This window comes from Syngnathus leptorhynchus, chromosome 10 (genome assembly GCF_054491065.1).
Source record: "Syngnathus leptorhynchus isolate UIUO chromosome 10, UIUO_Slep, whole genome shotgun sequence".
Classification (NCBI taxonomy): Eukaryota; Metazoa; Chordata; class Actinopteri; order Syngnathiformes; family Syngnathidae; genus Syngnathus; species Syngnathus leptorhynchus.
In genome coordinates this window covers 1,752,798-1,864,898 of record NC_141204.1, presented here as the reverse complement: position 1 = coordinate 1,864,898, position 112,101 = coordinate 1,752,798, and the positions used below count along the sequence as shown (strand labels likewise).

Here is a 112,101-nt window from a genome sequence, read left to right as displayed (position 1 = left end):
GTAAAATCTAATATTTTCATAAAGCCGTTTTTCCGGGCGGGAGAAAAACTGCTGTTGTGTGCAAATTTGAACGGTGGCACAATTAATTTTCAATTCATGAGGCTGCTGACATATTTATTGTGCCTGAGCGCGATCTTGTGGCTTGAAGGGATTTAGTTTGCTTCATCTGAAATAAGCAATGCACATTCATTAATGCTAAGATATAATGGCATGGACAGAAGATGCAACAATTCTGCATTATCTTTGATGGACAGCAAAATCTAATATGCAAAACAAAATCTCCCTACAATCAATCATTTGTACGCTTCACTGACTCGTACTAATAGGAACACTGTAACATAATATTGATGGGTCAGCAAAGAATTCCATGTTGTGCTAGTACTAGGTGCTTGTATAAAAAAACTGTAAATCATCCATTGATGATTTGCCCATTGTTATTATTGGATAACCCAATTTTAAATCCTACTGAAGTATTAAATGGCATTGAATTGTGCAGACTTGCATAAAATCTCTCGCTCTTGTCTATAGCTTTCTGCTAACTTCTAAAATATCCTATCATATGAGTATAATGACAATAGCGGTCCATTGGCCTTCTGTTAATGTGAGACCTCACCACAGCATGGTATAATCCTTCTCCAATGTCTCCTTTGCAAAAGATGATCTCATTTGCTCCTGATTTACAACTGCTTGTGTATCTGCTGCAGTCAACATATTCATCATGGCGGGTGACATTGCATTATGCTGAATCTCTCTCGTGCAGCATCATGCCAGCCCGGAGGCTGCTGGGCTTTGAAGCGCGTGTGGGAAAACTTCGGTATTAAAAGCATTATAAGGAGCACATTTTTCACGAGAGGGGTGGGAGTGACAGCGGCATACTCATTACTTTGTTGCGCTAAGTGAGGATGACAAGCGGAGAGCGGCGGCATGGAGAGGGCAGGGGAGTCGCACTACAATAAAGCACGGGGGCCTTCTCCGAGGGCACGCTTGCCCACATTGCTCACGGGAGCTCCATCTCTGCACTCCACTCGAGATCTTTACAAGTGGTCCAGGACAACGCCTCGTAAAATGGAGCTGGCTAATATTCCGCCGTGCTCGCTGGGTGCTATCCGGTCACTGCCTTTACAGTCTAATGAATATGAGCTAGGAGCACATTCATCAGTTTCATCTTCTTACCGTAGATAAAGTCACAGACAAGGAAGATCAAATTTGATGTATTGCTTGCATATTGAAGTGAATGATTAAAAAAAACCTGGTCTAGAAATCCCACCTGAGAAGAAACAACTGGCATCAAAACTTTCAAAGTAGCATGCAGTCATAATGAATGAATTATTTATCTGCGACCTGTCATTCCTGGATACACAAATAGATGGGAACATAAAGGATGTTTAAAGCCCATCTGTCCTGGTAGCTGATATTGTCTCCTGCATACATAATTATTTGATTCATACATTTGATTAAGGGGAGAAAGTAATGACTATAGATAAACATGTCTCATAATATTTTGGGGAAATACTATTTTCCTTAAGTCCTGGACACGTTTGGGTGCCTCAACCATTTTAAGATGTTTCAACATCATTGGTTAAAAATGGTACATACTGGTACATATCCCCTTTGTACCAACCAGGCTGTAAATAGAGCGCTGGATTTTAGTGACAGCAGTTGACAAGACCGGTTACATAAGAACATTTCTCATGAGCGATCCCACACATGACTAAGGAGACATCAGTGTGTGTGTGTCATGTTGTACTCAAGATGACCAGCACATCCTATAGGTCACACATCTCCTCTGTTAACCAAGATGCCGGGGGTCCGGGTCCTATCTGTGCATTGTTTAAAAAAAATAAAATAAAATTTAAATTCTTTCCAGATCCCCGAAATTCTTCGAAAAACGCTGGTGGGTGATTCACTTATTTCATACCAGAAAAAAAACAACAACAATATCAGAGCAGCTGTAAAAGAAGAAATAATAGAAGAAGCTAGGCAAAGTATTAGCTTCTCTGGGGACTGCCTTGTTGCAAACTCTTCTTTTTTTTTAATTATGACTTGACACATTTGCTAACCGCTGATTTTGTGACCGGACAAATACTGCTGGGTGGTCAAGCTGCTACCTGTCCAAATTCACTTCACTTTGATCATTCATGTCACACCATCTGAGTTATTATGGGATTTATTCCGAGCTCGGGCAACCTTGCGCATATCTTGCTTTAATCGTTCTGTTCCCTTTGAAATGACGACCTTGGAAAAAGCATTTTTTTTTGCACGCTTTCAAATCAATACAGTATGTGAACAGCTGGAGCTTTTTCAAGCCAAACAAATTCCTTTCAACTAATTCATTGAACAATCTCTTCATGAATTCTGCATCTCAACAAATGGGCGGGAGTGAGAAAACTCATCTGACAACATCTCTGATTCTTCTAAGCAAATGTTGGATACCCAAAGTAGCAGCTGTCTATATTGTCTCGAAATCAGCGCACTCCGATTGTTATTTTGCTTTAACAAGCCTCTGCAGCGGCGAAAACACCGATCATCAATCCAGAGTATCTGATCCTCTCAGACACAACTAGCCTTGTGCAAATTAACACCGCACTGCAGTATCGGGTCCACTGAGCTGGCCAGTAAATATTTTCACAGATCGAGGATGCTTTCAAAAGGGCTTACAAGCCAACCGATAACTCACAATTCAGAAACTGAGACCGCTCTGATGAGAACGACGACTCCCTCTAGAAATAACAAAGCATTCGACGATGCCAGGCGGGGTTTGCTATTTAAATCTGAGCAGAAAAGCAAATTAATTGGGAAACAAAGATTTAGAGGGGGGGATGGTGACTGGAGATGCGATAAATCATGTGGCTATAGCTGGACGTAACCACATTCATTCCAGATGCATGAATATACAATCGGCGGATGCAACAAATGGAATATTTTTGTCAACACAAGCCATCACATCTCACTAGTGTCACGTCTGCCCTCCTTTTATCAAGGGAGCATTGTATGGGGCGACACATTGGCCACTCTTGCACTAACTCATAATTAGGCTATTTTTAACACATCCCTTTCAACAGCTCGTGGGTGTTTACATTTGCAAACGACAGCCCGAGTAGAACTCATCCATCAGTAGGCATCAGCGTCATCACTGACACATTAACATGAAAACATTTGCAGTCAGACAGTGAAGATGCGAGCCGTGTGTTTACATTTACCATATGTGCATTTGCACATCACAATTTGGGCAACCCTTGCAAAGTAATTAATAAGCACTCAAGCACATACTGTGAAATATTTGAATTTTTTTGTTTTTCTTTTTTGCTCCAGTGAATAGAAGACAGCTCTTTCAAGTCAGGACATTTACTCGATTATGCCCTCTGTAAAAACGTTTTTTTTTTTTACATGCATGTAATTTACATATTTTACTTTAAGAAATCAAAACAACAATTGAGATTCCTTTTTTTTTCCTGTCAACTGACCTGCAAGCAAATAGTAAGACGTTTCCTTCCAATTAAAGATCAAAATAATAAATTAAACACAAAAGAACACTTTTATGAAAGTAGAAGGAATTTTTATACGTGCATTGAGTTTTATTTAAATTATTATTGTTATTGTTGTATTAATGAGAAGGGTGATATTGGTGTATTATGTCAGATTTTTTGATCCAAATGAAATAATTCTCTCACTGTGAGTGGACTTGTAGAGTTAGTAATAAGTAGACAGAGCGCTCACCAGTTCTCCGTGGATTGCAGCGTCGCCATAGCATAGCATTTGAATGAGGAAGTATCTGCCTCACGTTATCTTGCAAACAGACACCTGTGCGCGCGTGAACTGCAACGGAACAGGTAGAACGCGCTCGCACCCAATCATGAGCGCACGCTCATATGCGCGTTCCCGTTCGTGCGCGTCTCATTTCTGTGGCGCGCTTCCAACGCGCGCATATGATCGATTAATTGCACGATGCTTCGGGTCGGTCTAAATTTAGACACGGGCCGGATTTGGCCCGCAAGCCGGATTATGGTTGACCGTGACCTTGTTAAAGGATCGTGGTATTTTAAACTCCTAATAGATCATCGTAATAACCCAAGAGGGAATTCTATTTTGTTATATACTGTCTATTGATTTATTATGGGAAATAATAAATGATATTTCTCTACTGCCTGCAAGTGCAAGCACTCTATCTAGTGGTCATTTGTGTGGATGGCAATTGTCCTATATTTAGTGTTAGAGAGAGAAAAAAAAAAGGATGGATCAATTAGTTACGTGCCGGTGGAATTGTTTCGAAAATTAGGTGCCACTCTACTACGCAACTGCAAAATAAAATCACAATAATGAACAGTTTTTGCTTGACAGTGTCATTGAAAATATCATCAAAGACAGCTGGGATATCTTAAAACAGATTTTTTTTTAGTCAGTCTGCAGGGTTGAATTGATTATTGAAGGTTGACAAATTAATAGCAACTCAAATGAGAACTTCCTGAGGAGTTCTGAGGCCAAATCACAAGTGTGGTGAAATCAATAGAATTTTGTGCTCTCAATTAGAATAAATCATGAACGTTATGTGACCTCCGTGCACATCGGCAATTTGATCCAAGCTGCCACCAAAGTCAGTTTCCCAGCAACCAAATGCCCACTACATAACTTTGCCAGAAAAAAAAATCTATGAACTACGCTGGCACACTCGGCCTTGGATTTGAATGGCTCCGAGCTAGTCCCTGCAGGTTTGCGTGTCATCAGACGGCCGACCTTTCCTTTGGGTCGACCTGCCGGAGGACACACACCTCAGCCAGGAAACGTTAACTCGAATTTTGGATCTTATCCCCCAGCTCAGCGTGCCCCTCTGGCTCCCCAGCGAGATGACGTCCCCCTTTTGGATCCATGCAACTGGCGGCTGAGTGCCGGAGCAGAAGATGGTTACAACTTTCGCCATGTGGCCTCTAGCCCCACATGACACGGAAAGGTTGAAAACAGCCTCAAGGCTGTCTGGTATGAACGTAAGAGAGGGTAGAAACTTGGAACTCTAGGAGAGTCCCTCAGGAGTAAAACTCAGCGCTTAAACAAAAACATCCTATTTACTCAAATTGCAGAATTGATTTGGGGATTATCTTAATGAGCACTACTGTAAAATCTCAATTCAATAGCTGCAGTGCGACACAAACAGTTTCTTCACAAGCAGTGTTTTGCTGCCCTCTTTGGTTGAATTTGTAAGTGTTAAAACACTTAAAACCAAATGTCAATACTGTTAGGTTAGGCTAAAATGAATAACGTCATTTTTTGGACATTGTTACATTGCTTCTTTTCAAGCATCTTATTCTCCACTTTGTTTGTCAACAAATCAATTAAAATTCACATCCAGCCAGATACAGACATAGTTCTTGTAAGTATCAACGCAATCAATATTGATGCAGGAAAAAAAACCTTCTAAGAGTACCGAATTTTTCAATGATTTTGTCTTCATTGTTACAAATCCCAAATTCAGAGTTGATTACAATGCTATGATCTTTTCAAATGGTGCAAAATATTGCCCCCCTCCCCCAAAGAAATCATTTTCATCATGTTAAAAAAAGTATGTCATGCCACACTGAGAAGTTAGTACCCAAAGGATTCCGCTAGGGGGCAATCTAATTCACACAATTCAATACAGCACAACCATTTACGCCCCTGGTAAGAGTTAAAACATGATGTTATGTCAACATTATGACTCATGTCAATGATGCCAACATATCAGCAACAATTTCAAATATTTCATTCCAAGCTGCAACTGTTTGATGCTCTTTTGTAGGAAAACCCTTACAATAATATAGTGGACTAAAACCTGTGGAAAAGTATTTAAGTGCTGCTCTTGACACCGCTTCATGTGTCACAAATGAAAGAGACCAAAGGAATAAACATGCTCACAGACATTTGAACAGTACGCTGCATCGGTCTATATTCTGGAATGAAGCAGTGAGGTCAAGTTCATGCAGGAAATAAAAAAGAATCATTGTGCATGTATGTAAAGATTCTCTGCGTAAGAAAAATGCAAGGTCAAAAAAAAAAAAGATTGATTGTTGTTGTGGAGATGTACTCAGCGTAAACCTGTTTCCTACAGGGGCCCCAGCAGAGCGAACTTTACCGGCTTTTGGAGCAGGCTGCTCCAGATGGCTGAATCCAGAGCAGCTCGTGGTAATGGTGGTTTTTGCAACCCAGATCCATTTTCCTGGTGCCCGAAAGCCCCCGAGATCTGTTTCCTTTGCTGATTACGCTGGCCTCGCCCAGAGTTTTCCCCCCCAAACAAGACAACTGTTTGGAATGATTAACGGTCGTCCTCAACGGTTAGTCGACTTCCACATCTTATTTTGCCAGAGCTCACACATAACAAGTGCTCATGTGATGATTATGCTTAGCAGTTGTTGGTTTTTGTTTTTGTTTGGAATCATCCCATTGGCTTTAGTTTCACAAAAGAAAGTTTCTTCAAAAAAAGCCAATAATGATGTCACTTAATGATTCCGACCGAGCTGCAGAATAATGAGCTGACACATTGATTTATCGGAATGTTTTTCTGCAAGCGTGTGTGTGTGCAATAATAATGAATTTGTGAACTGCACGATTTGCAGGTATGTGTAGAGATTTTTTTTTATTTTATTTTAATCATAAAGTGTTTTTGCAAGCCAGCCATCAGTAAGTTGACACAGTTAAAGTCATCAGTAAATGTAGCCGTGATTGATTTTATTATAGGTACCAAACTTTGAATATTTTTTATGGAACCCATGCCCAATCAAACAGCATAAACATTTTGATCATAATGAGAACTCTATTTGCTGAAAAAAAAAAAAAAAAAAGAAACCACCCACCCCCTTCCCCCCGCCCGCCCGCCCGCCCACCCACCACTACGTTGTTCCACCCCGTGGTCTCCATCTCATCACTGGTTTCTTTTCAAAACAGCCTCACAAACATCATGATTGATTCAGCTACTATCCTGCAGGATCTCTCAATGCCTGCCTGGGCTGGAGATTAATTTCATTTCCTCATCTTAATTTTTACTCATCGCCTCTCCATAAAAAGGCTAAATGTCAAGCATGCCTGAGTCCTTCTAGTGACACGTCTATTCCAGCAGATAATTACCATAAGGAAATTGATGCTTTAGTGTGCAGGGGGGGAAATTTAATTTAGCCCGACAACCTCACAGCATAATGCTTTCCTAAAGAAAGAGAATTTTTCACTTTGCAGTTGACTTTTTAGAGACTATTTAATGTGATTATCAGCCTTGAACATATTTGACTTATTAAGGTGCTCTATGCAATTAAGTGCTACACGCTGCTCGTGCTTCCACATGTGAAACCTTGAATACTGCTTAAGGATCCATGAAATAGGAAGCCGGAGCGTATTGTTTGGTAGTCGGCCAGCTACATCAGCCCCCAGAAAGCCCCCCCCCCCATACTCGCCCAGTGATATTAATTACAGCAACACGACTTTCTTCAGGTTGTTGATCAAGCTGGAGGTTTGTGTTTACGATAAGACTCGATGATTGCCTGCTCAAACGGGAAGATTAATGTTAAATTCAATAATTTCATCATTAACAGTGGGCGAGAGGGCCACAACTCACAGCACTGTTGTTATTTAGTTGGGAAATAAAAACATTAAGATGTCAAAATGCTATCGTTGGTCTTGTCCAGTCATTTGTTCCTTCAAATGAAAGTTTGGGGCACCATTTGAACAAATCATGCTGAGTCATATTTAAGTCCAAACATTCATCAGGGACCGCTTATTTTGTTTTTTCATAGCAAACACGGTGAAAAATGAAGAAAAAGGAAAAAGCTTCTGACCCAACACAAAGCATTGAGGAAGTCAGTGAGTGTTGCTGCAATCCACATTTAAGGCCAAAGACAGCGTAGGCCACATCACTCCTGCTTAAAGTTCCTCCTTTTGCAAGTAACTGCCCTGAATGTTGTGCTTCTCAGGAGATAAGAGCAGCCTCCCACCAAAGGTGACTCAGCAATCCAGTACACGACCGCTCCTGAGATAAGACTCGCTCGCTGGCTGGGGCCTGAAGGTAGTGGAATACTGGGAAAAAAAAAAAACACGCACATGAATTCATATCAGTCAAATTCAAGTGTTTATTAAACCCCAAAAATACAATTATTCAAGTGCCAATGTGAGAAAATATGGAGAACTGCGAATAAGGGCTGATTCAATTTGGCCAAGGCAGAAGTCATTATTTATTAAAAGATGTATCAATATTCATCTTCAAATCATATACATTTAAATCATTTCCGACACAATGTTAACACTCTTTACTTTGCTACTAAATTACATATGGCTGCAGTGTAAATGAGAGCTCGATTAAAAAAAAAAAAATAGACTACCTTTGTCTTACATATTTCTTTCTTTATTTTTAAATTCATTTATTTATGATTGTTTTCATGGCAATTCAAAACAGTCCGCATGTGTCTCTCTAAAATGCCTGTTCCAGTCACAAAATAACCCAAGGGTCAAGTTACACCTGCTTTTTGTCCCTTTTGGAAATTTGTCAAAGTCAATGCAGCTCTACTTCCTCCATTTTGGATATTGCTTCAAATGGAAATTAGACTGTCACTTTACAAATGGACAAAATTCAGCTGGCCTCAATCAAAAATGTAGTATCGATTTCATTTCCATGGTTGTTTAATTTCACACTCGATGGCTGTGCAGACACTCCGATGACCCAACAATTGGTAGACAAGCTAATAAGAAATCCATTTCCATAATATATCTCATCATATGATATCGCTTGTCTCATCATGTTGTGATGTGTCCGAATGTGGCTCGTGAATATTCATTCAACTCATAATTAGCCATTTTTAATGAGAACATGTGGCATGTTATGTTTTGTTGACATTGTACATTTTCATCAAGCGCCGGGAGCCGACTGCTTACGCGACAGATTTGGCAGAATTCAACATAATCACGCATCTAATTGCAGATGTAAAACTTTATTCAGTCATACTTGAACATTCCACGTACGGAACTTTGCCACTAAGGCGACCATCGCTACATCAGAGAAAAGAAGAGCAGTGTTCATTTTAGGGGATGCCGGTATAGGTGACAGAAGGGGTGATGTGACCCCCGAAGCGCCCCTCCCTCCTCCATCAGCATCCTCAGTGAGAATGAAATAAATAAACAATGAACGGTCCACTCTTCTTTGCGCGCGCTCGCGCCTCATCCCATCTCATGCATGGCTGCCAGTAATGGTCTACTGGGTGTCAGCTTTTATTGGCACGGCACAAAGCAAGTGCCAAGACGCCCCACCACATAGCGGGCCTGTGGATAAAAGCAAGCAAAATGCCTCAGTCGAGGACACTCTAGTCATGTTGGGCTGGAACGAGGAAGTGCAGTGGAGAGGGGAGGGACTCAGGGCGCAGTTCCATGGGGCCGCGGCGCTGCGACCTTCTGCACATGGAGCCGGGGACAGTTGGAAGAACTTCATACTGCAAACTCAAGGAATAGCAGGTAAAGTCACTTCCACTAACTTTCAGCTCAGGGAGAATTTTGGGGCAGGATGGGGATAGAGTCCCACACACAGTCGCTGTGAGAGGCTCTTTTTAGGGGGCATGCACCTGCTGGAAAAGACTCCTGGAGAGTTTGGCGGCTGCAGGTGCATCATCTCATCCCGTTTGACACGCGCGCTTTTCTCTGCCGCTACATCGCACTAACACGCTACGCTTGACTAACACTGGAAATGAGAGACTTTTTATCTTCATGGTATTTCTTCCATAAGATTCGCAGAAATTAGAGGAAGCGTTTTGCCAGTTCCCATTTTCCTTTTTTTTTTTTTTTTTTAGGAGAAATTTCAATCCATATTTTCAGAAATTCTAATTAAAAAAGATGATTTTATTTTTTAGCTTTCATAATTTGAATTGCTTATCCTGACATGTTTATTCTTTTTCTATTTCTGTTGGAACACCTGTTGCAGGGGATGTTCCGCACCACTGCATTGAAAGCATTGAATTGAACGCTTTAAGAATGCAATCATTGTAGCTTTTTTTTTTTTTCTTTAACACAATTAATGTGTTAATGTGAAAATATATCAGTATGGCTTAAACAGGAACCTTACCCTGACACGAAAAGATCATCCGTAGATCAATATATGAACATTTCCTGCACGTCTAACCTTCTTTTACATTATCATCAAATTGTTCCAACGGAAAAAAACTTGAATAAAATTGTACCTTTTGTAGGACTGATTAAAATATTTACAGAAAAGTAAAAGCTTTTAAATTGATTAAAAAACACACTGAAATTTGGTGCTTTTGAACTTTATGTCAAAAAATATGTGACATTGGCATTTTACAAATACGTATCGACATTATGAATGTACTTGACAAACTAGAACAGAATTTCTTTCATTTTAATACATATTTAAAAAAAATCTTTAGGTAATATTAAAGTAAGGAGCATCAGAAAAATGTATCATCTTGCAAGTTAAAATGAATACCAGAATATCAATATAAGCGACACTTCCCAAAAAATAATTTCAGTTTTCCGTCTATTTAAAACTTGGAAACACACCTGCCCAAATGACTTTTTTTTTCTCGATAGAAAGAAGCAGAAGTGCTGCAAATGTGTGCTGTCAGAAGAAAGAGAAGTAGGAGGCACTGCAAGACAGCCACTTATTAAAATGATTGTATTGTCTGAATAGCAGACTAGTGAAGTGTGTCACATGCAAATGAAAGAAACTTCTCTTGAGTCCCCCGTCGCCCCCTCACTTGGCCCCCTCAAGAACACATCTGCTAACTCCGCTGATATCATCCATACATTTCACAAATTACTCATGCGAAGCTCCTTACGAACCAACACGTGTGTGCGGGAGGTGAAAGCTGAAAACTTGCTTCCCTAATTATTTATAGAACCCATCGTGTCATGACTTATTTGAAATCACATTTTCAAAGTCACATTAAAATACCGTGTTTGTCAAATGTCACTGAACAACCGACGGTGAATATAAGAACAAAAATGAATCGTCCAATGTTCTAAACTTTCATTTATTTGATAAATATTATGATTGATTGCATCCAAAATGATTGGTTGGTCATTATTTTTGCTTCCCAAATATTCAAATTTAGTTTCATTGAATCTACTATGCTGACAGCAATTGTATTTTTGAGAGCGTGCGTGTGTGGGTTTGTATGTGTGCGGCTTTATATCCACCATTTCATAAATTGAATAAAATTCAGACTTTTGAAATTAATTTTGAATAGCAGAAAGGTGTTTATGTATTTGTGTTAGTTTAGAGGAGCAAAGAGATGTTTCAAATAAATGTTACCTAATTCACTACAGACCAATTCAACAAAACTGTTTTTTTTTTTTTTTTAAAGCAAAAGTTAGACTTGAATATCTCTTAAAATGACTGTATACACATCTTGTATTGAATTTGAATCATTTTGTGCCTTGCCATTCCAATGCTTACAATTCATTTGCTATCATAGAAACACATACGCACATAGACACGCTCCGTTTGGGGTATCCAGAATACACTGGTGTGGTCCTCAGTATCTGTTAACGGTTTCGCTCTTTCTCATCTCCACCCTTCTTGTTGGCGTAGCTACTTTGCACCTCTCTGTGAGAACATGCCCCCACCCCCCCCCACACCCTTTCCACCAGCACATCAACACTAATGTATAGACACATGCAAGCCTCATGTCAACCCACAAGCCTCTTCCTGTCTCTCCTCAATGACACTCAGATCAAAACTTTTCCAGTGCTTCTATACGCACGCACCCACTACAAACTTCCTGACCATACTTAAGTGTGCACCATAGTTTCCAGACGTCTTTGCAAGTAGGTTTTGGCTGAAAGTGTCAACGTGCCCCCACCGACACATGAGTGATTCCCCTCGCACCATCTGCCCAGAAAAAGGGCACGAGAGAATACGTACCCCCCCCTTTTTACCCCGACCGACCTCCAAACTCCAGATGCAGAAGGTCGGTGGAGCACGCGACACCCTGCGTGATCTTTGCAGTAAATCATCTGCACCGGCGACCTTTGCCCCCCTTCCTTTCTTAACAGTCGGGTGTCTGCGCAAGCTCCTGACTCGAGTCCGCAAAAACGCTGTGGCGTTGCGACACGAGCCCGGTCGCTTCCCACTATTTGTTCCAAATGTGTGGAGCCATCTGTTAGTGAAACAGGAAGGCCTAGGTTCCCCTTCTCCCTTGGGCTCGTTTCGCTATTTTCAGGAGCTTCACTTCTCCCTGTGTGGCTGCTTGGACTGGGCAGCGGCTCCACCGGGGGCTTCTTGAAGCGGCGGAGCCCGTGCCGAGGCTGTCGGGGCCCATCTGCTTCGGGCTGGAGGGCCATCCATTATTCATGGGGCCACCAGCGCCGGTGACTCCTCAGATATTAAGCCCCGGCCGAAGGAGCGGCGTCTCTGGGCTGACTCGGCTGCCTTTTCGAAAGAACCGATAAAGACAACTTCTCCGTCCGCCGTCCTGTCGGTCTATTATCTCTCCACCGTTCCAGTTGCATTTGCTCTCTTGACTTCTGAGTTCTTCCCCTCGATTGCAATCTATTCCAACGGCGAGATGTCAATCTCGCCGTCGCCCCGGCCCGGTCTTATTGCTCCTCTTTGGGGTTCCGAACGCGAGCGCGTCTGCGGCGAGGCTGCGGACTCAGCCATGCGTGCCGGGTAAATTAGAGAGAACATGAGCGTTGATCAGCTGAGCACGGCAAGCACCCACATCCTCAGTGACCTGAGGCCAGTTAATTTTCTGCTTAATTTTGCCGCGGTCACTTTGCATTTTTGAGATGATTACGTGGCAGGAAATTAACAATAAATAACAAATGTGGTCTGAAAGGCTATTCCCGGCAAGTCCGCCACCCGAGATGGCCGGGCCGCTCTCGGATTTCAGACTGACTCTGTCTGACTTGTAATGAAATTGTCTGCAATTCTTTGCAAACTAACGCCGGCGACGAGAGTGATCTCACCGAGGTGACATAGCGAGAGTGCCCCCTTTAACCCCCGCTCCAGCTTTGTGTCATGTTTCCTCTGCCAACTCTTGATTAAATGTACATACTTTGAACATCTCAATGTGTTCCTCCATTAGAGTACTTGCACCGCATGGAGACAGAGGAGGCCCAGGAAATGGCCCCAATGCCAGGTAAGAGACTGCCGCACCATTTTGAAAGCACCTCCAGGTAATTGCGGTCCTCTGAGAGAGGCGCTCGCTCGAGGTCCTCGTGTGACGGGAGCTTTTTCCGATGTGTGTCACGCCAGGCCGAGACAGCTCCCCTGCCAACCGAGCTATCGAGGAGGCAGAGGAGCCCATGGCCGTTCCAGAAGACCTGTCAGCAGGCGCCGCCCACCAGCAACATAACAGAGGGGACAAAGGTATCCTCAAGCCATAAGATACTCCATTAAAGTTAACTGGGTAGCGTGGTGCTCAAATGGTTAGAATGCTTTGAATGGTCTCCATTTCTCCAAGTGCTTCCTCCCGCATCCCTAAAATTGAAGCGTGAAAGGTTGCTAGTCCATATGTGCCCTGTGATTGGCTGGCGATGAAGAAAATGATCTTATCATGTACAAATGTTGTCCTGTTTATCATATGAATCTATAATCCATTTAAACATCTTAATTAGAAATTTCCGGATAATTCAATGAGTGCCAAATGAGCAATTTAGTCAAACACGTCAGTGTTACATCTTTTTTTCTTTTTTTTTCACATTAAATGAGCAATCTTTGCAGCTTCTAATCCCCTGGATCAATTAGAGTATCTAAAAATTGTGGAATGGATGCATTTAGGTCATTGGCAAAAAAAAAAAAATCCTTCTGATCCATGGCATGTAATTAATAAGCCAAATCTTAAGGAATAACTAATGTGACCTTGATTTGAATCTGTCAACATCAAGCCAGGGAATATCACGGAGAGTCTAAGGATGCTGGGGAGTCCTCATTAACTTCAAGTCCCCCAAGATGGATAATAATATAAAGAATTACTGGGGGATTTTAACCAGACAAAATATTGACTTCATTGATCACATAGAAAACGCACCAGACTATAAAGTTTAATTTCCATATGTAAAAAAATATGCACAAATTATACAATATTATAAAAATCACAAAAATCACCAATTGTAAAAAAATCACCCCAAAATCCGTGGATAAGCCGCATTGGACTATAAGTACAGGGTACAAAAATTGCATTCGATTTATAGTCATCAAGATGAAAAAAAAGAGCAAATTTCTATCCCATCTGTGTCTTTCCAGTCATCCAGATAACGGCAAAGATTAACAGCACGCAATAAGAAATGAAAGGCGAGAGGAAACTGAAATAGGATGTGTAAGAGTTTCCTCAGAAACTAGTTGCCGTCAGGCAGTTTCAACACTTTTGGGAGATAAAGACTTCAGGAGCGGGGCCAAAAAGCTTCATTGCACACCTGCACACACACACACACACACACACACACACACACACACACACACACACACACACACACACACACACACACACACACACACACACACACACACACACACACACACACACACACACACACACATGCAAACTTTACAGCACAACCTATCTAGAGTGCTCGAGCAAAATAACTGCAATGAATTTCAACGTGATGTAGTTGAATCCCTCTTACTTCCCTAAAGTATAAACTGCTGTAAGTTTGTGTGTCTATAACGTTTGGCAGAAAACACAAGAGGAGGAAGTGTTATTTTCTCCGACATCTTTGTGTCAATGCCGCACAGGCAAACGTATTTGTTGTCGTGCAGGTTTCAATGCATCAACTTCATTATTGTTAAATGTAATTTGAATTTATGACCCAAAAAAAAAAAAAAAACTTTGTGGGATTGGCTTTTTAATTTGTGTACAATTATGGTTGCAGCTGCACCGCAACACACTGAAAAGAGGTTCATTTAGCCGAAGTGGAAGGATAATAAACATTTCATGTTTTGGAGCTCATGTGAGACACATTTTGAAGTTTGCTGTTTGTGTTGGTTCCACAAGCTTGCACAGACGTTTTCAGGCAGCCTTGTAACAGGAACCCCCGGCAGGCTCAGTGCGTGTTTCCACACAGCAGTCGAGAGCATTTGCTATCTAACTTCCCATATCTGCTATCTATCGACACCAAAATGTGCCAATTACTTCTGCCACAGGACTTGCTTCTCCTTTGTTTGCAAGTCAAGGATAACATTTATCCACATCCAGCCCATATCAGTTTATTGCTGCGTGGTTTATTTGTTGACCAGGGGGTTGTGACACCGGCTTCCCAAAAAAAAAAAAAAAAATCAGGATTTAGTATGTGACTGAGGCAAAGATGATATAAAGTCAAAAGGCTTCTTCCTATTCCCGGTTCATTTGTAACTTCCCCATGTTGACGGTTCCTTTCTGTTTGCTCACACGAGAGGCTTGCGGTACAAACAGGAGAATTGTTAGAAGAAGGATTTTTAATAGTCATGTCGATGACCAACAAAAAAGAAAAAGGATTAGTGTTGTTAATGGCGGGGGTTTTTTTTTTTTTTTTGGTTCACTTTTATGAGACAGCAAAAATATTACAAGTCATTTCAGGCTATTTGACGAAATGTAATGGCCACAGGTCAAATTGTGAAAACCTTCCCTTGCCCTTAACTGCAACAAACTTATATTTCTTTTCATTTGTGATGCCATCCCTTTTGCTTGACATGACTTTTTTGTCAAAGACCAAATTCCACCAAAATTCAAAGGAGAGCAACTAGCGTGTTCTCCGAGTGGGTCAAGCCAAGTGGATTGTGAAAAAAAAAAAAAAAAAAAAAAGAAAAGTCAACCTGTTTCAGTTATAAGTTGTTTTACAATTCCTTTCCCATGCTTCCCTTTCTGTCACTTCTCCATAATTCTTGGTATTTCAGTTAGACAGGCCCTCTTTCTAAAGCTTCCCCTTTTCCATGGATTCCAAAATGTTTCACGATTTCCACCTCTTCCTCTTTGGTTGTCAAAGAGGCGCAGGGCTTGAAGCGTGGCCAAATCAGGCTGCGAACATGACACGCAAACCGCAGCGTGATCAGTCGGAACAATGTCCTTTGATGGGAAAAGAAGGAGAAGGTGGCCACTTCTCTTTTCTGGCAAAACAACAAGTCAAATAAAAGGAATGGCTCTGGAACTATGTCATCATGATTTGTAGATTGTGAGCCATGGAAAGGAAGATGAAAATCGAGAAGAGGTTGCGTGTGTGTGTGTTTATCATTTGCTGTCGCCGCTTTAGTCCTTAGGTTGACGCTACTTCCTGTGTCTCTGTTTCCTGTTTATCTCGCTGTCATTTGTTTCACCAAAGCATGATGGTGTGCGATGATCTCATTGCTGACTTTCTCAAATGCACGGCATGCGCTATCTTTTCCATCTGCTCTGCTGCTGCAGTACAGAACCATCCTATTGAATGTTCAATTGCCCAAAGTCAGGCAAACGTACACGTGTGTGTAATATTTAAAGACTTTTTCACTGGGCAATTGCAAAATTCTTCCAACTTCTGTCATGAAGACATTTCTTACGGTGTCATTTCTTATTCCAAACAAAATATACCATATGTTACATTTGCATTGACAATTTATATCATATAAATAAGAAAAGAAATATAAAATGTTTTTTTTTTATATAAATACATGATATAATATAAGATTAAAAGCAAATTATGAATTAAAAAAAATCATTCACGTCTAATAATCAACAATCTAGCACGTCTGGGTTTTTCGGTGCCTCGCTCAATTGTTGCCATAGTTGTGATTTCCAACTGGTGTGTTGACAGGGAAGATGAGCGTGTGTTTGTGTACAACTTGAATCAATATATTTAGATCATTGCTGGCTTTCAAAATGTCTGCTCATAATGACAACAGACATACTTATTACCAAATATCCTCATGCGGCCTTTGATTAGGATCTGAGAATGGCAGAGAAAAATGGAATAGGCTCCTCAACTCCAGTCCTGACAGTTCTGTCTATAGACACTGATTTGGAACTCTGACCTTAGAAACTGATGAATGTTCACAGACAAGGTAAAGATGACTGGACGGTGTGGCTTTAGCTTTTCAAATGTAACAAATTGATCGGAGTCAATCGACTGCCCATCTTGTCCTTCTACACAACATCATGACCGAATCTTGCTCTTCTTCTAAACCGTGGCCCTTCCCCTCCCCCTGCCCTCTTTTCCAGCCTGTAACATTAAAGTTGAGGCTCGCAGTGATGAGGAGAATGGGCTGTCCTGTGACATGAATGGCACGGAGGAGGAGGAGGAGGAGGAGGAGTGCGCGGAAGACTTGCGCGTGATCCATGCCTCTGGGGCCAAGGTGAACGGCTCACAGCCGAGTCCCGAGGCCAAGGTCTTCTCCTCGGCCGGCGGCATCCGGCTGTCCAACGGGAAGCTCAAGTGCGATATCTGTGGGATAATTTGTATTGGCCCCAATGTGTTGATGGTGCACAAGCGAAGCCACACTGGTAAGCCACCTGCAATACATCATGCCCTCCATTATGCACCCATGTTCAATGTTACTATGAGAGGATGGATGGATGGATGGATGGATGGATGGATGGATGGATGGATGGATGGATGGATGGATGGATGGATGGATGGATGGATGGATGGATGAAGGGCAGCCAAGCGACTCAAAATGGATGTGGTCTTAATTTTCTGGCACCAAGGTCAGGCTGGAACTTGCAATGATGGGAAGTCCTTGTAGTTTGGCTGTGCGCATGCAGATCGGTCCTATCGTGTATAAAATAATCATTAGTGTGAAAAATAAAAAAGAACTGAGAAACATCACAACAAACTTTAGTCACATTATTGGGCAATCAAGCAGCAAAAATTAACGAAAATAAAAATGGAGAAAAGTCTCCCTCCGCAACAATTAAATGGGATGGCTGTGCAGTGGCAAATATATCTAGCTATTAAAAGTTTTTCAAAAATTCTGAAATGATATTCTATCATAATGAACCCGAACCAGTGGTGGGGAACATTTTTGAAAAAGGCACTTAACTGTCGTGATGTAGAAACTAATGACACTCAAAATGGAATAAAGGAACAGGAGACTCATGTAAATGAAAGTACAATAAAGAATACAATTGTGCCTCCTATTTGAATAGAAAATATTCGGCGGTTGAGTCTTTGCTCCTGAAATGCATTTTTAATGAATTTCCCCTTTTCTATATTTTTGCTGCTTCAATGGTGACTCTTATTTTATGAGGTGGAGGCTTTGAAAAAAAAAAAGAAAAGGTTCTCACAGAATGCCACAACACTCGAGAAGGCTGGATATTGGTTGATTCCAGGAGCGCTGATCAGGAAGACTGGCTCTCAACACAAAGTGTTTCCTTCACTTTATTCAAATGAGGCTGAATTTGCATTGTGATGTGCTGCTCTTAGTTTAGAGACCAAGAGGAGGAAAAAATGAGATTTTCAGATCAAATTGACCCAGGCAATGGTGCATTACGGAACTGCCAGGCTGAGTCTGAGAGGCTCTTGTTCGATCACAGCACCGGGAGTTGATGGGGCAGGGCGGGGGGGGGAGCATGGAGAGATGGAGCGTCACCCTGGAACACACACACATTATCTCACTTGTTCTCTTTCCTCGGATGCTTGTAACACAGTGACCCCCGTATTCCCGCTCCTGCAGCATACTCCATCAGGCTCTTAGTAAAAGTAAAAATAAACAAATTTAAAAAAAAGACGTGAATATTTTGATGCTTGTTGTTTCAGCAGCAACTTGATCCTCTACTTTTTTTTTTCTCTCTCTGTCTCTCAGGAGAACGTCCCTTCCAGTGCAGCCAGTGCGGTGCTTCCTTCACCCAGAAGGGCAACCTGCTGCGTCACATCAAGCTCCACTCTGGAGAGAAACCCTTCAAGTGTCACCTTTGCAGCTACGCCTGTCGCAGGAGGGACGCCCTCACCGGACACCTACGCACGCACTCCGGTACTTTCCAAATACTCATTTATATGCAATTGTTGTTTTGACATAAGTACTCTCGCTTATTTTCATGAAATGCTTGGAAAGTACTGCACTTGTTCTTTTTTTGGTTGATGCCTAATATAAAAGTCATTTAGAAAATGACATGTTTAGATGTGTGACCAAAGATACAATCGAGTAAAATAAGAATCAAAACATATTTTAATCAAACTACACAGATCATTATTTAAGACGTCTTTTGGACTACCACTCTATAATTACTACTACTTTTGAATTAGAAACATTGGTTTGTTTTTATTGCTGTGATGACTGATTGATGTCTTGATTTCAGTTGGAAAACCCCACAAGTGTGCTTACTGCGGTCGCAGTTACAAGCAACGCAGCTCTTTGGAGGAGCACAAGGAGCGATGCCATAATTACCTCCAGTGCATGGGGCTGCAGAATAGCATCTATACAGGTCGCTGTCTCAACTTTGAATTCTCATTCACATATTTGACTTACACCACAATAGAAAAGCACATTTGATGGTCCTTGAACTCTGCATCTATCCACACGTCAAAGACGATGAGCTAAAACTTTGACCTCTATAGATGACCTCATTAAAATAGTGCTCTAGTCAGCAGAAAAAGTCAACAATAAAAGCAGCCTTCCTACACAAGTACATACAATGACTTTTGGACCAGCTATTTTGACTCTAAAACTTCCTTCTCTGTCTTGCTTTCCAGTAGTAAAGGAAGAAAGCAGCCAGAATGAACAGAGGGAAGACTTAAGCCAGACGGGATCTGACAGGGCCTTGGTGCTAGACAGGCTAGCTAATAATGTAGCTAAGCGTAAGAGCACTATGCCACAGAAGTTTGTGGGTAAGGGCCGAAATCTGTTTCCTTTTGTCATTTTCAGTAGATAGGTCTGCAAATTGCATGTGGAATATGTAAGTTGGAGTTTGAGAAAAAGAAAACACTGCTAGGGAGCTCAACTACTAATGCTTGCTGTAAATGGTAGAATGTCACCATAAGTCACTTCAGATTGATTTTACTGACCGCTGACTTGAACAGACTTTTTGATCAGACTGAGTCTCATCACAATGAGAACTAGGCCTCTCACGTTTTGAAGGTGTGTTCATTTCAGCACTGTTTGCTTTTAGCTCATAAGTTCCAAATATGATGGCACAGGATGTAGGTCAACTCTTTTTTTTTCACCCGTGACAACAAATACGTACGTGTGTGTGTTTCCTCAGGTGAAAAGCGCCTCTCAGATCTTTCCTACGACGGAGCTCCGGGCGAGCTGATTCAGCCCCACGTCATCGACCAGGCCATCAACAGCGCCATCAGCTACCTGGGGGCAGAATCTCTCCGGCCCCTGGTCCAGCCCTCGCCGGCCTCGTCCTCCGACGTGGCCATGGGCTCCATCTACCCGCTGCACAAGGCGGCAGCGGAGGCCCAATCGGGACCGGGCCACAGCCTGTCGGCCAAGGACAGCGCGGCCGAGAATCTGCTCTTGCTCTCCAAGTCCAAATCCGCCTCCAGCGAGAAGGATGGATCTCCGAGTCACAGCGGCCAAGACTCCACCGACACGGAGAGCAATAGCGGGGATCGAGCGGGCGGGGCGGCCCCCGGCCTCATCTACCTGACCAATCACATCACCTCGGGCGGGCGGAACGGCACGCTGCCCCACGTGAAGGAGGAGCAGCAGCGACAGTACGAGGCCATCCGCGCTAACATGGAGATGGCGTCAGAGGGCTTTAAGGTGATGACGGCAGACGGCGACCAGGTGAGGGCGTACAGGTGTGAACATTGTCGCGTCCTCTTCCTGGACCTGGTCATGTACACCATCCATATGGGTTGCCACGGCTTCAGAGAGCCCTTTGAATGCAATCTCTGTGGTCATCGCAGTCAAGATCGTTACGAGTTCTCTTCGCACATAGCGCGCGGGGAGCATCGCTACTGATGCGCGCATCCGGTCAAAGCAATGCCTAGATACACAGTTGACGTGTGAAAGTGTGATTTTTATACAGTGTGCATGTTTGTTCAATAAAAAAGCCATCCAAATCTCATTTCATCAATTTGTGTATAAAAAAAAATAAGCAACTTAATGGTGTTCAGTAAAGAAAAGATGGCAAAATATTGGGCCGGAACAGCATCACATCTTACATGATGTACAGTAAATGTTCCTTTGTTATATTGTGTGTATGTATGGATTTTTTTTCCCCCCCCTGATAGCAAGCAGCAACTTTATTTTCTAGTGTTTGATTAAAAAAAAAAAAAAAAAAAAAGATCTGTGGTGTGCTAACTGATGGCGACGAAAAAAAGAAAAAATCCATCAAAAATGTCGATGTAGATATAAGTCAACTCCTCAAGTTCATTTTCCAACTATGTACAACACAGATATTATTTATACTACATTTACTTGCCATTTTTGTTTTGGTATTTATTACAGTAATTGGTGTTTGTCAATAGAATAGTTGCCACACCTCCTGTTCAACTGTATTCAATGTGTTTATAGTGAAAACATGACCGACCGCTGCTCAACGGCAAAGATGCTATACTGGAGATTTGGTTCATTTCTGTCCATTTACAATTGTTTTCCTCGCCAGATAAAAGCCTTTGGAGGCTTTTTTTATGCTCACAAAATATCAATAAAGGATATTTTAGATAAGCCATAATCATGTCAGATTTGTTTGTTCCTTTCATGAGATGAATTCCATTGAAATTTGAGGAAGTCAAAACTTGTACAATAAAATGAATACGTACTAAATGAGAGCATATTGTCTGTAATCATCTCAAATTCAGCTCGTTCCAGAGCGTCACAGAAGCGGGAAGCAGCTGTGGCCGACATGGCCGCTCCAAACAGGGGAGGGAAGGACATTTGCATGAGAGCTCCCTTCATTTTGAAAATATCAATAAGTTTGGAGCAGAATCATTTGGCAATGGTGGCAAGTGTACTAATGTGCTGCCTTACATGAAGTCAAAAATAGACAGGTATTTTGGAAAAAGTTACAATAATACAGATACAATACATGTAGTGAAGTAATAAATTAAGCTTTACAGTCAGTAGTAAACAAAAACAATTCTGGTCAATTTTGATGTTGCCAAAATCTTTTTTTTTTGTACTTACAAATGCTTCCTAGTGTATTTCTATTTGAATTACACTGTGTGACTTTTACTTCCTACGGTGTGAACGTGCTTCTGCTGGCGGCATTGTGTCCCATTAATGCGATGTGACAGGAAGGCGGCATTAAATGTTGACTTTGCAAATTTGTTCACCTTGCTTCTTCAGATGTGCCTCTGACAGGGGGACACGTGTACACAAGTAGACTGGTCTCGAAAAAGAAAAAAAAAAAAGCAATTGGATTCAGGTTATACTGTCTTTGTTGTACAAGTACTAAACAAAATAGAATAAGAGAGAGAAATCCAGTCTTAAGGTTTGGGGAGGGAAATCCAAATGAGTTCCAAATATTTTGTGTTGAACCTTAAAAGGGACCAAAAATGAAATATAAAATATTGAAAAAATAAAATATATATCAAATAAAATATACATATAGTTTCATTACTGTGTCTTTATTCTAAATATGAATCACTTCAAATAAAAATTTAAATCCTAGAATTTCTGTGGTTAACATATTCAAATGAACAAAAGGGATTTGTTGAAAAACTTAAGCCATTAATTCAAAATATGCAAAAACAAGCTCAGATACTACTGGCCACAGTAGAAATGAAGAAAACAAGCTAACACCATATGTCACCGTTACTCAGTGGATCCCAGGCAGCACCAAAGAAATTCTGTGCATCTGTCCCAGTCCAGCTGTGAGGAGTCCCCCGTGGTGCCGGCCAACCGGGAGGCAGGGGGTGTTGACCACCGTCGCACGCTGGCCAAAGCAACAAAGTTGAAATACAGTGGCCAGCCAGCCGCGCGAGTCTTAAATATTCATGAGGGACGTGACAAAAAGATGAAAAATAAATGAAGGTCTTTTCTTCATGGCCTTCCAGATTTGCAAAGATCATTTCATTAAAATTACATGATCATTTCATTTCATGTGTGCACTCTATAAGACCGGGCTCTTGGCTCATAACACTTGATCAGATTGACTTTCTTAAGACTGCTGGCCAGGAAGGTGGGAGGAATCGTGTGAATCACTCACACTGAAGATTGTGGAACCGAGCGGGATGTTTGCACCGAGCCGTCGGCCGGCCTGTGCTGCTGTCATTATCGATGACAGGAAGAGAGGAGGAACGCAAGAGGACACTTTTTTAGGATGGCCAGTTTCTTACTCAACTTCCGTGGACATGATTAACACATCCATCTTCTGGAGGCAAAGACTTATGACACAATACACTCGCTCACAATATCTTTATAATAATATATTTTTACATTGGAACATTTGTGACGATAGCCACTTAAGTAGTTCAGAAAAAAAAATGGCTTCGTAACCAGGGAAGGAATATTTGTCCAACTGTCCGATGAAGTGAAACAAAACCCAAGCCGCTTGTAAGCTTTAATGAAAGGTGTATTTGATTTTGATTTGAGCAAAGGCCATCATCGACCACTTCCAAATGTCTTATTCCACTCCTCATACAGCTCCAGGTCCTTGGATGAGACGCTGGGTCGCACGGTCTTCAGAGCGTCTTGGAAGTCGCCGTAGAGGATCGGCCGTACCTGATCGGCCGTGATGGTGGCGATGTCGTCCAGCCGGATGCTGCGAATGGGTCCCAAGGCCGCCTCTCGGCACAGTTGCGTCATGTCTGCCCCGGAGAAGCCGTCCGTGTTGGCTACGATGCCTTCCAGCTCTTCCGCTATCAGCTGGTTCTTCTCTCGAGACATGAGGTTGGTGACTATCTGCTGCCGGGCGGGGCCCTCGGGGAGGGGGATGTACAACCTCTTGGCCAGGCGACGACGGGCGGCCTCGTCTATTTCCTGAGGTCGGTTGGTGGCCCCCACCACCAGGATGCGGTCTTCCGCTGCCGTGGTAGCCCCATCCAGCTGAACCAGAAACTCCGTCTTGATTCTGCGTGACGAATCGTGCTCGCCGTCAGTGCGTTGGGACAACAGCGAGTCGATTTCATCGATGAAAATCACAGCGGGCTGGTGACAGCGGGCGATGGCGAACAAGGCCCGCACCATTTTTTCACCCTCCCCCACCCATTTGGACGTGAGCGATGACGCGCTGATGCTGAAGAACGTCGCTCCTGACTGGCAGGCGATGCATTTGCCTATCAACGTCTTCCCGGTCCCCGGGGGTCCAAACAGGAGTATTCCCTTAGGTGGACCCCGAAGGCCTGTAAAGATGTCAGGTCTCAACATTGGCCAAACGACAATCTCCTTGATGGTGGTCTTAGCAAACTCCAGGCCTGCTATGTCCTCCCACACCACAGGGGGGCCGTGGTCCATGATCTCACTCATGATCAATTCCACTATTTTGGGCTCAAAGTTTTTCAGTCGTTCATCCAGAATCTGAGGTTGCTGATTGGAGTCGGGTCTTGACGCTCCCTCCTCTTCGCCCTGCCGCGGCATAGGAGACACAAATTTCGAAAAAGCCCCTCGAGGCCTGTTGGCTCCCAGGGATTTTTTCACAGGTGCTACAGCGGCAGAAGTTGCTCCTCTTTGGGGCTGATTGGAATGTTTCTTGTGTTGCTCCACAATGAGCTGCTCACGGGCCGATTTGAAGTTACACGGAGGTCTTAAGTCAGCCCCTGCTTGTGTCCCCCTGCCTTCACTTGCGTCGGGGTTGTAAAAAGTCTTCCGTTTGGATGGATTGGAGGTAGAAAATAAACCGGATTGATAGTTGCTCTGAGGGGGACCTGACGAAGGATGACTAAACACCGGCTGGACTCTCGTGTTTGAACTGGAAGATGAGTAGATATTATCCAACGTTCCCTCAGACGTTTGAGGTCTATCCGCAGAAACAGCGGCTGTGTTATCAACCTCTACTTTGGCTCGTGGTGGCCAATTAGTTCTGAAGGCCGTGCCTTCTGACTTGCCAGCAGCGGTGGAAGCAGACAAGGAGCTGCTGATGCTGCTGCTGCTCTCTGCTCCAACAGATATGCTAACATCTGCTGGTGCCACTAGGGAGTCTTCTCCCCCTGCCCTCGCTCGAATCATATTCTGCACGCAGGGCAAGTCGAGCACACGTTCCACGGCGAGGGACGATTCCCATTTGTCGCTGTGGTTCTTCTGATTACGGGCCAGATGAAGCGCGCTCTCTGCATAGTTGTTAAGCCCCGCGCGAGGGTCATCCGAGTCCAGGACTGCAGCATAGCGCTCCGAGTAGGTCCTGAGCAGGTTGCCCGTGGCGGCCTCTGAGAGGTGGGAACTTGCCCATGCATACTGAATGGCGAGGATGTGGGCCCGGTAGGCATCGGCCGTCTGTTCAGGTGTACCATTGCCAGATGAAATGTCAAAGGACCTCCTCTGCCATTCGTCCAGGTGTGCGTCACTCATGCCTGGGCTGTTCCAGCCTGGTGAAGAAGATGAGGCAAAAGTCATGAAAAATGCAAAACCTGTGCAACAAACACGGTTGCATGTAACCTGCAGCTTTATGATACTGCAAACATAACGCAACCCAATTCATTTCATTTCTTTTCAATTATATATCAACGACATACGTCAATATGGCACGTGCAATTTGTCTTAACTTAAAAGGCATGCAACGCAAAGCCAGCAATCTCGCTTACTATTGACGGTATGCTCTCACGACTTTGTTACGAAAGATCTTTCTCAAACAAGCTAGTATTTGGTACGAAACGTACAGTTTGAAACGTACGTTTGCAAAACTATTTGTTCCCGCCACCATTCGCTTCCTGTACCGCCCAACTTCCGGTCGTGTTGAATATTTTTGTTTTTTATCCCCAGAACCAAACCGACAGTAAACGCTAAACAACACAATTTAATGGGAAAATTATGTTGAAAAAAAATCGAAGATGAGGAAAGTAGGTACTCGCCCCACAAAACACACACTTCTAATATAACGTCGAAACTTTCAGCATCACCTCGAGGAAGCACAAATCACCCAGCCGACTAATTTACTCACAATCAATACATCATTTTGTGCACTTACCAAAGCACGCCAAATGTCAAACTTGTTTTGAAGTTACAATCACCGTTGGCATCTGTTTCCGGAAATCTGTAGTGCCATCTTGTGTTGGAAAGAGGATAAAGCAGTTTTAAATGTTCTTGACCCCCTTTCCCGTTGCATTCTGGGAATTAAAGTGTATCGGACGTCAAACATCCGCTTTTAAACTAACCAACGAAGAATATTCTTTTGAAAATACGTCATGCATGTATAGAAATGTTTCATACATCACTTTTATGATATTTATAAGAGTCCTAACAAAGGTTTACTTGCATTTAAGGATTTTAAATGCAAGTACACAAACTACACTAACCATAACCTCGGGAGCTTTAGTCCATCGCGAGGAGACATCTTCAGAATAAGAACGCATGTCGTTGTTGAGTCAATAAACACTCCTTTTGATAGCCTGTACAGAAATAGCCATTTAGTCGGCTTTTATAGTTTCTAATGATTTATTCAGGATTGCATCATTTTGAAAATGAAGTCGGACAATTTAGCAGCAGACCATTGAGTCCAAAACCGGATGCTGACAGGCCCATAGTCTTTGGAACTGCTGTCTACTCCCAGCGGACCCATGTTACTGGACACTTCTGGGGCGATGCCTATTGAGTAAAAAAACGTTGTTGTTGTTTTTTTGCATATAACTATTTGTTGTAATGTAGTGGCGACATGTCTGCATTTGGCAGTGATCCTCTGATTCTGTTGTGAAGTGAACGTCTGGACTGGATATGACTGACTCATCATCACCATGGCCCGATCAGAGGAGATAACGCTTGACCCTCTTGCCCACCAGACAAGTAATTCTCTAGCAAGAAAAGTTCTTTAGGTTTAATTTTCCTATTTGCATCCATCGTGGGGACATGGCCTCGCAGATGTACACTTTTGTTACCCGGGACGACAACAGCACCGTTTATGCAGAAGTTTCCAAAATCCTCCTTTCTACTGGCCAGTGGAGGAGATTGAAAAGAGACAATCCCAGATTTAATTTGATGCTCGGTGAACGGAACAGACTACCGTATGGCCGTCTAGGTAATGTATGTTGTTTTTTTTTGTTGCTGAAAACGGAATCTGCATGTTGTTGTCCACCCAGCCACCCACGAGACAGCTGCAGTGACTGCTGCAGGGCTGCCTGCGTCATGTGGAGGGAGGATCAGTGCTTCCACCCGTGCACCTCAGTTATTGTGCAATTTGATTGACATTCCACCCTTTTTACTGGGACTTTCCCATAGGTCACGAACCAGGACTGGTGCAACTGGTCAATTACTACAGAGGGGCAGACAAGCTTTGCAGGAAGGCGTCTTTAGTCAAGTATGTCGCCTCTAGATTTTTATTTGCCTCGTTGAATTTACCATTGCGTTTTTGTTCCGCTCATGAATTATTCAAAGGATTTACATGAGCTAATTGTCAATTATCTTTGGAATCATCAGGCTAATAAAGACCAGCCCAGAGCTTTCCGATTCGCCCAACTGGTTCCCGGAATCCTACATCATTTATCCCACCAACCTCAACACTCCTGTGGCTCCTGCTACAAATGGCCTCAGCCATCTGAAGAGCAATCCTAAAACGGACGAGCGAGAAGTTTTCTTGGCTTCCTATCATTCCAAAAAAGAAAGTGGAGAAGGGACAGTGTGGATCGCCAAGTCATCTGCTGGAGCTAAAGGTCGAATATACACCATGCATTTGTCTGATACAATTTTATCAATACTCTATAAACCTTTGGTAAAAAAAAAGTGTTTTCCTGCCAGCACGAATCCGCCAAAATAATCTTAATATTAAACTAACTTGCACCTCCTCAGCTATATTTGACTTCTAACTAGCTTAAGTCCTTCCAGGCCGTTCAGAAGAACTTTTTTTCTTCCAACAGGTGCCGGTATTCTGATTTCGCACGATGCTAACCAACTACTGGACTACATTGACAATCAAGGACAGGTTCATGTTATTCAGAAATACCTGGAGAAACCTTTACTTCTGCAGCCAGGGCATCGGAAATTTGACATCAGGCAAGTTTGTTCGTGAAACTCGCAAAGTCTTTGCGACTCCGCACTCATCATTTCTGATCTGCTTTTACCAGGAGCTGGGTCCTCGTGGACCAGCATTACAACATCTATTTGTATCGAGAGGGCGTGCTGCGGACTTCCTCGGAGCCGTACAACAGCTCGGACCTCCAGGACATGACCAGCCACCTGACTAACCACTGCATCCAGGAGGAGTACTCCCAGAACTACGGGCGCTACGAGGAAGGGAACGAGATGTTCTTTGACGAGTTTCGTCTCTACCTGCTCAACACTCATAATGTCACCCTGGAGTCCACCATATTACCTCAGATTAAACAAATCATCAAGTAGGTCTTAGTGTTTTGCTTTCATGGTTTTGGATCACACACTCGCATAACCCGTGTCGTGTAACCATCGATCATTTAAACACACATGGGGTGGAAAATGCCGGAGGCTGAAATCATTCATTTTGTGTTCGGGCAGCGGGCTTGTCAATTTGGAAAGAGGCTGGTCCATTTTTAAAATCCTGTATATATTGCTCAATCAGTGAAATAATGATCATAATCATGAAGGTTTTTTTTCCAGGAGCTGTCTGTCATGCATCGAACCGGCGATTAGCACCAAGCATCTCTCCTACCAGAGCTTCCAGCTGTTTGGATTTGACTTCATGGTGGACGTGAACTTCAAAGTGTGGCTCATCGAGATCAACGGAGCGCCAGCTTGTGCACAGTCAGTATTAAAAAAGGGAAAAAATGCATTTTCACAAAGCGTCATGAGCTTCACTCCATTGGACATGCTTTTTTACATGAGTCATATCATTCCAAAGTTCTCTTCAGTTTACTGACACTCGCTATGTGGCTCCTCTAGGAAGCTGTACCCAGAACTGTGTCAAGGGATAGTGGACGTGGCCATTTCCAGCGTCTTCACCCTGAACAATAGCGGCGACACCGCATCGTCTTCGCCATATTCTTCCTCTCCATCCACCCTGTTCTCCACCAACGTTTGCTCCTCCCCCAAACTGAGAGGACCGCTTCACGTCGGCCCTTTTACCCGACTTTAAGCACAAGGCCAATATTGCCACTACTGGGGGGAACATGAATTGTATTCTGAGCATTTATCGTACCTCCTCTTTTCCGCATGCGTGTATTTGATCTGCAGATGGTGTACTGTATTTGTTTTCTCTTTGGAACAAAACAAAAAACTTTCCCTGAGTGTACATTAGGGACCGTATTTCATCCTTTCCTCCCCTGATAGATAGTTGGGGGGGTTTTTGAGAAAGTGTAGATGCTCAAGACGAAACTTGTGCCTTACATTTCCAGCCATGCATCTGCTAACGTATCAAGCCACTTCCTTTTTTTCTGGAACCGCGTGAGGAGATTCACGTTACTGAGGAAGACGCCCATCAAGGTTATTACAACTCGTAGATCCCCTTCTCACACGAGCTCCAATCAAATTCAACAGTTACTTCTCTCACTAATTATTCGTTTTAAAAAAATAACATTTAGTTGCTACGTCACTTTGCTGATTTCCTATTTCTAATCTATTTTAAGATCTCATGTTCATGTCTGCTATTTTTTTGAGTTATTGTTTCTTAGGTCAACAATGTATTTAAGTCATAGAGTCTTTTTGTTTATTGTGAGGAATAGAGATTGCTATTTGGGCCCCATCATCCAGAATGTCTGGATCCTACTGAGTTATTCATGATGTTGCAGATTTGTTCATCAATGACAAGATGCAATGAATCCATTCTTGTATTATTGTAGTCGTCGAAAAGCTCTACTATGACAGGCTAAGCACAGAGAGGCTTTTAATTGTGTTTTTGGTAATTCATTGGAAACTAATATGATAGTTGATTTTTTTTTTGGTTTTGTTTAGGAAAAACATTTTTTTTTTTTTTGCATTAGGCAAAACGTGCCTTAGTCATCAAAACCTTAAATTTGTGTTGTTTTTGAAATTGTGCATCCAACCCGTTGAACTGTTGTGACAAGTTTTGGATTTCTTCATCCCAACCAAAGATGACATGATGCTGTATATTAAATCGATTGTCCAGTCTTGTGCTGTAAATTGAATGAACCAATGGACTCATCTGAAATTGACTGTCATAGGTGTGGTGTTGTTTTTCAAATGTTGCATGGTAGTATGTCAAACTGTGTTGCAAGAATAAATATATGACCCGCGCATATGCCTCTGTCATTTTCACAACTAAAAGATGCGGGACATTAAATCATATAAAAAGCACCAGCAACAGGCCTTGTTGGTTGTTGATGCAAAAAAACTGCATACAAATTTGAACAGCTCATTTAGAACCAGTAGATGGCGCAATATTTCCCTTTGGTGACGTCACATGAATTGACGCCAAAACCACTACTCGAGCTCTCGTCTCTCGCCGGGTGTGGTGGCGCACGCCTGTAATCCAAGTTACCGGGTGGCTGAGGCTGGAGGATCGATTGAGTTCAGGGGTTCTGAGCTGCAGCGGGCTATGTCGAGCGGGTGTCCGCGCTAAGTTCGGTATCGATATGGTGATCCGGGGGGAGCCCGGGACCACCAGGTCGCCTAAAGAGGGGTGCACCGGCCCAGGTCGGAAACGGAGCAGGTCAAATCCCCCGTATCGCCCAGTAGCGGGATCGCGCCTGTGAATAGACCCTGCAGTGCAGCCTGAGCAATACGGCGAGACACAGTCTTTTATAAGTCATCCCTGTAAATAACAACTCATATTCAATTTATAGCATTGCACAAACTTCCAAATGCTCAAGTTTTTTCCTTACAAGGCATAGTTGACGTTTATAAAACCCACAAGGGAAGTTACGGTGCAGTTGGTAGGCTATAAAAACTGAATCGCTCCTTTAGAACCACTAGATGGCGCAATATTTCCCTTTGGTGACGTCACATGAATTGACGCCAAAACCTTTACTCGAGCTGTCTTTTCTCGCCGGGTGTGGTGGCGCACGCCTGTAATCCCAGTTACCGGGGAGGCTGAGGCTGGAGGATCGATTGAGTTCAGGGGTTCTGAGCTGCAGCGGGCTATGTCGAGCGGGTGTCCGCGCTAAGTTCGGTATCGATATGGTGATCCGGGGGGAGCCCGGGATCACCAGGTCGCCTAAGGAGGGGTGCACCGGCCCAGGTCGGAAACGGAGCAGGTCAAATCCCCCGTATCGCCCAGTAGCGGGTTCGCGCCTGTGAATAGTTCCTGCAGAGCAGCCTGAGCAATACAGCGAGACACAGTCTTTTTTTTCTATCTTATTTCTCTTCACTAAAACGACACACAAGAATGCACGTGATATATTTACATCAATAAAGCTTTTTGCGTTCCATTTCTTTGTTCACAAATGTCTGTTTTTGTATGTCTTACACTGCCTCCTACTGGAAAACAAACGCAACTACACAGAATAAGACTAGACAAATGAATACAAATTCAAATCAATGCATGAGTGCTTTTATAATGTGTGGTGAAAATAGTTTGTATCCTTTTTAGCAATTAGAAAAAAAGTTCAAAATGAGCCATTCTGTTCCAATCTATTCCCTGCGGCGTTTAGAATGCACGTGACCAATGACCGCTGACTTCTGGCACGGTATACAGTACCGTCTTCCCCCAGAAGGAGGCAGTGTTGGGCAAACAAACTTGAGCATATGAAAGTTTGTGCAAAAGACTGTCTCGCTGTATTGCTCAGGCATACAAATCATCTAAAGTCTTTATAGCATAAGGTGACTGAAAATAGAAAAAAATAATCCTTTTATTTTGACGGGTTTCTCTTCTCATTAAGGTGCTGGAAGCTTTTGATTGAGGAAAACTAAGAACAAACAAGCAAAAGCAACTAAAAATGTTGGCAGTGGGAATTTCTTCAGCGGGGGAAATGATGAAACACATGATTAAAATCGACCTGTCCACATTTACTTTCTAAATAGTATTCCACAACCACTGCACACAAAAACTGGAATATTACTAGCGTTGTGCTTCTCTTGTACTGGCTCAAGTACATCCTGATCAATTTGTCCATCAGTCTCTATTGACTCCAAAATATCCTGCTCAATGAGTCCATCATCTGCTGAGTCACTACTCCTCCATTGTCTCATAGGTGCTACTCTATCAGAGGAGCACGTTGAGTGCAAAATGAGGTTGTAGGAAGGCTTGTCCTCGTCCTCGCTGTCTGAGATGAGCTCTTCTTCGAATCCTTCGATCGGGCAAACCAGCATCTGATCAAAAGCGTTGTCCACACTGAAAGCAAGCAATCATTCAGAAATGCAGCTTTGCCTTTTTCTTCAAATGTTTCTTTTGAGTATTTTTCCCCTCAATGGACTTACTAGGAGCTTGTGTGACTCTCATGAACCAGATGAGCCATGGAGACATAGCGATGCTTGAGAGCCTCCGCCGGAGCGATTCTTCTCTCAGCTTGAATGCTTAGAAGACTTTTTAGAAAGCTAACAAATTCATTTTGATCTTCAAATTCGCTGAACACCTCTTTTGCATCCTCTCGGCTCTGCTGAGTGTCAAAGAAAGATGGCCGATCCAGTTATGGACTACAGTATGAAGAGCTCTTTTCTAAAACGAGAGCAACTGATTGATCAAAATGGACCTTGCCATGTCATTGGGGAATGAGTTTTTTATTTTTTTTTAAATCTCTTTTAGAACATGTTCACACTGAGGAAACAAGTTATTTTAAAATGAGTATTTGTAAAACACGCAAGTCCATTTTCTTATCATGAACAAATTCTTTATCGACACGAGTTTGGAGCATTTTGGAAAAGAGTTCTTTGCATTGGAACAAGTCATGTATTTTTACCCCCCCAAAAATGGAGCACTTACAGTTTTAATTGCATCCAGAGATTTTAATCGTATCTTCCATGTTTTTGTCACTTCTCCGTTCGAAAGCTTATATTCATCTGGAGTCTTGAGGAGAAAAAAAAAAAAAAAATCAAACAGAAATTCTAAATTCAAGAACAGTTCTGCATTATTACCTTTAGCTTCCACTGTTCAAAGTTCAAGTGGGTAAAATACTTTTGACTGTATTTGCCTGCTAGGAGGAGCGAGTCAGGTGGCTGCCCTCGTATTTGCACGATGGTTTTCATCTTGGGAGAGAGCAATAACATGATGGATGTCACTGTCTTATCTCCTAACTTTACCTTCCCTTTTATTTACCATCTGGTACTCGCAATTTGTTGCAAAAAGGTGCTGGCCTATGTGCAAAAAAGTCAGAGCGCAACCAAGGCCCCACATGTCCACTTGCTCAGAGAATGGGAGGCCAAGAGTAACCTCGGGTGCTCTGTTTGTAAAAAGAGCAGAAACAAAAGTACTTTTTTCACATCATCTTTGACAAATGGGGAAAAAAATATATCCAGTAGGATAATCTAAGATTTCAAAGTTAAAAACTGGGCTGTTTTTTTTTTTTCTATTATTGCTATGATGGCTTTTTAAAATATTGTAGATAAAAAAAAAAAAAAAATTCAACCTTGACCTTTGAGGTTTCATTGTAAGAAAGTGCAAGAAGAATGAACCCTACCGGTACCCCATAGGCTGTATGGTCATTCCAAGGGTGACTGCAGAGGTCTGGATGGAGCAGCCAAAATCGATTAACTTAACCCTGAATGGCTCACATGAATGATTCACCAGCATGATGTTGTCAGGCTTCAAGTCAGCGTGAATGATTTGGATACCTTTCAGAGCCTCGAAGGCCGTAAGCAACTGCATGATAATAAGAAGGAAAGTAAACTCACATGCAATCTTTGGACCCTTATTAAAAAAAGAAAGACTTTACCTGATGCGCGATGGGCCGTATCTCACTGACAGACAAGGGCTTCTTTCGTTTCTTGACAACAAAATCGAAAAGGCTCATGTCGAGCATTTCAAAAGCCAAACATGTATAGCCTTCATGCTCAAAGTTTTCAATAAACTTCACAATACTCTTTTTGACCGGGTCCAAAACACTCACTATCTCAAGCATTTTGATCTACGGAGAAAACCACACAAATGAGTGACAGACACGGGAGCTCTTCATTAGGTAATAGATGTTTTTTTTATATATACCTCCATTTTGGAGATCACATTTGATTTGGTTTTAAGGACTTTGAGGGCGACGGTCTGTGACGTGTCTAAGTTTACACACTGGGCAACTTTACCAAAGCTTCCTTCACCGATTACGTCTTTAAGCAGGTAAGTACTTGTTTTACTACTTAGGATGTTCGATTGGAGCTTTTCAAATGGTTCCGTTTTTTTCTTCTGATCTGCAAATGACAATAAATGTATCAATTAGAGTCATTCATGACTGACACCCGATGCTGAATCACCTACCGCTGGTTTCACTTGAGTGTTGAATCTTTGAGTTTACGCCCATTGCCATTTTTTTTATTACATTAAAAAAAATAAAAATAAAAACAAAATTGCACACTCCCTTGCGTCTCTCAACACCATAACCACTCTATGATGTCAGGCCATGTGACTGTGGATGTGACGTCATAATCCATGATGACGCTTACAAGTGAAATGTGCGTGTTGTCATTGAAAAAAAAAAAAATCTAGGAAGTTCCGAGAATTCTAGGAAAATCTAGGAAGTCCCTATCCACTCCCAACTGCAAATGCATTTAGAATACATTGATGACATTTTTAGCACTTGATAAAGATTTCAATTCAGAAGACCCTCAGCTGTTGCCTCTAATTTAGTTGCACCAAAATGTCTTCCAGGTCCAATACAGTGGAAAGTGTATAGTCAGGTGTGACTGAACCAACAGGTACAGCATCACCTGTACTGTTAACCCAAAGTGTGGCCCGTACTTGTGCATTGAACCCTCCCTGGATGTCAGTGTCCAGTGAGTCTCCAACCATGATACAGTCCTGGGCTTCCACCTGCAGCAGGTCAAAACACAGTCGAAAGATGGAAGGCTGAGGTTTCTGCTCAGCATAATCTCCCCCGACCACAATCTTATCGAAAAAACCTTCGCAAGCCGCCGCCTTCACTTTTTCCTTTTGTGTTTGAGAATTGCCGTTGGTCAGGAGAAGCAGCTTGTATTTTCTCCTAAGTCGTTTCAGAAGATCGGAGATCTCAGGGGACAGACCAATCAGCTCCAGTCGACTAGTTTTCCATAAGTAGTAGCACTGAGCTGCCAGGGAAGGTGTTGAACTCTCCACACTTTCCTTAATGCTGTCTTCCCAGTGACCCACCCGAACTTCATCTATAGATCTGCCAGCTGAAGGGTCAAACTTTTCATGGAGAAGTTTCTGCTTGAACTTGTCACAAATCTGGGTGGTGACATCATCATCAAGTTCTAGTGAGGTCTTCAAAAGTTCATAGGTCTATAAAAAACAAGAGTATTTCGATTACAACATGCAAGTCAACTCTAAAAATCTGCAGAAATTAAGAATTTTGGGGAAACAATTTTGACAGTAGTTGCATTTAATCAAGCATTGGCAATTAATCAAGAATATACTTATACCACCTTTTGCATCGCAAATTGATTTGCGCGATTAGTTTCGATAAGCGTGTTGTCCAAGTCAAACAATATAGCTTTGATAGAGAAACCGTCCATTGCTGACACTTCGACAACACGGAAGGAAGCAAGCCTGAATGGGTTGCGCAAGTCTACAAACGCTACGCATACTGGGAATTGGAGTTTTGACGGAAATAAAGCGCACTTGCAATTTACATCCACTGGAGGGCGCTAATAAACCAAAATGGCTATTATTCATCATTCAATCGCACTATCCTTTTTTAAATCAATTATTGCAACACGTATTGGTTTGATAGTGTCAACACAATCACAGTTTAAGTCTTAATCTACAGGATGTTTCCAATTTTTACATTTCCTGAATAGTAGATTCATACTTTTATTATTATTAGAATTATTGATGGAATGATTTGGGTAAAAAAGTTGAACAAAACAGAACATTTAATGATTTTGATTTTTCAAAGTAGACAACTTTTGCTCAGATAACAGCACACACAACAGCTCGAGTAAAATCATGAAAGTCTGAAGTCTGGAAATAATGTTAGCAAACATGACTTTTTTTTTTTTTATCATACATCTGGTCTGTTATTCTGTGACACAGGCGTGCAAAATCAAAACATAGTTCAGTGGTTACGCAAGCGAGTCATTCTCACCTCTGGCAACTCGCCAAGGGTTCACACGGAACGTCGTGCAGGCCTTTTTGTCTCCCAAACCCAATCAGAACAGGCAACAAGCTCTTCTCACATTACCTGAGATCGTCCGTCCGTCCGTCCGTCGCTCAGGTGGTTGCGTGAGTGCTTCGAAAAATGCCACAGATCAGATACAAGCCAAGAAATAGCGAGAGAGGCCTCATTTGCTACTGTCTATCGACGCCTGGCTTTTGCACGCTAGGTGAGTTTGGCTCTAGTTAAGGAGCTGGCGTGCAACAACTCAAAATTCTTCAAAAGGATGTGAAACATTATAAGCGCACAAAGAGAGCTGGAATTCCAAAACGTTGTATGGATTCAAATTTCTTGAAATGACCTCACAGCACCTGTCATGAGCTCTCCATGGTTGGTTATCACAGGCACATCTCTTGTCTGTGGTTTCTATAAATAGCTTTCAAAGATAAACTCCATCTGGAATGGAAAGAAAAGTCAGCCCATGCCTCTTACGGGGTCTTATGCACGTACACACATTGGAGATCATATCAAGGACGGGAATGTATGAACTCAATAGAAAATGTTGATTTACCTCACGACATGGTAACGGGGAGAATGGAAACCTGCATGCACCAAACTGAAAAAAAAAAAAAAACATGATCTATGGTGCCTCTTTAGTTTGGTAACAAAACACTTTCTATCCAAAGATATGCTTATCTAAGATTTGTCTATGTTGCATGGCATGAAATGACACAATTTGGTGTTGGACCTGAACAATAATAGTTTTTGAAGTTCTTTTAAAATGCTCAGAATTTTGGAATGTCAAAATATTTAAAAGCAAAAAATGTTCATTGGCCTCATTCAGATTTAAAAGTAGCTGATTCATTCATATGCAATTTCGCAACTCCTTTACCTTAAAACTACAATGGATGAAAAAAAAGTCAGAAACATTTCCTGGAAGACTTTTTTGTCATAGGTGGAATATGAATAATAATGTGGCCTTTCTTTTGTTCTATTTTAGGTTTGTGAGGTAAGTGTTACAAAGACTTCCGTGTGGAAACTCTTGATATGTTTGCGTTTGACGCTTGATAGCGTGATTTGAAAATTGAGACGATCCCGTCATCATGTTTGTGGATTGCTCAATTGCTCAGCGCTTTGTAGTTGTGTTCGTCCAGAGATTTAGCTTCTGTCAAAGGACTTATTGATTCTAAATCTTCTGAGATTTGCAACTTTCAAATATTTGAAAAGTCATTTTAAGGCTCATCTCCAATCATGCATGTTTTGCATGTTTGATTTTACTTGTCAGGGTTAGACCCAAGGTTGAGGAAACAAAGAGTCCATCATTTATTTTTTTTATTTTTTTTTTCTCCGAGCTGTGTGATTGGCTCAGGGGATGCGATGCAGCGACGCTGGCAGCGGAAAGAACAGATGGCCTTTAGCTGTTAGGCTGACAGTTGCAGGTGCTGACGCTTCCCACCAAGTGCTTTCTTTTTTCCTTCGTCAAGGAGGGGTGATGATGACATGACATGCTCAATGTCAGTTGCTAAACTTTGGAAAAGGCATCCAGAGTCTGGACTTGACACACAGAAGACATGACGCCATATGGATGTTATGTATTGCTTCACCATGAGATCAGCCACCACGCAGCTTCAGTCATCATTTCACAATTCACCCCGAAGGAGACATTTTACATATTCATGATTTTTCAAAGTGTGTCGTGTGTAAACCGTGCCCGAAACTATAATTGCATTCCTGGAATAAAGATATTGAGTAAATTCTTTGGAACACAGATGATTGCTGTGTTTTATAAGCCTAATCTGGATTGGCTTTCTCAAGACAAGTATCATTTTACGAGCCTTTGTAGAAAGTCTGCAAGATGAGGTTAAATCACCGGCAATCTCTGCATTTGTTTCCAAATGATTATGATTTCAAAATTAAAATCGGGTTGCTTGGACCTCCAAATCAAAAAAAAAAATCCCAAATCTTCTTAATGCATTTGACAGTTGAACTGAAATGGTGCAAATGTGTGTTTTTTTTTAATTGAAAACACCAACATTTTTTTCCGTTTTTCATATCATTTCCACAACTTTAATCAATGGCATGAGAACATGATATGCATTGCTCAAAGTTACAACTCATTATTTGTTTCACACTGGAAATCCACACATAAATCTTGACATCAACTCAAGCTCAACAGTTACGTGACGCAACAGTCTCTTAATAGTCACCTCGAAGAGATCATTTATGGATATCACGCTACGTCTGCATACGCTCCCTTCTCACGGAAGAGGGAGGGAGGTGATCTTTCGTGAGAAGACACATGCAACATAGTTATGTGGCACACAGCGGCTGCATGCAACCATTGTGATGTAACAATGGCTCTCCGACAACTCATCTTACCTCCGAACAATCGTTTGCGCCAGCGATTGCAGAAGAACTCGTGTTTTTCGTGCACAATCTATAAAAGCATTTAGAAAACCGGTTTTTCCTAATTGCCCCCAAAAAAGCTGCTCGCATGCAAAGACTAGAAATGAAAAGGCATTGCGTGCATCTGCTACTACCACCTCGTCAGTCCAGTTTGGCCTCTTTTAGCGCAATCCATTACCTGCTCGAGAGGAATGTAAACTACAAAGAATGGAGATCACGTACAAAAGACAGTCTAGCGTGCTGGGAAGAACACAGGCATTTTTATGAATGGAAACGCTTCGTAAATCCTCGTCAAAGAAAAGGCATTGAGCAAATATATAAACATAGCAAAGAGCTGAGACGTTTTCTAGGTAGACACAAAAAAGTGGAACTATCTCCAATTTGTTTCTTTTCAAGCACCACCATGTTTTTTTGGTGCATGGACTATATTATCCCATCAAACATCTCAAACAGGCTCTCATTGTCAGAAGTTTGGGGTCATGCTGTCAATCCTGGGACAAGCAAGGGACACTAGGATGTCATTAGAATTCAGTCTGGGTTATTAGAGCATGTCTGCCTTTGTGCCTTCAAGCGCACAGGCACTGGCCAAGAATGGGAAGCTTCATACATTTCATCTCAATTGGACATGTCAGCACTTAAACATTCTGATCATAAATGGCCGTATGATGTTGATATTCTTTGAAAACAAAATATTGATGCTTCTTTTTGTAATATGGTGCAATTTGTGTTTGGAATGCTTGCTCCTTTTTCCCATCGATTGTCCAATTGTGCAAAGCCCCCATCCCTACCTCCACGTTGAAGAGCACTGACATTCACCCAATGTTATGGCAACAGGATCAGACGATCTCTCCGGCGGCTCATTAGCGGCCTCCAACTCCCGAGCTCACACCTGCAAGAGCAAGATGTCACAGTCCCGAACGGCATGAGGGGCTTCAGAGCTGACCCCAACGCCTCATTTGTTAGACAATACATTTCAACGTTCAAATATTTACAACTTCCACTCAATGAGATGGCAACATTTTACTGCAGCACGAGTTACGAGATGCTGCATTTTTTTTTCTTTTTTTTCATGAACTAACTTTGCATGAAAACTGCACCTTGGCCTTGAAGGTTTGGTTGCAGACAGGTTTCTTCTCCAATGTTTATACATGGACATACAATAAGTTGACATGCAATAACAAAAAGGAGAAATCCTACAATAATACATCATGCACTTGAAAATGAAACAAATGCAAGAAGCTCAAACATGAGAAGATGTAGTGAAATGTTTACCCCACCTGCGGCCGCGATGATGTCACGCTTGACTTCTGAATTGCAGAAATTTGAAGATGAATTCAGTCCAAAAAATCCAGCCATTCTTTTCCTTCAAAGTATAAAGACATGGAGAGAGCAAATATTAGCACAATCTGCCTTCAATTCCTTCTGCAGCAGCCAAATCCAAATCAGATCATCCCACTGTTGTGGCTGAGCATTTTATACACCCTTTGTTTTCACATGACTGGCAAAATAAGTCACACTTCAGAGGATAAACACTGCATTTGTTTGGGTTTCTCCAGCCATGAAACTTGAATACACAAGAGTGTTCACAAATGAATTGAACTTTTATTCTGAAGTCGAGTTTTTTGTTTCATGTTTGCCGTTTCCTTGAGATGTCCCATTGTAAATAACGATGGGCTCATGTGAAGCCCGCTACGTCGTAAAAAAAAAAAAAAGCACTAAGAAGCCTTTTCAATTCAAAGACTTAAGGTAGTTTATTGGAGAAAGAAAAGATAAACCATTAGGCTTTGGAGATGTTTTGTGTAATCCCGATAAAATAGCCTCCCTTGATGTATGAACTCATTTGTTCCATCTTGACTTTGTTTCTTGAACGAGAAAGCTTGGACGAGAAACTGCGTTTTCCAGGCTTGACTGTCTGTCATCGTTCCCATGGACTAAAAGTCCCACAGACAATGCGCGGGAGGGGCGACAGTCTCCTTTCCAATGTTCTCTCACCTCTGACCTCTCCCAAAGGGAAGGACGCAAACACTACCGAGAAGATCGTTACTGAGCTTGTGAGACTTTTAATGACGGGTCCCGTTTGGGTTAGAATAACAACACGCTCGTCAGATTGGACCTCAGCTGCTGTGTATCTCCAACCATGTATTCTATTGGAATTGGAATTTTATTGTATTGTATGGTATTGTAGTGTAAAACTATAAGGTGTTGGAAAAAAAGGTCATCCCTCTTGATGAAAGAATCAAAATGTATTCCACAGTCAGCAATGACATCACACGCTAGTTATTCCCCTTCAATTAGGCTGATAAAAACAATGATGGATGACAACGCTTGCTTGGCTGATGGCGGCAAAGAAGATGCAAATTGTGAGCAAATCCTTTTTAGCTGGCATGGATTTGAAATGCGCAGTCATGCGGTTAGACTCGTATTAAGCCCCCCATTCTTTGCAAAGAAGTAGCAAGAGTTCAACTGGATTGAAAAGGTTTTCCTCCAGTAAAACAAAACAAAAAAAGGCTGGCCTGCACTTCCATTTGCAATTCAAGGGGGAAAATGCCCTTTCAGTGTGACAACGGAGGGGAGATGCCTTCACGGGCTGCTGGTTACGCTTTGGCAAGGGCCTCAGTCGCACTTGGCCCAGACAAAAACCAAAGGAGAAAAAAAAGAAGAGCTACCTCATTGAATGCTTCGTTGAGCTGCAAGGTCATCGGGATTCTCATTAGCACCCATCTGCACAACTCGGAGAGCCAGTCGTTTATTTTCTGTAAAGAATAAAATAAGAGAGTGGAGGTCGCCGGAAAGCTTGCTACCCCGTATAGCAGTTTGCTTGTTGGAGAAAGTTTATTCATCTCTTCAAGCAAGTCATGAACAAAATGGCATTGCACACAAAAATAGTACAAAAATGCTTTTTTTAAATATTCTGTATAGGAATATTAAAGTTACAGGATAGGAAAATAGTATAGTCCATTTTCAAAAAGTGGATTGGGAAATAAATGCATACAATATAGCTTGAATTAGGCATGATGAGTGAGGAAGTGGAGATGGATTCATAATGCAGTCATTGGAAAAAAAAATGATCAAAAGCTATGATGTTGGTGGGAGAAAAAGCTACTTTGAGAAATAGGAATATTGATTAAATCAAGTAAATAAAAAAGGGAATCATATCAAAATAATCAAATATTGATAACCTTAAAAATGACAGGTATTCATCATTTTTTTTACTTCTTGCAGTTTCATTTAATTGTCCAAAACGTATTCATTGGTCTTTTTTTTCCCAGCGCAAACATTTATTTATCTCTAACCTTAACATAAGCCTTAGGAGTAATTTTATCCTTTCAAAAAAATATTATTGCATCAGTCTAATGGTAGGTGAGTAAAAATCACAAAGAATGGATCTTTTTTTATCTTTGTCATCCAATCTCATTTGAAAAGTTTTACATATTTTGAACTGGAGTTCCATTTGTCTAAAGTAGAGCTTTGTCATAATAAGCTGTCCCCAGAGGCGTACCATATTTGGTGAACATGTCAGTGTTGACACACGGATGGATGATGAAGCACATGTGCGTGCGTGACTACTTTACATGTTTTCCAAATCCTTCCGATACGAGGCCCCTGCCCTGTTGTTCCCCGCCCGTTCTCAGCATTGATGTGGATGGAGTGTGAGATAAGCTGAATAACTGCTCTGAGCTCACGTGTAGACTTCCACTTCAGACCTAAATCAAAAGTCATGGATGCCTTTCTATACTAAAACTCACTTTCTGCAGCTCCTCTGTGCGGGGGAAAAAAAAAATTCATTGGTGCAGGTGCAAATCATCACATGCACACACCTTCCTTCCTGCCAACTCCCTCCTCCCTGACCTCCATTCTCACTCACACGCGATGAGCAATTGAACTGTCAGTCACGTAGCAAAAGACTCAGCTTATTAGCATTGAGCAGCTTTCTTTGGTGGCTAACGGCGGCCGGCTACTGTCTGAGCAATTCCGCCGTGTGGATTAAGCAAATGTTCCAGCATCCAAACACTAAGAAATGGGAGCTTTAAGAGATCAAGGAGGCTTACGCGCTCGCTTGAAACATTTTACAATGCGCACCGTTTAAATGAAGCTTTATGAAAGTTGCAAAATTGGACTTGAATCAGGGCATGTAGGATTGATGAGCCAGACAAAAGCCACAGGAAGCAGGTGAAACTGACAGTGTAAACAGAGACTACTAACTCAACAGAACGTTACCAACTGGGTGAAACTTTTTTTTCAAAGCTGTGGTCAAAGTTGCTGTCACGTAAAGAATAGGCGGGGTTTATCTTCATGTGTGTGCGTGTGAAGTTCTGGTTTTGATATGAGCTTGTCTCGACTTGAAAAGCCTGAAGAGTTCCTAGAAGATGTGTATTTGAGTTATCTTCATTCATTTTTTTTTAACTTGATTTCATGCTTTAACAATGAATGATTAACGCAGACTCAAAAATGAATGGTGGCATCTCCCAGGTTATTCCCAATTTGGTTTTCTGACAACAACTAAGGTTAGAAGAGGTGTCAAGTTAAATCCTGTTTCCTTCTGATTTAGAAGAACCCAAAGAAATGAGAATAGGCACGATTAGTTTTACAAACAAATGTTTGAAAGAAAAAGGTGAGGGTAATGTTGTGTGGCTTAGTTTATGAACATGACAAAGGAGGCTGGCTTGCTTCACACCACACACTGGTTTGTCTCCACCCTCCATATTTTCAAGTACAAATGCACCACCGCATTTGCATCTCAACTTGTTCGACATCAAGGGAAGAAATCTGGACCTTTGGTAAGTTTACTTTGCTTTTACCTTCAACTTTTTACGGTCTTACTTTTGGACATCATTTTGGACATTTTCGGCATATCGAAGATCGTTTGTTTTAATCTTGATACCTTGGGAAAATCACTATTATTAGTCGTTGTATTTTTTTTATCTATATCTTAGTCAATAATGATAATAATAATAATAATGTTAATAATAATGATAATCATAGTTTGTAGGGGTGGATTACAGTTAGCTGATCTGAATTTTGTGTTTTCTCTGAGGTTTCCCCGAGAGGGCCATTATAACTGTGAATAAATAAATACATTTATTTATAAATAAATAAATAAATAAATAAATAAATAAATAAATACATTTATAAATAAATTTATAAATAAATAAATACATTTATTTATTTTTAAATAAATAAATACATGTATGATCGGTGCTCATCTTCTCATCATCATTGATATGATCAAACGATTGGATCATTTTCAACGCCGAAGCCAGTTCCTAATTGTTTGATGGGCTATATTTCTATTCACTGAAGACAAGTAATTGTACATAGATGTGAAAGCGAGAGCGTATGTCATCCAATACGTTTCCCCTGCTGTAGCTGGCTACCTTCCCAAAGCCATCGAGGCCATGGCTGCTGAATCAATCATGGGGTTCATGCAAGCCGCTGTCCGTGGTGCTGAAGCGGCTCCCCAAATCCCACCATAGGCCAACAATTCACGGAAAGACAAATTGTGCATCTGCAAACACGTTACAAAGCTGGGAAACAGAAAGGACTGAGAGCAGCATGACCACAGGGCCCTCGTCGTCTATTGTTAATTAGCTCGGAATGCTTTCCAACGTGGGGTCCGCCTCCTCCTTGTGGTTGGATTGGAAAGCACATCCAAAATTCCCTTCAATTGGGCCTCATCATCCCAATCAGAGAGTTGATTCAATATTTCAGCAGAAAGATGACATATGCCAACATAAAACTCAAATAAAAGCATATGATTTTGTTGGTACCTCTCTGACTTGAGTCACATATGATCCAATATATATTTTATTGTAAAGCCAGTTGATTGAATTGAGCTCTTCGATATAATAAATATCATCATCAACAACAAGAAGAATTGAAATGACATTTTGCGTTTCATTGTGGTGGGACATGCCAGTTACCTGCCTATAGAAGGAAGGGAGGAGGTGAGGTGCTGCCTGCTCGGAGGAGGTGACACCAGAAAAGAAAAGAAAAGAAAAGAAAAGAAAAGAAAAAAGAAAAGAAAAGAAAAGTTGCACACACCATGTCGGGACCACAGCAGGCGCGCAACAGGCTGCACTTTGACAAAACAGAGACTTTTCATTTAGCCATGCAGATGTCTTGACTTCAGGGCGCATCAGTAAAGCAAACTTTCCAATTCTTTCTCGTCGTCCACCTGCAGGACGCTCAAGATGTCACCGAGCCTGGAGGAGAGCGGCGGAGCGAACATAACCAGCTTCTTAGTGACTTTGATCACCCTCTTGCTGTCCTTCCAAGTGTGTCGCTGGTTCCAGCAGCAGAAGGAGCAGAAGCAGCAGGAGCAGAAGCAGCAGCGCTCGCTTGCACGCGTGCCGGGACCGTTCCCCTGGCCCATCATCGGCAACGCAGCGCAAATCGGCAAAGCGCCGCACCTGTATTTCATGCGCATGGCGCACAAATACGGCGACGTCTTCCAAATCAAACTGGGCTGTCGGAGCGTGGTGGTGCTCAACAGGGATTCCATTAAGCAAGCGTTGGTCAAACAAGGTTTGGAATTTGCGGGCAGACCCGATTTCACCTCCTTTCAATACATCTCTGGTGGCAACGGGCTCGCCTTCAGGACCACATCGGACAGTTGGAAGATGCAACGCAGGGTGGCTCATTCCACCGTGCGGATGTTCTCCACAGGGAACCAGATGACAAAGAAGACATTTGAGCGACACATCCTTTGTGAATTTAAAGAACTTGTGCAGCTCTTCGTGCGTAATACCGAGCAGCAGAAGTTTTTTGCGCCCATGGAAGGGATCGTGGTCTCCACCGCCAACATCATGAGCGCGGTGTGCTTCGGGAAGAGGTACTCGTACGACAACGAGGAGTTCCGAGAGTTGGTGAGCAAGAACAGCCAGTTCACGCAGACGGTCGGCGCGGGAAGCATCGTGGACGTGATGCCCTGGCTCCAGTATTTCCCCAATCCCATCAAAACTTTGTTTGACAACTTCAAGAGGCTCAACAGGGAGTTCAGTGCGTTTATTCTGGAAAAGGTGACAGCGCACAGGAAAAGTTTTCAACCGGGCTCCATCAGGGACATGACTGATGCTTTGATAGGGGCCATGGACAAAATCAGTGAGAAAAGTGGCCACCCATCGGACAAGGACTATGTGCCAGCTACTCTTGTAGATATATTTGGAGCAAGTCAAGACACCATGTCAACCATGCTGCACTGGATTTTTATCATCCTCGTCAAGTAAGGCAATTTCCTTTTCTGCACAATTGTAGGGATGGAAGAATTTCCAGCTGATTCGAAAATATACAAACACCAAATTTGAGGCAACTGAAAAATTCCGCTTGGGCACTTTTGAAAATTGTCTTGACTGAATTTTCAACAAAACAATAAGAGCTGACAGGAGTAATTGTTGATTTCAAGATCATTTCAAACATGTCAATTTCTCCACTCCAACCGAAAATGTCAATCATTATATTTCAAAGTTATTCAAACTTGAATGAGTCTTTTAGCTCTCAAAATGTTTTTAACAATAGACAGCGTTACCATAATTGACTTTTTCAATTCTCTTTTTTTTTCTAAGAAATAAAACCAAAAAAATCTCCACCGTGGGCTCTAAAATGCAATGCTGTGACATATCTTCATATTGTCCAAGAGTTCATCCGAAAAAGTTGGATGTTCTTGATTGGGCGGATAAGTGGGGACCGATGGCGCCGATACCGACGAAAAAACCAGGGACAGATAGCGTCGCAAATGTAATTGCCTCATTTCAGACAAAAGACGTAATCGGGGACAGCAACGACCTCTGCCCTCAAAAACACCCACAATTGTTCTCCGCTTAGTGGGAGGGAGGGATAGCAACTTCAATATTTTAAGATGATGTTGTGACGTCATGTTTGCCAATGAAGTCCAAGACCTCCCCCTTGACCTTCACTGATACGTGTTGAGAGTCAACTCATTCCAAATCAGACGTCTTTTAACTTTGTATTGTTTCTCCACGGTGGATTCAAAGGTTCCCGGAGGTCCAGGCGCGTCTCCAAGAAGAAGTGGACAAAGTGGTGGACCGCAGCCGTCTCCCCTCCATGGAGGACCAGGCTGCGCTGCCTTATGTCATGGCCTTCATCTACGAAGTGATGCGTTTCACCAGCTTCGTGCCGCTCACCATCCCTCACTACACCACGGCAGACACCTCCATCAATGGTTACACCATACCAAAGAACACAGTCATTTTTATAAACCAGTGGTCCTCCAATCACAATCCCGCCATCTGGTCCCAGCCTGAGAAATTTGACCCCCAACGTTTCCTGCACCCCAGCGGTGATGTGAACAAGGACTTGTGCAACTCGGTGCTCATCTTCTCTCTGGGGAAGCGGCGCTGCATCGGAGAGGAGCTGTCTAAGTTTCAGATCTTCCTCTTCACAGCTCTTCTGGCTCACCAGTGCCACTTGAGCACAGACCCGAGTAGGCCGCCCGACTTGGGCTATAGCTACGGTCTGACTCTCAAACCAAACTCTTTTGTCATAGCCATGTCTCTGCGGGATGACATGAAGCTGCTCCAAGAGGTGTCCATCCACGAGGACACCAAGGACTCTTAAAAAAAAAAGATCAAAAATAAGCAGGAAAATGAACTGAACGTATTTATGAGATGAAATGTGGTGATCAGGAATTGATGTATTATAGATGACACTGGACATGTATTCACAACCTTCTTCCAACTGGAGGTCATCCATCATTCAATGCAGTACCTCTCAATAGTCGGTCAGGGAAGGGAACATGTTCATTACGTTCCAATGTTATAGTCAAATGATCCTATTTATAGTCACTGAGAAGAGTTTTTTTTTTCTTCCTAGGGTTGGACATAAGCGAAAAATAATTACAATGCACTGATATAACGCAAACAGTGACGACTGGGAGCCTAACCAGGCAAATAAGCTCAATAAGACCTGCTAGACAACAAGGCTGATGTAACACCAAATGTTGAAGATAATCAATTGTGAAAACGACTGTACATGTACTGGACACAACTTGTATGGATGCACCTTCTAATAGACACATATTAATTAGCTCACAACAGTATTTTTATTTCACTAAAGGAACAGAATCGATCACTCATTCAATCAGAAATCTCAAACTGTTTTTAGAGTTCCATGTCGCAGCCAAGTGGGCCAATAAAAAGATTTGCTTAACAACTGCAAAAATCTCATCCGGTCGTGATTTATATTTGAAAGTGTGGGCCACAAATCACTGGACCTAGATTTTCACTCAGCCAGGTCAGGTAGGGACAAAATGGAAGTGTTTTGGGGATGCTTTTTTTTTTTTTTCATCCACAGCTGTTATCTTTCTCTACCAGGACATCCTGTACTTGATCAGCTCAAGACCTGCAGAGTGCATAACAAAGTGTGATAAAAGTACAGTAGATGATTACTGATAAAGTTGACGACATGTTTCTTTTATCACTGGCACGTTCAAGATGAAGACCCGCTTGGCGCAGATTGCAAACACCCAAAGTTAAACGTGCAGAGTTGCCAACTGAGAAATTCATCTCAAGATAAAGACTGCAAGGGAGGAACGTTTGTAGAATTCCACTCTTAATATGCAAAGTACCTCATACAGATAGCGTTCCAAATTATTTAGAAAGGTTAGAATTGATTTTTCATTTTGACCATCATGGAACCTGAAACTGCAGGGTCACACGATTGGGGGAAAAAAAAAAAAAGGCAATAAATTGAAGATCATCCAGGTGTATTTTAAAAAGTAAACATCCCCTTTCTGTATGGGCATTATTTTCTTTTCAAAACAAGTCTATGATTTACTATTGCGGATGTTTACCTTTCCGCAGTTGACGAGCACTTGCGCCAGTCGCATCCACATTGAAATTGTGCCAGTAAATCAGCTGAGACACGAAGAAAACAAACAGGGAATTCCACAAATGTTTTGAAGGGCGGAGAACAGTAGAAACTTAAGTGCGGGGCTATGTCGCGTGAGAGGCTATTCAAAACACAAAGCTAACATGAAAGTAGAGGTGATTTCAAATCATTAAAAGATTCATTCAATTCAACTTGAGAAGAAAATGTGACACACTGTTATGCAACCAAAAGTTCATTCCTTAAGACCCGCATGTACCAAAATCAAGATTAGAGGCCAGCAATGGCACCCGCAGACGACCTGTACTCAGTTCTCCTGAGAATGCATTTCGTCAAATTCTGCAGCCTTCTTCAGCCATACGTGCGGAAGGAAGAGGAAAACATTTTGAGAACAATTCATCTGGAAGGAAAATGCATGAACAAAAATGCTGAAACATAAGATGGGGGGGGGATGTCAATATTTCTTCTGGCATGAATAATAAAAATCATTACAGATTTTAACAAAGTCCAACAGAGGCACACAAAGAGATTGAAATACTCTCATCGGTTTCCCAGATTTAATGACAGATTCTAGTACCATCCATGATTCAGTTCACGCAAGTCTCAACAAATAACAGAATTGCTTCAGCGTTGAATAGAACAAAATCACATACATGCATCATCACCTTGCCAGTACAAGTACTTGTGTAAAGCCACACATGATTTATTTTTTTTCCTTTACAAAAGCACTTTTGAAATGATTTTAAACACATAAAGCAAAGATGAAGAATGAAATAAATACATGTCTGACCTGCATCAGGTCACAGTTGTCTAAGCTATAAGGAATGGTTAAAAGAACGATAAAATCCTAATTTATTATTCACTCCAAATGACATTCAATTTTTCTAAGTCACACATCCGAGCTTTCTGCTCCAAAAGACCACATATGACCAAACCTGCTGCAAATGGCTCTATTTTATCATATAAACACATTTCCCACCACAAATTGTGAATTACTGTTTGGATAAAAAAAATATATAATTATATACAGATAACGCAAACATAGGTGCCTTTTGTACATTATGTGGGGAAAAAAAAATTGGTGCCAGCGTGTACTGATTAGCCCCAAGGACAACAAACGTAGCCCATGTGTCTGTTCTAAAAAAGAGCTCACAAGTGATGGGACTTTTGGATTTACGAATAAAAAATTAAAAAGTTAACATCAATTTATTCAAATGAAACAAGAATTATTTTATTTTTTTTGGGTACCAAATAGTCTATATTTTGTTTAAAAATAAAATAGCGTGTGTCGTGCTTTCATGTAGGGACACAATATGACGGAGCAACACGTACATAAAAATAAATGATTAAAAGTACTCACAATTTGGAAGAATGCAGTTTGTTTCTCCCTTCCAATGTGTTTTTCTATTTGTACTTCCTCTGTGCTTTTGTCGTATTTGAGGTTGAGGACTTTCTCTTGTGCTGCTTGAGGATGTGGATATTTTGCAAAAGTAAAAAGTACTGCGACATGTAGTGAGTCAATAATGTCAATCAAAAGGTTGATAAAACAACAGCGTGACCATTGCGTATTGGAGCTAACAAATTATATCAGGAAAATAGAGCCAACTATCAGCAAGAACAGGAAATGTCATCCTCTGAGCAGTACCCACAACTCCAACAAAAAAATGGACTTTCCCATTCCAACTTTGTATTTGTGACAAAGTCAGAAGGTAGCGATGAGAATGGACCGGGACCCGGCCACACCGACCATAGCGTCAAGTCAACATTGTCTCGAATTTGCTCCCAGTGACGATGGAACTCAACAAGTTGCCTCTCACTGAGAGAACACACAAGTTGCCTAGAAGGAGCAGAAGCTACAGGTCCGATTCATCTTTCGGGTCTAACAGTCCAAGGTCCGGGCGGAGAAGGTCAAGCTCTTTCTGTGCATCTTCGTCCTATTAACGGACCGTTTCTATGAGTGCATTGCAATATTTGAACATCAATTGCTTTCAATGACATTGCCTTTTTTTCCTCTACATTCTTTGGAATATTTGGTCAGGTGCTTTTCGTTTTCAGAACCGGACCAGGTCATGGAAAAAGTTGGTATAGTGCCAGCTTTTGAAAAAATCTCCATATAGAGGTCAAGGGTCAACAAATGATTCTTATTTAATATGATGGTTCCTACCTCTTTTGACAGCGACTGCATTGACGCAGCAGCCTCACACATCTCCCTTGCCTTCTTCCTGTACCCAATGTCTCTGTAGCACTAACAAAAAAGAACAAAAGACATTTACAAAGCCCTCAATATCAATATAAGATATAAAAAAAAAAAAAAAATGGCTACACAAACAGGTACATAATGCTCATGAGAGTGGCTGTAGTTTGCAGGCAGTGCACTTTTAAACATTCCAACATGTTCCAAAGGAGATAACAGACCTTTGCAAGAAATACATAGTTGAGTTTGGAATATCTTGGATGGATATCTTCAACCTACAACAGAGAAAATGAGTTCGTTTGTGGAGCTCTTTGCACGCTAAACACAAAAGCGTTTTTGGCAGCTTTGCCTTCCATGTTGTGGGCTACATGTTCAAACAGGGAGCCACAACTTGATGAGCAAAGAAAGATACACAAGACGCAATAAAGAGACACGCACAGGTATATACGCCAGAAGCAAAATTCTCCACTATATAAACAATCCAAAGGTGAGAACACACACTAAGCCTCTCTAAACACCAAGGAAGGGTTTGGCATCTGAGAATTTGGCAAAGGAGAGATTTGGGAGGAACTTGAGATTGAGCGTTTGGCAAATGGGACGCAAGAACACGTCTTCGTTTTAACATTAAAGCTGTTTTCTTCGTTATGTGTATGAGACATTAGTATGAAAAAAAAATAATAAAAAGGACCTTCAGAAAGTTCTTCAGTGCGTCTTCAACAGTGGCGCTGGGAGGTTCTCCAAATAATGCAGTGGCAACTTTCCTCTCAAGCCAAGATAACTGGGCTACCTGCAAAAGGGACACCAGATTGGAGACAAACTCAGCCAATTTCTTGACTAAACTCATGAACGACTATTTATTTCCCCCCCCCCCCATTCGATTTTTTTTCATCAGACTACGATAACGGCGAGAAGTACATAGTCTGCTTCACACCATTCATCCGAGAGCCGTCTAATTGCAGGTGTCATATTGCTATGGCGTCATCGCGGAAGCTTTCAAACAGGGGCACATTGTGGGACACGTTAACGTGACAGAGAGCCTCCAAAACTCAGACTGCTCCTGACTCCTAGCGTGATTAGTCAAATGTGAGTGTTGTTGACTTCGATGACAGTGATCTCCCTAATAACCCATTTCCTTCCTGACGGCAAGTCTGACATATTGACTAGAAAAACAAGGCATTAAAAAAAAAGGAAAGAAAATGTCCTTTCAAGCCAAGATTGCCCCAAATAAACTGCAATTAGCCGAATGACTGCTTGACTAGACGCTGTGAAAACAATCGCTAGTTGCGACAACATAAACCTAATGTTGAACAAAAGTTGCATGAAAAATGTTTCCAGCTCGCAATCTGATTTCAAGCTAACAATGGGCTGCGATGTCCTGTCGGCCTCTCCTGAACATCCTCGCGGGGGGGAAAAACAAACAGCAAAGAAAACCCAAACAGTGCCAGTGATTAAGACGGGGGGGGGGGGGGGGGGGAACGTTTGCATAGGGAGACGACGGAAGGTCGGGTCGTCTTTCAAGGCGGAAGCGCCCGTGGATGTGGGGAGAGATGCCAGAGATAGCCGGAGTGTCACATACAGCATAGCACCAGCGGCCCAGCAGGTAGTAGGACAGGGGGTCTTCAGGCTTCAGCTCGATGGCTTTATCCAGATGATCCTGAGGCACACAGATGAAAATGCATGAACGTTTCACTGTCATGTAGCAACGACGCTAACGACTTACCTTAAAAATGTAGCCATTCTTGATCTTGTTCTGGACGGTGTCATATTCCGCCATAATTCCACACATAATGGCATACCTGAAAGGTCAATTCAATTACATTTCTTCATTTCTCATCAACATCACACAGGAATTTGTCGATGGAAATTGGAAGCTGCCGCTAAATGAGTCTCGGATTGGGGGTTATTTAGGTTTTAGCGTTGGGCTACTGTTTGAGGTCAAGCTACAGAGATTTCCGTCTTTGAATGAAAATTTGGAGATCATTTCAAAAGTAAAGCCAGCAGGTTGGAGGACAACCTTGTTCAAATGTACAGAAACAAGAAGAGGGAGGGACAAAATGGAAAAGACAACCAGCGCCAAGACTCCATGGGCCAAGAGAATGTGCAGATTAACTGTCTCCAAACATTGGTACACAAATTAAAACACAGTGTTGCCAAGGCTCCTGAGGGCAGAATCCAATCTTGCTACGGTGAAACTCGGGAGGTGGCAAAAGCTCATGCTTGAAATAAAACCCTTGCAGAGGTCAAAGCCACCTTCTCCGTGTCCTCCTGTGGCTTCCCTGCTAATCCGCACGCCTTTGTACTATAACAGAGGCCCCCAAGGTGGGATCCACATGGTCTGAATTTACACACTTCCAAAGGTGGCTTATGAGCACTAATGCATCCCTCACCTGTCAGTCTACTGAGAAGTGGACGTGTGTCAATTGTTATTTTGAAATGAAGGCGCTTGTTGGTCTCTGAGACAAAATGTTTCCAAGCAGCTTCACCCATCTGGACGTCAATGGGTTCCCATGACGTAATGACAATTTGTATTATTGGACACTAATTTCTCAACACATGTCGTTCAAATAAAGCACAATACAAAATAAAGGCACTGGAGTGTATGAGTAATTATTTTGAGAATGGAACAGTTTAGCTACAGATATTTATAGATCACAGATAGTAATTGAAGGCACAAAAGAGTGTCAAAAAAAAAATAATAGATGTGTAGAACTGGTTTGACTAAACCGGGTTTAACCCAACTGGATTTACTGAATGATGTTTTGATTGAAAGTCAACTTTTGGACAGCATCCAGGTAAAGAAGGCTTGTTTTGTTATTTTGGATCATTGAGATTGTGATTTTGGATGTAATTACACTAAATAACGTGTTCAGATGTTTGAAATGTTGGATGCAAAAAAAAAAAAAAAAGTCAAGGGAAAGGTTCCTAAAAGTTCCAAAAGTCCACCTTTCAGCGGAGCAAAAAAAAAAATGCTCCTTAGTAGTGACAGTGACAAAGCAGAAAGTCAAATGTGCCAAATTGTGACACGCTGGGCGTCACATAGGAAAACAGGTGACGAGTTTTCTCACGGCATCATTAGACTTTATAAACAGTTACCTCAGACATAAACTTCGCTTGGTAGCGTTCCCAGTCCCTGCCTTGGACCTTATACATTGGTAACAACTGATCTGAGGCGCTGTTTAAGGATCTTGTAAATTCCATTAAGTGGATGTAGGATTAAAAAATGAAGCTTTGGAAAAGCTTTCTTATCATTAACTAAACAAACACGCCGTTACACGGCTTAAGTGTTGTAGCGCATGACTGACCTAATACTCTTTATAGCTTAACAAAAATGACTGGTGCTTTCAGTTAGAAACGAAATATTACGCTCAACAAAACCATATTAGTAGAAATGTACTACAAAAAAAAAAAAAAACACCAAAGAGTTTTCACACTAAAGGTCATACCAGATTTCAGTAAATGTAAACAGTGTGAACGTGAATGATTTCAAGTCAAGTTGAATGCTTCTTTTAACTCAAGCGCCGACAGTGGATCTCGTCCATTACAGCTGAAGATTCCGTGTAAGATCACGAGTCAAGTTTTGACATGAGCATCATTTCAGATGAGGAATGTACCAATGAGGCTTGCACAAATACCAACAAGATTTTGAATGCCATTTTGCCACGGCAAGGGGATTTCACAAGCAATCAAAGAAAAGAAAAAAGAAAAAAAAACAAGCGCTCCTTTTTAGTCAATGTGTCTTTGCAAGTTCATCGTGAGAAACGCACATCGAGTGAGCTAAATCTGAGAATATCAAATGGTTCAAATAATCCCACACGAACGAGAGTCAGTTGTGTGATTGGCTGAAATCAAGAAATAACATACCACTGGTGGCTTTCAGCACATGTGGGGTTCAGGGCCACTGCATCTTCACCGACCTTCTTTCCTAAAAAAACAAAAATAATCATCATTTTCTGGTGAGGGTTGTGGTCCATCTAATAAAAGATTACCAGTTTCTGCATGATTCTTCTTTTCTTCAAGCGTGGCGCTGATGTCATGAACGTCGCTATAGGCTCTGATCAGACGCCAGAGAAATTCGGAGCTCTGCCCAAACTAGATATATACCAAGATGAAGTGAGCCAAAAGATCCCAAAGTGGTCATTTCTAGCCCGTTGAGCAAACCTCGTCTCGTTGACTTGATAGGATGTGCAGACTTTCTCTTTTGTCAGCCTCTGTGCCCCGATGCAAAGAGTCGATCCTCTCGAGTAAGCTAGTTAAACGGTTTGTTGTCTCCTCCCTTTCATCCCATTGTTCATCATCACTTTGTTCCTCTTCATCTGAATCAGTCAGTGCGGTTATGTACCTGCGACAATAGAAGTCATTTTTGTCAGAGAAGCAAAAATGAATGATGGCGGCCAGAATGTGGAAATTATTTTTCGATCATTGCTGAGAAGTCAAAACTGAAAATGAATTGTGGAGCTTGATCACCTAGTCGCGGTGGGGCAATATGATTTCTTGACAGCAATCATACATTTTTTTTATTATTATTATTCTTTTACTTTCACCTCCAGTGAGAACATCCCCCCGCTTCAAACTGAAACCTAGAAAGTAGTAGTCAAGTGCAATTCCTTCCTAATTGTAGACATGAAAAGACAGACACAAAGTGGAAAAATGAAAACAGAGAGGAGCCATCAAGGTCCAAGTGCGTCACTGGTGGTTAAGGGAAGGCTTCTGGAGTAGCGTGTCAGAGCGGGCGGCAGACACAAACATCAATGGAGCCAACAGGTGCCTTGCAGCCCAGGCTCCATCCCGACCGACTCCACCTTCCACCCTTCGTGCTTCCATTACAGACGTGCACCATCATTAATCAGGTCAACCACATCCTTGAAGTTACACTCATTTGCCGACAACTATTGAACTATTACCTGCTGTTACATCGCCAACAAATTTATTGACTAACTGTATGAAAATATAGAAATAAAGCTGCAAATCTCAGAAAAATCCAACTTTGTATACTTGCAAAGAAGCTAATTGTACCATTCATCTACTTTAGCCGTTACTAGGCAATTATATTCTTGTTTGTTGTTGTTGCATAAGAAGTCGAGATGTCTGATACCACTTTTTTTTTTCAAACCGATACCAAGTGTACGACTCTTGACAAACACGCGTGCAAAAACTGCATGGCCACGTGCTCATTCGAAGAACTACAGGGACCCCGAGCGAGCGAGCGAGCGACGTGACGAGCCGTCAATGGAGTTTAGCAAATCTCCTTGGTTACTCTGTACAAACGTGAGTTACCATGTCGACTTCGGTGGGCCTTTTGAGCATGCAGCCTGGCTAATTCAGCATGTCGCCACCACTGACAGTGCCAATGAGAACCTTTCATCAGAAACAATTGTTGACAGATTTCACAGGAGCTACTTTCCAACAGATCAGCTGCTCAACTCTAATCATTGGGTTCTCAAGAAATTAATGAGTAAAAAAAATATATAAACATCATTTTTTTTCATGGACGTAAGATGATGTCATCAATATACTGATATTTCACTAGCGCGTGTTAATTTTTTTTTAAAAAAGTTGCAAAAATGAACCCATTCTGAGATGTGGCTGTAAGCCAGAAGACTTTTTACTTAAAGCAATCAATTATTTCGGGGTATAAAAATATCCACACCACAGAGCAAACATTCCCATGACAGAAGCTACACAAAATAAACAAGCAATTCCATTTGTTTGATTTAAAACTTAAGTGTGCTGAGCAGACTTGCCCGACGTTAGACAATACTTTTTTGCTTAAATCAACAGTTCTCTAATGTCATGAATGCATTTAAAAAAAATGAAAAAACAAGGCCGTAATGTCCTTAAGCTACAGTCGCATGACGTAAATGAATGCAGCGGATACTGTTCTAAATTACAAGTTTCTACAAGACACATTTCAATCAAGCCTCCGGCAGCTTGGCACACTGACAGGTTGATGTTGATGTGTGCCTGTTTTTTTTTTTTTTTTTTAAATAACATCCAGAGAGGTGGATTGCACTCAATAAACTGCATTTAATAAAAGCAGGTATGGGATTTTGTTCTGTTCAAAAAAATACATCATAAATAAGTGTCGTCTATAATAAGTCATCAGCTTGATTGGAACGCCACGGGTTCATGTGGATATTTGATTTCTGTTTGCGTTGTCGTAATACAAATGTTCTGCAAGATGAAAGGCAAACGATCGTGCGAAGCCAATAACGGCTGGGGAGTAGCTCCTGTGATTTAAGATTTAGTGACACCTACAGGCATGTTTTCATCTCTCTTGGCAAGGCTTGCGTAATAGTTCCTCAACGCAGGTCAATTCAGGTTAAGCAGTCAAAAGAAAAAAAAAATAAACATTTGCCGGACAGCAAAAAGACGTCAAACCTTGACTCACGCGATGAGGTATAATTTCATAAGAATATATTCAAATGGGCGTATGTCCCAAATAAAAAAAAGAAAGAAAAATAAACATCCATTCATGTGACACAAGGTTGCCTTGAGTTCAAGGCATTTGTAAAAGATAAGTGAGTGGACCTTCATTAGCCTTGCTGTTTACGCAAGAATCTAAAACAAATAAGTAGACTGAAACCACACGAGCGAGAAGTGGGGCAAGCGAGATTTCTTCAACAACAAACCTGCTGGACCACATCTAGCAAAACTAATGTGATTCTTCCTGACGCAAGTTAACAGCTGGTTGTTGTCAGCCAGACTGCGTAAACATGAGAGGAAATTTACACTTTACCTTGTTATTAGCCAATGACACTGGAGTTGGCTTTGCCTAACAGGTTGGCCAAATCAATGGAGTGTGCAGGAATGTGTGTCAGGACTAAAACTACTTTCCTCCACGGTAGAAATGTTGCCATCATAAATGAGTTTTAATACTAAATACTAACTGTGGATATGATGTGTTAGTTTTTTTTTTTTTTTTTCATTGAAGATATGGCAGTGGTCACTAAACGCTCTTGGTAATATGTAACTCATTAGTGTTTAAAAATAAGGGGTGGCGGGGTCAAAAGTACAGTTGAAAACAACTAAAACAATGTTACCACGTTGAATAACTGTGTTCACTTCAATAAATTGCATGCACTGTTGCATGTGATCCACTAATATTGCAATTCTTTTCTAAATTGTGCAAAAGGTGTAAAAGTGGTGAAGATTGCAGTATTTAAACGAGTACTCTAGAATCTTACACACAATCCTGGTTGGTTATCACATCACAGCTTTCTGCAATCTGTAATGCCGTCGACACCACCATCAAGAACTTTTTATCTTTCGTATGTTTTCCTGAGATGTTCATACTCACCCTCCCTCACTTTCCGCTTCTTCAGAACTTCGTCCACCTGCTACGGCCCCGGAGATGCTGCCTCCAGCCCTTTTCCTCCGCGTCGGCGTGGTCCTGTGAAGAGGAGCAGCTCGATGCGCATCTGACCTATGAGCTGCACTCAGCTCTTCGCCAACTTGACCGTGCCGCGTCGGTAAGGCATTCTTCAATGCCTTCATTTCGTCTTTCAGCTCTGACACACATTGTAGTAGGGCCTCGAGGCGGTCCAGTACCTCAATCTGGTCCCCGGGTAGACCGGGACTATTCATTAACGTCATGCCAGGTACAAGTTCATTATTAGTGTGTAGGTAGCGCGCTGGCAATGAGGCCCTTCGTCTCATTTTATAGCCCTGGTAACATGCCACAGCCAAGCCGATGCCAGCGACCCCAGCCAAAGCTCCCAGAATCAGGACTTTGCTGTCTGTTTGGGCCATCCTGAAAGCCTGCACAGAAAAAAAATATTCAGGTTAATCATTTTGGGTGTGGGATTTTATTGGCAAGTATGATTGATACATTGGATATACTAACATGAGTGTTATGGTTGTAACAGTAAAACATCACCAGTGCATTAAACCTAAAGCTGTCAATAAATATTAAACAAGGTCACAGGTGTATGTTTTACGCTTACAGCATTATTTTAATCAGTCAGACTGAAGAAAAGGAGCATGTTACCATGCAGACAGCAGCTCGACCAAGCCTGAACAATCCACAATATCTTTGCTTTGCAAAGGTGCAACAACAACAAAAATACACTCACTGCGTTATTTGCTGCAATTGCAATCACGTCGTGTTGCTGTTAGCTTCGTACAGTTCAGTTGTATAATAACACCGTAACACTCTTTTGAACACGCAGCATAATGACATTGGATATTTCAACGCATATCACATTTCTGTCAAATACAAAACAAATGTCTACATTATTGTTGACGTGGTTGCCGAAGCTTGTTTGGAAGCGGTCTGTCAAGCTACCCTTGTGCGTCAAAGAAAAGAGTCCGTGCGGCTTCAAGTGAAATAATGAAAGGTTCCGCTTTGCCCAAACAGTGCGGTTATTAATCATTATAATTTTATTCATTCTCCGGCAACAGAGGATTGTTAATTTATGATTAAAATATAATGTACATTTTGTTTTATTAAGATCGAAATAACTTGTCCGATGTTCACAGAAGTTTTGATAATTCAATTATTATTATTAATATCAACAACACAGATTGCAGATAAAATCATCATTATTCACTTAAATGAAGAAGAAAGTTCTTACCATTTTATTTTTCTGCCTGCATGTCAAACTAAAATTTTATGAACAAATTTGAAGCATTAACATTATGGATCTGGTGTTCATAATCATTATTTTGCAATATTAAATATAGACTAAATATAAACACTTACTGTAACTCTGTACCTCACATCTTCTCTTCAGTGGACACTGACTATATAGCTCATTATCAAATCAACCTTGAAAATGTTTGCAGTCCTCACTGAGGTTTATTCAAGAGTAATAGTTGCACACAGCAGAGGATGTTTTTTCTGTCTCAAAGCTTTTATATAAAAGGAAAGCAAACCAGATATGTAACTTTATTAAGTAATGGGTTATACTGGTGTACTGTATTTTTTACATGCCCAAAGCACTTCATCGTCAAGTGAATAAATGATTGACAGATGGTAATGTAGCGTGATGTTCTTTTATGTCATGATGTACGCTACGTGCCATTTTCCACCTAGCACCATCATCACGGTATTGTTCCTTTACCCACAACCTGCATTCTGCCAGCAGGAAACAAAAACCTTCCTGAAATCCAGAGGAATGGCTGTGTGGTGATAATACAGACTAGGTTAGATGTTCTGGGTATGTCCTCCAGCCATAGAGATTGTGATAAGCCGACTGTATACAATACAGATGTGGCCTTGTTCCCATGTGGTCAAAGTCAGCAGATAAGTAGATGTTGTCAACACTATCATTTTATCATCCCACATGCATCACCTCAATTGCTCATTCGACCCAGGAATAAATAAAAACAGCCACTGATGAAAACATCTAATGCACTTAAACTATGGACATGAGGAAAGAAATTTTTTGACACGACTCAGTGCAAGTTATGATAAGCTATTTCGGCATCTGTTGCATCTTGTGTAACAACAAGCAGAGAATGGACAAAGTTTAGTATTTAGCAAAAATAAAAAGCAGATTTGAATGTAATCTGTTTAATTATTTGGCTAGTGATGAATGTGGCAATAGCTTTAGTCCCCATGACTGATTTATTATCTTTAATAAATGCAATTCCTCCTTAATTGTCACCCATCCATAAATCCATAAAGTATAGAAGCCAGTTTTATTCCATGTGCAATTCAGTTTAAAGTGAGAAATTGTGCAACAACATTTTCTGTATGTAAACCTTTTAGGCCTGCATTATTTTTTCTGTCATCAGCAGCTAAGGGATGTGAGTTGTTCAGCAGGCATGGCCTTTTACTATTTTTATGATTCATTTACTAAATTGCAACACTTGTCTTATCATGTTTCAATAATTTTTTTTTCCAACTGGTTGACAGTCACTGCCCTCTGGTGAGTGATACCAAATTGCACATTCCTGTAACGAAACCAACATTTTTCACGTTCTCATGAAATGCATGCTTAAAATAATATTTGTGCAACACTTGAGTACCTATCACTGTTTATATTTGCTTGATAAAAGCATGACTACTTTGGGACTTGACAACGATTGGGGAATAATTTGGAGATAGCATCAGATACACGATAAACAGATTGTCATGCTTCTTATTTTGTTAACAATTATGTATATTGACAGTAGCTCTCCCATGGGCTCTTGAGCCACACCTAAGACTATCCAAGACATTGTTTGTTGCTTAAAGTTCTGTATCAAGTTAAACAGGATTCTCAAACCAAACACTGCACAGGCAGCGTGAGTCAAGTATCATATTGGTACTGAAAAAACACTTACAGAATACACATCAAGCTGGCAACTTTACTTTACACACAAAAAATGCAAGATTTGAGTTTTTTCACTCGTCATATTTGCTGAAACAAACGTTGAATTGGTATAGGATGCATTGCATTTCATTTTCAAATGTTCATTTCAGCTATGGACTGCTGGAGCCAGACACTCGGCATTACAAAATTCAACCAGCAGGGAGCACCCAAATAATACATTTTGAACTCTGTTGCTACAGCGTGCAGAAGTTACATTACATTTTTTTTTACATTTCATTTGGTGCACCAATATAAACCGAGAAGAGGAATGAATATGGTCTATGTTTTTCAAAATTTTAAACAAATACAAATCTGAAAAGCATTTATATTCAACCCCCTCGACACTGCTACCCCTGAGTGCAATCCTCTCTCTGCTCCTTTGTGAAGGCCACTAATGAACAACAGCATCATGAAGACCTTAAAAAAAATTCAAGCATAGTTAGTCATTTACAAAAAAAATCTAATTGAACACCTCAAGGAGCATTAGCGTAAGACATCATCCAAAAATGAGAAATGGTATGAATACAACTAAAAGACATGGCCGCTTGGCCTTTAATAAGAAACAAACGAATCACCAAAAGGCGATCAAAACTAGACCTTGACACAATTCCCCCAAAATCATGCTGACAAAAAAAACAAAAAAGACACATTCAACAATGCGTATCTTCCCTCATCTGCAAAAGCTGCAATTTTTCCCTGCATGTGGTTGTTGAATGAAAGCCCGCACGGTGCCTAGAATAGCTGAGGGTGGGGACGGACAGCAGACTTGCTCCCTGAGTGGGACGCTGTGGAGTGTCTTTGGAGTGGAGACTCACATGCATGCATACCGGTGGTCAGCGCCGTGCCTACACACCCTCAACTGTTTCTGTCTTCTTTCACTTTCTCTCTCTCTCTCCCTTTGTTTGACCACAAGTTCAATCTAAAATTAATACCCATTAAAGGAAAGATGCGTAATGCTATAACTATTCTCTGACTCCATTTAAAAGATAAAAAGGCACTTTTAAGGATAACACTGACATTCCTGTGGTTTTACTGTTGCTTATCACAAGATTATGTGGAGCTGATTAAGACTAAAGCCATAATGAGTGTTTGCTTGAAGAAAAACTATGAAGCATTCCTCAAGTTTAAGATCTCAATGTGTCAGCGGGGAAACGTAAATTCAAAACAATTTAATAAGGGGCATGGGAATTCCTCAGATGTCCAAAGTGATTTTTTTTTTTCCTGCAAGTTTACACAGTTACTGTCCAAGCATAAAAAAAATCCGTTTATATAAAGCTAAAATTTGTCCTTATCGCTCTGGTGTGGCTTCCCTCCCTCTTTGCACCTCACACTACTGTGCATTGCTCCAAATTCCATCTCTCATAATTAGATGAATAAAAGATGCGCTCCACTTTGACATTTCAAAATGATCCTGACATTCATCACGCTCTCTGGTGTCTTGTCTTTCCGAGACACTTGATCCAGAAACAGTAGACAGAGGGTCGTGGCTCCCGAAAAAAGAATGATAAGCCGTTTGGGTTAGTTAAGAAGTTGCCAAGATTACCAGGCAACAGCAGCTGGATTTTATAAATTGAGCTCGAAAAGATCATCTGACCATATGTTACGTAGTCTCAGTTGGAAATCAAATTGCGCGTGATTCGGGTTAAAACTGGGGTCAGGGTTTCAAACTAGATCAGTAAATTGTTGTATTTCAATCGACTCATCCCATGATTATGCAAAGTCGAAAAACAGGAAGTGGTCATTTGGAAGATTATGGGTAAATTGATAACGATGTGTTCTGCTTTGGGGTTTTTTCTTTCATGCAAATATGCACAAAATTGCCGTGTAACATGCAACAGGTTGCGCTTCACTCTTCAGAATCTGTGTTCTCCTCCATCACTTGTGAAATTGCTAGTTGCAATTGTTTAATGATTACATCCAAACTTACATCTCTACCAACACTAATGGAACATGAGATCATGTCTGTTGTGTACATTCTCCAAATTCTTTCATGGTAGATGATGTTCTAGGAGTGTGAAATATTTCAGTCAGCAAGAACAGACATCCCCAGGGGCAAAGACTTTCAATCTGCTGAACTTTAAATGAAGACAAAAACTCAAATTCATCTTTTAAAAGGCACAGATTAAACAACATTTAAAACAACACAAATGCAACATTTAGAAAAAACAGCTAAAAGGTGATGAGAAAAATTCAGGATGCAATTTGTGCCGCTATAGGTGGCCAGGGCGAGGCTTGATGGTTTTCTACTATGGTCAGCCACTATGAAAGAGGCAAGCTAGGCGGTCTGCTAATTCTCATGGACATAATACTTGGTACTTGGGCTTGTGGATGGAGCAGGATGTATGCTGTTGAAAATGGCCGCAACCACACGTTGATTGCTGCTGCCCGAGAAACATGCGGCAAAGTTCTGGTGGGAAAATGGATTGCTTGACTCTCAATTTTCTTTCTAAGGATGCACGACAGACAGACAGACAGCCTCAACGCGGTCGGACGGTTTCATTGTACACAAGAGCCAGATTTGGAAAGACGTGATCATTATCGTCAGGTTAGGGTTTGTGTTGTTGTGTCATCATTCTCAAACAACCAATAATCAGAGAATGTTGTCAGGCTTCAACAAAATAGCAGCATTAGCAATACTAAAATAAAATAAAATAAAGACGATGGATTCTTTGAAGATGTGAATCAACTGTCTGTCGTTGTGTGTCAACATGTGACGATGCTATTCCTTTTACACAATCATTAGGGACAGACAAAATGACAGCTTTGCAGTCAGTGGAAAAAAATAATTGATTAAATGGCTGACTTGTTGTTTGTTTGCCTAGAGACCAAGATTGGTGGAAAAAGACAGAGCTAAGCCAATTTGGCTAGAAAATAATGACCATGAATTAAAATGGAACTCCACCTTTTCACCTCTGGCCAGGGTCCATATCTGAAATAAACACTTAAGTGAAGGTGCTAACTTTGGCATGTGTGGTGACTCCCTGGAACATGTAGACATTTTAAGATATAGCCACAGAGTAAGACAGTGCTTCAACTTTCCACGAGACCATCTTCTCCACACGGCAACTCATCTACTAAGGCTCCTTACGGTGCGCTCAGGCTCCGAATACTCCCGAGGGTATTGATGTTGTCAACAAGAAAAGAAGAATGTGTGGCTAAGGAATTAATTGCCTCAGTTGCAGACAAAAGTATCAGCATCTGGTGCCAAGTTTTACAATTGCAATGTCAAAGCAGTAATTGTGTTGTTATTGCAAGATATGTTTTTATTATTTGAAAGTCATTCCCTTTGGATATGAAGCTTTTCAAATGGTTTCACCCAAAAAAATGATCATTTATGAGATGCTCTTAAACAATGTCCACATTTGGCCTAGAAATTGACTTCCAACAATAACAATTGTCACATTTTCAAATCTCAGACACTTGAAAAGCAACAACCTTTTATTTTTCAGACTCCCAATGTGGGAAAAGGCCTCACCCCGCACGGCTTCGCTCAGACAGGAAACGATATTGATAAAGCTTGCACTGTAAAGGGTGTGAACAAGCAAGTGGAGGAGGAAGGGTGTAGTCCACTGATGTGTCAACTGACTCAACGTGATTCAAATTCAATCTGGAAGCGTCATCAGCCATTTCATTTACGTACGTCCCTCACTAGATCGTTTGTTAAATGGAACCATTTAGACGTAGAGAGCTTAATTGCTGAATTTTCCTGAACTCGGGGAAAATATGAGTCCAAAATTACATCAATATGTTGCTGCACGCATGCTAGTTGCTGGGATGCAACTGAATGTCAACATCACTTGCAATTGGAAGACTTTTAAATATCTTTAATTGTGTTGAATTGTATCTCTTTTTTGATGAATGGAAGGTCAACAGTCTGCAAAATAAAATAGAATAAAGATCATGATCATGTGCTGATCATGTACTACGATGACATCATTGAAGGAAGAGCGTCATTCACAAGGCCTGCACAAATATTTTTGTCATTCATGATGAAATTTACAAAACATCTTATAGAAGATGGAAAAGAAGGAGCAAATCTATCACAAAGGTGGTGAAGGAGTGTGTTTACATAAGCAGCATTGTTGCTTGTGAGTATGTTCATCAAACGTTTCTCAGATATCCATCTCTGGCCACAATATTAGGTACAATTATGAAGTAAAAAAAAAAAAAAAGTGAATTGTTTGATTTCAATTTATGATATCGATTGTCTGCTACACACCACTTTACACTCCCAACATGCCCCGTTGCCATCTTCAGCATTGGAGCTTATCAGATTGGTTGCCTAGGTGATTAGATGTGAGTAAAAAAATAAAACAAGAGACATCATTCAATTCACAGCGTCTGTTATTTTCAATGCATACGGCTAGACAGCAACGTGGATATTTTTTTTGTGCTGTCCTATGACCTACATGTCCTCTGCAGATACTGCATTGCTGCAGTGTTCTGCGTCAATTAGTCTCCTCACACTCTGCCACTAGCCTCCCGCAACCTAGAAGAAAGCTGGAAAGCTTCCAGTCTGATCCTCTCTTCATTCCAACAGGAAAAGGGAAGTTGTGTTTCTGGAAAGAATGTTTGGGACACACAGATAAGGATCAAAAACACCAAGAAATTGTCCCGTCCTGTCAAATATCTCCAGGCTGTCCACTCAATTTACAGAATAGCTCTTATCACATGTGAGCATTCAGACAGTCAGACCAAATGAGACACATGCACGCTCGCCCGCCCGCCTTCATATCAAGCAGCCAGACATCCACGTTATTTCATGCTGAGCTTGTGATTACTGCAGTTTTTTTTTATTACTGCATTTCCCAGGGATGCAATAAAAGTAAAACAATCTATGAACCAAATAGGAGAGAGAGACAGCAGGTGTTGCTGGAGAGAGAGAGAGCAAGAGAGAGAGAGAGAGAGAGCAGGGAGGACCAGGGTGAGGGAGGGAGGTATAGGAGGAGACTCGACTCACTTCAGAGAGGAACAGGAGCCGAGGAGCAATTGATAAACAGCTGTCCGGCAGACGTCCCAGTCGACAGAATTGCAGCCCCGAAGCAGAAAGAAACCTAAGGCACGGCTGAAACATAAAAGAAGCCATCGAAGACAAAAAAAAGAAAAAGAGCAAGGAGCCTGCACAACCTGGAGAGGATCAAGCTTTACTGAGGAGGTGAGTGTGCAAAAGATTTTTCTTTTTTTATCTCTTTGAATTGCTGAATGGCCATCATGTTGTTGATTCTTCATGGGCATTTTCAGCAAATCTCTCAAGCAGCTTGCAAGCAGCTTTTTAAGGTCACACACTTGACTGCCAAGAGCAACATGATAAGCTTCCCTCATGCTACACATCTAAGGGATGTTCCTTTCTCCAGGAAATCACAAAGCGAGCTTTGTAGATGATTGATCGACAAATTGAAACATTTCTAATCAGTGCACGTGGGAATTTGTTTCGTGTGCTTGGATTTGATTTCCTACTCATCGCACAATGCTGACAAGCTGCGGATGGTAAAAAAAAAAAAAAGGAAGCAAGATCGACAGAACAAATGTGCAACCCTGCTATTCACACTCCCACCACGGGCCCTCAGAAGTAAAGCCTTTGCCTATAATTGAGCCTTTTTTTTTTTTTTTTTTGATGAAACAAACACTTGGGACTATTCTCGGGCTGCCATTTTCCTGTCGAAGCAGCTCTTTCAACCTTTCATTTGAAAGTGGGCTTTTCTTTATGACAACAATTAACCCAAATATCAAACAAGATCTATTTTTAAACAAGACCAAAAAAAATAAAAAAATCACATCACCATGTTCTCTTTTTTTTTTTTTTTTTTTGTGGGTCTATTTTGGACAAATAGGGGAAGTCACATGCAGGTCACATTTGAAACAGCTGCTCTTCTTATTGGTTATGGTGCCAGCAGAAATATGCACTCTTACACCACTAATAATATACTCAGCCATTTGTATTGTGCACGTGACTTTGCCCACACAAATCATGAGCCACACGTTGAATGCCAGACGCCAAACTCTTTCAACACCTTGCTGCCTCCACACTAATAACTAAGTGCCCGAGCTTGTCGGGCTGGAGCTGCTCCAGGTCACTCCATGCCCACCCAGCAAGCTATCGCTGACCCAATGACACTCTGGTTTATCGTGCTGGGCAAATTCTCAGGCAAGTATATTTAGGAAAGTGTGCCATCAGATCCCCCCCCCCCCCCCCCCCCCTCGAGAGAGAGATATAAATGAAAACCGTGACCGCATTCTGTTGTGGCGGCACTGCTTGGCTCAGATTGGTCAACACGTGCAACACATTTTGAACAAGTACCAAAAGCAGGGTGCAAATCTCACCCTGGCTTTGTGGTTTATCAGAGTTCTCCAGAAACCCTAGATTATTCTCAACCTCAATAAACTTTTACAGCAAAGTCAATTATTGTTCCTCACGAACGAGCTTGACGAGGATTGTTTTAATTCCTGAGAAGGCGTGACTCTTCTCCCGCCACACCTCACTCACGCAGGTGTTTTGCGCATTGGCAGCAGTAGCCAAAAGCAGCGTGATTGTTTTACCAGTAATTTGCTTGTGGCCTCTGGAATTCCTCTCATGTTTGCCATTGGAGCCAAAATGAGCTACCAGCAGGATGTTTGATGTGAAGGTCATAGCCTCCAGGCTTTCACCACACCAGCTGACTTCTTACAGGCCACAAATGTTGACCTTGGATGCATATGGGATCCACTCCCTGTGAGACGGACGACCAGGCAAGCATTTTGTCATTTCATCTGGTTCAACAATTGGCACATCTGGCTATTACACAACTAAAAGAGGAAATAAATAGAATGCTGCTTATTTCCCGTTCGAGTCGAACAGCTTCGACTTCGAAAGACACAATTTGTGTTCCGCATTTGTGAAGTCCCCGCCTGTGTCTACTTAGAGCTGGAGTTTATCTCACAGGTGTCGGTTGAGGTTGAGGTCAGAGTTCTTTGCAAGGGTAATTAAGTTTGATAGCTAACAGTGACTTTTTATGGTCTTGCAATGAGCTTGAAGCATGCAACCGGAGTTAGCTCGCCCGCAGAAAGCTGTTTTTAGATTCTAGCAAATGTTGGGCCTAAACTGTACTTGGGACTGTCGGGGTTGGAAAGGTTTGAGATGCAAAAAATTGAATTGTACTACAGAACATCGCAGAGTAGGGGGTTGAAAGATTTTGACAAGGTGAAATTTGAGTTGAAGTGTGTTGAGATGATGTTACAGTGTATCTGAAACTTGAAATCCAAGGTGTTTGGTGGGGCTGTCACAAATGAACAATTATTTCATTAGTTAATCGGCAACTCTGAGTCCTGCAGTTTCCTCCTTCATACCAAAAGCGTGCATAATAGGTTCACTGAAGATTTCCCGTGAGTGTGAACGTTTGCTTCTTTGTCATGTGATTGGCTGGCGACCAGCTCAGGGTGTGCCAAGATTTACACCCAAAGTCACCTTTGATGGCTCCGTGAGAATAAATGTGGCAAAGAATAAATGTTGCTGATGGATGACCAAAAGTTTGGGAAAGGCTATAGTGAGCACAAGGTTAATAAAAACGTGTATGAATTCTGGCATGACTTGATTTTTGGACACCATCATCAGGACAAATCCATCTTCAACACATGTCAGACTATAAAATCATTCAGTAGCAAAATTGAGACAAATCTATGTACCAGGCCAGAAAATGAACAAGAGTGGGCTGAAAAAAATGAAAGCCTCAATTGTAAATATGAAGAAAAGAAGTCACGGATCATACTGATATTTGGATTAAACACAGCTCACTCATGGCGTCCATTCAAAAGCGCAGTCAGGCATGTCTCACAGTCACTTCCATACAAAAGATGTTGTTATTCACCACACAGTGTTTGTCATGACTATATCTCCAATCCAGTCCTTTCTTGGTAAAGCTTCAGTCAAAATGCAAATTTCTTACCTAGCACTTTGAGGAATTCATGTTAAAAATGCCACAGTTTCAAGTCCCAGCGAGTCTGGCTCCGTACTAAATAAACATAGCCTGCCAAAAGTGTCTTTGATAAGCTTGATGCAGTATATGTGCTGTGCCATGGAGCAGGAATGTGGTTTTCTTTTTTTTTTTATGACCTTGTGCTTTCTTTTGCTTCAACTAAGCGGACTGTTTTTAGTGATGCACAGTCAGACGGACACTGCTGACAGACCTCATCAGTAAATGTCTATAAATGGGCAATGAGCAAGAGACAAAAAGAATTGAGCCCTTTCTCCGTCCGCTCCAGTGTTTGCTCCTTCCATTGTCAGTTCATTCCACTCATTGTCAGAAAGCAATCAGTAACTTCATCAAATTCTGATGGGGTTTGTGATTCAAAGTCAATCTTGTGCCAAATCTGCATCTTTCTTCAAATCCACTTGCCCTTCTTATATGGCTTTCTCCAATCCCCCTTCAAACCTTTTTGCCCATCTAGGCAGTAGCGGGGTGCCCTCCACTGATCCTATTAGAGACCCCCTTCACTATCCAATCTGCGGGGCCAGCTGTTCTACATTAGCACGTCGACAATGGTGCAGACCAAAGGAGAGACACGTGAAAAGAGATACGCTCATCCTTCTCTGATCTTCAAGCTTTTAAGATCAGCCCAATCAAGTTGAGCAATGAAATGTTGATTCTTTCTGTCAGGATCCTTTGTGTACTTTTTTGGACTTGTTATTCTTATTACAGACTGAAACGAGCCAAGATCAACATATTTGCAAACACTTTTTTTAATTAACTTCCTTTCTTGTTGTTTTCAGAAAACCCTGGACGAGGTCATACGGAGAATGTAACTCAACGTTCTCCTTGGGGGGATCCGTAATCCACAAGTTATAGAGTTACTCGACCACAATCATGCCGGCAAAAGCACCCATATACCTGAAACCCACCAACAGTAAGAAAGGGAAAAAATGTCGCCTGCGGGATATTCTGTCACCGGACATGATCAGTCCGCCGCTCGGCGATTTTCGACACACCATTCACATCGGCAGGGGTGGCGAGAGGGACGCCTTTGGAGACATGTCCTTCCTCCAAGGAAAGTATGAGCTCCTACCGGGAAAGGGAGATTCCCAACCTCAGTATGGCGTCCAAACTGAGTTTCTGAGAGCCAACAGTACAGGCAATGCTTCCTTCACAGAGACCCCATCCCCTGTTCTCAAGAATGCCATCTCCCTACCGACCATTGGTGGCTGTCAGGCGCTTACCCTCCCGCCGATCTCCTCCACGCAACCCGGAGACGTAACGGGGCCCGCACCGCCGACGAAACCCGACAACGTTGAGGATGTAGAGATCGTGCAGATGGATGCTTTCTTGCACTCAATGGACAAGTACAGTAGCAAGACCTCACCCCACTTTCGAGACATCCAATCAAAGCCCGACGTCCTTCTGGATCTCCTGGAGAACATGAAAAAGCCCAAATCTAAAGCGCTGATCCAGACTAACATGGCCAACAAAAAAGAAATCAGAACGGAGGAGCAATCTTATTACATCGACGGTCACGGCAGCAGCAGCTACAAAGCTAACGGAAGCCTTCACAGCAACACGAGCGACGACAGCTTTGAATGTTATGCCAAAGAGGACTACAAGAGCAACATTTACAATAACCGCCGTCGTCTCACTGACAAGAGCAACCATCTGGGACATTTTCAGAAAAACACCAAGCTGGAATTCAAGCAGGAGCTTCCCAAGTGCAACGGAGAGTGGGCGGACAGAGACAGTGGCGTGGAGGAGGGCCGCATCTGCGATTTTGACTTTGACTTTTCCAAAGAGAAGAACACATCACAAGAGTCCCTCACCCGAATCACGGGGTCACTGCTCTCCCTTGAACTTGATCTGGGCCCATCCATCCTGGATGATGTGCTGAACATAATGGATCAACCCGCAGTGAAAAGCAGGCCTTGAGCTGCACTGAGGCGTTTCGGAGAAAGGGAATGATCAAATGATCGACAAAGGACTACGTTTGACTGAGCTGCCTATGTTTTTATTCTCAAAACATATCACTATTTTGGCTTCTATGGAGTGATTTTTTTTTTCTTTGGCCATGCCGGCATGTTCATATATGCATGTAGTACTGGGTTACAGTATTGTGCCTTTAATCTTCATCCATCCGTGCATTTTCCTTACTGCTTATGCTCATTCATTCGCGGATGTGCCGAAGCCTGCCCAGTTGACTTTGGGCGAGAGGCAATTTTATCAATATTTTCTATTTGGTTTTCTTTTTCAGATTTGTGCGTCAAACACTGTTTTTTTTTTTTGTGGGTTTAACAAAGCACTCTTTGTCTCTTCATCCATCTGCCTTTTTTTTTTTTTTTTTACGACAGACTATTATGCATAAAAGTGTTTTTGAATTTGAACACAAATAAAATATTTTATTCTGAACATGATGTATTTATTGTTGCAAATGTTTATTTTTATGACGTGAGAACGCGCCACAAATACGATGCTAGAAAATTGGACTACAAATTCAAAAAGAAGCACACAAAGGGAAATTAGAAGTACAGATTGACAGAAAGACAGAATGGATTTATGTTGTGTCTCAAACATTCCTGACATTCTGTCTCCTTGCCCTGCAGTGGGAGCACCGGTGGTGCTCGGGCCGGCCGGCCGGCGCCTGCACCATTTGTTTGCATGTTGAAGGGACATGCAGAGGAGGGGTCTTTGACATTCTCTGCATTCCGCTCACAGTGCACAAGTGTCCTGGACCGGACGTAAATCAGCTGTTCCAAAGGAGACCGTCGGTCTGGTCGCATCAGTCAAAATGTGAAACCAAATGACACAAATACAACCTTTCCTTTGGTCCAGTAAAGACAACAAATCCAGACCCATTTATTCCATTTCTCTTTACACAGACATTGGCCGGGTCATTACGGCGCAGATCGCTTTTGAATCCCCAAAGGTCCTTCAAGTATCCATAAACAACCACAATCGGCTCACTCAAGGAATCTGAATGGGTCATAGAACCAGATGTTAAGAGAAAAGCCATCTCATGGCAGACGGGCAAGAAGTTGTTGGAAAATCCCCAAATTTTAAACAGGCATCCAACAACCCCCATGCTTGAGTCATGAAAAACCTTTGCTGTCAATGTAATTACTATTTTCACACATTGCCACGCTAATGACAGCCTTCTTCAAAATGGACCCCAAGCAAGCAAGCAGCCTTTGGTTATAAAAAAAAAAAAAACCTCCGTACCCGTACTCTGTTGTGTAACGTTACAAAAGAATTTCTGTTGGGATGCCAAAGATCTTTGGACAGAAAACTCCAGGAAATACCAATGTTTTATGAAATCCAGTACAAATATTTGACATATGTTTGACTCTGAACACCATGTCCCTGTTTTATGGCTGTCTATTCCACATTAATGGAACTATTTTCATGTTTCAACAGACCATAGGAAAGTGTGACTAGAAGCATAAATGTCGAGCGCATCAACAAAATATTCCGTGTGTGTGTGCCCGCGCTTCATTTGAGTCTATAAAGACTCCATTTAGACATGAATTATAGAATTTCCCCTCAGCGGAACTTAAAACACGGCAGCTTTTTCACATCAGTCCAAGAGTAGGACGCCGCTGTCATTACCTGCAAGCTTGGAATTTTCCAACCAATGAATTCATGACCTTTCACAAACACTGTATTTACTATTTTGTGCAGCAAAGCAAAGAAACACGACCTCAATTTTCCTGTCTGAGTTGAAGTTGTCACTACCCAGATGAATAAACTGTAAGCCAAGGGCCACTGGAGCCAAAGAAAGCATGGAGCGAATATTTCCAGCCGTGTCTAAGAACAGAGGTGCACAGTGTGAGCGAGCCAGCGAGCCAGCGAGCCAGCGAGCCAGTGAGCCAGCGAGCGAGCAAGCGGCTCTTTTTCACATCTCAACTGTAAGTGACTGATGAGAGGGGAACATTTAGTAAGTTGTTTCTTTGAAGAACGCTGGCCATGAATGGAGAGAGCAGAGATACAAATGAAGCATAAAGTCCCCCTTTTATTCATCTGCTCTCACTGGACACGCGAGAGGAATTTGCTTTCTAATCAAATAGTCTGGCCTGGGTGGAATCCAATTTTCAGAAAATCCAACATGGTCGGATTAAGGTTTTTGCATACATTTAAATATAGATCACATTTTGCCGCTAGAGACCTGGCAGCGTTTCCTCATCCTCATAGCTGAGCCACATTTGGCACGAGGGAGCTCCGAAGCAGTTGAGACCCTCAGTAGGGCTTAAATATTCTCTGTCGCTAATTCTGTCCAAGGTTAAGCTTATCTCAGTTGCTTTTTGGCAAGTGACACCATTGATACCATTGGGACAGCACATTAATAATCCATCAAATACCTCATCACAAAAAAAATCTTCAAGATGAAATATTGATTTAGCATTACCAGCACCGTCATGTTTGATTTTTTTCTCGGAACTGTAAAATTGCTGAACAGACGGATTTATTGTCTGCATGCTCAACAATGCAAAGCCCATGATACCTGACAAGAAGACTTACCCTGGGAAAATTTACTCAAGGATTCCCCCACAAGAAATGTGGACTTAAGTGTTCTACGTATTTGCTGAATTGGCACAACCTTCCTTTCAAAAGACAACAAAAAGAGAGTTTTTGAGAATGAGACGAAGAAAAAGATGGTGAGTCAGAGTTGATGCAGTGCAGATGTACGAGTACAGTATGGCTTGGACCAGGGATAGCACTGTTGACTCCTGTTTGTCTGACAGTAACCATGGAAAATACGCTTTGTGTTTGTATCTTCGGCACGTGAACGAGGGCGAGAGCTAAACACGGCACTCTCATCTCGGTGACAAAACCCAGACCCATTTAGCCAAGGTGCCCCTGGGAGCTTGCATTTCATGAACACCTACATTCAAAACCACCTTCTAATATTTATAAAATCCTATTAATTGAACTTTATTGGCAAATGATCTATGTCTTTTGTATTTGAATGATCAGAATGGTGCACATTTTTTTTCATCTTGCAATTCTCCTTGCAAACATTGTGACGAATACTACACTTGAGTGTCACGATGCATAACTCACGTGTAGCTTTTAATTTGAATGACAATCATCTTGCTGAGTCAATCAAATCCCTCTATTTTTATTTGACATTTCACACAGCACGGTGCAGCAACAGGCCGCCACGTCGTATTGTATTTATACATTTGCCCTGAATTCCATGAATGCCATGCAGAAGGAGTGGCAGGAGCTTAGAAAAGTCTCTCCCCTTATAGATAGCGGGTGACATCATGAGACAGTTTTTAATCTGCAGCAACCTGGTGACTCTAATGAGACGACCCGACTCCTTGAATCCAGTAATGTGGTCAGGTCATTGAGGATGAATGGGAGGGGCTTCTATTGACACTGCATGCCTGTCCTATAATTAGTGTGACCCATGCCAACAAAATCGACCAAACTTAGAACTACGTTCTAATTTGTTGGCAGCAAAGTATCATTTACTCATCTGAAAGGACTTTTAAAGAGTTTAGTTTCGGAGAAAATGCAAAAACGGCAGATTGTTGTTGGAGAACGTAGAGTGGAGAAGTTCTAATTCGTTCTCGCGACAATTGCTTGTTTACTTTCCAACTCAGCTTGTAGTGACATCATGACATATATTGAATGAACGCTTGACTAGTTAGATGTCCCGTTTTTTTCTGCTCCAGATGTTCCACATGGGGTATTGTACCAGCGAGACTGCAGTAAAACATCAAGTTTATGCACATGTCAAGCGTTCAGGTCAGAGGTGTACATTCCTTCCGTTATGGACAGTGGGCTTTGGGATTCTGCCTTTTAAGGTAAGACCCCACTCGGATTCCCCCTACATGTGTGATCCCTCTGGACCCCCACGTTAATACCTTGTCACCAACCGGCCATGCAAACACTTCAGGAGGAAGATTCAGGATCTTTCTCTATAAATAAATGATGGGGGTTTTATTTTATGGTTGTTTGGTGGGGTTTTAAATAGTCTGCGCTTGCATTGTGCCTGACACACCCACCGAGCTTGACGAGTCTTTCAAATCATCTATTCCCATTTGACACAAAGCAATATCGCAAGACTTCAGTTTCTTTGCTTGCACTGTCAATCAAAATGAGGACGGAGAAGATCTGGCTCTCTTGCTGTCAGCATTGTGAATACCTCAACGGAGGCCCAGCATGCATTATAAACAAAAGTAGATTCACCCAGTGTTTTAACAATGAACAATAAATGTTTGAATGGAGGGAGGCGAAACAGATCAGAAGCAAAACAGTTTGTTGATCATAATATGAGAAAAGATGGAAGAAGACAGATAATATGTCCTTTTACAGCAATGGTAATGAATGAAGACTGTTGACAAAATGTCAAAGACATGCAATTCGAGTATGTGGAGGCCACCGCTTTGACGGAATCATGGGGATACTCTCCAGTAGGCCAAGTCACATATGTATACATACAAACAAGTCAAAGTGTGCCTGTGTTGTGATGTGAAAACGGTTCCTTGTCAATATTGAACAATTTCGTCAAGCGTTGCTTCAAATTGTTGTGACTGGCCAACGCGTTCCAGTTGAAACACTTTGTCATGAACCGAGTTAACTTTTTAATACCATTTTCTACTCTTAGTTACCGTATAACCTTGGTCTCCACATAGTTAAGGACTAGGGCATGACCTGGTGTTGGCACCTGTTGTTCTATTGTCAGTCTGACTTTGTCTCGCTGAGTCCAAAACACAAATCCAGTCCTCGTCTTCTGTCTCATGTTATGAGCAAAACAAGGGGGAAGAATAAAACACTATTAAATCATTTTGTGTGACAAGGAACCTCAATTCTAAATTCATGTACTTGTCCTGACAAAGTTTGCATGTTGGTCTGGTCGATGTGGATTGTGGCATTTGGAAATGGTTTTGTGAAGACATTTTACGACAACATATTATAACTGCACTGCTTGCAGTCCAGAATATTTTTCAAATCCATTTTGTTCAGAATTAGAACAGTTTAGCAGCGCCCTCTACTGTTGTATTTTTCCAACATCCACATCCATTCATTATTTGAGTACTCTAAGATGCTTTGATTTGGAATGACTGAAAGTCAAAGCCAATTAGAAACAAATGTGCACTTGTCATGTCTTTTTGTCATTCATCTGTATGATGCTTAGGAATAGGACATCATTTTCCTTTGTTCAGTTCATTTTAAAGCATAGAAACAAAGTAATGGCGACAAATAGCAACAATGCAGCGACCCAGTATAAAAATAACATTTGTTATAACAGGCTATTGTTGCGGGCTTGCTTGCATTTGTGTTGTGGTATGGTTAACTAACGTGAGCTACAAGTGGGCTGGCTAAAAAAAAAAAAAAGGCTTCAGGGCCCCTCAGTAAAATTGAGCACAGGGTGTTCCCCTCTTCATGGGAAAATGGATGGTTAAAATGTGTGGTTACTTCAAATATACATACATGTTACCCAGATATGGGCGGAACTAAGCCAGACACAATTTAGAAATATTCAAAACAGTCTTGTAAGTATCCTATTTCTGTTTCAAGTACAAAAAAATGTCTTCATTGTGTTCGAAATATTTTGGTGCCCGTAAAATTCAATTATACAGTAACAGTTCCTATGCAAAATTTTGGTTCTTGTCTTGTGTGCTCCCCAAACATGTTTGTGGGAAGTAATGACTATATTATGTGGCCGTGAGCTAAAAAGAAAGCATAACTGGCTTGCTGACTTGTGAGGAACCACTGGGTGGCACACTGCCAGCACTCAATTCTTTCATATTACACAGCAGTTTGGATTTGATGAAACATATTCACATTTCGGTCTTTGCTTCCGCCTTATTTCAAGATATTCTAAATATATGATGACTGATCATTTCATGTGAGGAGCGCATTTAAGTTTGCATTCAAGTTACTATTCACTTTGCCCTATATTCTACTGATGAGATAATTAGAAGACAAGTAATCGATCAGCTGTCACAGTGCAGACGCAGCGTTTGTAGGGCAGACGTGACATAGATATAACCTTCAAATTGAGACAGCAGTTAGGAGCTCCTGATTTGGAAAACTGCGTCACTAATCAATGAGTTTTTAGAAATTGAAGAATTTCTGGCAAGGATGGATTTTGTGATTTTTTTTTTTTTTTTAATGAACAACTTTGGTTTCTTTCACCGATCATCCTTTGATGTAATGTTTAGCCTGCACATTGTGTAATATTTCCAAGGAGCGCTTTTCTCAAGCATAAAGGAACCAAATTGGTTCAACTGTCAATCAAAGCTTTAAAGCTCCCATTGCAGCAATTCATTTCGATGCAGGTATGATGTCATCATGCTGTAAACAAATTTCTGCTTATTTTCTCCCTTGATACACGACGAAGATTTTCTACTCATCTCTCGTTGATTTGATTTTCTTTTGTTTGACCGGAACTCTTGCACCATGTCTGAGATGAAATATAGAGTCATTATGAATATGCACACTCATGCCCCAGTTGGAAATAAGATTGTCAGGATAAATTAAAAAAGTATTCCGAGTGGTTTTGCATAATTCATATTCATGTTGTTCATCCTTCACTTGATGAACATGCGCCGACATGCAAAATTCTGAACAGCATCCTCATCTTTACTTGATCTATTTCTTGATGCAGAAACATGAATAGGAATTACTCCTGACCTTCTATGCTTTTTTTTTTTCTCACCGTATGCTCCTTTATGCCCCCTGTTGGGTCATCCTCATGTATTCCATCTGCATGGCTTCATAGAAAATCAGCAAATGCATGGCAAGGTGGCAAGATATGCCATTAACCTTTTGGCTTTATTCACAGAAATGTCCTTTAAAGGCTATCTGGGGATGGCAGAGTCACTAAAATACCATCCATCCCAGCCATCAAGTGGAGTATCTATAGTAACAATGGGAGACTGCCATCTTTCTTGCTGAGCCATGGTGACTGTGGTGTCATCAATCACGATCACCATCCTTAATTGATGATTTCATCAGAGCGGATCTGGGCCCATTTTGAAAGGCAAACTACTATTTTTAAATTTGTCTAATGATTCCAATCACATGACTAAATGTAAGAAACCAGAAATAGAAAGTAACTTTAAGGGGTTATGGGCTCAATATAATGTTTAAACGGCTACGATTGTTTTTTTTATTGTTATCTTTTTTAAATTGTTACTGTGGCAGCAGCAATAAATGTTTCAAGTAACTTATTTTTGGCACATAGCCATGAGTGAGGAACACGCTGACTAGAGCCTGCACGTTTCCTCCAGGTGAATATTTTTTTTCTGCAATCCATCTTGCAGAGTGACTGGGACTTTTATCATTGCCAAACAGATTCGCATTGCTAATGGATTTGCACATAGGTATTTGTACTTAGCCTGGATCTGCTGTCAAAGTGTCTAGCAGTCTGCTTCCCCAAATGAAAGAAGCAACCAAAACATAATCCCTCCATCTTAGTGCAAAGCCAACTTGCTCTACGGAATGAAGACAGATGAGGATGAGCTATTTCAATCAATTTGTCATTTACTATCATTTACTAGAACCAAGAAACTGAATGTGTTTTACCAAAGAAGAATATAATCTTGTATAATATTATTTGAATCCAGCCAATTTAAAGGAAGCGCTCGCTAATACGCATGTACCTAGTTTGCTATCTTTCGTCGTGACTCCCTCTAGCATCAACAACTGCTATCAAATATTTGCAGGTTTATTTTCCTTCCTACACTCTTCTGCAGACTGTATTTCACATGAAAAGAAAAATGTTCTTGTGCCTCGCTATACAATGTAGCATTTGAAGGTTACAAGTTTTTTTTTTCTTTCTTGTACCAGCCAAAGTGCCATTTGAAAGTAACAGGGACACATTGCACCAGTGGGAATAAAACACAGACAATCACTTATCTAAACTCGTTTTCCAAATCTTTTTGGACAAGCACATCCACTGTCCACCTCCGGGTCAAACTAGCTTGATTGTAGCAGGAAAAATGAGACTTGACATACACAACTCAACTCATACCTTTTAGTATTGCTATATAATCTGCCTGAATGTGATAAGGAAGCATTTATGTTTGATTTCTTTTGGTATTTTGCTTTCTTAACACAGTTATATGCCACTGTGCGCCGTTGTGGGAGGAAGCAGCCAACTCCTGGCACCTCCCCTTGTTAACGAATTTGAATTCAACAGAGTGAGGAACGAATATGGATTTGCTGGAGTACATTCAGAAGATTGATACATGAAATGTGGATTTATAGTTCAAATAACTGCAAGATTTTGCCTCGGTTGTGTCACGTCCTCGTGATACCGCTTGTCACCACCATGTGCCGTGAGGTCGGAGGGGTACTATTAAAAATATCGATTCATTCTTTAAATCCAATAATTCTGACATATTGTCCCTGGCCCGTTTTTACCAACGGATGGATGACCTTTGTTAGTGAACCATCCCGTCCCATATGATCTCCGTTTGAGTGAATTCCCAGCAGAGAGGAATCAGCCAATCGATAACATCTTGTCCTGCTCTTTCTCTGGCAAACTAGTGACAGAGCATTAATGGAACCCCGGCAAAGCGGAGAGGTTTTATTTTAGCACCTTTACGCAATGTACTTTTTCTCCCATGGCTGCAATAACCTCTCATAATGAAACATTTGCAGGTTATCAAGTTAAACCTAATACACACCATTTATTGTAAAATTGAAAAACAATTATTCTTCCACTAATTACTGCATATCTGACTTGACATCGTCCTCCACCTGACCTTAACCCACCGAAGCGGGAAATGTGTCCTCATCGGGGTGAGATGTTGACTCAGATGAGATTAGATGGCCTCCCTCTGTCACCGTCCTTTGGCTGGCTTCTTTGGTTTCAGCCCACCTAATGGCTGCATTTTCCAACCTTCGCGGGGGTCCCCGCTTTGGAAATGAAAGCCAACCAACTCCCATCTATCATCGGCCTCACCATATTGAATTGCAGGCTGGTGTCCAGTTGAGATGAAGAGTGATTGGAATTACAGCACGTGCATAGAAAAAAGGCTTCTGATTGACCACAAATGAGATTCGGTTGCCTTTTGATTTTTTTTTCTTTGGCCAAATCAGCAGAGAGCTTCCATCTAACCGAAGAAGACATTTCATACAAATTTGAACTCCTCTTCAACATTCAACAATTCTTTGAAAATCAAATCCGTCTATTTTTAGGGACTCTTTGCCACATCTTGTACTTTGCATTGCAACAATGGAGATGTGCTACATTGTGCGTTCTCAGTACATTTATTTACACCTCTGAGTTCAAAATGACAAGTCAATACATTGACACCTGTGGTGTTGTGTGGTTAGGCATCAAGAAAAATGTTTCATGTGTGAACAAGCCTGCAGTCACGTACGTCTGTAAGGGGACTCAAGAGGTTTACTTTCAATTTGGAATTGGTAGTTTACATTTGAAATGTACTGCATCATGTACTGCAATACAACACTTATAGATAAAAATGTATCTCTTGAAGAAAAAAAAAGTTGACCTTTATACTGGCTTGTGCATTTTATTCTAAGATTCTGTGTCACGCACCTTGAGACTGGTGTGTTTTGTTACTCATGACGGATCTGCTATTTTGAATCAACCTGAAGTCTCATGAAAATGAGGTCAAGCGTAAATAATGTCTTCCAACCTTTTGCGTCAGTGGTAAAAGAGGCATCTGGATGATGGAGAGAGCACCTCAAAAGGTCACCAAAAATGACACACGTGACACCAGCGATACTGTGTGGTGATTATTCAAAAAGCCGTGGATGGAAATGAGGAAGGTGACTTTTTGCATGGAACTCCCACACACTTAACCATTGATAAGATGAACGTTTCAAATGTCTTTTTCATCAGCCTGGTGTTATTCCGTTGGCTATCTTGTAGCACTGGAAGGAAAATGCCCACCCACACACACACACACACACACACACACACACACACACACACACACACACACACACACACACACACACACACACACACACACACACACACACACACACAGGTGAAAAACAATCCCCTTAAAATACTTTCCCACTTTTTTCAACTTTTATAGTGCTTGGACTAAGATTTAAGAAGAAAAAAAAAAAGCTATCATTTGCTCATTGCTTTTACTCCATCCAAACATGTTCCTGTTGCTTTTTGATGCACACAATGCTAAATGAATTATGGCAAATGAAAAAATAGACACTACATTTGGGCTAGAGGGTGCCTTGTCAATCTCTGGAGCTCCTCCAGCACTTTATTTGATCATATATTGATCAATAATCTTCTTTTTGCATGAGATTGAAAATGCATTTACCTAACTAAATGTGTCATGTGACAGTGTTACATTGACCTAGTTTCTGAGGAGGCGCGCTGCTGCTGCTTGTGGGTTTGTTGAATGAACGGCGCGCGCGCGCTCGCTCGCTCGCGTGCTCTGTGAAGGACGCGCGCTGCAGCCGCACATCTCGCCACCACCATGACCGAAAGCCCCTTTTTCTCCCCGCAATGAATTCTTACAATGAAAGCAGAGCCGAACATCACCTGTTTGCTTTTGGCACCTACAAACTTCTCGCCTTCACCGTCGGAACCATTGGAGTGTTTGGATTCTGCAACAACGTTCTTGTCCTTCTACTTTACTGCAAATTCAAGAGACTTCGGACACCTACCAATTTGTTACTCGTCAACATAAGTTTGAGTGACTTGCTGGTTTCTGTCGTTGGAATCAACTTTACATTTGTCTCGTGCGTCAAAGGTGGCTGGATTTGGAGCCATGCAACGTGCGTGTGGGACGGCTTCAGTAACAGTTTATTCGGTAAGATTGCAATCTAGATTGCTATTTTCTCAAACCCCATTTCCTGACACTTATTTTTTTTTAAATTTGGGGTTACTCGGTGAAAAACTTTACAATAAAGTTGACCTCACATATTTGGAAGTGAGAACATGCAAAGTCCACACAGGAATGCTTAGATAGAGCTCTCATCACTTTGTGTCCTCCAGAGTGGAGAAAATGTCCTCTCTTGACGAATATGCCATATCATCCTTGCACCTCATCCAAAATATTACTCAGTGGAGGTCGTTGACTGACACAAAAGCCAGCCAGGAGAGCTGCGGGACTAATAGCAGTCACGTCTGGCATAACATGTCCATCCTGCTGAAATTTGATGTGGGAAGAGGAATCCCTGCAAATCTTTCCTCCATTAATTAGCAGATTAATGAAGAATGACAGCTTTGGCATGGTTAAGTGGGCATGTCATTGGAGAGATGTATGGATTTGATATTTCATATTTTGTGCGTGCCTGCATGCATGCGCACACACACATACAACTGAAAACCAAAGATAATGTTTGATGATGATGACACTTGTAGAAAGTTGAAGCTTTCCAATGGAAATGTCAGTCTCCAATGGAAATGTTTGGAGGATTGGAAGTTGCTAACCCACATCCTAATTTCCGTTCAGGCATCGTCTCCATCATGACGCTGGCAGCGTTAGCTTATGAGCGCTACATCCGGGTGGTCCATGCACAGGTGGTGGACTTTCCCTGGGTGTGGCGGGCCATTGGCCACATCTGGCTTTACTCCCTGGCTTGGACTGGGGCTCCTCTTCTGGGCTGGAACCGCTACACACTGGAGATCCACCAACTGGGATGCTCCTTGGACTGGGCCTCCAAGGACCCAAATGATGCTTCATTCATTCTTCTATTCCTCCTGGCTTGCTTCTTTGTTCCTGTTGGCATCATGATCTACTGCTATGGGAACATCCTCTACACAGTACAAATGGTGAGACCATTGAAATATTTGCTGATACTAGAACATGAATTCTGAATGAGTCCGAATAATCCGTTGCAAAAACTTGTGAATGGAAGGGCTCATTAAAATTCGTGTCAAGTGGATATAAAAAATGATTTGTCTTTCCAAGGTAAAATGAGGTCATTTAATGAATGGAGCACCATAAGGGCATTTCATCACTCTCCCTATCTTTAAAAATACTTTCTAAAACGCGTCGTTCCGTGACCACGGCACTACTTTCAGTATTATACAGAGGCTTGTTGTTATGATGAATTGCTTCATAGCAGTCAGAATAGATGCAGTTCACAAGATGAAACGACACGAAACATTCGTGAAGGGCGGTGGAGGAAAAAACAATGACATTTTGGCCTAATCACTGATGAATTGAGAATTCTCTTGATTGTTTGGAATGATTAAAGCAGACGAGGCAAAACTGTGTGGCCTATTTGACTGCAAAAGAACATTGAATCATAATGAATTGTTTGGTTCCCCCATAATCAATCAAGCAAAAGTAACTCTTAATAATCTATGTTGGCTGGAAAGCCCACAGATAACAATCTTTATATTTCATGAAAAAGGAACTGTGACCCTCACAAAGTGACTTGAGTGCTGCCTTTCATTTCTAGCTCTATTATCATCCTAAGCTTTTTGCGCCTTCTCACTTGATTCCGTCTGTTGCCTGGTAATATAAAAGCAATAAAAAAGGGCAAGTGCGTGTGAGGATTGCAATGAAATAATTGCGTTAAGCTTGATAATTGTATGAGTCTAGCAAATCTGTGAATTCTGGGAAAGGTGAAACATCCTGCAGCACCATGAAGGTGTCGGCTGTTCGATTTCCTTTCCTAACTTTCTCACGAATTCCCATGCAAACCTGTGTGTAAAGTCCCCGAAGCTCTCCCGTGCACCAGAGGAGCATTTGAAGCAATACGGCGATTGGGAGGTTTTAGGAAAATCGTCTAAAGCAAGTATCTGAACCCTGAGTATTTCTGCTGTCAAGAAAATCTCACTCCAGATAGAGACAATTTCACACATAGTCTAGCAATACATGAACTGACTTCTGCTCTTTGTTTTGATTAGCTGCGCTCCATCCAGGATCTTCAGACGGTCCAAATTGTCAAAATTCTTAGATATGAGAAGAAGGTAGCTGCAATGTTTCTTCTCATGATCTCCTGCTTCCTGGTGTGCTGGACGCCCTACGCTGTTGTGTCTATGATGGTGGCTTTTGGCAGGAAGAGCATGGTCTCGCCCACTGTGGCCATCATCCCATCCTTCTTTGCCAAGTCCAGCACAGCCTACAACCCCCTCATCTATGTATTCATGAGCATGAAGGTTGGTCATTTATCCAATTTTTACAAACCATATGTGGGAGCAAATGAGAGGCCCTAAAAGGTGTCATGCTAATTTGACGACTTTTGAATTTAAAGACGAAAATCAATGTCATCCCATTCAATCGACCAAAAGGAAGAGCACACCAGATGTTTGAAGTAAACAGGCACACGAGAATGTGGGTGGGGAAATTGTCAATTTCATTTGTGTCTGGTGTGCTCGGCATACAAATCAGGGGGTTGAATGTCATTGTCACATTGAGCAGCACAAACCCCGGCTCTTCTTTTCCCCACCAGTTCCGACGCTGTTTGCTGCAGCTGCTGTGCTCAAGGTTGTCTTGGCTGCAGCAAAGCTTCAAAGAGCGGCCCCTGGCTCCGGTTGAGCGTCCTATCAGACCCATCGTTGTTTCAAGTTCACGCGGCAGAAGAAAGAGACCCAAAAAGAGGGTGACCTTCAGCTCCTCCTCTATCGTCTTCGTTATTACAAGTGACGATTTTCACCGCTTGGATGTGACGTCCCCTGCGGAGTCCTCCGCTAATGTCATTCAAGTGAGGCCGCTGTGAAGGCGAGAGTGTCATCCTGTGCAGGTTTACGACCAGGCGTACTATTTAAAGCTCAAATCAATATGATCACTTGAATGAGAGGGTTTGAAAATCAAATATTCTCATCCTGGTTAACATATATGCTATCAAAACATACATCTATATTTTCTTGCCTTATTTGTGCTAATTGTCGGTCTTGGTCACGTCGTAACCGAGTTCATCTATGGTTGGTATCGAAAAGCAATCGGGTATTGTCATACACGCTGCTACGACACTTAATATGTGTTCATGGATTCAATAAAGAGATACTATTTTTTATGATCTATCTAACTTGCTTTGAGTATTTTCAATCCAAATCTTTCCAGCGTCACTGTTGAAAATGGCAGAATTCTACAGTATGCGTGAGAAGGACTGTGAGCAACATAAGAGAAAACTTCAAGGACTTCAAGGCATACAGATTCTTTTTTGTTTTGGAGTGGGCTCCGTCTGTCAGAAGAGTTCCAGGACTGGCATCATGAACAATGCTGTATATTTACGAAGAATGATTTTTTTTCTCCCCGGAGTATATTGCACAACTGTTACCTCGGCTCGCTACAGCCATTCAACATGTTTACTGCAGCTGATCAACTAGCACATCGACAAAAAAAAAAAAAAGATCCCGTGCTTCATTCAAGGTGTGCGAAGAGCAGAAAATTGCGTCTGGTCATGACGTGGATGATTCAAAATGACAATGTGCCTGCTCATAATGCTCTGAGCAGAAAATCCTGACCTGGATCCAAATGTGGACAAAAGCCATTGAGTCACTAGTCGAGCAAATGAGTACTCTTATTTCATAAATATTTGTATTTTGTCTTTGTTTAGTACTAATAGAAGTGGTACTATTCCAAATAAATGGTATCATATGAAATAAATCTAATCTGCCAACTGTGCTAATCAAGCGCCATTTTCATATAATGAAGCACAGTAATGAATTTAATTGAGACATTTTCTCTCGCAGCATGACAATTAATTGAATACATTTTATCACTGTGAGTGATGTTGTAATTGATGTACTCAGCGTCAGATGTGAGTCAAGTATTTAGGAGCTCTTAAATTCTGCAAGCTTGTTCCACAGTTTCTCAGCGGGAATGCTGAGCTTGTTGATTTGTGTGGGATTTTTCACGAGCAGGATAGAGCCTCCCAAAATTGCTCCCGTAGCAGCAAAAAACAGGCCCCGATTTATTACCTGTGAACAAAATCAAATATTTGGAAAAAAAAAAAAAAAAGCAGTGCAATATTTACATTCGAATCCCACGATGTTAGTTTTACGAAAATGTGACGAGCTCAAACTTTTAAGGCTAAGCTTTATTTGCATTTGCTGCATTGATAAAAACAAATTACCCTCAGATTTGTTGCTAATCTGACCAATATTTTCCATATGAATTATAATAGCCCAAACTGAAAATAGATTCAATCACAATGATGGATTTTTTTAATAGGGTACAACATGCTTTGAATATACAAATAAAATAAAACTGAATTTCCTCAAATAGCAATCAAGCGGAGTTATTCACCCAAATATACGGGCCATGTTACTCTGTGTTTTATTCTGGAACATGACTGCATTGAATAGGAAGCAAAAAAAAAAAAGCATTGACACAGGGTGATGTTTGTTTTTCTTGTTTAAAGACATCTCCAAGGTTGACACTGTGCCACAGTTTTGGTCTTTGTTCAATTCACTGACAAGACGCACGCTCTTTACATAGCTGAGGTGAACCCGATTGCAATGTACTGAACTCATTACTCAACTGTATTGAGTGGCACCAAAAAAAAGGCTGATTAACGCTACCTAGAGGAACCATCTTTTTTTTTTTTTTTATCGTCAATTTGATGTGAAGCACTTTAAATGTCACATGAGACAGAAAGTCTATTAATGGCTGTAAGGATTTCAGGGACTTACTTTGTCTTGCCAGTGCCAGCGATTCACAGCTTCATGGTAACGTGTTCTTGTGAACGTCACCTGATTGGAGGTAAAGAATACTGCTTATTTGAAAAGCGGCTGTCATATTTCACCTTATGCTTTATATTTTGCACTTACCATCGTGTAAAGTGGGATGATTGTCTTGGGCATGAGGAAATGGAGGATGTTATCCACACGCTTTCGGAAAAGGAACCATTTGGAGTTGACGTGAGCTCGCATCTGCCAAATAAACAGCCAGCAAGTTTTGAAATGAATGCCACAAGTGTATTAAAAGGTCAGGTCATTTGAAAGCAAGGAAAAAATCGTTTGTTAGTTCAATAGCACTACAATGTATAAATCAAGACGAGACTTATTTCAATTGTCACGTTTCATTGACATTTGGGCTCCTTTGTGTGTGGCCAATGTTTGTCAGCTGCTATTTGCCTTCCCTCATTTGCATTCTGTCCTTAAGCTTGCATTGGATAAATTAGCATATTCATGACCTAGATCTGTACATTGGATCCAGTTTATTAAGATCTGCTGTGAACTCAGATATACAATCAAGGAAATTACTTTGGATTGAATTTTAGCGTGACTACATTTTGATACATATAGTTCCACTTAAAATCGATACCCGTGTTTGCTGTCCTTCAATAAACTTCAATACAAAAAGCTCATTCAAGAGCAAATGAACAACTATTGATCATGGCTTAATGAGTTCACTTTTCATTTGAGGATACCACGGGGGGTTATTTGGTATTATACGGTATGGTATGATTGCTTTATTGTTAATAGTGCCAGAGTGCAGTATAAGTGATCTGAATTCTCCCACCCTTGTCCAGCCAATCACAATCCTTGTTCACAATATGTTGCATTTTACAATACGGCGTGAAATTACTTCAATGTAATTGTACATGGCCAGATCTGCGATCGCATGGTCATCGGGAACTCGCACTCTGGAATACTCGGGCAGTCCAGCACCTGTGTAAAAAGCAGCGGTCAAATTCTTCATCGGACCCAGTCATAAATTGTTTAGATCACATGCACTTACTGAAATCTTCATTGAACTTCTCCATTATTTCATCAAAGACAATGCAATCTTCAAATCCCTAAAAAAAACAAATCTATATTTACATTCTTTTATCATATCCATCCATCCAATCCCTCGGTGTTACTTACAGCATTCATTCCCTGGCCGTAGAAAGGCACTACTGCATGAGCCGCGTCGCCCATGAGGACACATTTATCTCCAATATGATACGGAGAGCACTTGACGGACACCATGGCCTGGGCAGGCAATCGAAAATAATCCTTTTGGAGAGCATCACTGGGAGAAAAATAAAATATTGAACCGGTTATGTCTGTTTGTTGGGACAGCGACATGATTGTAAACAAAGCACACTTGGGTTTTAATGTTTTGTTTTTTTCCACTGCATCGTCATCCCATCTGACTAAGCTATTTGTGGAACTAAAACACACACATTCAATTGTTTGCTCTCCATGCTCCAAATCAAGTCAGTGCTGAGAGAAAGCCTGGAGCGTTTGGTGAGGCTGTCTGTCAGCCTCAACAAACGCTTCACCTTTAATTAAAATCGGGGTGGCACAAATACATGTAAGAGTCAGCCTTCAATTTCACACTTCACAGACTGTGCTTGTGTGGATGGACTTGATGACTTGGAAATATTCCGAGGATGGCATGGCTTGATTGGATTGGATTGGATGGGGAAAAATGATGCAAAAGAGGATGAAATAGGGAAATAGAGGTGAAGGTCAGTACGGTGCTTACACTCCTATTAACGGTATGGCGTCGGGAAAGTATTTTTGGAAAAACTCGATGACTTCATCCCCCGTGGTGATCTTTGCAAACTCTTCAAAGGGCATGAAGAGAGTGCAGGTAAACGTCTTGTCCTATAAAGAACAAAGGAGATTCGCATAGATTTTTTTTTTTCCATTCAGGAGAGGAATGGTGAGGTGATTCTGTCAGGTACTGATAGAATACTAAAATCCTTTTTCTCCAGTAAGACTGATGAAACAACCCACATGTGCATATATCTAAAATAACAGATATGACTCCTAAAAGAACAAATTGTCTCTGTAATCGTGTCTCTACAGCAGCAGTCGCACATTTTTTTTTATTTTTTTTTGCACTGCAAAGACATTCTAGGTGCTAAGGACAGTGAGTGAGAGCGCTGAGGCACTTTCAAGTCTGCTGCTTTAACCTTGTGTCCCTCGAGAGAGTAAAGGAGCACTCGCTGACTCAGCCGTGCGGAAAAATCATTTGGGGATTAAGGTGGACAGGAGCGACAGAGAAAGGTTTTAATACCAACAAGAAATAAAAAAAACACTCTTTGTAAAACGTCGTTTTTGCGGCGTAACCGATGAGTCGGTTCCCGTTCGGTTAATGAACCCACTAATGGCATCATTGAGGGTCAATTATCATTTCAAAGCTTCTGAATTGCTGATTAGGTGGAAATATATGCAAGTGATGTCAGGTGATGACATTTTCATCCAAAGTGAGGAGAAAAACATGGATCATTCTTACCAAGTTGGGGAGCGCAATCATCATGAATGTGTTCCGTGGCCAAATATGGAGAAAATTCGCCTTCATGGCAAACTGAGGATGAACAAGAACACATGTGAGTGTGGAAAAGCTCAATTGTTGCACTAGAAGCAGAACTGACCTCTCCGTTGATAGGCGGCATGGTGAGCTCCATGTAGCCATGGGGGATGTAAGTCTGACTGTAGTTAAAGCGGCTCTGACGAAGAAATTGCTTGCGAACGGCTGAAAATGCGCCATCGCAACCGACAATGAGGTCCGCTTCGATCTGCGTTTTGGATCCGTCCGGCCTGAAATTGACAGGAAAATTCCATTAGTCGCTTCATTATGTACACCGAATGAGGTCCGAGACCAAAACTCAAAACAATAAAAACCAGTTAAAACACAAAAGCCAGATGCCTTAATATATTATGCAGTGTGCATGTTCTTGTACCTATCTGGATTCATTGTTACAAAAACTTACCTGATAAAGGTCATTAAACCTGATTCAGCACTCCAATCCTGTAGTTTGTGGTCAAAGTTCAACTTGGTGTTTGCATACCGCTCAGCCTCTGTTAGTTAATAAGAAAGAAAAACAATGTTGAAGCTTTAAGTTTTGGAATTTCTTCTTGTTTTCATTGCAGGAGTCTAATTTGTCCTGATAAGCTCAAGTTGTTCAATTAAAAGACTGCCAGACATTATCTGAGTGGAAACTGAGGCACGACTTCATAATACAGCTGCGACTCACTGATAAAAATGAGGGGAAAAAATACACGCACATTCAATTTAACTTCAAGATGCCATCAAATTAATAGTTCAGTGCAATCAGGGATTTTGCTAGATTATACTTGGTTTGTGTATACCAATATAATCTTTATCGATTGATCAAATACTTGATGTTTTGCAAGGGCTTTGTAGATTTAGTTTAATTGCTCTTCACAGTGCAACTTTAATTTGCTCACTGTTATGTCTTGTCACATTTGTCTGTGCACTGTTACTTGAGCAGAACTATGCAAAGCCAGATAATGGTCCTACCTGTTAGCAGCTCTTTGTTCAGATTGGCTCGGTCGACTGACAGGATGTACTGAAGTGAAAACAATGTCTCATTAGTTCAGCTACAGCGCCACAAATAGGCAACATGCTGTTCACTGAAAATTCAAAACCGTCTGGGCTTCATATGTTTATGATCATTTGCGTCCTCAGCGACAAACAATCATTTTTAGACAGATAAATGCTATTTTCAATTAACAGGGCAAGTTGGACAAGCTTATTCATTTTTTAGTTTGTTTGAATCTTTGTCCATTATAGCTTATGTTGATACATTTTTAATCAAATGAAAAGCAAGAGTAAATATTTCAAACCTGGCCCTTTTTGCCATATGGAATTGGGGACTGCGCACCATTTGGTGAATGGATCATTCTTGCACGCATGGGGATTCCTTGGGAGACAATCTAAAAGAAGAAGCAACACAATATAGTCGAAAGCCTCAACAAATGACCATAGCAGTATTATAATATTAAACTATACATTTTCCAATGCAAGAATGAAGTAGTAAATACTGACGACATTTCCCCAAAGTATCAAATGTGATATATCAGACAAAGAGAACTCAAGTAAACATAAAATTCATGTTTAAAATAGTTTTTAATTGGGAAAATTATATACATTGAATTCAAAGCTACGTGGTCCTCTGTGGAAAAAAAAGTATTTGCCTCCCTTAAATCAATAATTAACCATGGCTCGTTACATTTTTTGGAAAGCTGAGTTCATTTTCAGAGACCACAAGCCAGCCAGATTACCTTCAATCAAAAATCGCTTAAATAGCCAAAATAAAGATGCCCCTCCTGAAGAGCCTCAAAACAAAAACACCCACAGATCTCACTTTTTTTCTGACGTCTATTTGCACCAGTGTTGTGTTTACAATGTTAATGCTGCTGGGAGCGATTGTGACATGCTTCTTAAGTTAATAAACTGTACACAAATGTGAAGGTGAGTGCAAATGGTTGGTTGTCAGTGTGTATAGTAACATTCAATTATCTTTAAAATTTCAAATCCAACTCTCATAAAATAGTTCTCATGAGTTCTCCCTCCTTGGCTATTGTTTATGTCCTACTATAGCAATAAATAATGTCAACAAACCTTCTCCTCCATTCCGACATGCTTGAGTGACTGGCGGCCTCTGTGAGATAAAGCCAAGTTGATACTTCTCCCCTTCACGATTTTTGCTTGCCGGATATCTAGCCGAGAGGTCAGACAACGACTTTATCACCAATTCATCACATTATCAGATGTGTCAGGGGAGATTCAAATATCTGTCGTACCATCCCGAGTTTCAAACACATGTACATCAAAACCTCTTTTGGCAAAGAAGCAGGCATTCAGTGCGCCAACCTAAAAGAAAAGATGGGCTGTTCTTGTCACTCACAGATTGCCAAAATCAAAATGAATTACTTCTATTTCTTAAGCTGCTCCAGCGACAGTACTTTTATTTAAAGTGAGTGAATTTGAGCCACAATGTATCAAAAGGGTAAAAGCAATGTATGACTCAAGAAAAAAATAGTTTTGACTTCAACTTTGTCTTACCAGTCCACCCCCTACCACTGCCACAACTTTTTTTTTCTTAGGCATGTCAGTTGATTCCTCCATTTTTGCTCAGGTGGTCTCTCACCCAGTCAGAAGGTCTTGTTCGCTGGCTATCCTTGTCTAAGTGACAGAGCTGAGCATGAGGTCAATTTTTAAAAGAGGAGGAGCAAAGTCACTATTTTCAAAGTAAACACATAAGTTAACTCTGCTTGTTTTACATCATTTTGGTCTTTGTACTTTAACCCAATTGTGATTTGGGGGATCAGCGTGACTGTGCTTCTTCTATAAGAAGTCAAAAAGAAAAAGGTGTGTTTTATGGACCAGGCAAATACTCTACCTGCTTACAAAATCATTATCTGGATAAGTTTCAGTCATAAAGTTTAGAAGCAAATAACCTACTGTGAATGAGGAAGAAATTTGTCTCCATCTAGTGGCTGTATGTGTTGACATCAATTAAAGTTGAGTAACTCTTAATTATATAGACTTGCCTAGCTTCAAATAAGCGTGGAACAGACTTTTATTTTATTTTGTTTGTAGTTTTTTTCCATGGATGGGAATTAAACGCGTATCAGAGCCGTTATAAATAGAAAACCTATTTATTTTTACATCAGAATAATTATGGATTGTTTCTTTTAGTGCTGTCTTTTGTGGCGATTGTTCAGACTTTTAAGGCTTGTAGAATATCAAAAAGATCTAAAGAAAACCAAAGTTTTTAAAGTGAAACAGAACGCAACGTTAATCTTGACTCCGGGGCCCCTTTTATTCGATCTATGTCGCAAGATATCACGAAATTTGTGACGAATTTGTTGAAACAGCACGTTTTATATTCAAGACGTACGTGGCCATTTGTCTGCTGACAGCTGTGCACACGCAAACAAGTCAAAGCTTTGAAAGCAGATCTTTCCATTACACTCGATTTATAGGCCTTATAATCGATACACGCGTAAGTCACATTTTATTACTTTGCAGTATTTTGCGCGTATTCGGAACACGTTTTAATGCCCTTTAAAGTTATACCCCATTGTTACAAAAACAAATAAGGCGTTTTGACACCCTGCACAACTTCTCGATGACATCTGGGATCGACTCTTATTGTCTGAACTAAGATGGCGGTGTAAAAGGCAAGGTTTGTTGTCCATGGATGCAAAGTATGTTTAAGTGTATCAATCGAACGGCACAGTGCACGAAATATTTCCAAGCAGTAGGAAGCGGCCCTTATCTCAACAAAGGATTTGCGTAAGTGTTACATGGCCATTTATGGCGTTAGAAAAAGTAAATGTGTTGTTATTGCATGAAGTCACGCTAGCTAGTCCTCGCTACAGACACCGGTCGGGGCCGTGTTAAGCCGGGTGGTTGATCTTCGCTTTCCATCTTAAACACTTTCTGTGTTTCTTCTTAAATGATCTGACTTACATCCTGTTTGGTGCAAGGATGTTGTGTGTATTTCATAGAACTCAATTCGACTGCCATTCATTATTGATGAGTCAGGTTTTCATTCCAGTGGGCGGCTCCCCGCATCCACTACAGCCCCCTCTCCTCGAAAGTGTTTTAATTGCAAAATTTAATCTTAAATTGCTGACGGATGTTTTTGTAATGTCCATAGTGTTATTTGTTACCTTGGCTGGTGATTTGTCTTCAGTTGGACCAGAGTTCACAGTTCAGATCAATAAATGCTGTATTACTCGTAATCTAAAGGCAAATGTCCACGGGTCTTTATTGGCAAATGTCCACGGGTCTTTATTTTAATAAGAGTACTCACACAACTTCACAATTTCATATTAACGTAAATTAAGAGGTGGCTACCTCCTTCCAATTTCCACCCTAAGGAACTTTGACCTCATAAAAACTTACGTGACCGACCAGGTTTGTTCTAGGGTTGGGCGATGTAGCCTAACATTTATTTACCAACTTCATTAGAATTGGGCTTTGAATATGTATGAATATCTGTGCTCATACTGTATACATCCTTCCTATTCTAGGCTGGTGTCATCTTCTCCACTTAGAATGATTGACCCAGCTCTGAAGAGTGTGGTCGCAGACATCATTCGCTCCCCAGAGGACAAGCGACTTTACAGAGGCCTGGAGTTTAACAATGGATTGAGGGCCATGCTCATCAGTGACCCAACGACAGACAAATCCTCCGCTGCTTTGGATGTCCACATTGGTAAGAAATAAAGAACATTTCGATGTGGTATACCCACCATCTGCAGTATATGGAAAAATGCCTCAGTGATCCTTCTACCTTTAAATTTCAGGTTCCTTATCTGACCCGGCGAACATCGCCGGTTTGGCGCATTTTTGTGAACACATGCTGTTCCTGGGCACAAAGAAATACCCAAAAGAGAATGAGTACAGCCAGTTCTTGAGTGAGCATGCTGGCAGCTCCAATGCCTTCACCAGTGGAGAGCACACTAACTATTACTTTGATGTGTCTCATGAACATTTACAAGGAGCTCTCGATAGGTAAAGGATTATTTGATTCTATTTCATCTTTCAAAAACAATAATTTTCGACGGTAATTAAAAATAATTTTCTCTCATGGTTTAAAATGGCATTCCCAATTTCAATTTATTGTCACTAAGCATTTTTTGAATAATGATCTGTGTCATATTGTCATCTTTAGGTTTGCCCAGTTCTTCTTGTGCCCGCTCTTTGACGAGAGCTGTAAGGACCGCGAAGTGAATGCTGTGGACTCTGAGCATGACAAGAACCTGATGAATGATGCTTGGAGACTCTTTCAACTCGAGAAGGCCACTGGCAACCCACATCACCCCTTCAGTAAATTTGGAACAGGTTAGCATCATGTAATGTCACGTAATGCCACAATATAGCATTTTGGCTCGTTTACAAATATAGTATTGTATTCAAGAAGCAAATATGATGTGCCCTGTCCATTCTAGGAAACAAGTTGACCCTTGAGACCAGACCATCTAATGACGGGATTGATGTCCGCCAGGAGCTCCTCAAATTTCACTCTACGTATTACTCCTCTAATCTAATGGGCCTCTGTGTTTTAGGAAGAGGTCAGAGTTTATTTTTTGAGGAGGAAATGTTTTATGTGATTTACAGCACAATATTTGGTAAAGAGCATCTGGCCTAAGACCATCTTTTCCTTACCCACAGAATCCCTAGATGAGCTGACGTCTATGGTGGTCAAGTTATTTGCAGAAGTAGAGAACAAGAACGTGCCTATCCCGGAATTTCCCGATCACCCCTTTCAAGATGAATATCTCAAAGTGAGCAGCGTTTCTTTGCCTTTGCTGATGACTTTTTAGATAACATTTTAAAAAGCAATTTTTATTTTCCCTGTTTGCTGTGCCAGCAATTCTACAAAGTGGTGCCCATAAAAGACATAAGGAATCTGTACGTGACGTTCCCCATCCCAGACCTGCAGACATACTATAAGTCAAACCCAGGACACTATCTGGGACATCTCATAGGTCACGAAGGACCGGGAAGTTTGTTATCCGAACTAAAAAATAAAGGTAGGGCACACCAAACGAATTCACAGGGATACTGTTTCAGCATATGAGCATTCAAATATTTCTATATTATTATTAGGATTGGATGCCTAAGTAGTGAAATTGTCATTCTTTTAAGGATGGGTGAATACACTTGTTGGAGGCCAAAAAGAAGGAGCCAAAGGATTCATGTTCTTCATCATCAATGTTGACTTGACAGAAGAAGGCCTTTGTAAGCAGTCTTTCGTGTTCTCCAGTCTGGTGTTTGCGGAAGAATCTTAATTGCAAAATAACCTCTTCATGTGGGTGTCACCAACAGTACACGTGGAAGACATTATCTTTCACATGTTCCAGTATATCCAGAAGCTGCGCACAGAGGGACCTCAGGAATGGGTGTTTCAGGAGTGCAAGGTAATTACAGTTTTTTAGAAATATTGTGAGAAAAAAAAACAACATGTATATATATCTCACTGACACGAAATTTGAGCTATCGATTTGTATGATTTTGATTCTGTCTTTCTCTGCAGGATTTGAACAAGGTAGCTTTCCGATTTAAAGACAAGGAGCGACCCCGTGGCTATACCTCCAAAGTGTCTGGTTTACTACACGTAGGTGGTCCTGCTTCCTGTCCTGACGCTCACTTATGGACTCTGCCACACAAGTATATTTCTGTTCATGTCTTATTTGTTTTTTCAGTATTACCCTCTTGAAGAGGTTCTTGCGGCAGAGTACCTTTTAGAAGACTTTCGGCCAGACTTGATTGAGATGGTGCTGGACAAGCTGAGACCAGAATATGTTAGGTTAGCGCAATATTATAATACAGGATATTTGAAAACAAATGGTGGAGCAACACATGTAGATAGAAAGTAATATAATACTCATGCATATATTTAACCATTGTACAGCTAATTTAGCTGCAACACCAAATTGCTTATTAACACATTAATTCCTGCAATAGTAAGTATGAGTGTACGTTATGTCACATATCAGTTGCGAAAATATTTTCGATTTCCAGGGTTGTTTTGGTGTCAAAGTCATTTGACGGTGAAACAGACAAGGCAGAAGAATGGTACGGGACGCAGTACAAGCAGGAGCCTATATCCGTGGAGACCATCATGGTGAATCTTTGCAAATACAGTGGCAATCATAATCAATGTGTTGGCAGTCAAATTCTTCTTGAGATAAATGCTTTTGATGAACCACATCACGTTAAGACCGTTCAATCACGTATGTGTTGCAGAAATGGGCCAGCGCTGACCTCAACGGCAAGTTCAAGTTACCCGTGAAAAACGAGTTCATCCCGACCAACTTGGAAATTTATCCTCTTGAGAAAGACTCTGCTTCAGTCCCTGCTTTAATCAAGGCAAGTGTGTTGCGGCTCGGCGGCTGTGTTTTGACGTCAGAGTACCGGAGTGCCACTTATCATTAACGTACACAAGAAGCTTGATTTTAACTGGAGATTACATGGAAGAAAAAAAAATCCACTGTGTGATTCTGTTTGCCAAAAGAAGGTTGAGGACATTTTATTTTTGTGTGGTCTTTTTAGGACACAGCAATGAGTAAGGTGTGGTTCAAGCAGGATGACAAATTCTTTCTTCCCAAAGCGTGTCTGAACTTTGAGTTCTTCAGGTATGTAATTATTTGGTGGCTGACGGAAAGGTTGCAAAATTACCCATTTAAATGACCTCTATCAGCCCACACAACAATTTAATTACACATTATTAGTTGCTTTTGTCCCTTTCCTCCATTTCTGTTACATCAACCTTAGCTTAATTGCGCAGAATGTTTTTGTTTTTTTTCCTCAGCATTAGCTTAATTGCGCAGAATGTGGGTTTTTTTTTTTCTCTCCTTTGTTTTGTGCTGACTGTTAAAAAAGTTACAACATCTGTTTTCATTCAAATACTGCCAGCGCGTGACAAAAATATTTGTTCGGTCAAAGATTTCCAGAAGTATAAAAATGATTTGAAGAAAGCATTTCCAAGAAAACTTCCACTTCCTGATAGAATACATTGTGTGCGTGATATTTGGTTTTGCTGCATTTTATTTCCTAGGTCAAAGAGGGAAATAATTGTCATTTGTAAATGCACTTTCTTTCTGTGACCCCCCTGCTATTTTTCTACAGCCCGTTTGCGTACGTGGACCCATTACATTGTAACATGGCTTATTTATACCTGGAGCTCCTAAAGGACTCCCTCAACGAGTATGCATATGCAGCCGAGCTAGCTGGTTTGAACTATGACCTTCAAAATACCGTCTATGGGATGTATGTAAGTATTCTGATTCCCTCGTTGTAAGATTCATGTTGCATCCCAAACCAAAACACTATCCCCCGACTGGGCTATCGTGGCTCAGCCAGGCCTCAATGGCGTTAATTGTGAAAAATGGCCAACTTTTTCTTCAATGTTAATTGTAATAAAAGCACATATTTGGCCAGCATAAACGAGACCTGGCTGGTGTCAGTATAGCTTTTGTTCTATCCCGATTTTTTTTTCCCATCCTTCGTCTATCTTTTCCCCCCGTTCATCTTCCCGAAACACTCATTCCTCTGAATCCCTTTATTTGTGCCTCAGTTCGGGCTTGTTCCTGTGCTGTGAAACTATCCAAATAAGCAAGCGTGAGGCTTCTCCTGATGTTTGTGCGGGACAGTCATGAGGCTGCATATACATACTCTTCCTGTCAATCTTCTCATATTTGCAATGTCTCTCATTTCCATCCACTGTCTGTTGTTTTGATTCTTTTTTTTTTTCCCCCTCCCCCTTTCCCTCTTTCTGTAGTCGCTACTTATATGCAGATCCGCTACACTGCAATATGACCTACCTGTTGCTCAGGTTACTGAAGGATGATTTAAGAGAGTATACATATGCAGCCCGCCTGGCGGGGCTGGTGTATGGCATAGGCTCAGGGATGAATGCCATCCTTGTAAGTAAGATTTTTGAGTCCCGCGGGAAAGTGAAGCAAGTGCTGTGAACTTTAAGGACTTTCGAGTGTGCAAGTCAAATTGATTGCTTGTCCCCTGCTCACTTTGTTGTTTCCATGGGATGGTTTGCTTCATAATCTACAATGTTTTTTTTTTTTTTTAAACATCAGCTGGAATGTATTTGACCTTAACAAAGGTTATGCATGAACAGCTTCATCCCCTTAGCTGGCTGTATCAGATTCGGTTGTCTTGTCTCCAGACCCAATCATCCCACAAGAGATAACCGTCAAGTTTATAAAATGATTCAAGTTACATTTTGACATTGAGGAATCTGTTAAATAATCGGCTTTTTTTTGTCACTGTTCCAGCTTTCTGTTAAAGGCTACAATGACAAGCAAGACATCCTGTTGAAGAAGATCATTGAGAAGATGGCCACATTTGAAATCGATGAGAAGCGTTTTGACATCATCAAGGAAGCGGTAATCGCCATTGGCGTTCTCACCATTGCTGTGCTCTCGCCAGGAAATTGCCTTAATTTTTTAAAAATATTTCTTTCCGCAGTACATGAGGTCTTTGAATAACTTCAGAGCAGAACAACCACACCAGCACGCCATGTACTACCTTCGTCTACTCATGACTGAGGTGGCTTGGACCAAAGATGAACTCCGAGATGCTCTTGAGGGTGAGATGATTGTTGCTGGGTTGTTGTTGTTGTTGTTTTTAATATATTTTTTTCAGAAATACTGAGATACTGTATGTTGCTCTTCAAATAACTATTATCTGTATTCCAGATGTAACTCTCCAGCGCCTCAGGGCTTTCATACCTCAGCTGTTGTCTCGGTTACATATCGAAGCTCTTCTTCACGGCAACATCACCAAGGAGGTTAGTTTGTGTTTTACTTCTTAGGACAAATGATCATTTCTGCTGTTTGCATTCAAGCAGAAATATGATGGAAAATTATATTTTGGGAAATTTGGTTGCCTGATGTTTTGTATCTGTAGAACTTTCCAATTGTTCTTTCTGCCTTCTTTGCCGTGTTTTTAGTCTGCTCTTGGCATGATACAAATGGTGGAGGACACTCTGATTGAGCACGCACGCACAAAACCTCTCCTACCAAGCCAACTGATCCGCTACAGAGAGGTACAAGTTCCAGATGGTAAGTCGTGTACTCCTTCACACTCCAGTAAAGCACTCACAAAATCAACAGCCTGCCAGTCTCCACTGCAACCACGGAGAAGGACCCTCACATCCTCTTGCATGCTCGCGTCATCTGTGACGCAGTCATACACTTGAAGAAGCTTCCATTAAATTCTAAATTCCACCTAAGGAGACTCATGCTCAACAAGTGTGAATTGATGTCATTGAGCCCAAAATAGCACACGTATTAATATAATTCATAATAGATCATAAATAATCGTATTTTTTTTGCTGCTTTGAGAATTCCAATGAGCACAGCGGCTTCCATCATGCCTATCCAGAAAAAGTTCTAAACGACAAAGATTCATCCTCGAGCCATTGCAATGCTTCTCTTTTGATCATGCAAAAAAAAAAAAAAGTGAATATTGTCATGTTCCTGGCAGGTGGCTGGTACGTTTATCAGCAGAGGAACGACGTGCATAACAACTGCGGCATCGAGATCTACTACCAGACCGACATGCAGACGACCCACGAGAACATGCTGCTGGAGCTCTTCTGTCAGATCATCTCCGAGCCGTGCTTCAACACGTTAAGAACTAAAGAGCAGTTGGGTGAGAAGCCTGATATCTTTTCTAACAGTGTTTCAGACTTTAACCCAATTACTCCTTTGTACCCCAAAGGCTACATTGTGTTCAGCGGGCCAAGGCGGGCTAACGGGGTCCAAGGTCTTCGCTTCATCATCCAGTCTGAAAAGGCGCCGCACTACCTGGAGAGCCGCATCGAGGCCTTCCTTTGCACCATGGAGAGATCGGTGGAAGAGATGAGCGAGGAAGCCTTCCAGAAGCACATCCAGGCCTTGGCCATCCGCCGCCTGGACAAGCCCAAAAAGCTGTCTGCTGAGTGTGCCAAGTACTGGGGAGAGATTATCTCCCAACAGTATAATTTTGATCGAGGTGAGCTAACGCTACAAACGTTCTCCTCACCTTTTGATCTCTTCAGGTATTGCTCATGTTACGCGTTGAGTACATTTCTGGATAGAGGGAGCAGGATATTAGACACTCTGCGGCTTGTCATGGTTGTCCATTCACCGTTAATCTGCCTAAAGCCCGGGATGGTGGAACAAAAGAGCAGTATTAGTTTCACGATGTGCAAGATTTATTTATTTATTTATTTTAAATTGCGTTGTACTGTTGATAGGTAAAAGTGTATACTGTAAGACAAAATGATTCCAAGAATACCAACATTGTGATTGAATGACACTCTCATCTTTGTGTCGTAGATAACATTGAGGTGGCCCATCTGAAGACGTTAACTAAAGACGACGTTATGCAATTCTGCCGTGTAAGTAAATCAACCAACCATACACACACGATAAGATAAAATCAGACTAGTGGTTATAGTTTCATTTTCATTTTTGCGTGCCCTTCACAGGAGCGACTAACCCTGAACGCTCCTAAAAGACACAAGATGTCAGTTCACGTGTTGTCCAGAGAGATGGACACCTGTAAGTATCTGCAGTCACGTGACCAAGTGGAAAGACACCACACGGCTCAGTCTGACCTGACCTCACCTCACCGTGTCTCTTAGGTCCCCTGGTTGGAGAATTTCCTGCTCAGAACGATGTCAACTTGGCCCCTGCACCCTCTCTGCCCCAGGTGAACACATGAATCTTGTTTTTGAGTCACTAATGGGACTTTTTGTTTGGATGTTCAAATTGTTTCCGGTAATGTGACAACTAGTCAAGAGGATCTTCAAAGATGGATTTGTTTTTTTCTCTGTGTTTCCGCAGCCGTCGCTGGTCCGGGACATGACTGAATTCAAGAGGAGCCTGCCTCTCTTCCCTCTGGTCAGACCTCACATCAATTTCATGGCAGCCAAACTTTGAGCGACTCTGGCTGTGTCCAGACGCTGGGCCCGTACCGCCACGTAACGTCAGGAAGACTCAGATCTGACTGTGTGCATGTGTGTGTGTGTTTAGGGGAGTACATATGAATGCGTGAGCAAGCAGTCTGGATCCACTAGATAGAAGGAGATGTTTGAAAACATGCGTGTCGTAGAGTTACACAGGTCACCATAGCTGTGATTAATGGTAGAGCCTCATGTTCCAGTTGAACAGGAGATGCAACACTTCAATAATGATGTCACAGTACGATATAAGCTTTTTGTAGAGGAGCTTGACATCACCTGACAAAAACAACTTTTTACTCATCGTCATGTTCGTCACATCAGCCTCGTCGCGATGGTTTTAGTCTTCAGACTATTTTCATTTTAAACTGTTCTAATGTTGGGACCCTTATGAGCTATTTTTAATCAGCTTACTATGAATAACCTTGCCCATAGAAAGTTATTTATTTTTTTTTAGATTTCAATTTAAAATACTTTAAAAAAAAAAAAAGAAAAGACATCTCAGGGGTACTCAAGTGCTGATTTATAGTCTCAAAGTTATGTTGGTCTGTCATCTGCATTAGTTTGTTCATTTAAATAAATTTGATCAAATCCTAATTATATATACTTATTTTTTTTCTTACAGGCATAGTTCAACACACTCACATGCAAACCGAAAATGCACGTTGTATCATTTTTTATCAGTCTTGGCATAAACCATACAAAAGAGGCAAGTACAAAGGTCAGAGTGAATTCTGATAAGTAAACGTGTTTTGGCAAACGTCACACAGCTAACACATTTGTGGTCAGTGTGTCTGCAATCTTTTCAAGCCCCTCCCATTTTACCTGAGTCAAGAACAAGAGGACCTCATGCTGCTGCAGTAAGCATCTGTTCTTTCCCAAAATGTATGTTCTGCATGGAAAATTAAATTGCTTCATCCACTGTTGTATCAAAGGGTTATGATGATAACATGACATGATGATAAATTGGAATTGCTACAAAAAGTGATTTGTTTATTCTAAAATGGTAGCCAAGAGAAACAATGTTCAATTCAATCTGAATGACTTGGAATCAGAAATGTACATATTTTAAAATGAAAACACTTGGTTGTATTGTCCCTGACAGAAACAGTCGAAAACTGTCAAAAGGAGTCAATAAGTCCTTCTGAGCTGCTCAAAGAAGAGAAAGATTGCCAAGTCATGTCTCCTTAAATTCCATAAGGAAGTCAAATCAGTAAAGAATATTTTCATCTGAGATAGAAGTGCTGGCAAACATGTGAAACAAGTGGCCATCCAGCAAAGTAAGTGCTGTCAACTTCCATTGAAATATTCATTGACTCACTCTGGAATGAGTTTTTGACTTTTTGAAGTCAAGCTTGGGCGTCCCATAGAAGGGTGACGGCCTTCAGTAAAACATCTATTTCACTCTAACTTCATGAAAGACCCAAGAAACTTATTCTTGAGAAGGGGGATCTTACTTGTTACGATTATGAGAATGTTTTTTGTCACAGTTTTTTTCCATTTAGAGAATAAAATCTCAATCCTCTGTTTCACACAAAAGCATCTAGACAAAAGCATTCTTCACGTGGATTTCTTGGCTGTTGCCGGTTTTTTCGAGGTGTGTGCCCAGGGCTTGGCACATTCAAGGAGAATAGAATGTGCAGTTACATACAGACAGACAGACAGACAAACTCTCCCACACACACCCATGCTGGACCAAAACAAGTTTGTTATGGGCTAGTTGCCAGTTTAACATGGTTTCATTGATTGCATTGGTTTCAATAATCCTTAATACTGGCAGTATATATTCTTTTTTGTGATATTTATTGATTCATTCCCATATTTATTTATTTATTTTGAGGTGACGTCTAAGCAATCATATGAGGGCTGCTTTCAGAGTTGAGTGAAGGAGTGACCTTTGAAGTTGATTACATCCAATTGACTTTATTCTTCTACTTTCTGAAAAGTAATGGCGTGTCCTTAACAACGCTAATAACAACAAGAGTGCTAAAAATAGCTCACCAGTAATCAGACATTGTGACTTGCTAAGAAGAAAAATGTTAATGATTGTTTTTCTTTCCTTTTCTTTCTTGTTTTTCAACTTAAGTTACATGGTTCGTAACATGCAATCTACATATTCTGTTTAAAAAGAATGGATAAAAGAAATGTGTGACTTTATTTAAAAGGACATTTGAATACTACAATTTTAATACCGTAATACTGCAATATTTTTGCCTAGGATTACCCAGACTCTTAATTGTCACGATCTGAATGGAGCCAGGGCGACCAAATGCAGCTTGGACAAGGGTTTATTGAGGGGGAAAAAGGGATTATGAAGGGAACAGACAAACCAAGTCGCAGAAAGGAACCAAGACTAACAGAACCGAGACAAGAGATGTAAGACGTGAACAATCCGAAAAGGGAGTGACATGCAGACAGGACTTAATTATGCGACAGGTAACAAGAGGCAGGTGACTGTGAATAGACACAGAAGGGGAGGGGCGAGTACACAGAAACCATGGCGACATAGACACACGGGTTGTGACATTAATATTATATCAAAGCAGGGACTCCAATCAAATTTAGGACTGATAAAAATAAATCTTTTCACACTTTTAGTAGTTGTTTATTTGCATCTTTGCATGTATACAGTTGAAATGACAACAATTCCATTTATTATTTCTGAATTACTAGTTGGAGCTATTGCACTTTACAAAGTTGCAGCACCCACATGGGTTGTCCATATTGCAAGCCTCGCTTTCTACCCAAACTTATCATGCCCAAAAAAAAAAAAAGACTTTATACAGATTATACATGAGTATTTCAGTCTATAATGCAGGTTGGATATATTCACGATACATGTCTCTAAAATACTCGTATATGTTGTATTGACTGAAACTCTCTACTGTGTAATTTAAACAGCTTCTGAACAATGTTCTGAGTAATACATCCATCCATCTTCTGAACTGCTTTTCCTCATGAGGGCATGCTGTTTATAGCAAATTAATTTCCAATATTGGCCTGATTATTGATGTTGACAATGTAAAAAACGTCTGAGCTATTCTTTGTAAAACTAAGATTGGTCTGAAGAACAACGTATTACTTCCGCAACGGTGTTGAGATATGGGGCGAACATATTAAAGAAAACAAACACCCAATTTTTTAAGTCCATAAATAGGTTTAATAATCATTAACTCAGTCATATACATAAAACCAACTAATCCACTTTTCATTTTTTGTTCAAATACTTAAATACATGTGTTAAATTTGAAACGGTGAAAATAAGAGTACAAAGTACACAATAATTTAGGTTGCTATGGTATTCAGGAACTGTTTGGAAAAAAGAGCGACTTCTTATGATAGGACAACTAGTGTCTCCAAAAACACAAGACAAGAATGAAGGGAGCAATTTTCAAGTCAAGTGCAGGATTTGCAAACACAGATAATCCTTTGAGAAGTGGAAGAGTCAAACTTCTTTCAATTTTTATCTTACATACAATTGCAAAATACTCTATAGTGCAACACGGCGGAAGTCGAAGCGCAACTCGTGCGCTTCGCTGTTTTGTTTGCACTGACTTTCAGAACAACAGATAAAAACATTTATAGATATATATATATATATAGGCAGCGTAATTGAATAAATGATATATACGAGACAAACATTTGATCACAAACATAAATAGATGGCCTACTCAACTAGATCCTTGTTTTTTAAAACACACTTCACAAAAGCAATGCGAACACAACAGCGCCAATCGTGGCGGTGAACGAGAGCGTCTGTACGTTGGCGCCGTTTACAAACGTAGCCTTGGTTAACGACGCGTCTGCCGTTCGCACTGCGTTATATGCGGACGAGGCCGTCGCTGTGGCCAGAGCTCGCATCGTGTCCGTCTCGGTGTTGAGGCGACGCCCCGACGTGGTGACGGTCACGGCCAACACTGCCGCTTGTCTGGTTAAGTCAGTGCACACCTGTCCTATGGACCCCACAGTCAGGATGGCCAGCGGATCCAGAATAATCTCCGTGCATGGCTGCGAAGCGCCAGTCACCGTGTCTTGCAGCCTCCTTGTAAACATCCTCCACTCATTGTCGATTTCTCTGGCCGCTTGGCGGGCGTCCGTTATCGTTTGCGCGGTGGCTTGACCGGAGGCGAGAGTTTGCGCGGCTCTCGTTGCCCTGGAGGCTATTTCGGCCGCCTCCATCGCCAGGCGAGCCAACTGCATTTCCAGGTCGGAGCCATTTTGTGATACGGCCAGGGCCGCGTCGGCTGCGTTATTGGCCGCGAGAGATGCCGCAAGTCCGGCGTTTACTGTCACGTTCAGGGTAACTTCACCGTTACTCAGTGAGGTGGCGGAGCCCGCCGCTTCGGCTGCGGCGTTTAATGCGTCTCTGGCTGCCGATTCTGCCCCCGATCCGGCCGCCGCCGCCGAGCCCGTGGCGGTTATAGCCGCAGCCGAAGCTACGAAGCCGACCACTAAAGATTCTTGCGCCAGGCTAAGTGTGGTTCTGTCCCTGAGGTTTTCCATCAGCTCTATCCCTGTTCGTGTCGTGGTGCTGGCAGATCTCGCTAAGCTTCTGGCGTCCTCGAAATTGTCAGCGCTTCCTGCTACGATGCCTGTAGCTTCTGCCAGCAAGGCCACTTGCTCCGCATCACGAATCGCTTCTAACATTTCAGGCGTCAGCATGGATGACAACTGACTTCCGAAAAGTTCCGCCGCCCTTCTGGATGTCATCACAAATTCTGCCGAGATGTCGGAAAATGTATCCGGTCTCGCCGCGGCCGCTCGTCTGGCCACCGCCGCCGCGTCGAGCGAAACCCTCGCCGCTTCCGCTTCAATCCTTCCGGACGACGAGGCCGCTTCTGCCGCGTTGGCCACGGCTTGGGCCGCGTCGGCTGCTCTCGCTGCGGCGTCTCTTGCCTCCTGTGGCTCCGCCTCTCCGTTTGCAACTCGTAAAGCCGCACGATTTGCCGCTTCTGCGCTGTCAAAGGCGCTGTCGATGAGATCGCTTAGATCCGTTTCAGTATCTGCCCCGATAACCGTCGCCGCCGAAGCTGCCAGGGACGCTGCCGCTGCCGCCAGGGAAGCTTCTCTTGACGCTTGGACAGCTTCTGCCGGTGTGTCCGCGGCCTGTGCGGCCGCGACTGCTTCTTGTGCTGCGTTTTGTACTTGTAGGACAGCTAGTTCACTGGCTAACTCAGCTTGTAAATTTCCTTCATTTGGCGCCGTCGATAGTTGGGCCGTGTCCAGCGCATTTCGAGTTTCTGCTGCCGTTTGTTCCAGCAACACAGCTGAACTTTGAGCTTCTTCTATAGCTTGTCTGACGCTGGCCTCGACATCTGCCGGTAGCTCCGCTGAATCGAGTAAAGCTTCGAGTTCTCGTGCTGCCATCTCAGCCTCTCGGTTTGCCCTTCTTGCATCAACTATTAGAGATGCTACATTTTCTGCAGTGAGTCCAGAAGCCATATCACTGGCTCCTAAGGCGGTTGTCATTGCAGCGATTCTCGCAATGGTTGCTGCTTTTTTTGCTGCTTCGGCGAGTTCTAGCGCAAGTGCTACCAAGTCCCCGTTGGCCCGACGCGATGCTTCCTCCGCTCTAATTGCAGCGATTTCAGCTGAGTCTGCTGCATTAGCTGCTGCTGCTGCTGCCGCAGCTGCATTTATTGTCCCAAGAGAAAATGAAGATGCAGCAGTGGCCGCCTCTTCCGCAGCAAAGGACGCTGCTTGTGCAGCTTCTTCTGTTGGTACGAATCCCCCTGATACTGCAGCCGCCACTGCTGCAGCTAAGCTCCCCAGTGATGCTGCTGCTGATGCAGCAATTGTAGATGAGGCCACGGCTGTCTCCGCCGATCTTTGGATTGCAACTTCAGAAGAAAGTGTGCTTGCAGTGCTTAGCGTGCTATCGCTAGACAGGGTGCTATCGCTAGAGAGGGTGCTATCACTGCTTAACGTGCTGTCGCTGGAGAGTGTGCTATCGCTAGAGAGGGTGCTGTCGCTAGAGAGGGTGCTATCGCTGGAGAGGGTGCTGTCACTGCTTAGCGTGCTATCGCTGGAGAGGGTGCTATCACTGCTTAAGGTGCTATCGCTGGAGAGAGTGCTGTCGCTGGAGAGAGTGCTGTCACTGGAGAGGGTGCTGTCACTGCTTAGCGTGCTATCGCTGGAGAGAGTGCTGTCACTGCTTAGCGTGCTATCGCTGGACAGGGTGCTGTCGCTAGAGAGGGTGCTATCACTTGAGACGGTGCTGTCACTGCTTAGCGTGCTGTCGCTGGAGAGGGTGCTATCACTGCTTAAGGTGCTATCGCTGGAGAGAGTGCTGTCACTGGAGAGGGTGCTGTCACTGCTTAGCGTGCTATCGCTGGACAGGGTGCTGTCGCTAGAGAGGGTGCTATCACTGCTTAGGGTGCTATCGCTTGAGAGGGTGCTATCACTGCTCAGCGTGCTATCGCTTGAGAGGGTGCTGTCACTGCTTAGGGTGCTATCGCTTGAGAGGGTGCTATCACTGCTCAGCGTGCTATCGCTTGAGAGGGTGCTGTCACTGCTTAGCGTGCTATCGCTAGAGAGGGTGCTGTCACTGCTTAGCGTGCTATCGCTAGAGAGGGTGCTGTCACTGCTTAGCGTGCTATCGCTGGACAAGGTGCTATCACTAGAGAGGGTGCTGTCGCTTGAGAGGGTGCTGTCACTGCTTAGCGTGCTGTCGCTAGACAGGGTGCTATCGCTAGAGAGGGTGCTGTCACTGCTTAGCGTGCTGTCGCTAGACAGGGTGCTATCGCTAGAGAGGGTGCTATCACTGCTTAGGGTGCTATCGCTGGAGAGGGTGCTGTCACTGCTTAGGGTGCTATCGCTTGAGAGGGTGCTATCACTGCTTAGCGTGCTATCGCTTGAGAGGGTGCTGTCACTGCTTAGCGTGCTATCGCTAGAGAGGGTGCTGTCACTGCTTAGCGTGCTATCGCTGGACAAGGTGCTATCACTAGAGAGGGTGCTGTCGCTTGAGAGGGTGCTGTCACTGCTTAGCGTGCTGTCGCTAGACAGGGTGCTATCGCTAGAGAGGGTGCTGTCACTGCTTAGCGTGCTATCGCTGGACAGCGTGCTATCGCTGGACAGGGTGCTATCGCTCGAGAGGGTGCTGTCACTGCTTACCGTGCTATCGCTAGACAGGGTGCTATCGCTAGAGAGGGTGCTATCGCTGCTTAGTGTGCTATCACTGGAGAGGGTGCTGTCACTGCTTAGCGTGCTATCGCTTGAGACGGCGCTGTCACTGCTTAGCGTGCTATCACTGGAAAAGGTGCTATCGCTTGAGAGGGTGCTGTCACTGCTAAGTGTGCTATCACTAGAAAGAGTGCTGTCACTGCTTAGCGTGCTATCGCTGGAGAGAGTGCTGTCACTGCTTAGCGTGCTATCGCTAGAAAGGGTGCTATCACTGCTTAGGGTGCTATCGCTTGAGAGGGTGCTATCACTGCTTAGCGTGCTATCGCTGGACAAGGTGCTATCACTAGAGAGGGTGCTGTCGCTTGAGAGGGTGCTGTCACTGCTTAGCGTGCTGTCGCTAGACAGGGTGCTATCGCTGGAGAGGGTGCTGTCACTGCTTAGGGTGCTATCGCTTGAGAGGGTGCTATCACTGCTTAGCGTGCTATCGCTTGAGAGGGTGCTGTCACTGCTTAGCGTGCTATCGCTGGACAAGGTGCTATCACTAGAGAGGGTGCTGTCGCTTGAGAGGGTGCTGTCACTGCTTAGCGTGCTGTCGCTAGACAGGGTGCTATCGCTGGAGAGGGTGCTGTCACTGCTTAGCGTGCTGTCGCTAGACAGGGTGCTATCGCTGGAGAGGGTGCTGTCACTGCTTAGCGTGCTGTCGCTAGACAGGGTGCTATCGCTAGAGAGGGTGCTATCACTGCTTAGGGTGCTATCGCTGGAGAGGGTGCTGTCACTGCTTAGGGTGCTATCGCTTGAGAGGGTGCTATCACTGCTTAGCGTGCTATCGCTTGAGAGGGTGCTGTCACTGCTTAGCGTGCTATCGCTAGAGAGGGTGCTGTCACTGCTTAGCGTGCTATCGCTGGACAAGGTGCTATCACTAGAGAGGGTGCTGTCGCTGGAGAGGGTGCTGTCACTGCTTAGCGTGCTGTCGCTGGAGAGGGTGCTGTCACTGCTTAGCGTGCTGTCGCTAGACAGGGTGCTATCGCTAGAGAGGGTGCTATCACTGCTTAGGGTGCTATCGCTGGAGAGGGTGCTGTCACTGCTTAGGGTGCTATCGCTTGAGAGGGTGCTATCACTGCTTAGCGTGCTATCGCTTGAGAGGGTGCTGTCACTGCTTAGCGTGCTATCGCTAGAGAGGGTGCTGTCACTGCTTAGCGTGCTATCGCTGGACAAGGTGCTATCACTAGAGAGGGTGCTGTCGCTTGAGAGGGTGCTGTCACTGCTTAGCGTGCTGTCGCTAGACAGGGTGCTATCGCTGGAGAGGGTGCTGTCACTGCTTAGCGTGCTGTCGCTAGACAGGGTGCTATCGCTAGAGAGGGTGCTATCACTGCTTAGGGTGCTATCGCTGGAGAGGGTGCTGTCACTGCTTAGGGTGCTATCGCTTGAGAGGGTGCTATCACTGCTTAGCGTGCTATCGCTTGAGAGGGTGCTGTCACTGCTTAGCGTGCTATCGCTAGAGAGGGTGCTGTCACTGCTTAGCGTGCTATCGCTGGACAAGGTGCTATCACTAGAGAGGGTGCTGTCGCTTGAGAGGGTGCTGTCACTGCTTAGCGTGCTGTCGCTAGACAGGGTGCTATCGCTGGAGAGGGTGCTGTCACTGCTTAGCGTGCTGTCGCTAGACAGGGTGCTATCGCTAGAGAGGGTGCTATCACTGCTTAGGGTGCTATCGCTGGAGAGGGTGCTGTCACTGCTTAGGGTGCTATCGCTTGAGAGGGTGCTATCACTGCTTAGCGTGCTATCGCTTGAGAGGGTGCTGTCACTGCTTAGCGTGCTATCGCTAGAGAGGGTGCTGTCACTGCTTAGCGTGCTATCGCTGGACAAGGTGCTATCACTAGAGAGGGTGCTGTCGCTTGAGAGGGTGCTGTCACTGCTTAGCGTGCTGTCGCTAGACAGGGTGCTATCGCTAGAGAGGGTGCTATCACTGCTTAGGGTGCTATCGCTGGAGAGGGTGCTGTCACTGCTTAGGGTGCTATCGCTTGAGAGGGTGCTATCACTGCTTAGCGTGCTATCGCTTGAGAGGGTGCTGTCACTGCTTAGCGTGCTATCGCTAGAGAGGGTGCTGTCACTGCTTAGCGTGCTATCGCTGGACAAGGTGCTATCACTAGAGAGGGTGCTGTCGCTTGAGAGGGTGCTGTCACTGCTTAGCGTGCTGTCGCTAGACAGGGTGCTATCGCTAGAGAGGGTGCTGTCACTGCTTAGCGTGCTATCGCTGGACAGGGTGCTATCGCTCGAGAGGGTGCTGTCACTGCTTACCGTGCTATCGCTAGAGAGGGTGCTATCGCTAGAGAGGGTGCTATCGCTGCTTAGTGTGCTATCACTGGAGAGGGTGCTGTCACTGCTTAGCGTGCTATCGCTTGAGACGGCGCTGTCACTGCTTAGCGTGCTATCACTGGAAAAGGTGCTATCGCTTGAGAGGGTGCTGTCACTGCTTAGCGTGCTATCGCTGGACAAGGTGCTATCACTAGAGAGGGTGCTGTCACTGCTTAGCGTGCTGTCGCTAGACAGGGTGCTATCGCTGGAGAGGGTGCTGTCACTGCTTAGGGTGCTATCGCTTGAGAGGGTGCTATCACTGCTTAGCGTGCTATCGCTTGAGAGGGTGCTGTCACTGCTTAGCGTGCTGTCGCTGGACAAGGTGCTATCACTAGAGAGGGTGCTGTCACTGCTTAGCGTGCTGTCGCTAGACAGGGTGCTATCGCTGGAGAGGGTGCTGTCACTGCTTAGCGTGCTGTCGCTAGACAGGGTGCTATCGCTAGAGAGGGTGCTATCACTGCTTAGGGTGCTATCGCTGGAGAGGGTGCTGTCACTGCTTAGGGTGCTATCGCTTGAGAGGGTGCTATCACTGCTTAGCGTGCTATCGCTTGAGAGGGTGCTGTCACTGCTTAGCGTGCTATCGCTAGAGAGGGTGCTGTCACTGCTTAGCGTGCTATCGCTGGACAAGGTGCTATCACTAGAGAGGGTGCTGTCGCTTGAGAGGGTGCTGTCACTGCTTAGCGTGCTGTCGCTAGACAGGGTGCTATCGCTGGAGAGGGTGCTGTCACTGCTTAGCGTGCTGTCGCTAGACAGGGTGCTATCGCTAGAGAGGGTGCTATCACTGCTTAGGGTGCTATCGCTGGAGAGGGTGCTGTCACTGCTTAGGGTGCTATCGCTTGAGAGGGTGCTATCACTGCTTAGCGTGCTATCGCTTGAGAGGGTGCTGTCACTGCTTAGCGTGCTATCGCTAGAGAGGGTGCTGTCACTGCTTAGCGTGCTATCGCTGGACAAGGTGCTATCACTAGAGAGGGTGCTGTCGCTTGAGAGGGTGCTGTCACTGCTTAGCGTACTGTCGCTAGACAGGGTGCTATCGCTGGAGAGGGTGCTGTCACTGCTTAGCGTGCTGTCGCTAGACAGGGTGCTATCGCTAGAGAGGGTGCTATCACTGCTTAGGGTGCTATCGCTGGAGAGGGTGCTGTCACTGCTTAGGGTGCTATCGCTTGAGAGGGTGCTATCACTGCTTAGCGTGCTATCGCTTGAGAGGGTGCTGTCACTGCTTAGCGTGCTATCGCTAGAGAGGGTGCTGTCACTGCTTAGCGTGCTATCGCTGGACAAGGTGCTATCACTAGAGAGGGTGCTGTCGCTTGAGAGGGTGCTGTCACTGCTTAGCGTGCTGTCGCTAGACAGGGTGCTATCGCTGGAGAGGGTGCTGTCACTGCTTAGCGTGCTGTCGCTAGACAGGGTGCTATCGCTAGAGAGGGTGCTATCACTGCTTAGGGTGCTATCGCTGGAGAGGGTGCTGTCACTGCTTAGGGTGCTATCGCTTGAGAGGGTGCTATCACTGCTTAGCGTGCTATCGCTTGAGAGGGTGCTGTCACTGCTTAGCGTGCTATCGCTAGAGAGGGTGCTGTCACTGCTTAGCGTGCTATCGCTGGACAAGGTGCTATCACTAGAGAGGGTGCTGTCGCTTGAGAGGGTGCTGTCACTGCTTAACGTGCTGTCGCTAGACAGGGTGCTATCGCTGGAGAGGGTGCTGTCACTGCTTAGCGTGCTGTCGCTAGACAGGGTGCTATCGCTAGAGAGGGTGCTATCACTGCTTAGGGTGCTATCGCTGGAGAGGGTGCTGTCACTGCTTAGGGTGCTATCGCTTGAGAGGGTG

General features: G+C 42.3%; 12 protein-coding genes and 2 non-coding genes across 29 annotated transcripts; 8 read left to right on the top strand and 6 right to left on the bottom strand.

The window, feature by feature from the left end:
- Positions 1-9,161: 9,161 nt before the first annotated feature.
- Positions 9,162-21,507, top strand: ikzf1 (IKAROS family zinc finger 1 (Ikaros)). Of its 4 annotated transcripts, none has more exons than XM_085921850.1 (8): positions 9,162-9,453; positions 13,044-13,097; positions 13,214-13,327; positions 17,124-17,405; positions 18,707-18,874; positions 19,200-19,325; positions 19,594-19,728; positions 20,103-21,507. In XM_085921850.1, exons 1-8 carry the CDS (start codon positions 9,192-9,194, stop codon positions 20,810-20,812), a joined length of 1,851 nt encoding a protein of 616 aa, XP_085777976.1. In that variant the 5' UTR covers positions 9,162-9,191; the 3' UTR covers positions 20,813-21,507. The 4 variants fall into 4 exon arrangements, with proteins under 4 accessions (XP_085777976.1, XP_085777974.1, XP_085777973.1 ...); XM_085921847.1 differs by having other exon boundaries at positions 9,319-9,453; positions 19,597-19,728; XM_085921848.1 differs by lacking the exon at positions 19,594-19,728 and having other exon boundaries at positions 9,318-9,453.
- Positions 21,508-23,242: 1,735 nt separating this feature from the next.
- fignl1 (fidgetin-like 1) lies at positions 23,243-26,191 on the bottom strand. 4 transcript variants are annotated; one of them, XM_085922424.1, is made up of 2 exons: positions 25,917-26,191; positions 23,243-25,317 (listed from the first exon to the last, which is right to left on the bottom strand). In XM_085922424.1, exon 2 carries the CDS (start codon positions 25,298-25,300, stop codon positions 23,399-23,401), a length of 1,902 nt encoding a protein of 633 aa, XP_085778550.1. In that variant the 5' UTR covers positions 25,301-25,317; positions 25,917-26,191; the 3' UTR covers positions 23,243-23,398. The 4 variants fall into 4 exon arrangements, with proteins under 4 accessions (XP_085778550.1, XP_085778552.1, XP_085778551.1 ...); XM_085922426.1 differs by lacking the exon at positions 25,917-26,191 and adding an exon at positions 25,849-25,909; XM_085922425.1 differs by lacking the exon at positions 25,917-26,191 and adding an exon at positions 25,623-25,702.
- On the top strand, positions 26,072-30,103 carry ttl (tubulin tyrosine ligase). Of its 2 annotated transcripts, XM_085922428.1 has the most exons (8): positions 26,072-26,540; positions 26,618-26,960; positions 27,161-27,239; positions 27,359-27,591; positions 27,796-27,931; positions 28,003-28,272; positions 28,511-28,654; positions 28,793-30,103. In XM_085922428.1, exons 2-8 carry the CDS (start codon positions 26,792-26,794, stop codon positions 28,983-28,985), a joined length of 1,224 nt encoding a protein of 407 aa, XP_085778554.1. In that variant the 5' UTR covers positions 26,072-26,540; positions 26,618-26,791; the 3' UTR covers positions 28,986-30,103. The 2 variants fall into 2 exon arrangements, with proteins under 2 accessions (XP_085778554.1, XP_085778553.1); XM_085922427.1 differs by having other exon boundaries at positions 26,072-26,960.
- A 207-nt stretch (positions 30,104-30,310) lies between these two features.
- LOC147049834 (signal recognition particle RNA) lies at positions 30,311-30,609 on the top strand. Its single transcript, XR_015067511.1, has one exon.
- Positions 30,610-30,853: 244 nt separating this feature from the next.
- Positions 30,854-31,153, top strand: LOC147049833 (signal recognition particle RNA). Its single transcript, XR_015067510.1, has one exon.
- A 508-nt stretch (positions 31,154-31,661) lies between these two features.
- Positions 31,662-34,355, bottom strand: LOC147049832 (homeodomain-interacting protein kinase 1-like). 3 transcript variants are annotated; one of them, XM_085922083.1, is made up of 9 exons: positions 34,209-34,355; positions 33,945-34,141; positions 33,676-33,867; positions 33,421-33,602; positions 33,060-33,183; positions 32,879-32,989; positions 32,727-32,810; positions 32,225-32,403; positions 31,662-32,138 (listed from the first exon to the last, which is right to left on the bottom strand). In XM_085922083.1, exons 1-9 carry the CDS (start codon positions 34,255-34,257, stop codon positions 31,814-31,816), a joined length of 1,443 nt encoding a protein of 480 aa, XP_085778209.1. In that variant the 5' UTR covers positions 34,258-34,355; the 3' UTR covers positions 31,662-31,813. The 3 variants fall into 3 exon arrangements, with proteins under 3 accessions (XP_085778209.1, XP_085778210.1, XP_085778211.1); XM_085922084.1 differs by having other exon boundaries at positions 32,225-32,400; XM_085922085.1 differs by having other exon boundaries at positions 33,427-33,602.
- On the bottom strand, positions 33,889-35,488 carry nanp (N-acetylneuraminic acid phosphatase). The gene is made up of 2 exons (XM_085923043.1): positions 35,351-35,488; positions 33,889-35,207 (listed from the first exon to the last, which is right to left on the bottom strand). Exons 1-2 carry the CDS (start codon positions 35,438-35,440, stop codon positions 34,569-34,571), a joined length of 729 nt encoding a protein of 242 aa, XP_085779169.1. The 5' UTR covers positions 35,441-35,488; the 3' UTR covers positions 33,889-34,568.
- Positions 35,489-44,237: 8,749 nt separating this feature from the next.
- cyp1b1 (cytochrome P450, family 1, subfamily B, polypeptide 1) lies at positions 44,238-48,002 on the top strand. Its single transcript, XM_085922638.1, has 2 exons — positions 44,238-45,649; positions 46,419-48,002. Exons 1-2 carry the CDS (start codon positions 44,619-44,621, stop codon positions 46,999-47,001), a joined length of 1,614 nt encoding a protein of 537 aa, XP_085778764.1. The 5' UTR covers positions 44,238-44,618; the 3' UTR covers positions 47,002-48,002.
- Positions 48,003-48,813: 811 nt separating this feature from the next.
- On the bottom strand, positions 48,814-58,770 carry rmdn2 (regulator of microtubule dynamics 2). Its single transcript, XM_085922734.1, has 11 exons — positions 58,537-58,770; positions 57,762-58,222; positions 54,623-54,803; positions 54,451-54,553; positions 54,326-54,386; positions 52,185-52,260; positions 52,041-52,118; positions 51,153-51,251; positions 50,686-50,739; positions 50,435-50,515; positions 48,814-50,204 (listed from the first exon to the last, which is right to left on the bottom strand). Exons 2-11 carry the CDS (start codon positions 58,211-58,213, stop codon positions 50,124-50,126), a joined length of 1,266 nt encoding a protein of 421 aa, XP_085778860.1. The 5' UTR covers positions 58,214-58,222; positions 58,537-58,770; the 3' UTR covers positions 48,814-50,123.
- Positions 58,771-65,707: 6,937 nt separating this feature from the next.
- Positions 65,708-71,128, top strand: cdc42ep3 (CDC42 effector protein (Rho GTPase binding) 3). Its single transcript, XM_085922154.1, has 2 exons — positions 65,708-65,917; positions 69,506-71,128. Exon 2 carries the CDS (start codon positions 69,600-69,602, stop codon positions 70,644-70,646), a length of 1,047 nt encoding a protein of 348 aa, XP_085778280.1. The 5' UTR covers positions 65,708-65,917; positions 69,506-69,599; the 3' UTR covers positions 70,647-71,128.
- A 5,035-nt stretch (positions 71,129-76,163) lies between these two features.
- On the top strand, positions 76,164-84,654 carry opn3 (opsin 3). Of its 2 annotated transcripts, XM_085921579.1 has the most exons (5): positions 76,164-76,216; positions 81,428-81,487; positions 82,133-82,452; positions 83,539-83,790; positions 84,084-84,654. In XM_085921579.1, exons 3-5 carry the CDS (start codon positions 82,147-82,149, stop codon positions 84,348-84,350), a joined length of 825 nt encoding a protein of 274 aa, XP_085777705.1. In that variant the 5' UTR covers positions 76,164-76,216; positions 81,428-81,487; positions 82,133-82,146; the 3' UTR covers positions 84,351-84,654. The 2 variants fall into 2 exon arrangements, with proteins under 2 accessions (XP_085777705.1, XP_085777704.1); XM_085921578.1 differs by lacking the exon at positions 76,164-76,216 and having other exon boundaries at positions 81,140-81,487.
- A 629-nt stretch (positions 84,655-85,283) lies between these two features.
- kmo (kynurenine 3-monooxygenase) lies at positions 85,284-92,253 on the bottom strand. Of its 3 annotated transcripts, none has more exons than XM_085921576.1 (16): positions 92,226-92,253; positions 91,388-91,507; positions 91,126-91,195; positions 90,944-91,041; positions 90,166-90,255; positions 89,840-89,888; positions 89,289-89,376; positions 88,950-89,115; positions 88,811-88,882; positions 88,055-88,176; positions 87,448-87,595; positions 87,320-87,377; positions 87,167-87,249; positions 86,407-86,508; positions 86,269-86,328; positions 85,284-85,554 (listed from the first exon to the last, which is right to left on the bottom strand). In XM_085921576.1, exons 2-16 carry the CDS (start codon positions 91,448-91,450, stop codon positions 85,408-85,410), a joined length of 1,416 nt encoding a protein of 471 aa, XP_085777702.1. In that variant the 5' UTR covers positions 91,451-91,507; positions 92,226-92,253; the 3' UTR covers positions 85,284-85,407. The 3 variants fall into 3 exon arrangements, with proteins under 3 accessions (XP_085777702.1, XP_085777701.1, XP_085777703.1); XM_085921575.1 differs by lacking the exon at positions 92,226-92,253 and adding an exon at positions 91,787-91,916; XM_085921577.1 differs by lacking the exons at positions 91,126-91,195; positions 92,226-92,253 and having other exon boundaries at positions 91,388-91,506.
- Positions 92,254-92,286: 33 nt separating this feature from the next.
- Positions 92,287-101,868, top strand: ide (insulin-degrading enzyme). Of its 4 annotated transcripts, XR_015067363.1 has the most exons (27): positions 92,287-92,623; positions 93,367-93,551; positions 93,643-93,850; positions 94,011-94,180; positions 94,288-94,410; positions 94,511-94,623; positions 94,710-94,872; positions 94,988-95,080; positions 95,168-95,259; positions 95,376-95,456; positions 95,545-95,648; positions 95,864-95,966; positions 96,089-96,211; positions 96,395-96,477; positions 96,971-97,115; positions 98,134-98,244; positions 98,327-98,447; positions 98,557-98,648; positions 98,811-98,922; positions 99,347-99,514; positions 99,584-99,856; positions 100,183-100,244; positions 100,335-100,407; positions 100,491-100,558; positions 100,693-100,749; positions 101,434-101,517; positions 101,598-101,668. XR_015067363.1 is itself a non-coding variant. In XM_085921572.1 (26 exons), the coding sequence occupies exons 1-26, from the start codon at positions 92,529-92,531 to the stop codon at positions 101,437-101,439; spliced, it is 3,024 nt and encodes a 1,007-aa protein (XP_085777698.1). In that variant the 5' UTR covers positions 92,287-92,528; the 3' UTR covers positions 101,440-101,868. The 4 variants fall into 4 exon arrangements, 3 of the variants coding, with proteins under 3 accessions (XP_085777698.1, XP_085777700.1, XP_085777697.1); XM_085921572.1 differs by having other exon boundaries at positions 101,434-101,868; XM_085921574.1 differs by lacking the exons at positions 101,434-101,517; positions 101,598-101,668 and having other exon boundaries at positions 92,288-92,513; positions 100,693-101,405.
- Positions 101,869-103,406: 1,538 nt separating this feature from the next.
- LOC147049824 (uncharacterized) lies at positions 103,407-107,342 on the bottom strand (the record flags this gene model as incomplete). The annotated part of the gene is made up of 1 exon (XM_085922574.1): positions 103,407-107,342. A coding segment is annotated over one exon (2,832 nt), but the record flags the coding sequence as incomplete, so codon positions are not given.
- Between the last annotated feature and the right edge of the window lie 4,759 nt (positions 107,343-112,101).

What these genes read in the sequence shown, in the direction of transcription:
- kmo (XM_085921576.1), bottom strand. Translation starts at nt 91,450, where the DNA reads ATGGAGGAATCAACTGACATGCCTAAGAAAAAAAAAGTTGTGGCAGTG. An exon ending in GAACAAAGAGCTGCTAACAG is followed by an intron (nt 89,377 to 89,839) that starts GTAGGACCATTA and finishes ATTAACTAACAG; the next exon opens with AGGCTGAGCGGTATGCAAAC. An exon ending in TCATCCCACTTTACACGATG is followed by an intron (nt 86,329 to 86,406) that starts GTAAGTGCAAAA and finishes ACCTCCAATCAG; the next exon opens with GTGACGTTCACAAGAACACG.
- ttl (XM_085922428.1), top strand. Translation starts at nt 26,792, where the DNA reads ATGGCCTCGCAGATGTACACTTTTGTTACCCGGGACGACAACAGCACC. An exon ending in CATCGGAAATTTGACATCAG is followed by an intron (nt 27,932 to 28,002) that starts GCAAGTTTGTTC and finishes TGCTTTTACCAG; the next exon opens with GAGCTGGGTCCTCGTGGACC. An exon ending in CAGATTAAACAAATCATCAA is followed by an intron (nt 28,273 to 28,510) that starts GTAGGTCTTAGT and finishes TTTTTTTTCCAG; the next exon opens with GAGCTGTCTGTCATGCATCG.
- rmdn2 (XM_085922734.1), bottom strand. Translation starts at nt 58,213, where the DNA reads ATGGCCCAAACAGACAGCAAAGTCCTGATTCTGGGAGCTTTGGCTGGG. An exon ending in TATCAAGTCAACGAGACGAG is followed by an intron (nt 54,554 to 54,622) that starts GTTTGCTCAACG and finishes GTATATATCTAG; the next exon opens with TTTGGGCAGAGCTCCGAATT. An exon ending in TGTGCTGAAAGCCACCAGTG is followed by an intron (nt 52,261 to 54,325) that starts GTATGTTATTTC and finishes TTGACCTTTCAG; the next exon opens with GTATGCCATTATGTGTGGAA.
- nanp (XM_085923043.1), bottom strand. Translation starts at nt 35,440, where the DNA reads ATGGACGGTTTCTCTATCAAAGCTATATTGTTTGACTTGGACAACACG. An exon ending in ATCAATTTGCGATGCAAAAG is followed by an intron (nt 35,208 to 35,350) that starts GTGGTATAAGTA and finishes TGTTTTTTATAG; the next exon opens with ACCTATGAACTTTTGAAGAC.
- LOC147049832 (XM_085922083.1), bottom strand. Translation starts at nt 34,257, where the DNA reads ATGGCAATGGGCGTAAACTCAAAGATTCAACACTCAAGTGAAACCAGC. An exon ending in ACACTCAAGTGAAACCAGCG is followed by an intron (nt 34,142 to 34,208) that starts GTAGGTGATTCA and finishes TGTCATTTGCAG; the next exon opens with ATCAGAAGAAAAAAACGGAA. An exon ending in GAGAGTCACACAAGCTCCTA is followed by an intron (nt 32,139 to 32,224) that starts GTAAGTCCATTG and finishes GCTTGCTTTCAG; the next exon opens with TGTGGACAACGCTTTTGATC.
- fignl1 (XM_085922424.1), bottom strand. Translation starts at nt 25,300, where the DNA reads ATGAGTGACGCACACCTGGACGAATGGCAGAGGAGGTCCTTTGACATT.
- ikzf1 (XM_085921850.1), top strand. Translation starts at nt 9,192, where the DNA reads ATGGTCTACTGGGTGTCAGCTTTTATTGGCACGGCACAAAGCAAGTGC. An exon ending in GGAAATGGCCCCAATGCCAG is followed by an intron (nt 13,098 to 13,213) that starts GTAAGAGACTGC and finishes GTGTCACGCCAG; the next exon opens with GCCGAGACAGCTCCCCTGCC. An exon ending in ACACCTACGCACGCACTCCG is followed by an intron (nt 18,875 to 19,199) that starts GTACTTTCCAAA and finishes TCTTGATTTCAG; the next exon opens with TTGGAAAACCCCACAAGTGT.
- cdc42ep3 (XM_085922154.1), top strand. Translation starts at nt 69,600, where the DNA reads ATGCCGGCAAAAGCACCCATATACCTGAAACCCACCAACAGTAAGAAA.
- cyp1b1 (XM_085922638.1), top strand. Translation starts at nt 44,619, where the DNA reads ATGTCACCGAGCCTGGAGGAGAGCGGCGGAGCGAACATAACCAGCTTC. An exon ending in ATTTTTATCATCCTCGTCAA is followed by an intron (nt 45,650 to 46,418) that starts GTAAGGCAATTT and finishes GTGGATTCAAAG; the next exon opens with GTTCCCGGAGGTCCAGGCGC.
- opn3 (XM_085921578.1), top strand. Translation starts at nt 81,181, where the DNA reads ATGAATTCTTACAATGAAAGCAGAGCCGAACATCACCTGTTTGCTTTT. An exon ending in CTTCAGTAACAGTTTATTCG is followed by an intron (nt 81,488 to 82,132) that starts GTAAGATTGCAA and finishes ATTTCCGTTCAG; the next exon opens with GCATCGTCTCCATCATGACG. An exon ending in TCCTCTACACAGTACAAATG is followed by an intron (nt 82,453 to 83,538) that starts GTGAGACCATTG and finishes TGTTTTGATTAG; the next exon opens with CTGCGCTCCATCCAGGATCT.
- ide (XM_085921571.1), top strand. Translation starts at nt 92,529, where the DNA reads ATGCAAAGTATGTTTAAGTGTATCAATCGAACGGCACAGTGCACGAAA. An exon ending in AAGTGTCTGGTTTACTACAC is followed by an intron (nt 95,457 to 95,544) that starts GTAGGTGGTCCT and finishes TTGTTTTTTCAG; the next exon opens with TATTACCCTCTTGAAGAGGT. An exon ending in TATCCGTGGAGACCATCATG is followed by an intron (nt 95,967 to 96,088) that starts GTGAATCTTTGC and finishes TATGTGTTGCAG; the next exon opens with AAATGGGCCAGCGCTGACCT.